This window comes from Nylanderia fulva, unplaced genomic scaffold (genome assembly GCF_048542155.1).
Source record: "Nylanderia fulva isolate GAGA-0341 unplaced genomic scaffold, ASM4854215v1 Scaffold26, whole genome shotgun sequence".
Classification (NCBI taxonomy): domain Eukaryota; kingdom Metazoa; phylum Arthropoda; class Insecta; order Hymenoptera; family Formicidae; genus Nylanderia; species Nylanderia fulva.
This window is the reverse complement of record NW_028190325.1, coordinates 798,139-923,001: the sequence shown is the minus strand read 5'-3', so window position 1 is coordinate 923,001 and position 124,863 is coordinate 798,139. Positions and strand designations below refer to the sequence as shown.

Genomic DNA, 124,863 nt, shown 5'->3' with positions numbered 1-124,863 from the left:
ATTCTTAAATTTCTATTATGCACATAATTTTAATTTGCCGTATTTCTATTATGTAAACAATTGTAATAAAATTTCGGTCAATAATTTTATGTACATAATAGAAATTTAATGAATTAAAATTATAAATATATATAATAAAAATTCAAGAATACAAATTATGTGCATAATAGAAATTTGACACATCAAAATTTAAAACATAATGTAAATTCAAGAAATAAAATTATGTACGTAATGAAAATTCAAGAATAAATTATGTGCATAATAGGAACTCGGCAAATTAAAATAATATTAAGTTTAACCGCAAAATGTAAAACTGTTGAACGACTTGGTTGTGATTCAAGCCGCGAAGCAAACTTTGAAACGACCAACCAGCATTACGTCAAAGAGGATTTTCAATTGTTAGAAATGATTGTTTGAAAAATAAACTTTACTTTTTCCGACAAATATGCGTATAAAAAATATTTGATAAAAATTTGACATAGAAATTTTTATTAGTTTAGCTTATAATTAGCCTGAGAAATTTTATATACAGTATGCATGCAGCGTGTTTCCTTCTTTCTTTTATAGATTTTCTTTTTTCTCGGACGAATTCAAAAGTTCTTATATGATTTAATCGTCGTCATTTCTCGGTTCAACAAACGCGCATATTTATATATATTAGCGTGCATATAAACAAAATAGCCGAGCTCTTTTCTCTTTCTCGTATTTTTCACTTATTGTCAGTGTCGACTATTGCAAAATTAATCAGTTAATCAGTTACAATATAGCTGTACGTAATGTTATGTTTAATCGAAAATTATTCACATGTCACAGTTTGTTTTAATGTGACAGTCATACTTAATTCGCGTAATACACGGAGTGTGTTCCACTTGCTGTTTGCAACATTCGCATCATTTATCTTTCTTTAACTTTTGTTTAGATCAAATGATCCCAGCGAACATCAAGTGGAACATGTCTGAAAGAATCACATTAGAATTGCAACGAAATAAGAAGTAACATTTAATTGTCTTTGTATTCGTCTATAGTGTGTAATTTGTAATTAATTTGTGTAACGTTGGGACAATTTGTAGTTTGCGAATAATCGCGATGAACTATCGGAAGGATAAAAGCATCAAAGGAACTGATTCAGTTAATCATTTTACGATTAATGCGATTGCTATTTCGCTGTGGTCATCATTATATTATGATATAATATTACGACCGTAAAAGAGTCAATGGTCTCGTTACATATCTAAGTTATAATTTTAAATTATATAAACAATAAAATATTGCTTGCAAATAAGTATGTAGAGAGTGTTGAAAAGAATATCAGACAACTGTCGTATTATGCGTAATACAGTACCAATATCGCATCAGGAGTGCAAACATATGATAATTCCGTCCAGTGAAAATAAATCCAAACATTATGTCAAATGTATTAATAAAATTAGCAAGAATTTAAAATACCAGGAATGTCTCCTACAGATAAGCGTGTAATATCCAAAAGAGTGTCGAAAAAAATTATCGGATGACTGTCACACATTATATGTGTAATATATCGTATTGACAGTGTGATTGATGACGGAATACTATATGAAACGGGATATGAGTCGCGACTTATCGCTCGGTTCTTCCGGAAATTCTTAATCCTTTCGTGTATCATTTTCGGCTTCCGCGAACTTACAATTAGTATACATAGATAAAGACAAAAGTACATCCATAAAAGACAGTACATCTATAAAATTTAATTGTTATTACATTTATAATTATAACTATTATTCGGAAAATTAATCTTATCCGAAATAATAATAGAATTTATCACGCGAAAAACTATTCTACAAATCTGATTTTGTTGTTCTTAATTCCAATTTATATAAATTGCAATATTTTTATAGGATAGGTTCCATTTAAATACTTCTCTTTAAATGGTTTTATATTAAGCCAAGCAAGCGACCAAACGCTTGTACTTTAAAGCTCGAGCAACCAAATAGGATGATATTCTGAGCGCGAGAGAGAGCAAATCTCACGTCTGTGTATTATCGTCCTTTTGATGTCCTTCTCAAAGCCGGACCTTGTCCAGCTTACATTCCTCGCTGTTGTAAGCACAGGGAGGTAGAAGCTGTAAATTTCAACCAGGTAGACACACATTGGCAGATTGTTATCATTTTCTAAAGTATACCGTTTTATGTATAGTCTTTACATTTATATTACAAAAATCTCTTATATGTGCATCTAAAAAAAGCATACCAAGATGTTTTCAAAAGAAATAATAGTGCAATCTGCAAAAGATGAATTTTGCTTCGAATAACAATAGAATTTTTACAAAATAATATTAATAAAAAAATACAATTACATTATAAAAAATAAAAATATATTTAAGATTATATATACATGCACTTGTAGATAAAATATCTTATTTACGTTACTTTATTCAAAGATTATGTTTTAAAAAACTCAAAATTAATAATAAAATGTATTAAAGCATTAAATACATTTTACAATGTTTGTAATTCATACATTGGTCTTGGATAAACAATAAGTTATATATTTTGATAATATAACTGCACAAGTTTCTCGAAAATATTCAACACGGTAATTAAAATAAATAAGTGACACGATATAGGTATTTTCAGATGTCGCTTGCCAAATTACGTGAAACTCGAGTGCCATCCCTGTATCGTTGGAATCTGGAGTATACTGGACAATACAGGGAGACAGTCACAGTGAGGCTTTATTAAGCTTATTAACTGAACATACAAGGGTGGTATCTACGTCGGTGGTCGGGGAAAGTATAGCTACCGAAAGAGACGTGAGGATAGAAGACAATGGTGGCTAGGAAGCTGTATTTCAACTCATTTAATCGCGTTGCATCCGAGGGCTCTATTTGTCTGTCCTATCTAATATCATCGCGTATCTCTCTTTCCATTTTACCGTCTTTATCAGTTATTCTACAAACGAGAATTATATGAAAGAAAAGCGTTCCGGGGATAATTTTAATTAGTGTTTCACGTCGAAATCACATTTCTTTATATTATTATTGTAATCTTATAAAAGATATGTGTAACCTTCTTTGATCTTTCTTGACAATTGAAGAATTTATTATTTTCAAAAGCTATATGTGGTACACATGCTATACAACATTGTGTTCTATATAATACGAAAATTATTTTTAAAAATAATATATATTTTTTTCTAACGATAGAAATTGAATATTAATTTCAAATTGTTTTCCAATCTCCTCACAACATCTCTTTGATAAATCTATTACTTTTATCATGCATGTTCACAAAAGAATTATTAATTGCACACTTTATAACTGAATTAACGAAATACAAATTATATCGATGGAAACGAAAATGGTAAAATTATTCTGTACAATCATGAATAAACTACGTTCTTATTTTTTTTTTTTTCGTTTCTAATATATTTATTAAGTCTTTACGAGACTCCGCATATTATTTAGTTATGAAATTATTTTAAAGTAGCTTATAACTGCATTCAAAAACTTTGAAACTTTTGAAATTCTTTCTGTACATATATTTCTTTTCGAATCTTGAAAAATGTTATAATATTTATAATAAAATTGGCTTGTTGCAAATATATACATGCACATAAGAACCGAGGGAGATAAGAGGGCCCTCACGTAAAGGCCGCGGTGGATTTGCTTATAAGCTGACGGAACAGGAGCGATCCTCATCTAATCGCATCCCTAGTCCTGATTTAGGACGGGATTTTAATTACGAAGGGTCAGTAAGTGCGGCTGTCCACTTGGCACAAGTATTCCTCCCTTATTTATAGTTCATTAGCTCGGCTTTCACGTAGAAAGCAAATTAACTTACGTCTAACGATACTCTGCCTTTGTCCAGAGAAAAGGAAAGCTTCTCTTTTATCGTTAAAAATCTTATAGTGAAAAGCATGTTATAAAATATACCCTTCTATAGTGTTATCATTTTTTATTATTAATTCATAATTACCTCTAAAAATATTACACATTAAAAGCATTGTATTATTATATTATATCAAGTTATATTAAACGAATAGTTTTTTTATAAAGTAAAAATCATTATTAAAGAACACATGTATATCATGTAACGGAAAACTTAATTACTGCATATAGCAAAATTATTTGATTTTAATGATTAAATGACTATTAAAGTTGTCGTTCCACAAAAATAAGTTTTTTTTATTTAACAAAAAAAAGATAAAATTTTGTAATTATGTTAAGCGATATATATATATATATATCATATATGAATAATATAATTTATGTAAATCGACACTTTTTTCTTAGAAAGTTAAAGATAGACGATCTTGCGAGCTTTTCCGGTGGCGCTGGAAGTGGCTCAGAGCGATATCGTCGTATTGATAAAAAAAGCGTCAAAAACTCTTTCTATTAGTTTGGTTTCAACCGCTGTTAATTATCTCGTACTGCCTAATGCAACTGTCAGACATAATCTAGGCGCAGTTGATTAATGTAATACTGATATTTTTTCTGGATTGAATCAACCAAACTGATTTTTAATTTACATAAGAATAATTTGCGTAAAGAATATAGCTATAATTATAAAGAACAATGTACAGAAAGAATATTATTCTCGGAAAAAATTGTCAAGGTTGTTCAATGTATTAAATATTACTACGGTATTTTATTTCAAATATTTTCCATAATATATTCTGTCTCTAACAATCAGTTGACAGCGTCAATATATGTGCTTTGCACGTGTGAGCACGATATATGATTAAAATTAAAATCAATGCCTCATCGTTGAATTACGATTGATAAGAAAAAGTCTGAAAGACTTAATGTCTTAATTCCTGGTTTCGTACGTCGGTACTTGTGTAACATACAAATAATGCGGTCATAGCGGTTGCGGTTTCGCGATTGATCGTAGTGCCGATTTTTGCGGCGATTTCGAACGTTTTCGCGATGCGGATAGGCGAACGATCAGTAAATTCACCCCCATACAAGGAGCACTCCCAAGAAGTTAATCACCTATATCTTGCGAACGCGGCAAACCGCATCTACCTTCTCGATTACGCTTCAATAAACCACAGTGCAATAAACAGTAGCATCATGTGACCGCGATTCACAATTTTTGGTAGAGCCTGGAATACGAAACTCCAACCAAAAAGTCATGTAAGAATCTGAAATTACGATTTTCCTAGATTTTTGTGTCCGATAATTAACTAAAGCACACGTGACAGATCAATTTGTTGACAATTTATATAGAGAATTAGAAAAACTTATATGAATCATGTACGATCGTAATATTAAGATCATTCAATTTAGACAACAATCAGGTGATTCATACAAATCGAATCTTGGTAGAAACAAGAGGATTTTTCAAAGGTTTCGTAAGAGGATCCTTCACAAAGATCATTAGTAATATTTAATTTATGTGTGTATAACCATGACCGATTTTTTTTTTGTTAAAGAATACCATTCGATCCAGTGTGTGCTCCGGTAAGAAGCATCGAGCTCCAAGCTTCCATGCACGAGGAAGGAAAAGGGGTCCAGAGAAGGAAGAGACGCGGAAAGCGCGGTGGAGATGCAAAGGAACAAAATTGCACGGGTGGGGCGAGCGATGCATGATGCGGGAGAATGGACCCCTCCATCAGCTTCCCCAACGAGAAGCTCCGCCTCCAGAAAGCCGAGTGACGTCACACGGACACTTGTTACGCCTTGCCGTTGCTTGTGATGGGATGTTGTGCTGCTGAGATTTTGCGGAAACTAAAGGAAACCAGTTGACACATGCCAAGGTATTTGTACGTCGAACAAATTTATCTCCGCCACAAAATCTTCCTTGATTCATTAACCAGTCTTTTTGGTTCACGGAGTCTTTTTGGTTCTTTCCAAGCGCTCTTAGAAAACTTGTCTTTAATTGCAAAAACGAAAAATAGTTATTTTAATAAATCCAAGCATAAAAAAAATAATAAAATACGTATACATATTTTAATATATGTATAAAATACTGATAAAATTTTAAAATGTTTTTCTTTTAATTTTAAAAATGCGTAGATCATAATAAATAAAATATCTGTAAATGCTAGTAAATTACATTATGCATACGTGTAACGGGAGATTTATTATTAGACTATATCGCAATCGCATGACGCGTTTTCTACCCCCACATAGCGCATTTCCACTCTGCAAAGAAAGGAGGGGAAGAATCGTCCGAAGGCTGGACCATCATATCGCGGCTATCGGGAGGCTGGGCCGTTGTGGGAAATCACGCGATAACGTCGAAAATTTCGTCGGTATTTTGTCTCTTATCGTTGCGAGAGGTGGCCTGAACGGCGCCTGATATAGAGTCGCCGTAACAAACTAATATTTTTAATTGACGCATCTTGGACCGGAGCGATATATCGAAATCTATATCTCAATACATCAACGTCGTCAACTATCGAGACAACCTTCAGTATTTCAAAACTAGTTGCTGGAATAAATTAACGCGCCTAGTCATTACATAGGAAAATCTGAACGCGCTTATGACTGACGCATGGGAAGTCCCACGAATTTATTTATCCTATATCGCGATGCATCTCACGTCTCGCGAAGATAGGCGAATTCAACATACATCTCTTCTTTTCCGGCGAAGTAACGGGTCGCCGTTTCGGCGTTGACGGCGGAAGTCCTGGGGAAAGAACGCCGTCGTCGACGAGATGCACACCACCACCTTCGGTGACTCGGAGATCACGAGTTCGTAAAGTAGCCTGACGTGGAACGGGGGGAGAGAGAGAGAGGCGGCGTGCTGTGAGAGGCGCGTGGTGGGAGCGGCGGAGAGCGTAGCCCGTTTCTGCCGTCGAGGGGCGTCAGTTCGGTGGCATAAGCGGAGGCGGGGGTCCAGAATCACGGGGCTTAGGCCGTCCCGGGCCGCTTACGCGCGGAACACGCGGTCCGCGCGGCATTACGTCGCGCACCGCCGACCGCGACTGACGTTTGCGAGAGGCTCGTCGCCGCCACCGATCGTCGAGATCATGACGCAGTCTCCCGACGAAGGAAATGTCAGTGGGTGTTATGTAGGTAAAGTGCGCTGTTTATCCGAGTGTAGTATCGCGTGACGTTATACCGGATTCGTGGAATCGACGTCCGATTGATGATGACAACAACCTGTCGGAATCGCGACAAATCATTCGGACAGTGTCACCGGCGACAGTGGCCCGAGAATAAAAGATAAATAGATCGAGAAAGGGGAAAGATTTGTTGGTGACGATTATTTTAATCGAGTGTCGAAAATTAATAAATATACCGATAGACAGTGGACTAATGTACTTTAAATCGCCGGACTCTCTACGGTCACGCGTCGCGTAAGAAAGTGCAACGGTACATAGCGAGAAAACAGCTGCCGCGTCGGATCATGAAGCAAACCCGGAACCGGTGATTCCCGCTGGTGACTACAATGATCTCGCGATCGATCACGAGAATCATCGGTGCAATCGTCGAAAAAGAGGAACGACTGATCGGTTACGTTCGCCGCGGGATACGCTGGTAGCGAGGCAAGGAGTCGCCAAGTCGCCTTCGTCGGCGAAACCGTAAGTGAAATCACGACGTCCCGGCCGGGGAGTACGTGCTTCGGCGACGTGGGGCGGCTACTGGCCGATGGGATGCATCTACCGGTGGGTTCCGTGGGCTGCGGGGAGAATTACGGCACCGTTGGATCCCACGAAGGCGCCGGCCCGTGCGGTCCCTCCCTGGCGCCGCTGCAAGGTGTAAACAGCAGGTACCACCAGATAGACGACGCCGACGCCGGAGGTGGAGGCGGCGAGATGAGCGAGAGTGCCGCCGTCGGCGAACTATGGTGGACCGAAAGGCTCGTCGGCGAAGCGCAGGCCGAACACCCTGGAGAACTGGTCAGGACAGGTTGGTTGTGTATTTTTTTTTTTTTTTTTTTTTCCATAGTGTTGATTCGATATATAAAAATACCGAGAGAGAGAATATAATGAGCAGAATGTTTATTTATACAAAGATATTCTTATCGATTTATTAATATTAATATTAACCTCACAGTAAAAAAATTTATGTTAAATTTAACACATTTCACAGGTCTCAATTTATCTACTCTAATTTTAATGTCATTTTAACAGAAGACAAATATGTAAATAAATAACACACGTAATATGTGAAAAAATAACACAAAAATATAAAAATAAAAATATAATATAACCAAAATTCGTACATTTTCATTTAATTGTGTTGTTTTAACACTTAAAAATAGTGAATATTAACTCAACAGACAAATGTCAAAATAACATAACGACAATATGTTATATTAACATAAGAGTATGTTAAAAATTTAACACAAAAATTTCTACACAAGATAATTTCAACAGAAATACGAAATGTTTTTTACCGTGCTCGTATTAAAATGAAATCGAGCAGATTGAACGATTGTTTCAAATCTGTACGACTTGTTGTTTCAGGATCGCCGTATTTTTTATGCAGTCAGCTGCCAACGCACTGGCGATCTAATAAAACGCTTCCAGTGGCGTTCAAGGTAGTTGCTCTCGGCGAAGTTGGCGATGGAACCCTGGTGACGGTCCGCGCAGGCAACGACGAGAATTGTTGCGCGGAGCTGCGAAACTCCACCGCGTTGATGAAGAATCAAGTCGCCAAATTCAACGATCTTAGGTTCGTCGGTAGAAGCGGTCGAGGTAAGTTTTGATCATTTTAATTTTTTACTCATCGTTACACTTCTAAACACGCAACATTTTCTGAAGAAAGAAATCATTTAAGCATGCACGTATAAAAAAAAAGAGTTAAAAACCGCATTTGTAAAGAGGAACGTTTATTTATGAAAGAAGCGTAATTAACGTTCCAATTATACTCTCTGGAAACAATTGTATCTTTGATCATATTGAAGTTCATACGAGAAAATCTGTAGCGTTGTGTGCGTATATCAGGACGAGCGAAAGCGCGTGCCGCGATTTCCAGCCCTCTAAAATCACGGTTATTGTAATCATCATCATCGTGCCACCCTCATCCATCCCCGTGCGTCCCCATTCGCGAGTTGGCGCTCTCCTGCCACCACCCCAGAGTCATTACTCGATGTCTGCCACAAGCCCCAACCGAGCATTCGAAACAACTGGCCGTTAATCAGAAATCATCCGACGGATATGGACGGATATGAACGGAGAGGATGACTTGCCGAAATCAACCAACGCTTTCGATCGATGCTCTTGACTTGTTTAATTTTCGACCCTAATTTTCCGTCAACCTCTGCGGCTCTTTCGCGCGCGCATCTATTAAGAAAAATATCTCGCGAAACAACATTGGTAAAAATTACACCGCAATGACGCGCGAATAATGCTAACGCAAAAGTAGATGAGAAATCATTAATGAACGTAATGTAAATTACAGAGACCCACATATTGAGAAAGAGATGAAAAAGAATTTCGCGAAATTCCCGCACTGTTCTTTCTTAAATCTACGAAATCTTGAAATTTGCAATTCCTTCGAGCTGTTTGTGTTCCCGAAATATCGATTTCCCGGCTGATAATAATTATTCACGGATCGGTAGGCGGCTTTGTCAAAGCCTACAAATGCATTTTGCACCCCATGATCCGGAGGGCGCGTTTATGAATTAACGGGCCGGACTGCTCGTATACAGCACGGGATGTTCGTCCCGTAGCGCGTCATCTATGTTTCATTTGATTTCATCATGAAGTGCAGGGTCAGCGATTTTCATTCTCCTGACGCACAGGTGCATCGGTCCCTGAAGTCAATTAGCGAAAGAGACACTTCCCTCGCCCAAAATCCTTCGGTCCCTTTGTCCATTTTTCGGGATCCGCGTTGTTATATATTTTTTCCTTTTTTTTCTTTTGTTTTGTTTTTGTCGTTTCAATCTCTCCCCGATAATCCATAATACTCAATTTCGGCGATTGACCAAACCGCCCTCGGTGTGTTGATGCCGGCCACCACCATCGGGCGAACCGGCCGGCCCTCCTATATCATCGAGGTTTTGTTTCCGCGACTTATTAATTTGATTGAATTGCATCGCATCGGCCGATGCAAAACTGATTCAAGAAATTGCAGCGAGGATTTTAAAACGGGCGAGGCCACGAAAAATGCGGAGGCCGCTAACCTCCTCGATTAAAAAGAGCGATCGTATATATTCGACGCGACGAGAGATTATTATTTTTCGGCGACTTCGCGAATCGCGCGATTTTTCTCGCCGCGCAATTTTCTCCGGCACATATCTGTGTGCATATCTGATTGAAATTGCTTTTACACGTGTCTTCCGTTGTCGCGCGTATAAAGATTACGACTCCGATCACACACCTCGCGGTTTATTACCTCTAATCAGCCGGCTATTAAAGTCAGTTTACGCTAAGAAGGAAATAACCGCAAATCGGTACGGATCATTTTTCTTATTATTAAATCGAACGATTATTTAACCGTTCCTTTCGAGAGTTCCCCTCTTCCGGAGGAATCCTTGACGGCCGGACAATTATCGCCTCTCGTGTATATTTATCGAGCGAATCATTCACACACACACACGTGAATGGAAAAGAAAGAAACGGAATATGGTAGCGCCGAATCAAAGAGGCCCGGAGGTAGCGAAGAGGGGGTAAAACGACGACGACCATTCCATCATCATCGCCGGGGTCGGCCCATGCCTATAATTAGTAATATACCGCAGTCTATATCGACACGACTGAAATTACCACCGATAGTAATTATTTGACAATCGCAGAGACATCCTGTTGGGAGACTCGGGGACCTCCGCTCCGTCCCTACCACCGACGCGCGCGTCCGCTCTCGTCCTCCCTTAGCCTTTCTACCCCGTACGTTCGCTGCTCGCTTAGCCCTACGCGACCTCGTCCCCTCCGCTCGTCGCCACGAGTATTAACGGACGGTTTCGAGTGGTTTCGGGCGGTTGTGTGTGGGCGGTTTGGGCTGGCGCGCTCATCTCATCGTCGTGTGTTGCCAACGCATCGACGATATACACACGCGCACACGAGCATACATACCCGGGGACAGAGAGAGAGAGAGAGAGAGAGAGAGAGAGAGAGAAACACGGGAGAATCGTGAGTAGTCGAGCTGTGATGCTGCACGTTATATAGGTGCCACATACGCGTGGCCCGGTTTTGTCTGTCCGTCCGTCTGTTCGCCCGTCCATCCGTCCGACCGACCGACCGACCGTCCGTTCGTCCGTCGTTCGCGAATGCACAAGCCGGGTCCTGTCTCTGCAGATGACCGTTCCCATCATCGAGTATTAACCGCAGGTCCGGAGAGGGGAGTCGGCTGTGCGGCATTATTAGCCCCAAATGCGATGGACTCTGCGCCGAGAGGGGGTGCGAGGGGGTAAGGGGGATAGGGAAAGGACAGCGCGCGACCCTTCCTCCGATCGCCACCTTCCCCCGACTTGGACGGAGTTTTTCACGGATTTTATTCCTCTCGTCTTAATTTCGGAAACATCGACAAGTATTAACTCTTACCGCGCATCCCAAATATAGTATACGATTTTTGGAAATTTATATTTTCCTATTAAAACTTGAAAAAACTTGAAATTACTTACTGTATATACTCGTCGTTTTTCGACCGCGTCGAAGAATCTTTCGAATGTTTTTCTTGGTAAAAAATGGCGAAATCATGCAACTTTGCGCGTGACAGATGGACGATACGATGATGGCAATGACGGGCGCACCGGGGGTGGTGGGTCTATCACGAGAGAGAGAGAGCCGCGATATAACTGGGATATAACGCCATGTAGCTCTGCAGTCAGTTGCAGCTCCCCAGGGGTGGCGCGGGTCGGCGGTGTTTGATGCCGGTTATCATGTTGACAGACACAGCGAGCGAGGTGGAACTGAGTGCACCAAGGGGAGACAATTACAAATCGTTGACATTTACGCCAACACAAACGATTGCATGTCCGCGGCGCGTTAGGTATCGTCTCTTTTGGGCGTAAACAGCCAGTCTTGGTCGTGTTTCGTTTCGTCATATCGGACAAGTTGACACCGAGTGTTTCGGTGTCCCCGCGAAATATGGATGGCATCCGTACGAATCGTTTCCCAGTCAAGTTGTCGCCTACTACCGCCGTCGGTCCTGCTGCCAGTCCGGTCTCGCTTGAAACGTTAAACCGGACTTCTCTGTTTCCAATCACGAAGAACGTAAATAACGAGAGACTAAGAGTTCGGTGGTAAATTCTTCGCCGTGCGATAGAAACCCTCCGAGAGAGAGAGGGACAATTGGTCGAAAGAGACAACTCTGGGGCCGCTTCTCTCCTACTCTCAAGCGGAAGAGCCGCGAAAGAGCGGCGAATTACCGAATGCATATTAGCGCGCGATGGGCCGTTTAAGAGCGCGTAGTCAATCTCTCCGACGGACGTTTATGGAGAGGGAATTAATATACCGGACCTTCAACTTCCAGACCTTCGCCGATGATATATGTACACGACCGCTCCACCCCCGAGCATCCACTCCTCTTCTATTATCTTTTAACGTGCTTAAGAATACCGAGGCTCCGTTAGGATCTAATAGACACGACCGTAATTGCCAAGTCGCAAATTATAAATCGAACTCCGCTCTCGTCGTACTTAATCAAAGATCTTTATCTTTATTCGAGTACTCTCTCCAATCGTAATTTAATAAACGATTCCTCGTATATCAGAAAATGCAGGTCGTTTCAAACTATTTCATAAGTGTAAAAATGCGTTTCCATTTGTTTTGGTATTTTATTAAACAAAAAAAAAAAAAAAAAAAATTATATAAATTCGCACACCGCATGTGTAACGCATAATATTGTTCTCCGTTGCAGGAAAGAGTTTCAGCATCACCATTACCGTGTCGACAACGCCGCCCCAAGTGGCGACCTACACAAGGGCGATTAAAGTAACCGTCGATGGACCACGGGAGCCGCGATCGAAAACGAGTAAGTGAATCATGCGACACTTTACGCGACGCTTCGAACGCGAGATCTATGTAGCGCGTCGTTCCGGGAATTCCCTCTGAAAATGTACCGATAATTCAACGAAAGTCCCTGTACGCGGTAATGGGGAGTCATTACCGAGCAGATGGTGCGCGATGATGCAGTGGTCAATGTGCGTATCGCGCTCGATAGATGCGTGTTTCGGGTCGAGTTATTCGCGCGCGCGCGCACACACACACACACACACACACACACGCACACACACATACACGTGCGGGGGAGACAATGCTTTTACAAGCGCGCGTTCGTGCGCTAACTCTAACTCACTTACGATAATTCGCCGCGGAAACCCCCGAAAAAATTGCTAAAACATTCTGTTGGCGAACTCATTATCGGTCGGCCAAAATTGATAGGATCACGCAAAACGCAGTAAAAGTCGATCGAACGGTGGCTGTTCCCCCGACTCTCCGATTTTATAACTCGACTCTGCGTGCCCCCTCTCATCCCTTTTCCACCCCCGCGGGGGATCAAAAGGAGATATCGCGGCGCTTGTGCGCGCCCGACGATTCGGTCGACACCTATTTTTGGATGCATCCGCGGCGAGCGAAAAAAAAATGGTCGTTATTTCAATATGAGATTAATAGCCGTTGCGGAGTTAACCGCGAAAACGGCAGTTTTTTGCGGGCGTTTCGCATTTGTTGTATAAAGTATTGATGGGAACAGGGTGCTGTATATATACATACACCCGCTATTTTTTTTTTCGCAATGGCCGAGCGTGATTGATTTTACTGATGTTTTTACTGCTTGACTCGTGGCCCGCGTGTCGGGCGGGACCAGGTGCAAACACGCGTGAATCTCGTCAATTTTCCAGCTGGCATAAAGTGCACTTAACAATGGGGTTAAAAGTTTCAAGTTGCGTTCATCGGTTACTATATCTTTGCGGCTTTCAACGTTTTTTAATGGCTCTCGCTGAAGATGCCTAGTCCGATCAATTTTATTTCGCTATTCTATTCGGTTTCGTATGAAAAATTAATCATTTTATAATTTTCAACAAATAAATACTATTGTAACTCTTCAAATTTTTTCACATTTGTTTTTTAGAGACAAATACACGTATGCATTAGTACACAGAGAGAGAATTTACCTCGACAGTCATGGGATTTCTCCGATTAAATATTTACCATGAAGAAAATATTAATATCTATCACAATAAGATATAAAATTCGTTCGATTAATTTTACTATATTAATATTTTGTATTGTGATAAATATTAATCGGAGAAACTCTTATAAAATTCTTCTAGTACCATTATTGTCCCACGCGATTGCCACGATTTTCAGAATAAAATCTAAGAGAAAATTCTCTCCGTGAATTTAATGACTAATTTGATAAACTCAATTTTTTAATAAATCTGTAAAAAAATATGTCACAAATGAAGCTGTGAAACCGGACAACAGGTGTATTCAGGAAAAAATGATATCGCACGGTTATACGCGCGCTTTCTATGCATCTGTACATTTATTACTCTTTCCCGTATAAGGGAGTACATTTATAATCCGCAATGCATCGATAAGTGGGGTCGTTTAAGTCGTCGGTTGGAGTAAACCGGACGTCGCCGACCTACTGGCTCTTTCCGAATCCGAAAAGAGATATACGAAACACGCGTGTCGCGTGGCACGGATCGCGGAATAGAACACGCATGACGACATATTGCATACACGGGTTTGGCATCCCCGATGGCGTGCCTGATCGGCCGGGCCGGCACGGCATCGGGGAGACAATCTATGCAGCGTATACGAGCCAGCACCGTTCGAGCAAAACAACAACCGGCAGCGCGCTTTCATTGTGCTCCAACAATGCGCGACGCTCAGCGCCCCGCAGACACCTGCCGGCTCTCATTATTGCGTGCATAATCGCGAGCTTTTTGTTATCGGAAATCATCCCTCCTTCTATGTGTGTGTGTGTGTGTATGTCACGGCCGGTAATCGGGCAATTTCCGTAATTCGTCGCTTCGTTATATCGTCGACGCGAAAGGGTTTAGAATGGCCTTTCCGTTTCCTCGAAGGAGAGCGGAAACGAGTCCAGTAGTAAAAAAATGCACGTGAATTTTATAGGGAAAAAAAATAAATAAGAATGTTCTCTCGTTGCGGAGAAGAAGATGAAACGCAAGGTGAGAACTTTGACCTTTTCTCGTTGGACGACATGGATCGGTCACGACAAAGCAGTGCCCTGAGCAATTTGTCGGTTGCCAATAACGGAAATGCCAGCAGAGTCGCGTAACGCAGAAATGAATCGAGCGCGCGCGGTAACTGATATAAACGGAGAAAGAGAGACGCACTCGTGAAACAAAGTGGCTCGCTCGCCCGTCACCGTGGCCCCAAAATCATCGAAATGCAAGCGAGCGAAACGATATCGATGGATGGGTGCTGTCAGTCAAAGGTCGAAATTGAATTTGTTTCGTTTCGTAATTGCTCCGTATTTGGAATGTCATGTATTAGTAGTACGTCATAGATTCGCGAAATGATTTCTCGTTTTAAATATACGGACGAAACGAGGCGCTGTCGTCTGATACGTCGCCAGAGATAGATTTTTTTCCCTTCCCCCTCGTGTTTTTGCTTATACATGATAAACGAATGAGACGCGAATATATATGACGTTGACTCTTGGAGAAACGCGCGAGAGATATTCTCTTCTTCGTGAAATATGGTATATACTATACGCCAACCGATTTTCATTGTTAGCCGACCGATGTGTGACGTTTTTCGATTCTTCATCTCTCTGGAAAATCGCTCATCCGCTCTCAATCGACATTCTCTTAAATGCAGTTTTCGAGAAAACCGATAGCGACGAAAGGAAGCCATACGAAGCAATTTCGACGGTCGGTGGCCGTCAATCAAAATGTTAAAATTGAACCAGGCTACTTCGCGATTGGATTCCCTCGTGGCCGACTCTTGATCCCGATACCGGTCAGAGGAAGGCTCTATCGGCGACCGAAAAGTCCGATTAAAGACCACCTCCTGATAAAGTGACGTCGAGAAGTGGCAGATCTCGCGGTACTTCCGGCTCGAGGATATGCTTCGTGAATGGTATACTCGTTGGAAAAATTACTCGCGGTTATCGTCGCGACGATCTGAAATCGCAAGCGGATGTACGCGGGAGAGGCAGGGAGAAAGAGAGGAGATAGCAGAATGGATACTGCGAAATTACGTTAACATTAAGGAATGAAAGAGAGGAAAAAAGGGGCAGAGAGAATAAAATCTACGTTGCGCTGGCGTCAAGGAGAACGTAAGACGAGCGGAAGGAGGGGCCCCGTTATTAGAGAGGAGGAAAAAGCCGCGCTGTTTCCGTCCTCTCGAGGGCCGCCACATTTTGATTAGATAAGCCCACTACTCGTGCCGCAGAGAGAGATTGGAATTATTGCTCTCTCTCTCTCTCTTACTCTTATCCGAATTCACAGAAGCCAGAGGGGCAATTGATGAAGGTGTTGTATCACTACATCGTAATTAAATGTTTTTCATACATTGATCGCCACGTGTTACATCCTTCCAAATTCTTGAAAAAAAATCCCTTTCACGGAAAAGATTTTGACGAATAAAAAGTCACGCTGACCTTCGAAAAGAACGGACCCATTGCTGCGTAACGCTCCGTACATTTGGGGCATTATCGGCGTCCGGTACGTGAGAAGTCGTGGGATCCCCTTTACACGGGCCCTCTTTGCTTGTAGTACCTCCTGGCGCGGGCCGATCGTGGTAGTCGGTAGCAGGGAATAATCTTGTATCGGTCAGAGCGCTGGAGCTGACCATCTGGGCTCGCCGACAATTTCGTGCAGTTTGCGGTCGAACTTTATTTGTCGTTCGCCCTCGTGGCCGGAGGTGTCTCTCTTTCTTCCTTTATCTCGCTCCGTCTCATCTTCTTTTTCCTCTCTCTCTGTCTCTTTCCTTCTCCTCTTCCGAGGAATAACAATTTGCGCCTAGACTCCCATTCTTTTCGCTTCTCCTCGATGTCAGCATCCGTTGAAAGAGAGAAAGAAGGAGAACAACACGGGAAAAGTGGGGAGGGCAAATGTGCCACTTTTGTTACCTACCGGTAATAATAAGCGGGATCCAGAATTCCTGTCGTCATTCTTTCACCGGAGATGCCAGTATGTAAATATCGAAAGTTATACGGAATATATTGCGAAGATCGACTTGCACCGAGAGACACACATTGAATGAAATGTCCGCGAGAGTTTGAAGTAATTCTCATTTTAAATCTTATATAGACATTATTGCTGTCTTACAAATGTTATTTCGTCTATGCGTCAATCTCCGATGATTATGTAAGCGAGTCCGAGCTCGTGCACATGCCGAATCATATGCATTGTCGCGTAACAATATATCTATATACATATATATACAACATATAGCGTATCGGGATCCGACATAATAGAGAATCGGAGTACCCACGTTGTGTGTACGCCGCGATACTTGGCTCGAGATTCTGTCTATGCACTCCGGCTTCGGATATGCGAGGAATGCTATTGAAGTCTATCAAGGGAAGAGAGGTCGAGTTTCTTCATTATCTCGCTCTATTGGTCTAATGACGTAGACGCGCGCTGGTCAATCTCCCTGATTTAGAGAATCCACGTGTCCCCGTCGTGTCAAAGCTCAAAAGGCACGTAAAAATTCAAAAGACGTTTAAGAAAATCCCCGATATATTTTTTTCCCCCGACAATTTTCTTGACATCTACTTCGCGAAATATCAAAGATTTAGATCACAGAAAAATAAATTAGAATGAATTATAGCGGTCAAGTAAAAATGTTCGTGTTATTCGAGATGAACAAATACATAAGAAATTGAACCGACTCAAAATCACAAACAGGTAATGCAATTTATTTATCGTATCGCGCACATTTTTTCCTTCAGGGCAGCAACATCAGCAATTTCGCGCGCTCGGTCTAGGACAAAGACCTTTCCTCGACGCGCCGACCTCGTTCAGGTCTCACCTGCGAGAACTCGAATCTTTCGGGAGGAATAAGCATCACCATCATCACAGTGGCAGTCACTTACACGACCAGCAGACCGGCAACAATGTCACCGCGAATTCGGTTAGCGGTGCCTGCACCAACCCCAACAACACCGACCCGACCGCATCGCCGGCTTCCAGTACACACCTCGGGGCTACCGGCGGCTCCTCTGCTCATCAGGATTGCTACAAACGCAGTCCTCAACACGGCGGTGAGTTCTGATTTTATGTTATCGCCTATTTTTAGTAAATAAGTCTCTCGGATACACGCCGGGATGACACATCAAGCGATAGACGTATCCCCTTGATATTTAAATGGAATATTTTTTCGGGAGAATCTTGGATGCGCATACTTCTTTTTGATAAAAAAGAAAAAATCGAAATAACGATCCATCGATCGATTGATAAAGGTGTATTTTCATCTGTTTCTCGTGAGTGAAGGTTTCTAAAAAATAATTGATATATATATATATTTTTTTCGTGTTCGTTCGCTTCAATAGCGTGCTCGATTACGAAGTGCCAAGTAGAAACAACATCTACCGATCTATTTGCTTCTTTGGTTCGCGATGAGATATTCGTGATGCGGCTATCATCATCTCATCCTCGTGGAGAACGACTCGGAACTACGCGCTAACCCCACCCAACCCTTCGTCGCGAAAGGGTGAAGAGGGAGAAACCGTGGAGGGGGGAATCCGGAGAGGAAGGGAAAGAGAGGAGAACTCTGCCGTTTCGCGAGGTAATAGTTTCATACCTCGTTCCGGCTCTGCACCCTCTAATTCAACGTAATAACGACATTCAACCTGCCGTTTCCATCTCCTCTCTCGATGCACCGTTGCGTCGCCGTAGCACCGAGAAAAAAGTGTCCTCCTCCTCGTGGAGAAACGTCATCGGTCGCGATCGGTCAGGCTACCGCGTCATAAATTTTCCTCCCGGGAAAACTTTTTTGCTTTACGGAAAATTTCCTCCGCGATAAAAAAGATGAAACAGTCATCGTTTCTCTCTCTTTCGAAATACCGTCGCGCAGCGGCGTTAAATGATTCGCGACTACGCTAAAAATTCATTGAATTGACAAAAACAGGGTTGTTTCCCTCAACAATACGGGCGAGTCTTACGGATGGCTTCGATATTTCGAACTATCGAGATAATTTAGGATGCAAAAAGGCGGGGAAGGTTGAGGCGAGGCACTTTATTTCTGCGCGGCTCGTCTCGCATCAGCGGTCTCGACCTGATCAAAGTTAAGTAGACGCGCCCCCTGACTGGCGAGACCTCTTTGAAGCTACGTTGCGGTTTCTCTTTGCCCTAATCTCCTCCTCCGCAACCCTCTCCCCCTTTGCTTCCTCTCGTCTCTCCTTGCCTATTGTGCGATCGGGTCCTCCGTCACCTTCCGGACCGAGACTTCTCGTCACTCGAGACACCTTCGTGGATCAACGTGCATCGTAATTAACTCGTTTATCCAAGCAAAAGCTCATCAGCAAAGAAAGCAAATCGCCCATGCAGCCTCCTCCTTCTCCCGACTCGTTATAGTTGCCTTTCAAAAAAAAAGTCCGACAAAACGAAGCCCGAATATCAGATGGCCAACGATGGATTTCACTTCCATCACCACCTTTGCATGAATGGATGCAATCTCGACGGATATTCCATTTACCGCTCATTCATTCGACACTTTTTTCGACTCCTTCGCGTCTCTAATGAGCAGTTCCGAGGGGCGTCGGACTTCTCCAACCGTAGTGCAAAATGACCGAGTGCGTTGGTGGATGCAATTTTCTTCCTCCCGGTCGGATTCAAAAGGAGAAGAGAGAGAGAGAGAGAGAGAGAAAGAGTTATCCGTTCTTAGCAGCTTCTCTACCTTCGGGCAACTCTTTTCACCCAATTCAGATCTCTCGGCCGACGATACTCTCGACATGCTCATGCACTCACGTACGACTCACGTGCACGTCTGCGTAATACCAGGGATCGATCGGTTGCTTCTCGATCGATCCGAAGCTGGATCCATGTTGTTTTTGCCCTTCGCTCGACTCGCGCGACTCTTCCTTTTATCTTCTGTTCGCTTCGCTTGCGACGTTACTGAATCGAACCTATCCACCTCCTCTTCATCTTTCTCCTTCTTCTCTTCGCCTTCTTCTCTCCCCGCGACTTTGTATTCCCGTGATTGCTTTCTAAATCTCGCGTACGTGCCAGAAAGTTCTATAAGAAAAAGTGAAATCGTTAAAAATCCTGTTATTTTATAAATATGAGAGTAAAAATATAAAAAAAATGCAAAACGAGTTACAAAGTTGATTGAATTTACGCTTCGGTAGCTTAGTTTACAAAAATAAAATAGAAATATGTCTGTAAAATGCGGGATGAAGAAAGTTTTTGTACAATTTTTCTGGAATACAGGTACCTATTTGAAATGAAATCCATTATGTTTATGCATCGCAATCTCGTACATACCTATACAACAAAATATACTTGGCGTAATATTTTCTCGCATATACATTGTCTTCGCCGAAAGACTAAACGCTACGGCGCGGCGCGACGTGGCGGTCGAGAGGTCCCCGAGTGAAGAAAAAAGGGAAGCGCGAGCATTATTTCTGTCTCCTCCTATAATATAACCGTGTCCGTTTCTCTCGTCTTCCTTGCCCGGCCGAGTCTCATTTCGAGTCGTGATCGGGGTAATGAGGCTCCGCGCGCAGTGGCAGCGGACCGAGAGTAGGTATCCGAAGAGGTGATGCGAAGAGAGGAAAGCGAAACAAGAGAGGCGAGACAAGAGAAGAGATCTCTCGGATGGTATCAACGTGAAAGGAACGAAGAGTTGCCAGCATTGGGAAGAAGAGAGGGTAGGTGCAGGCGGGGGCGAGGTAAAACGAACGGAGAAGCCACGATGCTGCTGGCGTGGTAGGGGTAAGGACGCTGATTATGGGGTGTCAAACAATCATGCTGATTGTATATTCTGCGCTGACTCCTTCTGTCTGCCTTTACGTCTACTCGTATAGGCTGCAACCAAGTGGCGGGCTCTCGTTTCCTCATCTTTGCGTCCTTCTTCTTCGTTCTTCTTGTCGTCGTAGCCCGTCTTCTACTCTTTTCTTGCCGACGATTCCAGGAGAGAGAGAGAGAGAGAAAGAGAGAGAGAGAGAGAGAGAGAAATTATCCAGTGCGCCTTCTAACAGGTTCACCGTCAGAGAAAGAGACGAAAACTGCGTTTCTAAAGGCAACGTCATGGTGGTTTACGAGGAGGAAGTTATTTATCCGGCTAAGATAAACGAACGGTCGAGTTAAAAAAATCCGCCGGATGGGAAGAATGAATTAGAATTTAAATAATTCAGAAATGTATAACGATGAAAGACGAAAATCGGAGAAAAACGCCGACGATTTTCGAGAAGAGACAGTTCGCTATCGCGTGTCAGCCGCGTCTTTTTCGGCCGCGTAAACGTCTAAGGATTTTTACCGCGCGGCCAGTTACCGGGTGGTTAAGGTTAAGAAGCGTGTAATTCGCTTCGTTGCGAGCTTCGTCCACGGAGGTGCGCGCGAAGAATCCAGGAGCAGCTTGTCGCGAGTTAGCAAGAAGGGAATCATCTCTCTCTCTCTCTCGGTCGGCGAGAAAGAGACAAAGAGGCCGCGGCTGAGACCGGCGCATCTCGACTCTTTACCTATTTACCGGGGAGATGTGCTCGTACTTTAGCTATAGAAGGTACACCCAAAAAGACGACGAGTTTCGCGGGAGAGGGTCCGGATCTTGCGATTCCCACGTGCCTCCGCAGCTACCAAGAATGCGGCTACCTTTCTGGCTGCTGCAGACATTTTTTCCCAACCTACTGATTGTCCTACCGTGGATCTCTCTCGGTACTCACCTCCTCCGCGGCCTGCATTTTACCCGTCGGTACTTAGAATGCTGCCGACGCGGCTTAATGGAGCCCTAGTGCGTGCTTGTACGAGATTATTACGCCTCCTTGCCGCTGCAGCTGGCACTCTTACTTAAACGTTATTTCGATGTTCTTGAGAACAGCACAATCTTATCCATGTACGCATTATGTAGCGAGTCTAATTCCAATATATCTCATTTTAACCGACACTCGACTGCCGTAAATTCAGTGGACACAATCGCGAGATTTTTATCTCACCGTCAGAGCTGTCGCAGAAATTCAAAAATGCAGAAAAATATATAACTTTGCTCATTTTTATCATCATTTTATGAAGAAAAAAAATGTATGCGTATATATGTTATTTAGACATTTATTTGTATCTTGCTTAACATGAAAAATCGTATTTTACAAAGATATTGCCTAATCGTGACACGACAGAAGTTTACGTTCAGTTGCGTTGTTCGAAAGTTTCCCCGATCCAAAGTCTAGCAGCCCCGCGAGAAACAGGCGGATAAGGGTTGCTTTTCTTAAACAGGGGAAAGGGTAGGAAGTTGCGAGGCAATTAGGAAAGTGTCACACACACTCCTATCGCGACTCACCCTCGCAACATGGCGACCCCTATCATGCTCTATCACGAGGTTATTAACGTACGCGCTAAATCGTCTATGGGAGATGTGAAAGGATCTATGACACATTAAGATGCAGCGCGCTTAACACACATTTACATTCTTGCTCTCAAGATGTGTTTTCGATACAATTTATGCATTTTGCGTCATATCGAACGTTTGCGTGGAAACGATTCGTGATGAGAAAAAGTGGATCGTCGTGCACAGCTTGAGAAACGGCGACGTAAACTTTTCTTCTTTGCAATTCGTACTTCCCGCAGGAAGGCGAAGTTCGAAGCGTGGCCAACGAGTCTTCGATGCCTGCTAAAATGACAAACGCGACCGCAGAACTTAATTAAACTCGTAAATCCGTCGGCACCATCGTCGACTTCCACGACCGTTGTTGCGTCTCCTAGTACTTATTTACCTCGGAATACACGCTATAAACGGCGTCGCGGCCAATCAGAAACGTCGAATGCATCATGCATACCATGCACGAGGCGCGTCCATGACGGATACCTGCACTTCCACTTTGCATTAAAAAAATTTAATGCTAATAGGGCTGCATAATGATCTGATAATGACATGGTTAAAAGCGAACTGCGCAGTTGTACAGAATGTCCCAAGTTTTTATAGCTTTATATATATATATATATATATATATATATATATATATATATATATATATAAAGGACTCTTGTATGAAATCAAATATTGCAATCGATGTTTCTTCAACCAAATTTTCGACATCGAGCGTTATCGTATGATTTGAAAAAAGAAATTTTATCTTCATACTTTATTAAAGCGAAATTTGATGTGAAATTAAACAAATGGAAAAATCTAATTTGCTTTTTCGAAATATATAAAGAATTTAGAGATATATTTCTCCTCTTCTCCCTCGAATTCTAAGATGTTCGCGCTTATCGTCGAAGATTCCGGACGTTCTCGAATCTACGGAGAAATCCTATCCGAGACGCCTTCCGCAAAGTGGAATTTCAGAAATCCCGCTCCTCCTCACCTCGTGCGGCAGTGACCGATGCGGAACTTTATCGCCTGCCCGGTTTATCGCGTATCCTGGTGGTACAACATCCTTCGTGTCCGTCCAATCAGGCGCACACTTGGCGGACGGCTTAAGGAAACCCGTGGCGACCGCTTAGCCCAGACCGCGATAATAAACAGGGCAGCCGTGCCGTTCCGTTTCCACGTATTCTTCGTGTTACACACGACAGGGAATTAGAGACGCGCGAAAGACTAAGCCGCAGATAAGCGGAAGCAGATGGGGAAGCGATTCCTTTTCTTTAAGTCGCATCGTCGTACGTCCCCGGCGGGAGATAACGCCAACGAGCGTGTCCGACTGGAGGAGCCCCCTAATTAGTCCTACCAGTTTGCTACATTCATTTATTTTTCGTCCGACGGTCGCGCGACGTAACACCGTTTCGCTCACCTGCGGTGAAAGGCCGAACGCTTTTGGTGCGAGGAGGTGTCCTCTCTTCCTCATTAATTCTAAAATATTCATTCTACACATTTTTACGTTTCTATTTCTTTTTGCTCACACTTTGTCACGTAAAGACCTTGTCGAAACTTGCGGTTATGATTTTTCAATCAACGTGCGGATGTAAATTAATACTATTTATTTTTGAAAACTTATTGAATTTACTTATTGAAAGGCACATTTTCGCATATGAATGAAAAAGTATGCCGTCGACGTGCAAAAATTTGCACCAGAGATTTCCATAAAATGTCGAGATCTCGAGATCGAATCGAACCCTTTGCTTCGATGCATTCTGCCTTTTCCCACGCGAAGATCGAATGCGAGTTCCAGACCACTGGAGATGGATTGTTTCTTGTACGCTTCTCTCATCGTCGCCTCTACTGCCAATTTAACTTTTGTTACTTGGATTCAAAAATTCAGCATTAACTAAAGACGAATTTTCTATTTTTTCTACGCCGGCATTTAATTTTTTAGAATTTTTATTTTCTCAAAAATTTTCAAAGTTTCTAGAAAAAAATGGCAATTATATTGCGATTTAATAATTATATGTATATTATCCGAATCATCTCTTAGTGAATAATGTCATTGAAATTACTATAGATAAAATAGAAAAATGCACATCAAATCATCGCAAGTTGTGGATTACGCGAGCGTTTGATGCCGAAAATCGAGACGTCCCTCAATCAAGGATACTGGTTCGAATCGATTTGAACTGATCGAGAAACGATCTCGGGCAAATCGATCCAAGGTTGATTCGCCGACTGAAATCGTAGAAAGAATCATGTTGGACGAGTGAAGCGAGAAAGCGGTTCACGAACTGGAGATAGGGATCGTTTTACCGAAACATTCGCTTACATACGCATAAAAAAATATATGAAAATACTGCGATAAATATTTTACTTTCTTTTATAATAATAAATATTTTGTTGCATGAGTTATTTAAGAAAATGTCATTTTTTCGTTTTCTCCTTATTTATGATAATAAAAGAACTTTCCAACATCATTCGCGATTCACGCCGCGTTTCGTCCCCGCGCCGTTTACGTCTCTAGGTCGTAAATAATCCCGACCTTTGCCGGCAGATTTAAAGTTTCCACCACGTTCCTCGTAATCGCTGCCATTCGCAGAAAATATATCCGCTACGAATTAGCATACTTTTACTCGGACGCCGCTACTAGGAAACTTATCTTTTTAGCAATTCGGTGAGTCTGATTTCAGTGAATCACATTGAAAATGTTAAATCGTACGAATGAATCGTCGACCATTGAGTCATCATCGAATGTGTGTTACCCTCTCCTTTAACTCACACTTTACTTCGTCACGGATACCGCACACGGCGTGTAAATTCGGCGTTCAATCTCGATGATCAGTACGCAGATTCCACGCATGCCAGAACGGTGTCGATCCGTTCTTCCATCATTTCGCGTCGACGCCGGAAATTCCACGAATCCCAATGCCGTCATTCGATCCCATCGATTTACCTCGACCCCGATATGTATACCAATTTCGGTAAAAGATCTTGTAACTTGACAAATAATTGGATGACTTCATTCATTACGAAATTGAAAAAAAATTTCCGAAAAATATGCATCTCTCCGTCGTGTAGCCCCCGAGGTTGTCGTGCATCGTCGGCAAATTTCATGCATCTAGAGACGAGGTATCTACCTATAATTGAAAAAAACGCGCTCTTTTTTATTTTTGCGGGAACAAGGAGCACGCTAAAACGCGAGTGAACGGAAGTACCGAGGTGAGGTAGACGAATTAGGATCGGGAGGAAGCCCATGCTCTCGCTCTTTTTTTTCCCCATACGAAATTCTTGTACTCGTAACATCGCCGGTACACTGACTCGATCGTGTCGACGGAAGAAAGGAGAGGAAAACGAGAGAGAATGAAGAATAGAAAGGATGCGCGACGAAGAAGAAGACGGTATCTCGCGGAGAAGCGAGAGGAGGTAAGGAATGAGAGACAAGACAAGAGAAGGTGGAGGAGGAGGTAGTTACGTGATCCACGCTCGAGAAGGCACGGATGCTTCCTTTCGATCGTTCCATTTTGCCTCACAATGTTGCCGGTCTCACCTGTCGCTGTTTATTTTTTAATATCCGCGAAACATGCCAGTGAAAAATCCTCCGGATATTCGTCGATGCTTCCTGCAGCTTCGATCGTTATTGATATCGTTAAACGACGTAGTAAACTCGAGAGAAAAGGTAGGAGAGGAGATGTGTCATTTTGATCATTTCTTTTGTAAAAGTAGAGAATGTGCATCTAGATTCAGCCTAGCTAGATTCAGAACTGTTTAACAGACTCCAAACCGAGGGCTCTCGCGAATGACTCGAAAACGGATTCGTACGTGCGTGATGGCTCGCGAAAAAAGCGATTACGGGGACATCGGGAAAAAGTAAGCGAGTATTGCTAGCCGATAAACAATAACGGCACCAAGGATCACACAATCGCCAACGGTCTTATTCGAAAGGCCGGCGCACTCGAGTGTTGCAAGAATTGCTCCGGACCTTCTTCCGTCGCGTCGTGGCTTCTTTTCCTGGCTTTCATCCTGGATTAATTGATAGCCAATCAACGGCGCGACTTGAGCGTAGTTAATTGATTAACAAACTGCTATCGCCATTCCGCTGGATATATATTGCAATAATCCGCCGTAAAAACATGGAGTTATCATCAGAAAGCGCGAGCAATATTTTTCAAAAGACTGTGTCAATCCATTTCTATCAATCGCAATAATTCATCGATATAATATTATTTTTTGTTCGAGTACCTATTAAGTTATGTACAGATACACAGAGCGAAGACACTTTCTTCTAGAAATAATTTTGAAAATCATGATACTCGTGAGAAAATATGGGAAAATCTTATAAGAGTTCGATTAATTTTTACTACGTGCATATTAATACTTTTTATTGTGGTAAATATTAATCAGAGAAAATTTTCTCCGTGTATAAAAGTAATGTTAATATTTGAAAATACAATGAATATTAGAAATGTCTGAAAAGAAAATTTGTAATCGGCGTATCTAGAAGGAAGATAGGGCCACCTACGCGAGTTCCGTCGGTTTAGATCTTAATGAAAGGCCTTCCGTGACCCTACCATGCTACAAGGAATTTGAGTATACTGGTTTAAACGAAATCGAGCTCGAGCTGCAAGATTGTAGTCCCCAGCAGCCGAGAGAAACCCTATTCCTGGAAGTAGCAGTGTCATTTAATGAAAGGCTCTCCGATTTATATCCGGTTCTCTTGTTTTCTCCGCATTATTTTCTCGCGCACTTTAGCCGCATTTGACAATCGAGTTATTTATTCTTAAATTCGATTATGTAATCGTTTTAAGTATACTTCTCCTCTCGTGCTTTATTTAGGAAGGCAACATATTGTGGAAAAATAAGAATATGACAAATCGATAGCCGTCGCAATGTCTCAAAGGAACAACGATTTCAAAATTACGTGAAGAAAGGTGCAATGGATGCACATATTGGTGTATATTCGCGAGACATACTGTTACCTCAATTATCCTTTCCGTCGCTTTTCAAAGACACAATAAGTGATACCGTCTTTTCAAAAGTCCAAAAAGACGTAATTGAAAGTCGCTTCCTTTCAGCGCCCACTTTTGAGGCGGTCCTGTGAAAACGTTTAACGTACAAAATTACGAGTAAATAACTCCGGAAACTGGTTCATGAAATCTCACAACGGTGTTTAACAATGGAGCAGCAAATACAAAGGAATCATTAATTTATTACGAATAAGAGAGAATCATTTATTCGTCTAAAAATCTAAATCTAAAAATTACCAAAATTACATTTAGACTAACTTATAATAACAATGATCAATAAATATTAACGATAGAAAATCCGTAAAATGCAAATTTTGCGATGTGTACAAAAATGCGACCTTCCGCGGTCGTAGTTTTTCTTATTGACTAATTTAATGATCCTTTTTATTCATGCATCTTGCGTTAACCGCGATCAGGCCTTTGTATCGTCCTGACGTGAGCAATTATTACGATACTCCGGTCGGAGGTAAGACCTCAGCATTTCCGGGCGCATCATCGGGACTCGCCATTCATGCTTCGTTCTTCATTCACCCTGAAAATTGCGCGCGAACGTGCAAGGAAGAAGACGCACGAGAGAGCGGTAATCCTGGGCGGCCTGAGAGATCATATCGCGAGAAAGCACAAACACCAAAGACTATCGGACGCGCCGAAAGAAGATGGAAGTGAAACGTGGTGCGGAGAGAAAGAAAGGCGAAAAGAGGCAAATTCTCGTCGATCGACTTTTTTTTTTTTTTTTTTTTTTCGGCACCTAAATCCGGGGCTCTATTGTAAATCCCGGTCCGAGGCAAATTACGGCACGATGCGTGCGTGCGAAACAGAGGCTCTGCGGCCGGCGACGTTACGCTAAACAGATTTCCTCCTCTTGCAAATTCGCAAACGTCCGCGGATTGAATGGAGCAGCCGAGATAAAGGAGCAGCGCGGGGAATGAATGGCAACGTGAATGAGAGCGGGTTGTGACGGGCGAAGACGAGAGGCGAGACGGAAAGGAGGGAGAGAAGAGGCGCGAGAATGCAAATCGAGCGAACGAAATTACCGGTGATGGTCATTGAAGTCGAGCAGCGGGCATTGTCGATCTCGGTTTCGCAGATTGAACTCCTCCGAGTTTACTGACTCCCGGCAGGAGGAGAATATCGATGTAAGGGGGAACAACGCGCGTTACCGCGAGATGGGAAAGAATCTCTCTCCAATTCTTCACGCTTCTTTTTTCACACGAACAGTTTGATTTAATTAAGCCATCAAGCGCAACGTAGATACACATTTGCTGCGAGTTATAATTATATTATGTAGTGTGTAATTTTTGATATTTTTTTTTAGAAAAATACGGAAAATAATATCGAACATAAAATAGTTAATTTACACATCGTCACGTTATAAAATATTTGAAAATGTATTTAATAATTTTTTCACACACGCAATATTGAAGCTCCGCTCTTTAGATATTTTCTTTCGAGATGTCGAGAGAATCGAAGCGGCGGCGTACAGACAAGATCTCTGTCGAGAGATTGTCGACGTCCCCGAGAAGAAATACTATCCTCGAGACAGGATACTCGGTATAAGAAGAAATCGTATGGATGGTAAGCGATACGCGCGAGTTTCCTGCGTAAGACTTCTCTCGCGTTCGGTACGTTACGAGGCCGGTTTATGTGTACATTGCTCGATATATCAAGAGATCCCGTATATAGATCGGGGGAGCCTCGCAATATACAATATACAATATATACATATATATATATATATATATATCGAGACGATGCGGCAATATCGACTTACATTACACGACCGAGCGACTATCTATCTCGGTGGGAACCGAAGCCCCACTTCGGAACTTCTTGAGTTCTTCTTCTTAACGGCCGTGATCTCTCGGCTCACTCGGAGTCTAAAATCTCGCGCACGCCACGTCGATCGCTAGCGAAGGACGAGGTCGACGAGGTGGAACCGACGCTCGCTGAGAGCTCGTCGAACTCTCTCACTCTCTTTCTCATCTCGAGTTCTTTGAGGAAAAATCCGCCTGGTTACAAGAAAAAAACATTTATTTATATCTAAAAAATAAGGGAAGAATTAATTATTCCAATTAGCTCGAACCATCCAATTAAAATTCAATAACTCGTCGAACTTTCTCGCTCTCTTTCTCATCTCGAGTTCTTTGAGGAAAAATCCGCCTGGTTACAAGAAAAAAAATATTTATCTATATTTAAAAAATAAGGGAAGAAATAATTATTCCAATTAGCTCGGACCATTCAATTGAAATTCAATAGCTCGAGGATGAGAGAATTTTCATATTGTTTCATGTCACGTTGACGGCAAAATGTGCATCTTGCATGTCACGTAACTCACGAGTATCAGGGTCGACGTCAGTCACGATCACCCGGCTCTCTTCTCGTCGCAGCGAAGAAATCTCTGAACGATTTTAAGCGATTTGGTCGGTAGCGAGAAGATGAGGTCGATCGAATCGCCGTATAGCGGTAGCACTCTTTCGGACAGACTCTTTCGTCTCTTCTCCCCGCAAAAGGGGTGAGAGGGAAGAACGGGGGCGGCGGCTAGATGGGAGGGAAACCGAGAAACGACGAAATGACGGCGGTCGATGGACGGTTCGTTAAGTAGATGGCTGGTCGGAGGACTAAGCACCAAAACCACCTCACTGTGGTTTCACACCCGCGGAGTGTGTGTGCGAGAGAGAGAGAGAGAGAGAGAGAGAAAGAGATGAGGCTGCAGTAAACAGCTCGGAGTTTCTTTGGTCAGGACTCGTGCGTTCTTTCGGCCAGAATCGACGACTATGGATGGAGATTACGGCTCTGCGATCCTTGAAGAGCAAGAAGAAGTCGTCTCCTGAAAATCGGTCAACGGCGACGACGCGAGAGCATTGGCGTGACGATCAGCTGTGCGACTCGGAATGTCAAACCGACGACAACGAAGGCATAATAGAGAAACGTGATATCGATCATCATACATTATTATATAACAATTGAGAGATAATTTTCGGCTTAGTTGTCCGCAATAGAAGACTCTCAAATTCATATTCCTCGAGTTTAAATTCTGCACTCGTTATTTATTATATTGTTGTAACATAAATATGATTAATTCTAGTATTGTATCCGGAATAGTACATGTTAATTATAATGTACAAGTTGAAAATTGTTTCCAAAAAAATCGGAACGTATGGTCACCGTGCTCATAAAGCATCACTAAGCAAAGGAAGGAAAAAAAAGAAAAAGAAGAAGACAGAAAAAGTCATCTTTCGTCTTGAATGGAATCGAACGTCCCTCTCTCTCCTTTTCTCGCTCGTTCACTCCTAGAGCGAGAACCTCGTTCGGGGAGGGAAACGGACTATTATCCAACAGATGGTCTTGTGCCGACACCGATCCGAATAGAGTGGTGTGTTTGTGCCTTTGTTTTGTTACCGTTGTTCCGGTAATTGCGGCAAATACGCTGCCATTTTCGGTAATCAGCCCCTCGAGCACCTCCTGCGCCTTGCCACGGCGGTCCCCTTTGAGAATTCCGAAACGACCTCGACCTTCCGCTTGGTAGGCGTAACGACAGTTTTACCCGTGGACCGATCGGTCCCGACCTCGACCTAGCCTCGTGGTAGATCGGACTCGGCCGATTTGAATGATATCTGAAACTATAATAATACTATAGGCGCGTGTCAATGACTTGCAATTACGATTTTTTTACTTGAAAAGCTTAAATAATGGCTTCAAAAAATATTTGACATGAAAATGTCAATTTACTAATTGACAGTATTATACGAGGACGCAACGCAACAGCTGATATATCCGGATAATTTTATTAAATAGGAGAGATTTATTTGCGATTATAATGAATACGTGAGAGGAAGATATTTTACATATAAATAGTTTTCATATATAATGATAGAGGTATTTCCCCACTGTTTGCACGCAAAAGAGGTAATTCCGATGAGTTTCGTGTTAATTTTCTCCGAAGCTATGTGCGAACGAAATATTTAGCATAACTGCGAGCTATAATTATCATCAAGCACGTGTTGTGTTAACAGAACTTCTATCAACAGTCACGCAGAGCAATTGATTTCGAAACCTTTTTTCTGATACATCTCTGCGAAAAGACAGCTGAAATGAATTGGTAATTTTTCATCGTATAAATCTGAATTCTAAAGTTTTTCTTCTAAGAATTTTTTTTTTCAAAATATCTTCTTTTTTTCTTCTGAAAGCTTAACAATTTTTTGGATTTTATATAAATAAGCTCGGCGCAATTTTAAAACAAGTTTATTAGTGATTCGATGAAAGAATTTCCAAAATAGAACGATGAACGCACCTTCGGGATTCGAGTTTTGTCATTAGTTGATCTCTTCGTTGATGAGATTCATCCATCAATTTCTTTTGCTTGAGAAACGTTTTTGTCGTTTCGAAAATCCCGCTACTTATGATGCAGATTCTAGTAAAATATAGACGCGCAGAATGAAATAATATTATACTAATACTTCCTACAAATAGAGTCGACCGATGCGAGGAATCGTGATCTGAGTTTCTTTCCTAGAAGTGAGGTCTCCTCGAGAAAAGAGAAGGTACGGCGTGAAATTATAATTATAAAATTTGTGATACGGTAAATTAATGTCTGTCGCGACTAAAATACATAGGAATATTGTCACACTTAGCGTATGCAACGAAGAGATCGCTTGTACGAAGAAAACCGCAGGAGAAAGGTACGCAAAATTCACGAGTTGTTCGATCGCGAACGATTGAGATTTTATTTTTATTATCGGAAATCGTCGTTTTATTTGTGTTAACGATCTTAATCTCATCGCGACGCGTGCATCCCACGAGATCACACTCGTATAAAACACATACACACGTTCACCAGCCGAGCGCTATTGACTTCCGTCGCGACTTCTTCGATTCGTGACTCATGTCAATTAATCTACCGGTTGTTACTCACTCGAAACTCTCCGTTACCAACTCATATACGCTTTGCTGTGCATTTTAAAAGGCACGTTTCACGGTATATGTCTCAATAATTTAATCTCTCAGATTAATTTTTAAATATTGAGTTTATTGCAAAATAAAGAAAAATTATATATACATACATATTATATAATATATATTCTTTTTTATATGTATGTGTATACATATGTATATAGTAATATATAATTATATATAATATATAGTAATGCTAATTATATGTATATAATTATACATATATTTATATATTATAATATAGATGCAAAAATATAACTGTTCTTATAGTATTGCACAAATATTCCACGTGTGATGTAAAATTACGATTTGATCGAGTTAAAAGATATTATCTCATAAAATATTCATGTTATGCGTTTTATCTGCGCAATCAATCGAATCGACTAAAGAAGAAATAATTTCTTCTGTTATAGATACAGGTGTAGGTACCACGGAATGGACTTATCCATCCACAACGCCGTCTTATCCGGCACCTCCCGTCAGCAGCAGCGGGTCCTATTCTCCTTTACCAGGCGGTGCATTTTCGTATCCAGGAGAATCATTGTCACATCATCCAACGACGGAGCCGGTACCGCTGCCAACCGGTATGATCAATTAATATACGATATAAAAAGATTGAACTAATTTACACCGCTTATCTGATAATGCGATTCGCCGACGCTGTTAATTAAGACACACTTACGACGATTTAATTACATTCTGACGCACGACTCGTTCAAGGAAAAACTACGATCGTATAACATGCAATCTCCGTTTGTAACGTGCAATCTCAAAGGTGTTTTCCTTTGTATCTATTTTAGAAACTATATTACAGTCAATTGTCCAAATACGGAAAAACTCGTAAAGTCATCTCGCTGTTAATTTACGAAGGTAGAAATCACAATAAAACTCGAGAGTAACAATACATATTTTACGCAGGCGGCGCGAGTTACAGCAACTAAAATCTTAGCAAAGAATTCTCGCGTGAATGCAAAGTTATTAATAGATAACAATCGTTACGTTCGCGCAATTTGTCGTTTCACGGTATAAATTTTCTTTACGGGCAATACATAAATTATCTTCTCGAATGAAGAGGTTGGGAAATCGAAGCGATTTTCGCGTTTCTCGCTTGCAGTGCTCTCCTCGGAGAATCAGCAGGACACCTACACGCCGAACTGCGTGTCCATGTACTCGGGACACGGCACTTCGCCGACCACCTCTTTGCCGCTGGTACCTACCAGACCCAGCGACCCTGACATCTTCGCCAGCGGTGGTACGGGCAATGCGGGTAGTCCGGGTTACCACTACAGTTCTTGGACACCTGGCCCGGCGACCCCGGTCCCGGTGGCCTCCCACAACTACAATCCCAATTATCAAGGTTACTACAACAACCCGAGTCAGAATTACATCACAGGCCCGACACCTATGGTCCTCTATCCTCAGCTCTACAGCACCGTCAATCAGAATCAGATTCATTTGCATCTGCACGGTGATCTGAGCGACGAACAGGTTACCATAGCGGGCGGCAATCTCACCATCAGCAGCATCCGAGAGATCGGTGTGCTTGGAGAAGAGAGTGAACAGAGAAACGACGTATGGAGACCGTACTAAGGGAGGAAGAGGTATTTACCGATATGATTTTATATCAAATCGCGTTCTCTTATCGAACGTGAATTTTAATAGCGCGAGTTTCTGATTGTGGCAATATAATCTCTGATTAGTGCAGTGACGACATATGAATATCGACGAACAAAGATAGCAGAATGTATGTCAAATACTTTTTGGAAAAAAGCGGTGCGTGAGACATTCCGTTATTTGCTGCATGACGCAGCGCTCGAACTCTTTCCAACATTCGCGCAACCATCCGCGTGAATTAACGTAACTGTGAGAACTCAGTTGGAATAAGCGATATCCGGTATTTCGTAATAGTGATCGCGTATGAAAGTGAAAATATTGACTCGTTCACGTTGAACGTGTGAAATAAAGTAGAGAAACTTTGGTTTAAAAAATGCACAACTTATAAAAAATCAACGAGCAGATCGGGGGAGATCTCATTAATCGAAAGACTAATCAGTGACTGAAAGAATCATCGCTTTATTCGCTCGATATAAAATCGAGTGGTTTGATTCTTGAAATTAGTCAAACGCTGTAACGTTGTAAATACACAAATATTTTCAGAAATGAAATAAAGTCTTGCCCGACAGGTTCCTAAATCCTTTCGCTTGACGTTTTATGAAAAAGTTTTCGCTCGTTATCAAAACCAGTCACATATCAAAATAATTCCTTCCACATTTAGAATATACATAAATAAAATTGTTTAAATCTTTTTGCATGAAATAATTTAAAAAAGGTATGAGGAACGGAATAAATATATTCCGATTGTCTTTTCGAGTAGAAAAAGTTTCGCTCGCATCGTATACCGGCGAATGGGAAGGGAGAACAACGTCATCGTCGTCTCTCCCATCGCGGGGGAACGGATAACCCTTTTTACGAGCGCAGCGAGCTCTATTTAATATTTAAAGCACGCTGGAAATGACGAACGGATGGATAGTTGCGGTCTGTCTGGTCGCGACATCGCCGGTTCGCGTCGTTCCTGCGTCCCTTTATTAGCGACTCACCCTGTGCTGCTTCGTGTCAGCAAAATCCTTAAACCTGTTTCGCCTAAATTAACCCACTGCTTTATATTACAATTGATTTATTATTTTACGGAAAAAGTTACGAAAATCAAGTAGCCTATTAATCAAATTCATTTAAATTATAATTCAATTGCCTCTAAAATTATTTACATATTAATTATAGGTGAAAGGATTGAATAATAAGGATTTGCACATAATTTTCTGAATTTTTATTTCTCCATTTTCAATTTATCTTTTAATGAATCAATTTTTTTAAAGTTTATTAAAGTTTGAATACAGGAATTTTAAATTATATAGAAATCTCGAGACATAACACGCCATGAAGACGTACTATCCATCATATTCGACACAGGAAATAATAGAAAATAATAGAAGATTGTCTCTTCTAAGCGTACGTTAAAGTAAAATTACTACGTGGCTAAGAACTTAATAAGCGTCTTCTCAGCGATTTTGCCGTTTGACAATGTGTATACGACGACGAAGTAATCTTCGTAACTGGAATCAAAGGTATAATAAGAAGCTGAACGTCTATTTCTTGGTAAGTAACTCTCTTCTTCTCTCTCTTCCTCTCTTTTTTTCTAGTAGCATTGTTTGTTTCTGTAAATTACTACGAAAAGGTACTCGAAGAAAAAGGAGTACCAGCGACTTAAGACAAGAAGAAATATTTTACCGTATTCTAATTAGAAATAATCATAGTCAGTGACTTATTGCATTTTATATAAACATCCTCTGTTCATTGAAAAATCAAAACACCGTTTGAAGAATGTGCATAAATTAATTATAAATTTTTGGTGCATTTTCTTCTCTTCTTCCGAGAGTAGATTAAACGGGATAGAGCACATGTTGATAATTACGATCAGAATTGCTGTGAAAAAAGCCGGATGAAAAATTTCTCCTACTTGAACGACTTCGCACTTGGAAGAGAGATCTCTTCCAAGTGCTCTACTCCCACTTTTCTCTCTCTCTCCCTCTCTTTGTCTCTCTTTCGCTGTAATGTTTACAGCCCCGACGCGTCCTGCGAATGGGACGCAACGAATAAAACCACGGAATAAGCCGAGGCGGCCGTCGCTCGTAAGCTTCTCTCTTTACGAGGATGACTCGACTCGCAGTCGACCGCAGACGCGAGTGTCTCCCGCCCTTTTCTGCGCCCGTTAAGACGAACTGAAATACGTTTCGTCTCGCAGGAAATGGTCGACATCTTTGGTACCAGCCGAGCATGGTCGATGGAAATAAATCGCACGATACCCGCGACCCAGATTGGAAGAAAAAATCTTTTTAAACATCACGCTAAATTTTAGACAAAATATTACTTTTGTGAGAGAGCAAATCATACATTCAGTCTTAATAACATATTTAACGATAAAGAAAAATTTACGAGATATTATCGATATGAAAAATGAAAGCTAGATCGTATATCTTTACGAACAGATGTCTCAAAGACACAACGATAATTTAAAATAATATATATCTCAGCTATTAGAATTTATTTATTCAACATTCGTACACATTTTCGTCAGATACATTTCATTTGCAAACTGTCATATATATATACCTCGTGGATGTGCTTTAGCTGCATATCCATAACGATTTCTCTCAGTCAGTCATTTCTATACTTTCCATACGTCTAGATGCGTTCTCGGGAAAAAAACAGAGGATACATATAGGCACGTTTTATTATCAATTATTTATCCCTCCATTTTTTTAAACCATCTGATGCTCAACAACATTTACAACGTTTATGGAATATACTGTACATAGAGAAACATCGGGGATAATATTTGATATAATATATATACATCACACAACGTTCAATTATATTATCTCTACGTGTCAATTGCACAAAATGAGAAATATAAATTAAATCAAGAAATAATATCCCAATTTTACGGAACGTAATGTTAAAATTATTATACATCATACTATTATCTTAATTAAATTTATGCCAGCACAATGTGTCTCAATTACGTTGTATACATAAAATATAGTCGCGCTGACACATCTCGCGCGAGAGGAAATCTATAATCCGCTGCTGACGCCTCGTCAAGAGATTTCTTTTATTCTACTCTTTTATATACATATATATAAAAAAAAGAAATGCACGATAAATAATCGCGAGTATCGATACTGACAAGGGAAAGGAGCTGCATAAAAAAAATGATACATTCACTCCTCGCGAGATCGTTTTGGCAAGTGAACAGAGGAGTGTGCGAATATCATTCGCGAGAACGAGTCGCGAGTCGCCCGCGTTCTCAAGCTCTACGTGTTGGAAGCAAAAATCCGGGCGCTACACCCGGCACTACGACCGAACCGCAAACTACAGTTAAGCGCAAAGAGCATAAAATGAGAATCGAGGGATGTGCGTGCGGAATGGATCGTAAATAAAATCCTTGTCTCGACGTGTCGACGCGGGGACATGGGGAAATGGACATCCGCGTACGAAAACGGGAACACGTCGCACACACATTTTTTTTTGTTAACAAATTCAATCAACAGTTTCGCTTCGATCCTATCAGCTTCTCTCAATTTGATCACATCGAAGATACATCATCGACAGCTTCCTTCTTTCTCATCTCTTCCTTGGAGTTTGCAAGCAACAGCTTAATCACAGTAACAAAAAATATGAAAGGAATAAATTATATCGGGCATTATGAAATCGTTCCTTTTTCAACTTTTTGAAGAGTCTTACAACTAAGGCTGCGATTGCGGAGTAAAACACGATCGCTATTATTTATTTGTCAATCCATAAAGCACGGCGATGCGATGAAAGAGAACCGAGAGACGCTGCTTCAGATTTTGATCTACGGCATGCCTGGTCAGTATTCGCACGCCGCCTACGAAAACCGGAAGTAACGGTGCTAATCGTTCGTCCTGCAAAACAAGTATCCAAGACGCATAAAACAACGATAAAATGGAATGTGAAAATAATAATGTAAATGATTTACAGACTTGTACAATTGCTCATAAATTTTCTTATTCAAAGTGATTAAATTATTCATTCGGAGAAGAGTGTTTAGCTACAATTTTGACACTGATATTAGAATCTCTTTTATGATACAAAGTAATAAAATGATATTAATGTATGCAAAGTGAAGAAACTCACCGGCAAAGCTAAGGCCCATTCCAGCGCAGTGCTCAAAGTATCCGCCCATGCTTTCCTGTGGGCTTCGCTGTCTTTATTAACGTTTCTCCTCTGGAATTCCACTTCCTGATTAACGATCGGCTGGCTCTCGGCTGCAGTTGTCTCCTTATCTCCTTCGTCCCGCAAAAAGGGATTCGTCCTGAAGCCACGCTTGCTACGTTCGTAATCGCGCAGCAGTTCGTCTATATTGTCAAGGATCTGCGAGGATTTGCTATTATTTTTGTCCTCCTCTTTGATATCCGTTTTCGGCTCGCAAGACTCGCTGGATGTCGTCCAGGTGGGATGGGTCGTCTCGCGCAATTCCATCACCGATCTCGCCCGGAGATTCGCGGATTTCACAATCATCGACTTGTCCGCGTCCTCGAGATCCGCCGTAGTGATGAATGTTAAGGATTTCCGCCTGGATAACGGACACGCATCTGTGCCGCGTTTTTCCGAATACGATTTCTGATATAAAAAGATTTCGTCGGAGAACGCATTCCGATCGAGCATCTTCACGTTTGCCATGGTTTTCATGGAAGAGGCATCGGTTGACTCTGCTCTCCAGAACGCTTCTAAATCACAGCGGAGATTATCGCTATCGTACATCATATTGGGAGGTGCCGGTGTCACGGCATCGTATTTGGCATCGATATAACCCTCGCTGGAAGTGCCACCAGAGCGATCGAGATAAACGACCTTCTCCGTGACCGAGCCGAGTCTGGACATCGGTCTCGAGTCGTCGGTTTCCGGTTCTGATTGCGGACCGGAATCAGTCGAATATTCCCCGGCCAAGTCCGACAGTCTGAACGGTCTCGGATCATTCTCGCATTCAGCTCCAAGCTCTTCCAAGCCACTTTCGTCATCTAAATTTGGATTATACACGTCGACATCGTCCGGATCGTCCTGATCTTCTTGGTCGTTCGGTTGGACGTCAGGGTCCTCCTCCTCCAACGAGCCGACGGGCGCCGGAGTGCTGGTAGCAAGTCGATCGTTGATAACCTCCTTTCTGGTGATTTCGGGATAATCGTCGGGCTGCGCCACTAGCAAAAATATTTTTCTCTCCGCGAAACTATCGACCTTGGTGTACTTGCCGTCCTCGTCGAGAACCACCTCGACGTAAGTCTCGCAGAGCTCGTCGAAGATCATACGAAGTTGTCGGAGATACTTGGTGAGCTTGCGATGCTTTATATCGTAGACGCACTCTCGATCGTTTAGCCCCGTGCCTAAAATGCTCTTGACCAGTTCCAAGGTCGCGTTTAGCTCCTCTACCTCGCGCGAGCACAGCTCGAAGAGAGTGATGATCTTGATGGTCCACGCAGCGGCCGCCTGACGATATAGATTTGCCGGCTGCTCGAGATTTGCCACCTTCTGCACCAGAAACTTCAGACCGGGCCGACTGTCAAATTTCAGTGCAGCGACGTAAGAGAGATCCAGGATGGAAAGAAAAATTTCCACGTGATACGGATTCAGATGTGACAGGTAACCGCGCTTTACGTTGGGATTAGGCGAGCTGCACGGCGTCGAATGCGGGATCACGTGAGACAAGCTATGGAAATTTATTTTTGCGATTATTACGCAATTATGTGTACATTATATTTTACATATACATATATCTTTACTTGAATTTTAAAATTATTATATAAATTAAAATATCGCGATAACTTTAATGTAAAAATTTTACATGACAAGTATATAATATGTTATATATTGTATAAATGTAATCTAATAATTTTTACTATTAAATATCGAGATGTATGTAAAAAAATAGTGATGTATACGAACCTTGAAATTGAAGTGCCGGCCCCCTGTAAGAGGACACTCGCGATGCAGTGAAGCAGCATCTGATGTACCAAAAGTCCGACCACTAACGCGCGTAATTGAACTCTAATGATGTAGAGATCGGGATTGAGAGTGGTGCCTACGGCAGGGGGATACAAAAGGAACACGTACGATCTTTCGTCAGGCGACCGCGAGGCATCCTCGACGCGTGTCTGTTCCTCCAGAAGGAACACCTGGAGACACAATCGTGAATTATGAAGTTCAAACCTGTTTCAAGCAGCATTTCAAATGTATGATATGATGTAGTTTCTCTCAAAATTCGCGTCAACTTGATAAAAATTTTCTATATTTTGCAGCTATTTTTTTTAGAAGCAATTGTTGAATCTTGATAATATTCTGATTGCAAGTAAGATTATATCTGTCGTTATCAGTTCTTCTAATAATACACTGAAAGCTTGCTAAGCACAAAAATGTCTCGAGTAATTAATTGTAAAAATACATCGTCTTATATGTGACTTAGATTTATATCGTTTGCAACGATTCGTTGTATAACTGATTGTGAAGATAATCTTAATTACAATAGTAATAACAGTATGCACTTAGTCTAACGCGACTCCATAACTTTTTCAAGTCGCGAGATAATGTGTGCACACTACGAAAGCTGCAGCTTCTATAAATACGGTGTCATATATCGTTACGTACACGTTATCGTGACAGTGAATTTCTAGCCATGGACCCAAGCCATGGATTTTAATGGTGATCCGCAAAACCGTGCCAAGTAAAATTTAAATGATATTTTAATCAGCGCGACGAGGTCCTTCTCTATATATGAATTCGACAAAATAAAACGAAATATAAAAGAGATATCAAAATTTATGGCATAAGTTTTTTTTATTTAAACGTTTCAGACTTTTTTCAATTGATTTAAGAGCGGAAATTATTCAACAATCATTCTCAGAGTTAATGAATTTTAAGAAATAAAATATAAAATGAATAAAAAAGTTTCTTAAACAATAGATGATTTATCGGAGAAAAAAGATAATATGACACGACTGTAAAATTATTTTTAATTTTATAAAATTATTATTATCCATGAAATTATTTTTTTTTTAATTGGAGTTCTATGTACAATTTATGTAAAAATTTTTGAAAAGAATCTCGTCAAAGCGTCTTTGCCTAACCCGTGCCTTCTACCAGCGTGTGCAATGTTTAAAAAAAGGAAAAAATACGGTGATACACGAATCGAACGGCGTTTCCTCGTCGACAGGCGTATTCCATTATCACGACCTTATCGTTCAAGGTGGAGGGTGGCAAGTGAACAGTCAATCAGCGGATGATAGAAGCTCTATATTTGTTGAACACAATTATTTGGCGGTACAAAAATACATAAACATTTTGAAAATCTGTCACGTCGCCGATATTAGCCACATTGAACAAGCTTTGGAATACATCGAAAGCAATCGATCGATCATGATGCTTGCGCCGTATGAAGATACGTGCGTTCTGTGTATATATATATATGTATATGTATTTTTTTATGTGTGTGTGTGTGTTTGTGTGTATGTATGTGTGTGTGCAGAGTATCTTGAAACTTCCAGATGTTTTTCTTAATAGTAATAAATTCCTTGACCAATTTGGACTCAATTTTTGCAATTTTGTAAAAATATCGAAGAAAATAACGATTTTTTGCAAATTTTTAATAATTTATATATATTTATTATAATTAAGCTTCAAATTAAAATTTTATAAAAATAAACTCTAGCTAAAATATTAATTGAAGAATATAATTTTTGTTAATCTTTGAACTTTACAAAGCTATTGATACCTCGATATTTTCATTAAGAAAATCGTCTCCAAATTGGCCAGTAAATCTATTATTAAAAGAACATCCGCTAATTTAAAAATATCCTGTATACATACAAGATATATGTATATTGCTCGATATGCAAAAATATTCTTTAGGTTGAGGGCGGCATGAAATCGCAATCATGATGCAAGCATTTTTGAAGCCTAGCCTGTCGACGACGATATGCCTGACGGCACGCCTGCACGATTCTGTAAGTCACTCGACGTGGATACATCGGGGACAGTCTATCCACACACGATATTCGCTTTTCTGCCAGAAAATGGTGAATATCTCACGATGCGTAAAATTCTTTTTTTTTTCTTGTTTGATTGTTCTTAAAATCCATGACGTGAGTTACCGTGGACGGCTAGAGCCATTGGGGGCCTGTGTTCGTCGTAGTGTTAGTGTAATCGAGGGGTGTCGTGTGCTGCCTACAACCGACGGGGTAGGAGGTAGTGTGCTGGTCGATCATTGTCGTCTCAATGGTCATCGTATCCTGGAAAGGCGTCGTCGGCAGTGACGCCGCGCTCTGCCTCTTGATGGCAGTCAATACTTCACGCAGCTGGCTCACCTGAGAGCAAGTCAGGTCAGGAGGGCACCACGTGTGTCCCTGTCTTTCTTTCTTTCTTTCTTTCTTTCTTTCTTTCTTTAACTTTCTCTCTCTCATTCACACACATATACGCACATTTTTTTTTCTCTCTCTCTCTCTCTCAATTATTTCGCACGTACACACATCGGACACTCGAGTACTTGCTATGAACAACGCGCTTAGAAGTCTATCAAATGACAAGGAGATGTCTATGCGAAGAAAAGTCATCTATCGAACGGATATAGCAGTCGTAGTAATAAAATAAAGTTCACATGATGACTGTGAATTTAAAATGAAAGAAAAACATACGAGATATTTTTCGCATCTCACACTTAACGTTAAACGTCCGGCCGTCCGGTTTTGATTATTCCTCTTTTAAATCAAAATGTTATCTCTTGGATTGAAAATTAGATAGACGCATTTTTTTAGCGTTTAGCATGAGATACGCATCAGAAATAATTATCTTGATATTGTGACGTGTGAATGATAGAACGAATGACAAAAAAGAGCTTTCTTTAATCGGAGAGAGGCGCAGAATCTACGCGTTTGAAACGTACCGTCTATCGAGATTTCTCTACGAGGAGCACATCGATAAAGCACATCGAACAACAATTGGGAAAAGAGAATCGTGTCGATTCTTCTCCGAATACGTACATCTCTTGAAACTAAATTACTCGGATTACTTACCTGGGCGGCGAGCCGTCGCAGACGTTCCGTTTCTTCCGGTGTCGCGTCTCGACGCGCCGCGACCTTCACTTGAGCGACGTCCCCGTAAAAGGATTCCGATCTGGGCGAGAAAGCCATGGTCAGCTGGTGCAACTCCTGCAACGAGTTTGAGCAGGCGCGGTAACACGCGACACCGCAAACCTCCCATTGTTCCGAGGTGAGGTGTGGCCCGCTGCTCACTAGGACGTGCCTGTCAAATATCATTCGTGATTTTTAAATCAAATAATGTAAAAGAAAAATAATCATGTATTTAAAATATAGAAAACAATTTTAATATGTATATAAATATGCGGTATATCAGCTGTAAGCAAAGCTGATAGCTCTTTTTGTCACGTCAATCAAGCAAAAATCATCCAATCACGTCGTGGAAATGGGTTGTTTACCTACATACCATACATCGGATGACTCTAGGATTTCAGATCGGAATACCTTTCGGCTCGCGCATTCACGAACCTATTTTTGAAGTATCGACGTACGATGCAACACGTGTACATGTGATACCTATCGCGATCGACACTGATTCGCGGGATCGTGTTACAAGCTCGACTCGATTGGATGTACATTAATACGGAGAAAATACGTCGATGACTCTCCAGATGGATGGATAGAACGAACAAGGGAAAGAGAGCGTGTGCAGTCGTTGGCATGGCACCCTCTCGAGGGTGTCAAGTGTCGGTGGCTACTTTATCCCATCGGACAGCCTGTCAAGCTTCGTTATCATCTTACAAACACTCTCCGTAACAACGATATACCTAACTTAACCGTCCGCCGCGCTATACATTCCATCAAACTTGACTAATTCATCACTGAAATCGGAAATTCGGCGAGATATCAGCGAAGACGATAGAGTTATTCGCGGTATAAAATTATATAAGAAAAATGTTTCCATCTTCTGTCGCTTTATGATCGCAGGTTTCCTAATCGAGTTTTCTAATTACGAAATCATCGGCGACAACGTGTCGTTTCAATCAGCCGTTAAAGTACCACCACGTTTGGTACCCATTATGTCGCATTCCGGTTCTCTCTTTTTTTTTACTGCAATCTTGTTTTGTCATTAATGCCATCGATTTTCCATGCATATATAGAGACGACTATCGCGCGTTAAACCGCGTAAATATTACCGAAGGTCGCGAGAATCGCAATAAAGAGCTAACGAGCGGACAAGCAAATTACTTGGGCTCGGAACAACTTTTATGTCGCGAGCTGGAAATGTCCGTAGCTTTTGACTTACCTGATGCAAGCGCAACCGAGACGAGCTATGCTCTCCGTGGACTGTACCACGCATTCCGCCATTACTAATAAAAGTTGTTTCAACATCAACGTTGTGGCTGGCAGATAGGCATCGTTCCTGGCGACTTCTGGACCTGAAGGATCGATTGCAAAAACGAATATATTAATATCCCGTTAATATCTATCGCATTTTTTTGTTCGTTTATTCTGATACTTACCTTGCAGATGCGTCAAGTAATCAACCACGAGATCGGTCGTGAGACCGCAGCACTGTTTAAAGTTGGGTGCAAAATTATCCCAACCACGGAAGATCTTGGATGTTTTCCTCAGCCAATTTTGCACCATAGGCAGCAGCAGATGATTAACGCAGTAAAGTGCGAACGCTGGTCCAGGTACGTTCAAGATGTCGCGCAAGAGGTGGAACAGAGTCTCCAAAGTATGCGGTTGATAACGTTTCGGACAGATCATGGTCGCGCTCGCTAGACCCTCGATAAGGATGTACCAGACGCGAAGAATACCACTGGGCTTATCCATGTTCTGCAGCGTGGTCGTGGAATGAGCGTTCTTGTCGATCAGCGGGGTCAGCACATCGTACGATCTTTCCGGGATGACCTCTTGCATCGACTCGATGTGCTTGTCAAATCTGGTCAGCTCGAGATTCGGGATAATTGGGTCCACGTATTGCGGCAACGTTGACACTTGGATCCTCTGAGCGGAATGGAAGATCGGACAAGCCGGCATCCGATACATCGACGATAGAATGTCGCTGCAGCTCAACAGATACTTGAGACTCTCCACGCAGAGTCTCATCCTCCTCGATTCTGCAGCGTCGATGTTCTCGCTCTCCTCGGATTGGGTCTCGTTATCGCCGATACCTCGCACGTGTTTCAGCAGGCACAGGATACAGTCCAGCGCGGCGTTAGCGAAGACCAACGTGTTGTCCGTCGAGAGGAAGACTCTGAAGACTTCCAATAAGGGGGCCGACTCGACGGAATCCGAATTACCGACCGACGCCACTCGGAGGGCGCCGAAAAGCGGGCGCCAGCCCGAGCGAATCTCCGTGCGATTCGTTTCGACGAACTCGCAAATGCAGCTAACGATCTGAGGAAAAAAATTGCAGTTTGTAAGCTAAATTGCTTTAAGCGATCATACGCAGCTACGCACTTGATCCTGCACGTCGCTGTCGCAAAGCTCGAGACATAAGAGATTTTCAAAAGGCTTGAAAAGCGCCTCGTTGAAGTGAAAATGCGGAAGTTCTATTTGCTCGTTCAACAGACCCGCCATGGAGTCGTGAATGCATTGAACGGCCTTCTTCGAGATGCCGCGGTCCTCGTGGCAAGCTGCTTCCATGAAGTGTGGCCCTAGAATACTCCATACCTAAAAAATTGAAGAAGTTTTACGTTGTATAAAAATTACATTATTTTTCAACATTATATGAAAGAAAGTAGATTCTTACCCCCATTATATGAATCAAGGGCCTGCCGCTTTTCACACACTTCAGCATAACTTCACCTAGACGAGCCAGGAGCAACACGTTCATCTCGTTCTCCCTCGGTTTATTTCGCCTCCACCAAAATCTCTTATTATCTTTGCATCCGTCGGTAGTCTTGAAGAGTTGCGCCTTGCTAGCTTTACACAGAGCCGTGAGAAACGAACAGAGCGCTCTTAGATTCAGCTTAAGCGCCGCATCTTCGAAGAGTCTGTCGACTTGTTGCGACAGTACGCAGATAATCTTGGCGGCGTAGTCTGCCGGTAAAATGCCGTTGAACTGACTATCGGCGTTCGAATCTTGAATAATTTCCGGGATCGTATCCGAAGTGGGATTTTGCGTATAAGGACTCGAAAGAAAACTATAAACGTCCACACTGCAAGAAAATCATTTTTGAGACATTTAAAAATATAGAATATAAAAATTCTGAAATATAAAATATTTACGCTCCAAATCGCTTTTATTGAAGATAAACTATTTGAAACAATTTTTAGAAAATAAATAACGAACGATTAAATTTGATAAAATAGAGAGATAAATTCGTACCAAGATTCCTCATCATCGATGATATTGAAATTCAGTCGAAGCTTGTCCTGATTATTCTTAGTATCGCCATTCGTAGTATCTTTTTTCTCTTTCTTCTGATGAGCTTTAGGCAGCGATGGGTTTTGATTCCTTCCAAAGAAGTCATGTTCCAGCTTGCTCACGTACAGACAACATCTTTTGAAACATATATGATTTTTTTAAATTAACATGAAAGCGTATTATTAAATCTTCGAGCGTTTCACTTACGTGAAAACGTGCGGCCAACAATCGCTACCGTGGCTGCCAAGTTCAAGACCTCGTCCCAGAAGCACATCCATGCTGAGCGCGTGCGATGTGTGAATATTGGTTGCCCTATTCTGTAATTTAAGTCGGAGAACGTCCTTCTTGCGAGTGATTCTCGAAATCAATTGTTCCGTGCAAGCGGCTTTCGCGAGAAGAGCAAAAATAGAGCCACAACGATTCTGTAAACCTAAAAAAATAAGATAACAATGAATTTATATAACTCTGGTCAAAGATCTTAAAAGAAATGAAAAAAAGTAATATAAGTACCGAGTACATTGCTCAATGTGGCAGCCTTATGAAGACCTTCGAGCGCCAGGACGACAGTGTCTCTGACTCCTCGTCTGCCACCATCTCTGTTCAAAATGCTTTTATTGGTTTCTTCCTTGGGAGGATTCAGTCCCGTCGTAAGAACCATCATCATGCTGCCCCAACAACAAGTCAGCACTCTCCGGGACAGTTTCGCGCCAGCTTCCGCTTCCGGAGTCGGTTCGCTCCGAGAAAGTTGGGCCCGTTCCAGTCTTATGTAATCGGAGAGCAATTGTCCACCTCGATGACTACCAGGTATGCCGTCCACGTCTGTGAATCGTAAAGATAAAATTTCAATTTAATTTAAATTAATAATTTAGATATTATAAAAAAAAAATATTTTTTTTATATATTTATTTTACTAAAATATTTATACATATAATTTAGTATTTAACGTACCCGTAAGAACATTGACTAACGCATTATTTTCTGTAGAATTGCGGTTATAACCACATTTCTCGAGTAAATTGCACGCGAGCACTTGTTGATACAATTCGGAAAGCCATGTGGCTGAGAGATAAACCAGCACACCTGATCCATGCACCTCTTCCACAAATTGTTCCTTAAAAGTAAAATTTGAAAATATAAGATGTATAAATATATAACGCGATAAGAGTTTGATAGAAATTAAATTATTAAATATACCTCGCTGACTGGTACTTGTCGACCTTCCTCGTGATAATAATTTATTCGAATTAATTTCAGATTGAGAAGCAACGCCGCATATGTCGCCAAATAAATTCCATCAGCGTTCATGATTGTGATTAACGCGCATGAATCTGTACTGGTATTATTTTGTTCTTGCAGTTTCTGCTGAACTACAAACACTCCTATTAAAATACGTAAAATATAAAAAACTTAATTTCTCTTTTTATATTCTAAAATATCATATTATTGTCACATTATCAATAATTTTTAAACATTGTTTTTTAATATCTTTATAATAACAATTTACCTTGACAATATTCGGAAGCAAAATTCTGTAACGCCTCATCCACCTCGATGTTACTTCTCAATGTAAGTACCATCGGTATAAGATCTGTTCTGAGTGTTTTTACGAATCGTCTAGCATTGTGCCTTTCAACATCCACGTTGCATTCGTCGGCTACCTGTCGACCCACGTGAAGACATTTGGGTAATTTTTTCAATCTCAACCTCTCGCACTCGTTCTCCGTCGCGCAATCGTTGTCGTCGAGACTATTGTCTTCCTGTACCTCGTCCGACTCGTTTTGCGGACCTTCGGTGTCTGTTGAATCGCCATCCTCCGATGGTCCATGCCCAGACGAATCGGAATCCGAAGCCATACCTTTCTTCATTAATTCCAATTGTTCCCTAAGAAAGGAATTAAGATAAAATCCTATTTCTTACAAAATAATTATTTAAAAGAAGATCAAATTTTCAATATTTTATATTTGCATTAAAATTGAAATCGACTTGTTTCTTTAACTTCTAAAATGACTGCGATATAATTAATTAACATGAATGCTCAAGATATTGCTGACGCTCACCTATAAGTTTTTGGCAACCGTGCCATGCTTTGGTAGGTCAAAGGTCCGCGATAATCGCAGGATTCCAAATCTTCGTACAAACTATTGATCGTGCATGTATAATTGTGATTAATAGCCTTGCCCTCGCAAAGTTCTTGAAGCGCCGACAACATGGCGACAACGCAGGAGACACTCGCATGCAATATAGCCAAACCACCCGTCGTTGATTCCTCGATAGAGTCCATAGCCCTGAAAAATATAATATTAATGTATACAGTATATAAAAAAATCTACAATCTATTTGGCTATTCAAATTAGACGAAATTTTATTTAACGTGAACGCGTTATATGCAACACTTACAGCCTCATCAGTGCCATATCACTTTGTATGTGACTCGATCGGTCTTCCTCCACCAACAATGGTCCAGCGAAATCCACCATGCGACTAGGACTACGCAACAATTCCTTCAACGCTTTCAAAGGTTCTAGACGTTGCTGCGGTGGTGGATATAGCAGCATTCGGTGAAACACCGATTCCAAGACTGGTCGCAGCGGGCCAACGCATCCTACTAATCTTACCAATTCAGTACCGATGCTGAAGAAAAAAAACATTATACAATAAAATTTATAATTCTCTCAAACTCATATTAAAAATTATTTTCAGAGGCTGTTATAATTCTGTTAAGACTTTTACCTATAAACAGTCTTAGCCTGATGGCTGTCGAAGCTCAACGACGTGGCCAAGTATCCGGAACCTCTGCCAATCTCGTTCTCTTTCCCCTCCCGGGAGGTGAATGTCTTATCCACTCGAGGCGTGCCCAGGAAGGCTATCAAGGCGGGACAGAACTTCTGCCACAGGAAGGTCGTGAAATGCGCGTTGGTGTGAATCTTTTGCGGTAACGACGATATGAGCGTGTGCAGACACTCCAGTAGGAAGACCACAGTGTTACCGTTCCTGCCGTTACTAGAACAGGATTTCCTAAATATTACTTGTAATATATTAAGTCACGATTCTTATACGTTACTAGTTTTCCTAAGATACGCGTTCTTACTTCTGAGCCTCATCCAGCTTGCTGCAGATGTACTGCAAAATCGGAAGAGCCTCGTTGAAGCAGGAGACGCCCCGTTCACGGACATTTTTGTTCCGCTTGGCATTTTCGTCCATTTCCTGACACTCTTCATCTATACGAATAAAAAAACAATTTTTATTTTTAGCATAATATATATTGGAATATTACGCTGGCGATGCACATTCGCTAATGCCAACGATATAGCTGAGACGCCTCACCGATGGCATTCTTTGACTCGCATTTTCCACCGACACGCGATCTTGTAATTTATCGACCAAACATCTCTATGAATGCTTTGCGAGCTATCTACTTTCATTCACTGCGCAAAGCGGATATACATCGTCCGCAATATTGTATTTCTTATTTTCTTCTTAGCTTGAATTTTTTTATTATATATTACCTAAAAAAAGACAAAACGATCGCAATGTTTGACTGGTCGCCGCCTGTGCTGCTGTACGTACAGCTTGATTCCCATTTTCAAAAGCTTCGCAGCAAGTAGTCAATATAGCAATAATCAGACGTCCGTTCATGGTCCAATAAGGGGAACAAGCAACTTGCAGTAAAACCTAAAAAAGAAGGCCGTAAGATATTCCGCTCTTGAATGATAATTTTAAAACAGGCATTGTAAAGCGGAAGATATTTTATTTTTTCAAATTTTTATTAATATTTTGATTATATTTGTCATTTGATTTTTTAAAATAGTCGTTCTGAAATATTTTTTTATTACGGAACTCACTTTCAGCATATCTGTTTGCGTGTCATCGGACTGCGAAACGATGGAGCTCATGGCGTGCAACATTTGTGCAGGCAACCACAACGAATCATCTTCTGGTTCGTAGGGCGATTGAAACCTGTCATCCCTCAACATTTTCTACAAATTTTATCAGTTTGATTATTATATTAGTTCAATAAATTATTAACAAAAAAATTATTAATATATAAAGTACAATTATCATCAGATTCAATCGAATATTAATTAATTGTAATAGTTTATCTATCTTGTCCAAAATATTTCATTCTTTGTTACAGTTTATAAAAATTATAAAAATAACTTGTTCGAAAGTTAATTATAATAAAAATCCTGTCGCAGCGACGCGACATTTCGCTTTAAACTGTCGCAGCTGTTCGTCCCTATCTCTCATTTTATCGCATGCAGTTCCGGAACATACGTTTCTCCCCATGCGGTTATACGACCGATGCTGACCACCAACATACGTAGGAAGAAGAATAGTTTAACGATAAGCCTTCAAGCGCGTGATATTTTACATTCGTAGTGTTTTTTTATAATTGAAAAAAATATCTCTTCACACGTAAAAAATTACTATTTACAAGAAAATTATCGCTTACGTGTAATCCCGCAAGACCGAAGGCAATGAACTTGCTCCTGTTGCTCTCCAATGCTAGCTGAAACGTATGTAAGCATTTTGCGCGCAATTCGTGAGGAGGATCTCGTAATAAGCCTTGTTGCTTCTCCAGAAAATCTGCAGAGAAGAAAAATTAATCTTTTATCATAAGTTAAAAAAATATTTAAAAAACATTTATTTTCTCGGTGACTAACATCTGACTAATCTCGTTAACGTATGTCATACAGTCATACTATGATTTTACGTTACCAAAAAAACATGACGTCAACTTAAAAAATAATTTCATACAGCGAAAATTTTTAGATTCAATCAAATTAAATGAAATATATACATTTGTATAATTTATAGCTACGATTAAATTTGTCGCAAAGGGGATGCGACTTGCTTTTGACGTTTTGACGTTTCATCGAAGAAACTTGCAGCAAGATAGCTACGTCCCTCGCGGGAAAAATCTTTGATAAGAAATTGGATAAAAGTGTCACGCAAAAAAAGAAAAGGACTCTTACCGTGCGCTTCCTGCGCCGATTTTCGTAAATTTTGTAGCCTCGCATTGTTCGACTCCCTGACGATCTGCAACAGAAGATCCTCCATGACAGCGGGCTACCACCGCTACCACGAGACTGATCGATAACGGGAGTGCCGATGCATGCTTCGTTATACGTGCGCAATTCCAGGAGCGTAAAACCGTGTCGCCCTTCTTTCGAGAAACTGGAGCTTTTATTTAGATCATCGCATAAACAAGGAATAATAATTGTAATGGAAGATCTAATTAAACATCTCTCCGAGAAGAAAAATATAAAACGTCAATCATATTTCTGGAGATTAGCGTGTTTCACAATAGACTTAATTTGTAAATTGGAGCATTTATACATGGTAATTTTTATGTGTATACTAGACCAATGAAAGCGCGCGCCATTGTCTGATCTTGTTTAGTGATTTTGTTTAATTTTACTTAATTTTATATTGAATAACTGTCAAACTGTTAACCATCGCGATGACAGTCGCTCAAATGCTAAGAATATAACGCGAATATATAAATAATTCAATTTAATATTCCATGTATGTATGTACATAATAGAAATTCGGTAAATTAAAATAATGTACATAATAGAAATTCGATGAATTAAAATTATGTACATAATAGAAATTGAATTCACAAATAGTTAACATTTTTTAGAAAGGGATAAGAATAATATTAATATAAGAGAATTACGTGTGTAATAAAATTTTATGCATCTATGAAAAAGAGTATGTATTCTTGCGGAACATTTGAAATTTCGCGCTTGTCGGAAGTTGTCATGTGGTAACGATCACGTGATCTGTTGTGTTCTACACGTGCTATGTGTTAAAGGTCCTACATCAGCTACACCTTCCATATTTTTCCTCTTTTTCTCTCCAATGGCTTACTTCGCATAGCTATTTCATTTTAAGTGTAGAAAGTGTGACACGATGCAGTTATAAAGAAGAGCTCTAAAGATGGCCACGAAAAATGACAGGAAGCGTAGAACGGCCGAAAAACCGGCATACGAGAGCACCGCTTTTTATCATTGGGCTGTAAATCTTTTGGGTAATAACACTCGCTTTATCGTGCATAAAGAGATCGAGCAGCCGACGTGATCCGTGAGCGGAAGCATCGTTTAATGGTGAAACAACCTTTGCTCCAACAACAGGTCTTGGTTTCGGTTATTTGCATCGGTGGCATGTATCCACGCTCTTTGAAAATGACCGACACTTCTCTCATCTTTCGGAGATCGAGCGAGAAATGTCCTTCAGGACCGAGATGGTATGACAGTAGGTGATATTTTATGCAGTCATAGAAAAATTCAATAAAATTGTGACTGACAATGAGCAGAAATTTTGTATCTATCAAACACTTTTGTCTTTTGTCAAATTTTATGTTAAATTGCCTAAATTGCACGAGAAAATAAATTATTACGCAGGCAATGTCAATAAAAAAGAGCAAAAAAATATGTAGAGTATAAAATACTCCAATTTAATCATGCAAATAAAAACGTGAATTTTTAAAATTATCATGTAGTGAGAGGAAATCTAACAATAAGTTTCATATACATATATTATTTAGAAAAAAATATGTGTACGAGAGAAAGAAATTTTCTCTCAATAAATAGAAAATTATATATTCAGAGCTAAAAACTTATTTTTATACACCATTCAAATAACATGAATAATTGTATTTTTAAAACTTGTGTATTTTTAAACTGCTTTTACATAGTTATACGTTTGTAAAAAGTATCATACTGATGAGTTTAAATATTTTAAATATTTTAAATAATTTGCATTTTTTCAGGGAATGTATTACTCTTATTACAAGACCATCGCCGAGTCGAAAGACTTTTTCGACGGGATGGATAAGCTCAGTCGTGACAATCTATCAGAGTATGGCAATGTTATTGATGCCAGCAGAAAATATAGTCTTTTACCCGAAGTAATTATAAATTTTTTAATTTAAGCCAAAATTTAAATATAAGATAGTTCTCACAACTCTTGTTATTTATTTTATAGATTGTAGCAGGCTTCCTGTATCATATTGCAAAAAGTCTTGGTGTTATATCCCAGGAACAATGTTGGCAGGTAAGACTTTTCAAAATATCTTTACAAAGTGGATCAAATTTATGGAATAATCAAGTCTCAATTATATTTAGATAGAAAGAGGAGATGGGTTGATGCCCGTAACTAGCTGTGAAGGCCTGGGCGTACCTGTGTACTTCTATTTAGAGATAGTTTGGTTTTCCACAATTTTCACGGCAGCAATACTTTTTTACTACGCGACGTATTTAAGCAATTCTATTTACGGTGGATTCGTAACGATTCTATTCTTCTTCGTTAACCATAACGAATGCACCCGCGTTCAATGGACGCCGCCATTGCGAGAAACCTTCGCGTATCCTATGTTACTCTTTCAAATGTACAGTGTTACAATGGCTATCAGAAAATACACAAAACACGACTCGGATAAAGAACCAATCTTACTAAAGAATAGATCTAGACAAGGATTATTCATGGTACGTATAAAAAAATTATTACATAATTTTTTTGCTACAGTCAAATTATTCTATCTTTGCAGGATATATTTGGTTCAACAATTTGCAGCTTATGTACCTGGCAGTTTTCACATTTTGTTTTTACTACGCAAATTATAGCAATTCTTATACTGAAATGGCTGAGGATCGTCCCGTACGATTTTTACAAAAATTTGTGTACGGCTCATGCCTTAGCTATCGCGGCAGCGACTAAAATAACAAATGGCACTCTTATAATTTGTTCGCTCTACACGTGTATCATAATCGGCAGCAACGTGGCCAGTTTTATAATGAAGATATTCCGATTTCAGAATATCAAACGTGAAATTATTCTCGAAATTGCTATAACGATCATTTTTACCAAGTGGATAAAATCTTACATTTTATATTCTCAAGATGACGCTCATGTGTTCAATATATTAAAATCTAAATTAACAAACTTCAGAGACTTTCATACTATGCTCTATACATGCTCGCCAGAATTCGACTTTCTGCAATATAGAACTTACGAAGCAATTATTAGGACTTTATTGCTACCAACAGCAATACTCGTTGGAATGCTCGCACTGTATTACTGGTACAGGAGTTTCAAGACGAACGATTATCCACTTTGCATAGAGGCTGATGTGGCGTATAACGGTCTGCAAATCGGCGCTTTTATCATCATGACTATTTTTATTATGAGACTGAAGTTATTCATGACGCCGCATCTTTGTATAATAGCTGGTGCGGCGTGTAGCAAACGATATCTCGAAAAAGTCGGTTTGAAAGGCGAACTCATGCGACTTGCCATTTTTATTCTTATCTTGGGTGGTATGTCGTATCACGGTGTTGACAGATTTCAAGAGGAACGCGGATTTATAGGTAAATTAAATTATAAATTTATTGATTTTCTGCAAGATATCACAATTGTATTTTTTTTTCATTACGCAGGCGAATACAGCAATATTGAACAAGAAGAGCTATTTGAATGGATAAAGAGTAATACACCAAAGAATGCCGCATTTGCGGGTAAGATGTCATTGATGGCGAATCTAATGCTGTCTACTAAGAGACCGATTGTTAATAATCCTTACTACGAGAGCAAAGAGATGAGGTGAGACCTGAATTAAAAATTAAAATCATCACATGTAATTTTGCGTGAAATTATATTATTTAAAATTATTTATTTATATATACATTATATATGTGGCATGTGTATTTATAGGGATAGAACTATGAAGGTTTACGAGATTTTCAGTCGGAAAGATGCCACTTCTGTATATGCTTCTTTAAGAAACATGAAAGTTAGTTACGTTGTATTAGAGGAACCGCTGTGCCTTGGATTTGCAAACTTGTAAGTATATGAAAGAAATACGTAACTACAATCATAGTTGCACAATGTTGAATCTATTTGTTTCAGACCACGAGGATGTCAAATGATCGATTTATGGGACGTGGCCGATAATGAAACGGCAAAAACCGCGAATAAGCCGCCTTTGTGTCCGCATCTTTTCAAAGGAAACCCATATCCATTCAGGAGAGCATTTGTTAACAGTAACTACGTCGTGCTGCAATTGGATTATTCGTATTACGTGGAATTTAAACCAAAGACTTCCGTACCATTGCATTACCAATTCTAGATTTTCTATTTCTACGTTTCCTAATAAGCAAAGAGCTCTTGATGAATATGGGATGCCTCATGTGACTATAAAAGCCTATTTTTCTTAAAACACAAAAAAATATTATCTATATAAAAAAATATATATATATTTTTAATACGAAGAGATTCGTGCGGGTATATTAAAAATTAAATGTTAATATTTGCAAACTTTTGAAAGCCTATCAAGGCTTACGCGTAAAGAGGTATTGAAATATTTGAAAGGCGTATAATGTGTTCTTAGTCTTGTGGAATAGGAATTTGATTAAAAGCAAAAACAGCTATTGATTTTTTAGCATATGTCTCTAAGACAGCTTGCATACATCGCAGAATATACACATACATAAATGTTCGCAAATGTTATTATTTGCTTAATTTTACAATAATGAAAACGAGATGCAGTTATTAATGAACTATTAACTCAATGCGATGTATGCACTTGTGATAATTTTCTTATACTTAATATTATCGCGCATTTACATCGACACCTGCGCGCGCTATTTTTAATTTCGAATGTACAAGTATTATATTTAATCAAGCATTGTGTTCATTCATCCTGCTATCATAAACACAAGATATATTTGTGCCAACATCAACTACTATATTTATATTCGTATTAACCGCTATATACAAATTCCTTCGTGTAAGTTAAATAAGTTTTTCTATTAATGACTATTTCCATTAACCACGCACATTGGACAATAATTATCCGCTTTCTTCGATGTCGATTATGCTCGTTAAAATCGCACATTATTCAATCATATTACGACCACATATAAATGTTATAATAATTTTAATAAAAAGATTAAAAAATAAATATGCTAAAAAGAAAGATTATACATACAAAATAAAGAGCATGTTTATTTCTATTCGCATAACTCGAAGCTTTCATTGCGCTGAAAAATCTCGACATGGTAATTTGCATTTTTTTAGACTCGCTTCTTTCGCGCGTGAATAATCCGAAGATCTCGAACGAGAGAGATGCTCGGTAGAAAAACCGAACCGCACGAACGGCGAAGATAGCTCCGTTATAATGCACGTACCATAGCACCTTCACTCAGTGTTGTAACAGATAGTATAGTCGAGAAGCAGTCTTTGGTATACTACGTTGTGCTGCTGACCCAAATGGATCCTGGCTGCCAGTCAGTCCCGCTTCGGGCTTCCTCGCGGCAGTATTGGCCGCGTTCTCCGTCACGTTCGGACTCAATTACTCATTGTCGATATACACTGCGACGACCGGAACGCACGAGTGTGTTTAGAAACCTTTTATAAATATTGTGGCACTCTCGTTATTTTTTTTTCCTGTCACTATCGCAATATACTTTGCGATTTTACGGTCATTTCGAAAAGACAGTACGGTGTTTTCAATTATTAATTTAATTCCAGTTCCAAAAATCGATTACTCGAATTTAAAAATCGAATTTTTCCAATTTAAATTGTTTTTTTTTTATTCGCCGATACCAATGCTGCATCTCGGTTACAAGAGGATCCTACTATCGGTCGATCGACGCGTGGACCAAAAATCAACGAAAACAAATTCCTCGTGAAATTGGATGTGCCGTGCGTGCTAAAACGGTGCTTCTGTTCGCCCGTAAAGTGAAGACACTTTAGGTTTATGGCCGCTACAGCTGCCGCTCATCAAAATTGAAGACACGGGTCGAAAATACGTGGTGCGTATGTGGATGAAAACAGGAGGAGAGTTTCGTACATAATGTAAGAGGACCGGATACACCAAAGTGCGAGAACCTCGAAAGGCACCATCGCATCGGCAGGATCAGACACCCGTCCGGAAACATCCGCATCTCACAGGCACATCCTAGCGATGCGACATTCCACGCTGGTCCCGCGTAATCATTGACAATCGGCAGTAAGTAAATAGAAAACAAAACGATAAATAAGCTAGTAGTAGTAATGGAGAACGAACGAATATATTACGTATACGAGATACATTTATTATGCTGCGACCCACAAAATTACCCTTTGAAAATCTGTGCATTCCAGTTATGTAAATGCAAATGATGTAGACTGTTTCCGCTATCTCTCCCACATTCTCCGAATTTTAATATTTTCATAGACAAATCACTGCACTTTGAAGTGTCTGAAAATGATTCGCGCACGTGATTTATATATAATATCTCGCTTCTAATCTCTAATCTTTTCTAATTCCTAACTCGCCGGCTCGGGCACATTAGCGGAACGTCAAGGACGTGTCTTCCTCGCGTCCTTGCGTCGGATTATGAACGGCGCATTAATTCGCTCAATGAGCATAACAATGTAAATGCAGCCCCTCAATCAGATACACACACCGCTCCAAGACCGCTGCTCAAGTACCGCAATTTCACGGTAATATCCGCTCCACCTCCGCGAGGGAATATTATATGTACAATTGTTGCACATACGCGATATACGGATTTTTCGAATATGTATATATATATATATATATATATATATATATATATATATATATAGCGCAAGCGTGTGTATTCGTGTGTATTTTCTACGCGATCGCGATCGCGGCAGACGTGTAATTTTGCGAGCACGTAATCTCCTGTGCATTTGCATCGGAATCCAAGCCGCGTAACGCGACTTGTGTTCTCGTTGCACAACGCGAGATTTCGCATAATCCGTGTCTCGGAGTTTTTAATCGCACGTGTCATTAAAGCGTCAATATAGCGAGCGGAGCGCGTAATTACAATATCTCGTACCACACGCGCGCGAGAGAATATAAGAATAGAATGCAGCTTGGTGCAGTCACGTCATTCCCACTTCTCATATAAATCATAAATCGACGCTACTATATATCGAGCAATTGATGGCGGAATTTCTGCGATCCGCGAGGCAAAACCCGTTCTTCTCTGGCCTCAAAATCGCGTGGAAGACTCGATTCTAGGAATTTGGCACGCGCAGAAGTGTTAGAAACATTTCCTTCATTCCGAGAAAAAGAGAAAAATAGATAAAAATACAAACTTACAAATAGTGTAAAAAAAAAAAAGAAAATCGATTATTGCAGGTTTTTCTAACATTTGCTCTTTGCTCAGTTTGAAATCGATGTTTCTCTAGCAAAGCAATATCAGTATTTTATTTTCCATATGTTATTATCAAACAAATTTTCTTTTTGTCGCAAAATATACCTTGGGTATAGTTATATATTTGTGTATTTAAAAAAACTTTATCATATCTTAGCGAGTGTACGCGCCTAATCGTGGCGAGCGGAACGACAGTTCGATGGTGTCTGTTACTTTCTCAAAGCACGCTCGTATTCGTAACCTACTTGGAACACAGCGATGCAGTAACCGGGTGCAAACGGCAGCAGACCGGTGTCCGTGCCAAGACTCGAATTAGAAAGATCTAATTCGCCTCGGTCATAGAACTTTATGTCTCTCTCTCCCTATCCCACGTAACACGTTTATTTTTCATTTGCATACAACAACAAATATCTTAAAGAGAGATTCTAAGAAATTGAACATTTATTTTGCAAAATTGAATTTTCGATGTACGATACCAAGACTTGATTTAAAAGAGTGAAAAATAAATTTAATATTTCCTGTTAAAATTTCTAAGTTTTTGAAATAGATCTTGAGATAAGTATAAGAAGAATCACCTTGGAAAAAATTCTCGATAAGATCTTCATCTGAAGCTGAACGAGCTCTCATCGTGGAAAAAGGAAAGAAAGCAAATAAAAGAACATTTTTCGTCGACATTTTTCGTCTAGAATCCACAATGTTCGAAGTTAGGATTTTCACAGAAGAGTTTCCGTCGTCAATATCTTACCTGTTCGGAGGGTGGTCCCAGTATACTTTGTTGGACAGTTCAAATGTAATCTCAAGGTGGAGGTCATCAGCATTCTTCGGATTCTTCTCACGAGAGTGGGTATTAAGCGAGAGAAGAGCGAGCCGCGAAAAGGAGGAGGTAGGCGGGAGTTTATCGTAAAAGTTTCACACGACCGAGTTAGAGCCTGGATTTAACCGAGGACAATAGTTGTGACACGTCGGATCATTTTCACGTGGGCGCCGTACACGTCGCTCATCTCGGTACCAGCTCGCGCGTTAATTGAACGAAGGTCATAATCATGATGAACGTAATTCCGTCGTGTTTTCGCGCTGTAAAACACCCGCGCGATCATCATCACCATTTGTGCGCACTCGCGCTGTTGCGCGCATTCAAGTCACAGCGTTTATCCGGCGACATTCGGCCGCACGACTCTTTCACGTCAACGTGCTCAGATCAGTACGGACATTGTTTATGCGAGCTTCGAATATATTCGCTGATGTCTTCGACAGATAGAAAAGTCAACTTTTCGCTCGACAAAAAGTGTCACAATTTGCTCAATTTTTATAGTAATAAATGTAAATTTTATTTCAACTTTGAAACTCGCACTTCCATGCATAATGAAATAATACGCGCGAGCAAAATGATAGCAACATCAATTAAAAATATTAAATGAAAAATATAATATAATATAAATTAATATAAATTAAAAATGGGAATATAAATTAAAAAATCAATAGAAGTAGTTATTCGTACAATAAAGATATGCGGTAATACTTGGAAGATATTTTATACATACATATAATATTATTTATATACACAACGCTTTGATCAAGTTAATCGAGACATTCGCCAATGATATCTATATTAAACGGAAAGTTATCTCTTGTTCGTTTACACACTTTGGCTAACGATTGGTTTCTAAACTTGTCAAACGCTCGTCTATTTCATTCTCTACTTATCGTCATCAACATAACACTCACGGATACAAGTAAATATAAGTAAAAAAGTAGCTAGATGTATTCACGTAACAAGTTGTCCTACATCTACGCAGTATATCTAATTACAAATGCTATTCGAATGTCATATCTTTTCTTTTAGAATATTCTTAGAATTTTCAAATATCTCTTATTGATAATATAGTACGGTATTTATATTAATTAAATAATGCACTCAATATTCCAGTGGCAAAAACTCATATCATAAGTCGTGACAATTTATCTATTTTTAAACGCAATTTCAATGAAGAATTACAAATATATATAAAATTAGTTTTGTATATTACGATTACTATATAAAGTTCCAGCTTGGAAAAGTTTTTTTAGCGAGGTTCGATTATTGAGAACTGATTGTGACATATATCGCGTACGAGATTGAATGCGCGGAGAAAATACAGATCAATAGTTCTGTGTCGTTTTGAATCGCACTTGGAACAGAAACTGGAGAATTCTGGACCGCGTAGGATTCTGCGCGGGAACCATTCTTCTCTGCGGCGATGTTATCGGCGAAACTGGTCTGGTTCCTCCGAAACAAGGTCGGGCACCGGTCTTCGGAACAGCAACATCCCTCTCGACGATTCAGGTTCACCTCCACGAGTTTTTCTGGTCTCGGTCGCCACTAACACCTCTCGACATTCCTGTCTAATCGAAGATACGCCTGCCTTCCGTTGAAAAGTCAGACCTTGTAGATTGCATTGAATGCATTCCGATGGACGCACCTTGATGTATATTCACCTTTAACCTGAAGCGGCGCAAAACATTTTATGTAAAACTATCAAGCTAATTTACTTGCTCGTTTCGCTTAATATTTCCCACGCAGAAAAAAGCATAGAAAACTAGACAAAATTTAAATATTTTATATTAAATTGTCGCAAATGCATTTATGAAAACATATGTAAATTATATGGGAAACCTGGTTCGAAAATTGGAAAGTATAAAATTACACTCGTATGCACAAGAATCTTGAAACTTGACAAGTGTTATTAGCTGAGCTGTAATTTTTATCTTTCCTCTAGATGGTATTTTTTTACCATGGATTCTATATAATTTTGCTTTTGATATAAATAACGCAAATTTACAGGAAATATTCGTTTAAACATCATTCGCGAAATTAAATCGTGTGCTTTTGTTCAAGCTGTGGTACAAAAGATCAGCGCTTTCTACTAATGCACCGGACATGTCTGGCATCGTTCGCAAAAGCATTTTTAGTCCGAGGAGTAACGGTTGCATGATGGGCAAATCGCGTAAACTACGCGTCGACTTGGGTTTCTAATTTTACCGTATGTTTAAAAGAACAAGACTCGATTGGGCCGACTTTTATAGCGACGCCTCGTAAAACATTCGAGATTCACCTCCCGCCGCGTGCGGACTCTTTCCTCTCCTTCTGGGATAACCCACATCCGCCGCGCAAAAGCGCGGAAACGAACCGACGACCGGTCGATTACACGAGTCGCGAATATAATAGCGATGCGGAATCATTGGACTAGTTTCCTAGGGAGACATTGTTATTATTCGCGGGAAAATTAACCCGGTTTCTTTCGCTCGCGCAACCAGTTTAGCATAATCATGATTTCGCCGCGAGATGATGATGATGTTAGCGGCACAAAGTTAAAGAATACACGAGTGTTTGAGAGAATCTTAATGATATATTATTTAATCGAAGAAAGAGAATTATAGTTTTTCATAAATAAAATCTCCAGAAACTCGGATCCTTATTTTTAAATTACAAAGTTGCATTCTTTCTGAATCAAGCGCTCGAGATTAAATTATTATAATTGACTGTTTTTTTCATTTACATTTTTTAGAACTTTAATTCGAAAATCAAAGAAGCTTCTTCAAATATTTTTCAATTGATTTGGAATTACTGTCTTTTAATACTGCCGGGTTTGAAAGCTACTTCTTGCGCATATTTGCCGCAATTGCAGTTCGAATACTGGTATATATTTTTTATTACGTCTGGATTATTTAGCATTATCGTCAATTATTCAATTTGTCAGAGGAAAGTACACGATTATACTTATAAAATTAACAGAAAAATTTATACGCACCGACCGAGAACGGAATGCGTACATTTCGGATGTGAAAGTGCGAGCGCCGCAAGAGAAAGAAAAGAAGGCACGTGATCCGTAGGCATTCGGAAATGTATACTTAGGAAGATGAAGAGATATATATTATATTTAGCATTCCTTTCGAACACATAAAATTCGTTAAGTTTTTCCGATAAAATCATCCGTGTGAAAGTACAATAACTCCAGCCGGATCTTTCTTTTTTCTTTTTATATAGAAAAACTGGCGCTGTTGGTATTTCCCCTATTTTCTTTTATGGCCGTAAGATCGCAGCAGATATTTTTATCTCGATAATCGCGTAATATACGACGAGATCCACGACGAAACCGGCTTTTATCGCGTTATTCTATTAAATAAAACGCGCAATCACTCGTGGCGAAATGTGCGAAAAGAATGTATATACCGTTCGAAAGGCACGGTATATCGTTACGCGATCAAAGATCTTCCGCGTCTTCCTCTTCCTGCGTCCGCATCTGACACGTAACTCCCGTAAGGGTCCGATATGTCGACAAGGGGGACCATTTCTCGCAATTTAGACGGAAGGGAAATTCGCTGCACACGCGGATACGAATTGACTTGAACGATAAATTAGACCGCGACGTCAACAAACTGCGCGGAATAGAAAGTTGCCTCGACGTTGTACAATATGAGAAGCATCGGATAGAGAGAGATGGAGAACGCGCCCAAACCTTATACAAGAATAAAACAGAGAAATTATTTATTTTTTCAATAAAAAAATCGAGCGTGCGGTATATCTGTCGATTCTTTCCTAAGATTAAGGCTTAATTATAACATAAAAATTGGCCATATTTGTAGATAAATAATTGAATTATTAATTAAAAAGACTTAAACTTCCTTAGAAAAAAATATTAAGAAATACATTAAGATTTTTTTTAAATAAAAAAGATGACTTGTTTTCTAGTCAATTCTCTAAATTAGTCATCTTTGTGTAATCTCTTTAAATCTTTTTAAATCTCTGGGTTCGGTAAAGCAATAACGAAAAAGAGAGAGCCACAAAGGAATGAGGATAGGGAAAGGAGATATGTCGTGTGAAAACGTCGCATCCCCTCTTTCGACGCGACATTCGCGTCGGCGTTTCCTTCTTCGCGTTAATAACTTAACTGTATACATAACTGCCACTGTCGTTGATTAACAATAATTCGCTTGCGTCTCTTCACGCGCGAATATAATTCGACACACAGCGCGCTAATTGCCACGACGCGGGCTTTCATCGAGATTAGGATATCGCGCACCACTCTCACTGGGAACTTGTCCTGCCTCATTCCGCGGTAGAGGACGACCGGCGCGGCGAGAAAAATTCCATGCGAATTGTCCTCGTCGTCATTTTCATTGATCGCGCCTACAATACGAGATGCTTATTGTAAAGACGCCGGTACTTACAAGGAGAAGAAAGTCTCAACTCGAATATTAAAAATATTCAAAGACTTTGAATTTACACATCTATAGAGAGCTCTTGAGGAAGGATGATTGCACTCTATTCTTTTCATTTGTGTAAGTCTTGAAAATCAATCAAAGTAAAAACTGACAATGAGCTATTTATCATTTTTATTATTCACAACAAAAGATGTGGGACAATTTTACAAAAAAAAATTGCTTTTAATAATCTCATTTTTTCACCTTTTTAATTTGCGGGTTGGAGAATTTTCTCTTTCCTTGAATATTATGCATTGATACAATACCTAACTCGGAAAGCAATGAGATTTAATGGTGTAATGACGATACTTATGCGGTACCACCTACTTGAAAAATTGTGCAAAACGTAATCACCGCATAATTAATCATTTGAATAACTGTAAACGGCTTTTGTTCTTCTCCCGCAGAGATGCGAAGCGAGGTGGGCGAATGGCTACCCACATGCGTAGGTTCACCGATATGCATTCTGCTCTTGTCATGGTCTCTGTTAATCTACCAAAATCAATCATCATCCGCGAAAAGAAGAATCGACGTGCTGACAGTCGCGATTCTCTCTCAAAGTCTCGCACATCAATTAGGATTGCTGCTATACGCGATTCTCACCTTAATTCGTCCAGCGAATCACTTTGGAGGTAATTATAATTACATTTTGCCTTTTTCTAGTCTCAGTATAATATATAGAAAATAAATCGTACACCATTAAGTACCATAATTTAATTATAATTATATTTTACTTTTTTCTAGCCTCGGTATAATATGGAAAATAAATCGCACATCATTAAGTGCCATAATTTAATTATACCCTGTGCAATTGTAAAACCCTATACCTCTTTAAAATTCATACAAATGCCCGACAAAAAATGATATTATCGAATCGCGAGCATTTAAACAACATCCCTTTTCCTGTTGCTTTACACAGAATTATGCTCGACCTTGGTATGGGTATTGAACTCATCGAGCATCCTCCAGGAGTTGACCCTGACCTCAATCGCCGTGTTCGCGGCGATCAGCAGTCGCGACGACGCTGTCAATCTTACCAAGAATCATCTCAAGTACCATCTCGTCAGTCTAAGCGTCATCAGCGCCTGCATCGGCGTCACCGGCGTGCTCAACTTCGAGCCGGAGATCTGCGTCTTCTTGGCCCAAGAGATCTCCTTTAAATACGGGATCTTCGTGAATTCGCTGAAAAGCCTGCTGGCCCTCACGTCCTTCCTCGCCGTGGTGGTCGCGCTCTTCAGGAACGTCTGCCGATCGCCGACCTCCGAACTGCTCAAGTCGGTCTCGGACCTGTCGGAGGCGAGCTCCAAGAACTCTTCGGGCGCGTTTGAGTGCCATCCGCAGCATTGGGACCCCTCGAGCGGATCGTGCACCAGCGGCTCGACCAACAGCAGGGCATGCTTGAGAAAGAAGAGGGTGCAGGTGGACGAGGCGAGCGGCAGATCCACCGTCTACAGCATACTCTTTGTCTGCTACATCTTCGAGCACTTACCCATTCTGGTAATTATCGCAATTGTTTCTGAGATATTTATCATTAGTATTTCTTTTTCTCTTCATTTTCTCGCTGAATTCTTTCAATGGATTCGATAGCGCAATCATGACGTGACATCAGTAGCGCGTAAAATCAGTTTCCGCACTACTGAATCGACGATGAATTAAACGCGATTAAAATGATTGCGCGCTATTAACATAACGCTTATACTTGTACACGTTATTAATCGAGTACTTTCCAAGAAAAGCGAAAGAATTAATTATTATATAAAGTGCTCCAATTTTTTTTCGCATTCTCCTCGCCTTTCTTTCTAACAAATTCTTTAATAATTTATAATCATATTTATAACTTATAATTTAAAGATTATATTATGTACTAGTGCCTACTATCGCGTGAAAGAAAAGTTTTTATATCGAGGATTAAATGGAGAATCTAAAATACCTTATATGTAAACGACAAAATAGCTGCTTGTTTTTCATGCGGGTCGAGTGTTAATGCGATAAAACAAGAAACACGTTTGCGGAAAATCGTTTTGATCATTAGCATAATCTCATTACGATCCAAATCGAAGGTCTGAGCTGTGAAATCGCGATTTCTTGTTTACATGAAAAGTTGTAAAAGTCCAATGCTGTATCGAAACCGATTGGCTTAATTATTATTATTACTTTCAAATCGCGGGGCCTCATTAAACCGACGAAGGTAATTGTTGGCTCGCGATTGAGACTCGTCGAAAGAGGGGGTTTAGAAAAAGTGCGAGATTTATTAAACGTTCCGCAATAATTGCTAGATTAAATTCTTTTTTATTCTGAGACCTGAAATTTTTTTTGCACCAGCGTTTCGGTCTAAAGGTGATATTTCGCAATATCTTCGAAATTATGCGCGTCAAACCAGCCGTAACAATGTTACACAGTTAAAAATGACCGAGATACCCAATTTATTGTACCGTCCTCAATTATGCTCATCAGTGTGGCAAAAAATAAGAGTTTTTTTTAAATAGATTCAGTTATTAATTTTTTTTTAAGATTGAATATTTTACATTAATCATCCCTAGGTATCATACCATCGTCCGAAGCATAATTTCGAGAGATATAATTTTTTTATAATCATATATATTTATATGTCAGACAATACATAAACATATGACATATCTTATATTTTGAAAAAGTGTCTCTCTACAAGCTTCACAATGATATCTTCTTTTTATTCTCTGAGAGACAAATCGTCCCTGAAAATGTCATCGTATCTCTCCGACGCGGTGCTCGAGCGAATTGTCCGGTCACCTCGTCGCAGCAATTACATTTATACAATTACATCATAGCCGAGAGGATTCTCGCGCTCGAGCGAGCGCAAACCGGATGCGAGGTCACTGGCAGCATTCGCGTTATCCGGAAGCGAGAAAGAGGCTTTGTTACCATAAATTCCGTCGAGAAAGTAAGGTCCTCGCTTTCGAAAATCATAAGGGAACTGAATCGATAAAGGGTAATCGATTCGACGATAAAATAAAATTCGAAAGCGTCGTTTTATTCCTCGGACGATGACCTTAATCGCCGAATTAAGGATTTCATTCCACAAAAAGTCGTCCCACACACGGAGAGAAACTTCCACGATCTTCGTCATTAATATTAACGATCGCGTCTATATTATACGCATGACGCATATACTATTTTACTATGCGTGCAGAAACGATCAATTAGATTAGACCGAGTGGGCGTACGCGATTTCGCGCAAAGAAAAATCGCGACACTGAAGCGTAAAGATCAAAATACATTATTCGTTATCCCATCATCAATAAATATCTCACATTAACGACTCTATGAATCATCGCACGTTTCAGCTGATTGACCAGGACTATCTCGTATATGGATACGGTTATGCAATCGAACCGATTCGCCGCACAAATTCGCGCAAGGTTTGTGTTGCTCACTTGAGAAATAATTATCGGAGAACACCGTTCGTTGAAATAAACACCGTTCTCTTTGCGTGCAAGCAGCGTGACGGCCGTTACACTCGTTTGTGCTTTCGTCTAACGATTAAACTAAATATCGCCGATATAGGTAGATTTTAATTACAAAATCGCGTAAAAAAGAAAAAAAATATTTTGACAAGCGCGAGATTAAGATCGGCGAGATTGATAGTTCTTTGGTACCCTTTTTTTTACAAACCGTCTCTTTTAAAAGATTAAGTGCAGATCTCATCTGATCACCAGTTCAATCTGAGAATTCGCAATTTGTTGAGAAATCTTTGAGCCCCGATGGTTTCTCGGGCATATTAGGCAATTATATTATCGAGACTCCAAATCGATCCAAATCGACGTCGATCGCACTTTTAAACAGACGCGAAAACCGTGTCCGGCTCGCGTTTTCTAGCGGCAATTAAAGTAAAATGCTTGTTCGGAATTCAGCGCGAGTTAGCATGACTAGAATCAGCGATGGAGAAACTCATGGATCGGTAAAACGGGGAACAAATTGCAAAAATAGAGTGAAAGAACGTACGCGAAATGGAGAGGGAAGGAGAGAAAAATACAACTTTTATCGCGGAGCAATCAATGCCATATATTCGAGATAAATATAAATTAACTTGCAGAATACGAGATAAAAGTACAACAAATAGAAGAAATTAAGAAAATTGAAATACATAAATGACCGCTTTAATGAGAAAGAAAACAAATAATAAAGTATTATTGCATTAATTCTACCACGAAATTATATAAAATATAAAATAAATTATTTTTTATTTTTTTAATTACTTCCTGAGAGATAGAGATCTTTGGAGGATCTGACAAAGTGTTCGCATTGAATAATTTAATTATATAAAATAGAAGTAAAAAGGAACACGCATTTATTATTGATAGGAATCAGGAGAATTGAATTAAAAGAAGTGAAATATAACAGAAAAATTTATGATTGTGGCAACCAAACGCGCCAATCGAAGCAAAATATGTTCGGGAAAGAAAGAAAGAGACGGGGGTCGAGAATTGCGCGTACACCTTACACACGTATACGATACGCGTGCACGGGCCGTACATTATAGAGAGTGCCGCTCTATTCTCTAATTAAGGTATATACAACTAGTTTCGATTTCATATCGTGGATCAGACCGGCCGTTACTCACGTAACCGAGTATCTATCGCACGTTGTACCGTTTCGCGCGAACGAGAGAAAAATATACGGCGCTAGGCAACAGCACCGAAAGAGCTAGAGGCCTTGCTATTCGATGATTAACGATCATTTTATTATCTTGAGAATTTTTGAAGAATTTGCCAAAAATTGCGTAAACCTTGTAAATACGTGCAATTATTTATACGCGAATGGATTACCTTGAAAGCGAAACGCGTTCCAATTTTATAGATAATTATATTCCAATCTCTTCTAAAGACACTCATTTATATATGTTCCAAAAATTCACAAGTATAATTTATATGTAAAATTTGTTTTATAATATTGTGTTACGTTATATATAATTTTAAATTTTTACGAGTGATATAATAGACTTTTTTTTCTACATAGTTTTATGATAATATAAACTTAACATTTCGCTCATTTACTGAAATAATGATATAATTAAAAAATTGTAATTTTTCAGAAAACATGATTTAATAATAGTACCTACATGTAGCAACTTTTCTCTCCTATGCTAATGATTCAAACATTTTTTTATTTTTAAGTTGTGTTATTGTCGCACCAAATGATCAATTTATACAACAAATAAAACGTTAAATGATACACGGAGAGAATTTTCTCTTAGAATTCACTTTGAAAATCATCGTAATTGTGGGACCATATTTAAAAAATGTTGTAAGGTTTTCTCTGATTAATATTTACCATAATAAAAAATATTAATGTGTACATAGTAAAATTAATCCAACATATTTTATATCTTATTGTGATAAATATTAACATTTTTCATTGTATATAGTAAATATTAATCTGAGAAAGTCTTACAAAATATATTCTTCCAATACTGTATTGTCCCATGATTATCATGTGATTTTCAGAGTAAATTCTAAGAGAGAAAACTCTCTCTATGTACATTGAATAGAATATTTTCTTTTAATGTTGAATAACTGAATGAATCCATAGTTGATTCACTTGCTCGTAAATCATTTAAAAATAAAATGTCAATCCACTCGAGTGAAAAAATTTCCACAATTATTAAGTGTAAAAAAAATGCGTGAAATTTTCTAAAAGCGTTGCAACGAAGTAATCTGGCGCGTACTTTTCTAAGAGAATGCAGCCGACTTTGATTGATGAATGTATCACCAATCGTTCGCGCACTTTTGAACGACATTATAATAACTGATGACGAGAGAGAGAGAGAGAGAAAGAGAGATTGGCGTACAGTTACGCGCGTGCAAACTCATGTAAAATTGCGTATCGCGCGCGTACTTTTGAAAGCGCGACGGCGGGATTTTCACCGCGGGGCTCTTGCGCGAATTCATGATTAAAATCGAAAGTTTTTTTTTCATTTTTATTGTCAACGTCTTTACAACAAAGAATTTCTTCTATCGGGCGTTGTTCGTCAGGCATGATTTCCTTTTCTTTCTACGCGCACGCCGAACAATTAGCCGCGTGTGTAATTGACCCAATTCGAACATTCGACGTATACTAGGATTCTTCCGCGGCGAAAGCTGGACCCGATTTCAGAACGCACCGTCTTCTCTTGACACGATTTCTGGTGAAATTTATTAGCGCGAGGAAAAGCCCGTTTGCCGCAGCGCGACGATCTAAAATACCTAACTCAGGCGTTGCATTACCTTGCATTAAACCGTGCTGTGCTCGCAACAGATTGCTTCGGGATACCGTTTTGCTAGATATATTCAACCGTATAATGGCAACATTTGATTAATGATTATCGCTCTCTCGATGAGCGTTATTAAACGTTTCAGCGTAATCGATGATCAAGATATTATACGCTCTATAATGTCTATATATAATAATACACGTTATTATACTTATATTATACCACGATATTGCGCTGCGTTACATATTATAAAATTGATGAGTGTATTTAAATTTGATTAAATTATCCCCGGGATATGGAAATTAATTGGAAACACGACTTCCTAGATTATCTCCATCAGACCGAGCCTCCTGAGGAATTTTTGCACGCCCCAGAATCTGGCGACGTGGCTGCCGCTGATGAAGGACACCTTGCTTCCGGTTTTCCTGGCTCTCTTCGACAAGATGTTCTGCCGATACGTGGCCAAGGTCTACACAAAGCAGGATCAGAGAAGGCTGTCGCATGGTGCGTGTCATTTTCTTTTTTTTTTTCCTTTCTTCCCATCGCGGAAGCAGAGACTTCGCGCGCAAACTCTATAGCATTTTATTTCGTAACATGCACACGGGGACGCGATTTCCATTCTTCTTCGTTTAAGCAAAACACACTGACCCGTGCGCCGTGCGTGGGAAAGTAAGACGCCCATTGTACAATAATAATCCTGGTTTTCCTTCTGTCCGGCGACAACCAGCAATTTTTCTCGTTAACGACGCGCGTTCGAGCGATTCGTTCGGTCGTGTTTTCGTTTTGCAACGCGTATACGCAAGTTGTCTATACGCGATTTCACGTGCAATTCTCCCGCGAAATCCCCACAATCGTCAGTGAATTTTCTTTATGGGATCAAACGTGACTTTGCGTGTTTCTCGCAACACTTTCTGATTTTCCGGTCTAAATTAATGCGATAATGAAAAGTAAAATCTGTCGAAATTTAGCGAATTTAGAAATCTATTGAAACAACTTCAATAGATATTTTACAATTGATTTTCCTTTAGAAAAATAAATTTGTTCACATTTTCATTTATTAAACCGCGTTTATTTGTCGCGATCGAAGAATTTTTTATAACGAAATTTCCTTTCAGGCGGTATAGACGGTAAATTCCGACACTTCGAGCAGGACACCGAGTACAAGCTGCAATTGAACCTGAATCACGGGCTGAAGTTCCCCCTAACCAACGGAAGCCTCTACGGAAGGTTGCACAGCCACCAGAACAGAGGTGAGCGATCGAGCGGATGTCAGCGTGATTTAACAACGCTTCAAATGTTCCGATCGACCGATAATTTTCCACTCCCGGCTTATATTGTTAATTGCAAATGTTTTGCGCGGCTTCGCTAATGCGCTCGCCTCGCGAGAGCCTTGGCATGTTAGAAAGTCCGAGGCGAAAACCATCTCTTGCGCTCGTAACGGCGTCTCTAATCCACTACCACCGCGTCGGGTATATCGAATGTTACAGGTCACCTTATAACATGAAAATACGTTTCGATATTCCCGAAAGCGGCGCTTTCACGAATCGTGACAGTTTCCCTTGTCGAGTAAATCTGACGAAAAGATTACGATCGTTCAATCACGAGTATCTGCTGAAATTACAATAATCATAACTGGTTTTCGTAATGCGATTATTTCTATTTATTCGAATTGCATTTGGGTTCGCAGGGAAAACCGGCACGATCAACATGGGAATTCAGCAGCACTATCCCAGGACGCAACCCGTGAACGAGGACGGCAACTACACGTCTCTGCCAGCGGAATTGTCGTCCTTCACGAGTTCGACCTTCGAGCCGCGTCAGGATAAAATGCCTGAGTCGTCATCTAAAAGAACCCCGACGGACTCGCAGCAGCACAGCAGACGACCTAGACCGAACGAGAGTCTGCACGAGCTCGTCGGGAATCGTCGGAAGATTGGCAGCACCGACATTTTCGGACAGAACATGGAGAATCTGGTGCAGCTGGAAGACCCCGCGAGCAACTGGAAGCACCAGATCACCAAAGAGGAGATTCGCGAGGAATCGTTCAGACGACACGCGAAAAGCGTCCTGGGTCTGGAGAGTCTGATCGTCGGGCTGGAGAACGACCTGCAGGAGCAGCATTATCCTAGAAACGTTCTGCGCAGGAATCAGAGCTTCGACCACGTCAGGTATCGCTCTCGACCGATCGACCATCGGCCGACTTTGCACTTCTCTTTTGGCGTGTATATATACCTTCACTTTTACCAGGTGCCATTAAGCCGTCGTCACGATGTACGGCAAGAGCGTAGAGTGGAAAGTGAGACGCTAAGTTTCTTATAAATTATTCAAAATGCGGGTTTCGATGTGCATCATACACACGGCATGACCTACATTCGTCTCGAGCGGCCTTTCTTTCATCAATTCTCAAACTTATCAGATGAACATCTTCGTTGACATATTGTTCAATCGATATTATTTCCACGCCGTTATTTTATAGCTCTTATATAATTCCTAATATTTTATAGATATAAGCAATTAATTGTTATAGATATAAGCAATTAATTATAAAATCTTGTGCCTTTTTAGATGTCACCGACCTATGCTCGACACGAGGACTTACAATTTGAAGAAAGACGACAGAGAGAATCTTCAACAGACTCTTCATCAGAATCTTCTTCAAAGACGAGATAGTCGGGACAGGATGGGACATTGCGACGGATACGACAGCTCCGATGATGAAAGTTGCGACCTGGAGAACGGCGACTTTGACACCATGAGCTCCTGCAGGAGCAGAAGCAGAAGCTGTTGCTCGGTTACCACAGTCGCTAATGACGATTTCGAATATTTCCAGCGTAAAGGAACCAAGGTAATTTCTGCGAATTTTTACAGACTTTTCAACCCTTTAAGATTCTCTCGTTAAATCCTAAAATAGTGAAATTAATCAAGTGCATTATTTTTTTATTCGGCGCGACTCTGGTCTATTTTTTATCTTAATTTTGCTGAGAAAAATAGTTGGTTCTGATGTTAAATGCGAGAGGTAAAGCGAACCGGAGGCACTTTCACGATACGAGAAAATTGCATCGGGATAGAGAAAAATGCTCATCGCTGACGTAGCGTTTCGTCGGCCTTTTCGCGCGACGATAAAGGCGCGTTACTTACGTAATCCCGCAATCGTGAGAACGTTTTGCTTTGCAGGTGGAGCTACTGCCCTCGAAGCGCGCCTGCGGGGAGGTAAAGGTCAACATGCGATCTTTCACGCCGCGTATCATAGAGAACGGCGCGGAGGATCGAGAGGAGATGAAGAAACGCGCCGTGAAACCGGGAGACACGAAACCCAGCATCCAGTCCTACCATCTGAAGACTAAAAGGATCGGACCTGGTTACTCGATGAACGACCTGGACAAACTGACCGCCCTGAAGAAGCTGCCGAACCTGTCGATGGAGAGCCTGAAGAGCATCCTGAAGAACTCCAACGTGAGCTATCTCGACAATGGTGACATATGCAAGCACGACATCGGCGGTTCGGCGCCCGACTTCAAGAAGATCTTCGTCACGGAATTCATATGAGACCTATAGTAGCTCGATAGAAAGACTGTATTATTTGTATCCTTGTGATATAGCAACGGCGTGTTAGTAAATAATTATCGAAATTTCCTTCACCGCGACCAGTAAACGTTGTTATTCTTATTCCAGAGGAGAAAATAGAGTACTCTCGTGCGTGCATGTGCGATTAAAGAAAAAGTGTCATAATATAATCAAACATTCTGAAGAATTAAATTAAAACAACATTTAGAGTCATATGACAATTTCGATTCTCATTAACATATTAACGTATTTAATATTAATAATATTAATAGAGAAAATGATCGATATGAATATTCATACAGCCGGCACGTGTTTTCAAGGAACTGGCCTCTCTCGTTCAATATGAAATCTAAATTTTCTACGTAAACATGTATGTTTTTTTTAAACAAGTCGCATTTCCAGACTCGCGACTTATTCATTCCAGCTGTCATCGATGATTTATGAATGAATGTAAATGTAATTACCGTAGACGCTCGCTCGCGCACACAGCGTCACGTGCTTATTTTTGTATAAAGGCTCCTGTAAAATACTTTACAATACGTAGCGGATTTGTTTCTCGGAGTCGACAAGGAGTCGATTATTATGAACGTTACTTGTATATATTTTGTATATTTGTATCGTAATATTTAATATTAACGATTATGTGTATACAATTATATGCATCGCGTTGCTCCGCGATGCATCTGATGAGTGTTGCGGAAAAATGACGAACGGATTGTATAAATTAATTGCAAATATATTTTATTTCTGGGTTTATACAAAAGAGTTTCAGCAGTCGCCTCTTCATCTCATTTGGCACGGCAAGGCTAAAAAATTGTGTCAAAGTATAAAAAAAACTTAATATCTTTGCTTGAAGATGTGTAAAAAAAAAAACTAATTATAACTTGGTAATAGGACACGACGCTGAAAGAGATAAACATGTATATAATTTACTTTATTAAATTTATTCAAATCGTTTCTCATTTGCAATATTTAAGAGACCACTGCTTACGCATATCTACATATCGTTGAATTACATCTTAATCTCTCGAGAATGTAATCATTTTATGTTTACATAATTAATTAACTTTGGTCTTCCTCGCGTATTGTTTTTTTTTCTTTTTTTTCTATCACACTTAATAAATGTTACTGGCAAGATTCGAGCATAGCAATGTCACATGAGCTCATGTGATAGATTACAGACACGCCCTCCATCATCTGTCGCATGATAGAGACGCCGTAATCGTCGCCGCGTTGCCATAATTGCCTAATTAAACGATCTATCCTACTCTATCTGCGATTTATTATGCTGACTAGTAATACACGGTTTGGCATTGTTGATCGTATCTCTATCTACGATTGCGTTAGCCAGTGGCGTAGAAACACGGTGTGTTCGCTCGCGTTAATTTACATTCACGAATCGCATAAATCGCCGGAAATGTTTTACTTTTTAAGTGGACTATTACGAAGATTTCTATATTAAACACCTGGTGTATCTCTTCGTCGAAGGTAATAATTTCATATTTTCGAAAGATTTCACATCTCGAGGCGACTTACGCTGTCTTTACTTTCGTCTTTCTCGCTGTACCTATATATATATATATATATATATATATATATTTTTGCTCCCATTACATAGCTATTTAGTTTCTTTTCTACTTGAAAATATGTAGATAATAATAACGTGTTAATGCAATTTAGATTTGAATGTTAATGACAACGCGTATGTGTCCCACAAAAAGACTTGGCTTCGTTTCTTCTCCTCCAAGGACATCCGTATATATGTAATAATATCCATTTTACATGTATAGACCTACGAAAGCATTCGCCTCCCGGAACCAGTAAATTCTCCTCACTAAATAAAGTCTAAAAATAAATGCACCTGCGACGTCGAACTATAATACACAGCCACATGCCCGCGTTAAACTGCTCTTACACCCTACTTTTTTAACGTCATTACATAATAAAAATTTTCATAACATCGAAGAATAATAAGAATGTGAATGGCGTTACATATTGTATATCTACTTACAGAATAAAATTTCAATTAATGAATTTTTAATCTTTGTGAGCGATAAATGATTGCGTGAATAATTGCTATCTTCTAATGAGCAACTATTAACCTTTTATAGAGATCTTTTACAAAGTAAAATAATTGCTCGTAATTTTTTATCATTTCGATATATGAAGGATTCATGTAAATATCATTTTCTTATACACTCGCAAAAGTATACAGATACTCGGACACTCGGAGAAGATTCAAAGAAGCGCTACGATTTTTTCTCGATTTTTGCGACACGCAAATTCTACGCCACTGCTCGTTCGCGACTCGATACTGGCACTTTGGTGTCGATCGACATGAGATTGCACGAGAGAATTCCCGTTCCGATTGATCCCGCCGATCAATGACTGGCATAGACGAGATCGCTGCCGCGGAAGATCGCCTCGATCAGGGACTTCCGGTTGAACTCGCCGCCCCGAGACTCTATCGCGGCCACCAGCCGCTGATATCGCTTCCAGGCGGTGACCGATGCCACTTCCTTTTCCGGCCGGTCCTTGATCTTCTCGTACATATCGTCGCCGCTATCAACCGCAGCCTCGGAAGTCTGACACACCGCCTCTGTATCCGGTATCATCTGTAAAGTCGCGATCGAGTGATTCGTCATTGCCTCCTTGGGACTCTCCCAAGAGTCTGGGAAGAGATCTCGGGATCGATGATAGTGCGAGAATTTTTTAAAATTAAACAACACGTGAGAATAAAATATACTTTTAAGTATTACACAGTACTATTACACAGTAAAATGCAAATGATCTCAAATATTAAAACACACTGTATACACATATCGATAATTTATAATTGAAAATGGTGAATTTGTTGAATATAAAAACAGTAAATAATATTGCAATTATTTTACAAAAAAGGAAAACAATGTGAGACTTTTATAATTATGAAGAATTATTTGACTTTGCATCCTTCAATGTGGCATATGTTTTAATTATAGTCAGATTGGCTTGCAATCGTGCGGAAGGAAATCCCAGAGGGGGTTTATACACGAGTATATGACCGATGTTTGCAGGACGTGTTGTAGACACATGTAACGCTACCCTAAACCTTGTGTCTGAAATCAATACTCGAACGGCATTACACTGTTACTAAGGATGCCCATCCCCATCGTCAGATTTTGCGTCACCCCTGCGTCACTTTAATCAGCGCGAAGTTCAATGATCTAATATGACCTATGATCGCGACATCGCAATTGTCATTCTTCATTTTTTATTATTCTTTAATTACTCACTGACTAACAACGGTTAATTACAATCAATTACAATAGCTAATTACATTGCATAATTGAGATAGATGGATAATATGACATATTCATATATATATGAGTAATTATAATTGTAACAAAAAAGTCAACAAATACGATTAACTAACATTAAGTAGCTAAAATTGCTAACTTTATTTATTATTGAAAAAAAATTCAATAAAATTGCTTGTACGTCCGCAATAATTTCGCGCGAACAAGATCGCATTTCACGAGAGTAAACCGCGAACCTAATTTAACATTTCAACGATTATTGACACAGGGAGGGAAAAATCTATTATCCATTATCCCAAACCCCCGTTATCTAATTATCGTCCCGTTAGTTAATTAACCGAAATCATTCGCTTCGCGGGTAATTCATCATGTAATGATTTCTCATACCTTCGCTTCACCTCCTTCTCGGTTTCCGCAGATTTCTCGCGATCCAAGGAGTCGAGGTCGCCGCCTGGACCACTTCCGCAAAATTTCCAAATTGCCTGGCCGGATTTGCCCAGACGAGACGTTCGCGCAATCCGAGCCAGCGCGTGGTCCAACAATAACTGAGGAAGCCCGACCAACGCGTCGACCATCAGCTGGATCCCCGCGATGACTTTTCCCCCCTCTGGTCGTGTCCGGAACCTACATGTGGCCAAGTTCCATATGGGAGGGGGACAGGGGGACGCAAGGGGACAACCAAGGGGTATCCACCTCTTTCATTCTCTCTCGCCCTCTTCTTGTCGAACGATCGAGCGATTCGCGGGGGTCCGTTTTGCGACTTCCGGTTTTTCCGTCAAGACGAATTTTATTCGAGGTACACTCGCGTGTCTCTCTACCAGGATTCCGACATTGAGCGAGACGTTGCGGACTGCTTTCGATCGATGCTTGCAGAGTTTACGAGCCGTTTTATGCGCATTTACAGTATTATTATAGCCGTGTCGTTCCTCGTCGTCTACAATCATGTTTCAGTGAAGAGATATATAATCAAGCTCAATTGTGTAACCGTTTATTTCAACATAACGTCACGAACGGTCTCTCTGAATTGCAAATGCGTCGCAGAGAAATTAATTCTTATTTCTTTATTGCTACTATTATTAGTTTTGACTCTGCATTCGTAAAACATAGAGTTGCAGCAGCCGATCTCAATATATATAGGGATAAAAAAATTAAAATTTTTATATTTTATTTCCTCGACTTTAAATTATATATTCCAGATTGTATATGATTCACAATCAACATAAAGAATTTTTCTATTTTATTTTTTTTATTTTTTTTACAAAAGACTGCATATAATAAGAGGAAAAAATAGAGGATGAAATAATCAACATAACACGTTGCAGAGAATTGTGCATAACATTAAGTGAATAAATAAACATTAATAAGTCAGATGAGAATATTTTCATTCTATCGAGCAGAATTAATTTCTCTTCATTGTTCGTTAGGATACGGGCGGTTTCAAAAAAACGATAGGGCATTCAGTATCTCGATATTCCTTATGTATGCGGGGATGCATTTTTTGGTGAATGAGTTATGACAATAAAACACGCGGGCAGAGTTGGCCTTAAGTGACGCGTATTTAATCCGAGACATCTGTGTATTCCTTATGCCGAAGACGAAAAACGCCAGGCCGCACCGTGGCGGTCCATTGTAGCCAGAGCCGAGGGAATCGAGTAAATTGGCTGAATTGGCCCGTCCGTGAACCGACCAACAGACATCCGCAGATGCAGATGCGCGATATAGAGATCCCGCGTTGCGTAACCCGCAGGGGCGAAAACTCTTTCGTCCGAGAGCTGGTATTTTTCGAACGGCGATCTCGCAAGATGAGAAATTCATCTTTTGCAAACAGGTATCTTCAAGTCGCATTTTCTTCAATTTTTTCTCGGAATACAGTACCCTCCATCAGTTTGGAAACACATTTTACAGTTAATCAATCGTATAGCAGCGATCTGTCTAGATTTTTTGTAGCAATAAATCGTAAAATATTTAAATGACATTTTTATTTATGACAGATCGCTGCCATGTAATTGTTAAGAATATTTCAAATAATATACTGATAAAAAACATCCCATTAAGTTTATATTCTACCATGTTACGAATATCTAATTAAAGAATATTTCTTTAAAGAATTTTTCTTTTAAATTAAGAGGATCCTTTTGACAGATCTGTGCAGATTTTTTGTATAAATGTAAAGTGTTTCCAAACTTGTAAAGGGTACTGCATGCAAATGTCTATTTATAAGACTGTTTTTTGTTATCACGATTAAGAATATTTCAAATAATATACTGATAAAAAACATCCCATTAAATTTATATTCTACCATGTTACAAATATTTAATTAAAGAATATTTCTTTAGAGAGATCTTTTGACAGATCTGTGCGGATTTTTTGTATAAATAAATTATAAAAGTAAAATATTTCAATAACATTTTTATTAATAACAAATCGCTGCCATGCAATTCTTTAATTGCAAAATGTAAGGTGTTTCCAAACTTATAAAGGGTACTGTAAACTTAAAAATTTCCTAATATAAAAACTACTCCGAAATACACATCTATTTATGAAAATCGTAATTAATTTTGCTGCACATTTGTTTCTATTTGTACCGCACCTTAATAATCCAAGGATCTTTAATGAAGGAGAACGAAATTAATTGTACGTCGCGCATAAATTCAGCCAACGTCGCGATTTAATGGGATGCATGCGGTAAAATTTATTAATAGCGACTCGAAGAGTTCGGTGGGGCCAATGTGCAAAAAATTGTCTCGGTAGCCCAAGTAACGGAAAAAGGTTTGTGCGCCACCGCACAGCTGGTTGCAGCATGCCGTGTGGATCAAGAAGATGTAAGATATTAAAAAAAGTTCCGTCTCTCCTTGCGTATAATAAACGATCGTTATGTTTGCGCGTCCATCTGTTAACGGAAGAGAGAGAGAGAGAGAGAGAGAGAGAGAGAGAGAGAGAGAGAGAGAGAGAGAGAGATACCGAGTGCTGTTGCAATTCGTGAGAAAATATTGCATCTTTTTTTAATAAACGACTCAAACGACGTCTTGTGACTATCCGATAAAATTGTGCAATAAATGATGTAACAATAAAAAGCTTACGATCGGTGAAAAGTCAATCGACTCGAAGAAGCATCTTCTTTTCGCAGCCAAGAGATGTCATTAAAAAATAAAGAATGATATAAAAAAGCCAATTCTCCTTTGTTTGATTAAATCGAACGTCGAATTGATTCCTCGGCGTAGAAAATTGATCCTTCGAAATCCCGCCAGATGCGGGGACTTAATGGCCAATCGGCACGCATTGTCTCGCCGAGGGCGCGTGCACCCGTAAACGACATCGGTTTTACTACAGCTGCCGGAAGTATACATCTGCTAACGCGGAATTTACTAACCGTGCGGAGGAGATTGGTCACATCGAACGTCTCTCCGTAATTTTATACAGTCGCGGAGCGGAGGATGGGGAATATTGTGCTAATTAGCCGCGCGCGTTTCTCTCGTCGAGACGAATAATCGAGACGGTTGATTAAAAAATTGGAGGAAAAAAAAGTCGACGAAACGAAATAGAGACCCTTTCTTGCACGTGGCGGGAGTCCGCGCGCACGAACGAGGCCCACCTCTTTATTTTCGAAAAGTAGCGGCAGCTGTCCGGAAGAAATGATCGGCGAAGCTCGTGTTGAACACCTTTCGTCTCGAAATCCACGAGTGCTCGTGGATCTCGAAACCATTTCGAGAAAAATTCATCGCCGAATGTCACAATTTGTCAAAATATTAATTACACCCTAAATTATACACGCATCTCGAGGAAAATCACTGCTTTCGTCGCGCATCAATTAAAAATTTTAGACAAATAAAGTGTCTAACATATACTGATTAATTTCAAGAAAATTAATGTAAAAAAGCTAACTTGTCAAAAATATTGTTTTCCTTTTGCACAAACAAATGATAGTTTATTATTGCAATATTTATAGATTTCAATTGGATTTTCCATTTTCCTTGTATGCGATTCCATATAGATGAACAAGGTAACATTCCACTGACAATTGATTAATATTCCATTTAGATGCGATTATCAGCTCAAGGTGTAGAAATTATCGCGTTCCGTGTTTAAATTTACTTTTCAGATTTATGTATCTTAGACGCGCACACATTTAGAATAATGCCGAAGAGGGGAAGAACGACAACATCTGTCCCTCTTGGAATTATCCCCGCCGTTTACAGCTGTAATATACAATCTTGTCCTGATCGTTATTAAAACGGCAATCAAGTTTCACGGACGGAAAAATCGCAATAATGCATGCGTGCGTGTGGCACGTGTGTGGGTGGCATTTTGTTAAAAATTATCCTTCGTTATCTATCGCATTTTCATACATAATTCATCTCTTGATCTGTCGCTATGAACGAAACTCGCAGATGCGTGTTTTTGATAAAGAAGACATCGGTTGATAATAAATAATTCTTCTGTTTGCGCTTCCACGCGAATTATCCTCGCTTTATCATCAAAATCGCATAGCCTTTAACACCAGAAGAACAAGAAGAGGAAGGGAAAGTTATTATTATTATTATTATTCTGAAAAAGGATAATGTTATCTTTATCTCGGGATACATGTAGTATATATAGACAAGTGCGATGCAAACGAGCTTAAATAATAAAAACATAAAATTAATTAACAATTTTAACAATTTTATCTATTCTGGACGAAAAGAATTTTCTCTTAAAATTTACCCAGAATTTTACAAGAGTTTCTCTTCTCTACTAAGAATATCTACTATAATAAGTAATTTAATATCTACTATATCTACTATAATAATATTAACTATAATATTATCTACTATAATAATATCTACTATAATAAGATGTAAAATATGTTCGATTAATTTTACTATGTACATATTAATATTTTTTATTGTGGCGGAAATATTAGTCAGAGAAATTCTTATAAAATTCTTCCAATACCATCGTATTGTTCGACGATGACTATGATTTTCAGGGTAAATTCTAAGAGAAAATTCTCTCTGCGCGAAAAAACAGAATACTTGACTCTCGAACTTTGATACATCGTTCTCTTACATCCTCGTAAAGATGAATTAATTTCTAAAACGTTTACATCGTCCCGGCATCTATATCGCATCCCGACACGTCCCTCAATTTTCTTACGATCAATATAATCCGCGGAATGCAACGTGTGTGTCGACGGTCGACGGTCGCCGTCCGGGCGCAACGTCCTCTCTCAACCCTTTTTTCGTATTCTCACCCCCGCAGCTGACGAGCTGACGGGATACCACCTGACGGTTACCACCCGGGACAGCTGTTCTCTCCCCTTCGCGTTGCACCACCTCCCTCCTTCATCGTCCCGCGCGCTAGCCGTCCAAAAAACCGAGACGATTTCATATGGTGAAAAAAAAGTGAAAAAACCGCAGGCTTCGTCCTGCCGAACGGCAGGATGTTGCTCCGCGGTGAAGACGAAAGGGGAGTCGCAATCATCGACAATGTACGATGAGATTGCATTGTCGACAGTGTATATATAATTTTGCCATCGCTATTTTCCGCAACCTCATATCTAATATTATTCATTACAACTGTAGTAGAAACAATTGGAGTAAAAAATACTGAATTAACAGCTAAATGTTACTACGTTATCTATCACGTCTGGGACCAACCCTCTTCCCGTACAGCACAACAAGATTGCAGCAGCATTGTGGCAACATTTCATTGCAATATTACAACATTGTGCAATGTTGCAGCAATCTTGCTGCAAGGTTGCAGCAATGGTAAAATGTGCCAAATACATGATCGGACTGAATGGTCTGTACCTAATTTTATTTTCATAATATTTCTGAAATGTTGCTGCAACGTTGTTTGAACTATATTGCAAATTCATGCCTACATAATATTTCTGCAATATTGCTATGCAATGTTGTTGCAATATTGCTGCAAACTTGTGTGCTGTATAGGTTCAAGTCTCAGTCTTCCTTTCTCGAACCTGGCGATGATCGCGGGCGGCCAGGAGGTCGGGTGAGGATCGCGTTTCGAGGATCGCGAGAAGAGATGGTAAGAAAGCAAGCACCTAGATTCTCTTGGTAACAGCAGTCGCGGCGGGCTGCTCGCCCCGGCTTATTTTTCGCTGGACGCGAACGTCGAAGACAACAAAAGTACCTCGACGGAGCAGATGCATGGCATGTGCTACGAACCGACACCAGATGCCCCATTGGCGTAGAGAGATCCCTCCGACGACGACCCCGATAAAGGTGTACGGCGCGCGATTCCTTTCAAGTTAGTCGCGTGCCATATCCACGCGGGCCGTTCGTTCGCGGTCCCTTCTTTCTTAGGGCTCCGACGCATATCGCGGACCGTTGCGTTGCTACGGCGGAGAGAGGGAAGGTCCTATTTTTTTACACCTTACCGCATAATCGTCTTTGTTGTTACACATAGCACCGATTATATAACGTGTATGTCATATATAATATCGTTCGCGATATGGAAAATAGAAATTGGCAGCTTTTTCTTTCCCCTAACACTGAATCAACAACGAAAAGAAAAAAAAGATATATATATATATATATATATATATATATATATATATAGATTTATCAAGCTCGTTACATTATTCAAATTTTTCCATTTTATTATAAAAGTGTTACATTTTTATTTCATCGCCTGTGAACGTGAAATATGTACGCATGTATAAATCCGGGATGATAACGCATTTTCAAATATTTCAGAGAAAAGCTTTTAGATTTGTGTCTTCAATTATAATTAAAATGCGATGAAAATATTAATTAAATATAAATTCATTATACATGCTTAAAAATACAGCGGCGCATTAAAAACGAGTTTGGATTAAACATGCTTCGGACATGTTTAAGGACTGGGAAAACGAGACGACGGACTTAATTAACTTAGCGGTCGTTTATTTACTGGTCAGTGTTATCTACAGTGATTTATTGTAAAAGTAACAATAGTCGTGTATAAGTTAAAACGATATCATACATATTTACAGATTACTGCTCGATACAATCAATCGCGTGAGAAGAACATCGACTAAGTATATATTTCACGTAAAAAATGCGACAAGAAAAAGAACACTTAAAAAATTCTCCGCGATTCGCTTCATGGTCATATCTCGAGTTTTTCTGTGCGATCCATTATTATGATATAAAGTTTATACAAGTGACACACGATCGAGGTCGATCATCGATCTTGAATCACTTGCAAGGATCAGTTTTGCTTATCTTGTTTCATTTATATCCTTCCTTTTGCTTTTTTTTTAATTTTTAATATCAAATCGATCCAACATTAACGCTACGATTGATGCGTCATTCCGATCAATTCCTTGTGTATGAAAAACGATGATCATCCGATCTAAGTAATGATCCAAATATGGAAATTTATGCAATTTCACAATGAACCTTTACGCTCAGCGTTTAATTCCAATAGAAATTTCCTTTTATTTTACTTCTATTTAAGACTCACGTTAAGGAGAAGGATTGTCAAGGATCAGCATGAAATTTCGCAAATCTCCACTTCCTAGTTATGATTCGCTGATCTACGACCGAATAAGGACCTATCTAATCTCTGAGCTCTCGTCGTCTCTCGCCTAATTCGAATTATGTACAATATTTTTTTTCGGGACTAAAATGTTTCTCTCTTTCCTATTGTCGATATTGTAACCAATAATATTTTCGTATACGATCCGATTAAAAATTATTTTGCGCATAATCACTGACAAAATGCAGTAATTTACAAAAAAATATTTTGTATCCTTGAATCATAAAAAAAATATAATTTATAAAGTTGTAGTAAGTTTCTATTATTTTTACAAATGTTTTTTTATAAATATTGATTTCTGATAATTGCGCATATTTTACAATATTCGGAAATCATTGACGCTTATCTCATATCTTTCTCATATCGAATTTAAATATTTTCTATTATCCTGCTCATCGTATTTCAACTCTTTCGATCGTCTTTTTACTTACAATAGTCTAATCTAGGAATTTGTTCTAAGGATAGTCCTGGTCCTGATTCACCGGACGTTTTTCTACAGTTCACAATGATCCTAATTCCTAGAAATATTTTTTTTAATGGCGCCCGAAGCCTTCTCCTGATATTCCAGGAGAATATTACGAGCAATTAACTGCTTGTTTAAAAAAAGGAGAGATATCTTAATTCTTGATTAAGATATTCATTGATAATTTTCGAACTTTGTTATTGACGAAACACGAACGCTCATATCGATCCAGCGCATGAACGTTGACTCAAAATTAAAATCATTAACATTAAATTGAAAATTTTATTTAAAATGTATGTTTAATAATAAATGCAAAATATCTCGACAAAAATAATAAATATATATCGTGCGATATCCAATCGATTGTATCTCAGCAGTATAAGAAAATAGCAAAACCGAGAGAAAAATAAAGAGAGAGAAAGAGAGAGAGAGAGAGAGAAATAATAATAACGTCGAAGTATTTCACTATAATATTAAATAAAAATCGTGACTCGAAAAGAAATGACAATCCTCCTTCTTCTTCTTCTTCGAAGAAAGTAAGAAAGCCGAAGAGCCTTGCGCAAACGATGTCACAACACACCATGTGATTGTGCTCGCTCTTTATTTAAATAACAAGATTAATTTCTCCAAGATTTCTCACTCGCGAAAGTTTCTCCAAACGCTTTGCGTTGCAAGAGAAATAACTTTAATTGCTCACCGCCTTAATCCTGAAGCCCCCATCAATCCAGAACCAGATTCATGTCTTGCGACTTGGCCTCCGTATATCCGGAGTAATGAGCGAACGCCCTCTCCCTCTGCAGATCCAGATGATTTTTCATGGCGAGAACCGTGGGATGATGCGGCGGCAGTCCCTCGTCCTCGACGAGATATCGAAGGGTCTCGCTGGCGCAAGCCTCCCATCCAGCGGCCCAGGAGCCAGGATCCTGCTCCTGCTGGGCAGCTCCTGGATCCTCCGTCCACCGGCGACGATCCAGGCTTATAGAATCGAAGGCTCGACTGTGCGACTCCGGACGGTCCTGCCGGAAGTTTCCAAAGTTCCTGAACTTGGGGAAGCTCGCGTGCTGCTCGCCGAAAAAATGGTTACGAGGGAAATCGTCGTTCTGGTGAACGGACGTTTTCGGGTGGTCCGCTTGATCCTGAAGGCAACCGTGGCCGAGATAACTCGCGTTCTGCAGCATCATTTCCACGCTGGGACTCGAGTCCGGATGAGTCGCGGCTCTGTTGCTGGAGGCTGAGGACTGTTTCTGAGAGTATTTGAGTTCCTGAGCCAACGAAGCGACGAGCTGATGAAGTAACTTGGTGTTCTCCGTCTGCTCGTCGTCGTCCTCGAGCTCCGAGATATCTACCTCGACGCCTTCGTCTTCCGACGACGATAGGAGATCCTCGTCATCGTCTTCGTCCATGCCTAGCAACGTCAGTAATCGCTCGGCGGCATCTATGCAAATTGCAATAAACGATCCTGTTATCTATTATTAATACGAGGAAATTGTGATTGGAAGATTGAAACAAAGATGATTTTTTCTAAATATCTATCAACATAAATTCCAAGACACAATTTTGCAGATCTTTTAAAGTTACGCAAAATATTATAATTAATATTAATATATTAAAATAAATATAACTATTATTAATAAAATAATATAAATAGAAAAAATATAAATATTATATATATATATATAAATATTAATAGAGTGTCGAGAAACAAAGACATTTAAAAACAAGAGAATTAATTAAGAGCGAATATCTTTTGGGAGAGAAAAAGAGAGGCGAAAAGTCGCGGTTCTAATAACGATCTTTTAAAGTTACGCAAAATATTATAATTAATATTAATATATTAAAATAAATATAACTATTATTAATAAAATAACATAAATATAAAAAATATAAAAATATAAAAAAATATAAATATTATATATAAATATAAATATTAATAGAGTGTCGAGAAACACAAAGACATTTAAAAACAAGAGAATTAATTAAGAGCGAATATCTTTTGGGAGAGATAAAAAGAGGCAAAAAGTCGCGGTTCTAATAAGGATTCTCTCGAAGGAGATGCACCCAGATGCATCCCGGCGTTGTTGAATCAACGACAATGACTGGAAGAAGCGCGTTATTGTAACAACCGGACCGCGATTCGATGAGTGAGTCCGCGACGCCAGGTCGGCGGCCCGGTTTTGCGGTCCTGTGGGAATCCTGGCCCATAAACGTCCCACGGGAACTACCTGTCGTTCGAGGCCCACACCCCGCGTAATATCCGCCGCCCTGCGAATCGTCCGAATTTCGCACGAGTCTCTCTCCTCTTTCTCATCTCCCTCGTGTTGCGGCGCGGTGCGTTATAATGCGATGCGGCACATCGACATATATATACGTGTATACGTGTAAGCGATGCGCCGTTCACACACCATCACGAGAACGGAAAGGTCGTCTGACGAGGGTAACTCGGAGATACCTGTTCCTGGGAACGGGAGCGATTTCGATCGGAAGGTGGCGATCGATTAAATTGTACGTTCCGGGCGAATGAGAACAAAATTCATAATATATTAAGCAATTCAGTTTTATAATTGCAAAGATTATTTCATTAAAAATAAGGAGAGAGAACAATGCATATTCTCGGAATTAGTGTTAACTGTTAACCGAGCCTTAAAATACGATTGATTTAATAGATAGATAGATAGATAAACAACTTTATTGTCCCCTTTAGGGATTGAATTAAATCAATCTCTGTAGATTAAGATTGATTAAATACAATAAATATCGAATTAAAATTTGAAACAAGGGATATGTATTTGAAATTGGCGATGCGTACGAAAATTTTATTCTAAAAATAATAATCTTCAACTGTTTAATGCTCAACAAACTTGACGTAAAAAATCGATTATTTTATTTAAAGTTCTGATTAATAATTTCGATTAAAATTGAAAGAACACACGTGTATTTATACATGCATGTCTGACAGTGTGTCCAGATTATTCCCATATTTTTGTTCTCCTCATTGCGCGCAAGTGTGTTCTCTATCAACGTTTTTCAAACAGTCAAGCGTATGTCGCGTCGTACTCGTTCTTTTTTCTTGATGATAATAGAAAAGTCTGGACCAGTCGCGAGAGCAAGTTCGTTGATTCTTCTTTTTTTCAGTCATCTTTCTTTTTCTCATCTCTTACTCTCTCTCTCCCTCTTCAAAAGACGCCAATGCGACTCTCTTTACCGGACGTTCCCACAGGGATACCCGCATTTAAATGTCCTGTTCCTATAGTCTACGCGACATGTAGCGAGATTGGATTGGGTTGGGTTAGGTTAAGCAACGATTTAAAGGGACTGAAAGGCGCCTAACGAACGAACCATTTGTTTCTGGCCAAAAAAATCTACGTGGTCCATAGGGAATAGTCAATTGCTATGATATTATGCTGACGGATATGCACCAATTATTCTAGCAACATATCGAATATGTATTATATACATGTATGTATATAAAAAGAAAACTTTGTATATATTCTATTCAATAATTTACACATAAATATACACAGAGAGAATTTTCTCTTAGATTTTATTCTGAAAATCATAGTAATCGTGGGACAATAAAAATATTAATATCTATCACAATAAGATATATAAAATATGTTCGATTAATTTCGCTATGTACATATTAATATTTTTTATTGTGGTAAATTAATTAGATAAACTCTTATAAAATTCTTCCAATACCATATATTATCCCACGATTACAATGATTTTCAGGGTGAATTTGAAGAGAAAATTCTCTTCGTGTATAAAATAATACAATTATTTTGATAACATATATTATGAAATACTAGATTTATGGGCAGATCGTGACTCACAGCTATAAAAAAATTATTATTCTCGATCGTCAATAATATGATGTAATATATCATCGTTTAAACTATATATGAATCGACTCTTATCGCGGCCGATCAATTGATGTCTCATCGTAATGATCGTAAATTTATTTACGTGAATGGCATTACGATTTATATTGTTCAACGATATCGCCAGAAATTACTCCGTCGAGAGAGGGCCATAATTCTTGTCGGTGAATAGAAATTTCTGTAGCTGCACGTATACAGAAAGCCGACATTAGCATAGAGAATTCATATATTTCAGGAGAAGATCGGCGAAGTTATTTCACCGAGCAGCAACCGACTTATATATATATATATATATATATATACCGTGATTAATGACATCGACCTAATAAATTTTAATGGCTCACTCGTTTCGCGAATAAATACGGGTACAAAGTTGCGCGGTTGTTCGCTATCGCTGAGCGATATCTACGTCATTTGCGCCTTATTAAAAGTTTTAATCGAGGCGACTCAAAGATTGCATTTCCGTCGCGCTTTCTGACGAATCATTTTATCGCTATGAAAATCTCCAAACTCACGCGGCGAGTTAATTGGACGACTCTCGTACAAATAGAAGCAAGTTTCTCTACATAAAAAAAGTAAAAAGTAAAATTTCAAGGCTCTCTCTCTAAAAAAAAAAATGCTTATGTGTAAAATTTATATTCTGTTTTCTATAACAATTATTATACATATATTAAAATATGTATGTTATATTTTTAATGCGTCAAGATTTTATATAAAAATTAATTTAATTGATATATTTACGTTATTATACAACTAATTTCACAGTTTTTTTTCACAAAATGACGACAATTTCCTAACATTTCATTACAAAGGAAAAATTAGTGCTCTGCTATTCTCACGCTCGAAAAGACCGCTAAAGGAAAACGTTTTTTATAAGAAAGACCGGTGACATTTTTTTGTACATAACGGAGAGCGAAGATTTTCTGGGGCAACAAAAATCTCACTAGGGCAGGTATATGCTCTCCCTTACGACGTCGTAAAATATTTCCAGTTCGTGTTTGAGGCTAAAGAAAAGAAACAAAATTTCTCGTATTCATGGGTGAATTCAATTCGTTCCATATTACGGTGAAAAATATGATGGAATTTCGCAAAGAGGACAGTGACAAATAGCAGAGAGATAGCAGAGATATGCATGCACTTTATTACGTAACTAAACAACAATGTAATTAGGAATAACAGGGGAAGAGAGCTGACGCAATGCGTAAACGTAATTATCTTGTTCGGAATTCGCATTTTATGCATGCTTCGCCTATTATATGTTACTTTCATTCCGACACAAATCACACAATCGAAAAATGAGAAAAGAACGCAAATACACATGTTTCTAAAAAAATTATAAATTCTTTACAAATAATTTTAGACTTTAATAGATTATTTATAATCGTATGCAATTTTTTGTTATTAAAAATATTTAATGTCAAATTCTGAGAAAACACGAATATACGCATTTGAATGATTTTGTGTGATTCGTGTTTAAATAAAAATATTATAAAAATATGAATTTTTACCTCGTATTGTTGGCGAATTATCCGTAATGTCAGTAGCTAAATCAACGAAATCCTCCAATCCTCCGCCATCTCCTCCGCAATCCATCATCGTGTCCTGCGCAAAAGAATATAGACAAAAAGGAGAAATCTATTCTATATAAAGCGTGTTATATAAGTCAAGTTGAAAAATCGATCAAATAAATAGATAAAGTCTATACATTTGTCATCACTTTGATTTGATCGCAACTGAAGCGAAACTGCTGATGGAAATACAAATTATATGCAAATTGTCACTAGAGTTACACTGATCTGTCTCTATTCATAGTTTAAGCGCTTCTTGTATGGCACAATTAAATTACGAGCGCGCGTGAAATTTGATTAAAATTAGCGCGAGTTGCGTTCAAATGACATTATCGCGGCAAAATATTATATTAATTGTATTATAAATAAGTAAACAGATAATTACGAGTAAAAAAATACAATGCGATAATAACATTTAATCGTAACAAGCAGTCAGAATTTTGTTTGAAAAAAATACTAATCAAATTTGTCAATTTCGAGACTTACGACGCGCTGTTAAACATCGTAAATTGCTGCAAACCAGTAACTACGGCATTATTAATGCCGTCATTTATATAACTTTCGTGTAATGTTGCACGCATTAACGATATTCGAAGTTGCCTCCAAACCGTCAATTTGCCGCGAAACTTAATAATTTGCAAGGAAGCGCTATTAGTCCGTTCGATCGAGAATGGCTTTCCCCAAAATAATTATTGTTCGCGGTCACATGTAAGGATTGCGACGATTTCTCTCATCACACTGATGATCGAACTCTTTAACTTCAAAGTTATCAACTGCGCGTTACAGATGAATCAGAAGAAACAAGTTTTCTTTATTTTTTATTTTATTCCAAAATATTATTTGTTATATATCCAATTGTTTTATTATTCAGTCTATAAAACATATATTATTACTGTTTTATTATTCAGTCTATAAAACATTTTATCTATCATAGATGTACATGTATCTTCTTATGAATATTTTAAGTTGCAGTTATATAACACGCGTACAATCTTTGTTACATCAAGCTTTCAACTATTAAGAAGAATTCTTTAACTCGATACCAAGCCGTTCGTATAATACATGATATATTCCCAGCAATAACCATAAACGGATTAACAATAAAAAGAATCGCCAACACTTTCACGCAGCATGTAAACAGAAATTCTCTTATATATAGCGACAATATATTTAACTTTTTTTCACGATTCTACAAACCACCCTAGAGAGAGGGTTTACGACACCCTTTATATAAATTATCTAAAATTTATTGTCTTCTTCGAAGTCAACAAAATATACAAACAGCTAAATTGTAGTTGACTATCCAGTGACCCAGTGGCCGAGGCAATAAACGAGAAAGAGCTGAAACCACCAAACAAGGACAAGGCGAGTAATTGTATTGTATATGATTGAAACGCGTGGAAGGAGCGTGACCATTTGATTTGGATGGTTAGAAAACACGAGAATCGATTTTTGCACAAAGGTTAAGGACACCAAGGTTGTTTTTTTTTTTTTTTTTTGAAGAAAGGGAAGAAAATTGAAAAGGGTTTTCCTGCGGAGGAAATAAAACTCTTTGCCACGTGAACGCAGCCATCAGGCTGACGAATTTTCTCGGGTGAAAGCGAGAACGTGAAAGTTTGCGGAATGGATTAAAATGATCGCGCGCCACCGATCATGAAACGGAAACTTAAAAACGGGAAATTGCTAACCGGAAATAATGAAAAAAAGAGGAGAGAGAGAAAAAATGATGTCAATAACGATATCAGAGTCCAACTTCTGCCGACACGTAACGACGTCGCTCGCGATTCTAAACCGAGTTGGTGTCGATGAAGTGTAAAGTATGGTAAATAAGTACGATATATATGCACAATTGTACGATAAATATTCATAATATTCAATTAATATTCTCGACCTATATACGTAACACACAGAGGACGATCGCGATGTTGCACATTTCCGGGATAATAGCTGAAATTATAGCTCAGCTACAATATATTTAATGCACACCGGTTTCGTATAAATTAATATGCATTATACAAAATTCCACGCCCAAGTCATTCTAACGTCGATTATGATCGAAAAATAGTACATTAAAAATCCGAGAAAGGAGCGAGGAGATCTCTTCGACCGATTTCGTTTCGCGCTATAATTATCGCCATTAACGGAAAATAGCTTTAACGATGGAAATTATGGCCGTAGCTCGATACGTTCGAATCGATACATTCGCGGCTTCTCGTCACTAATTGCATCAAATATGGAAATGCATCGCGAGGAAACAAGCTCGGATATTGCGTTGGAACGTGCGGTTGATTTCGGTCTTTCACCGAATCAAGGGAGAGTCCGATCGCGATATAATCGATATATGCAAACGAGAGAAGCAAAGACGAGATTCTGCATTGTATATAAATTTTCGTCGCGTTAAAGCTTTCTTCGGATCGTCGAGAAGATAATCGAACGAGAAGGTAAAATTTATATAGCGAACGCGAAAGACCCCCGATAACGTCTTTGTCATTCAATATACTTTCTTAAGTCTCTTCGATTAAATCGACACGCGCGATAAAGGCATGCAAATCCATGTGCATCGCGCATTCGTATTATTATTCCGCATAATTCCGAGGCGGCCGAAATGCCAAAGTACACTTTAATCGATACGCGAAATCGCGCGAGGAGCTAAAATAGATCTTCGAGCCCGTCTCTTCTCTCTTTCTTTCTCTCTCTCTTTGCAGTTCCAAATCTCCGTCTCGGAGAGGTGAATGGACCAATCCGAACTGCAAGGTGCAGTTGGGATGCATTTATTGCCGCAGTTATTGATATCGAATCGCGTTTGTATGCACACGGCGTATGCAAATCGTGGACGGTTGAAGACAAAATTTATACTTGCGGTTGGACCGAACATCGTCATTGTGATAACAAACACGAACGCGCTTTAATGAGCTTGCGCAATTGATACACGGAACCGAAAACGCACAACAAACTAACGGACGTCGCCCCTTCGTGACGGACGATATTCGGGCCATCGATCGCGAGTAAAACGCGAGTGTGTTTAGTTAACGGGTCGCAGACACGCCCGGTTATCTCCGCCCGACTATAGAGAATAATTGACTACAGTGATTTGCTGCCATTATATCATGGCAAAAAATTATTCAGATGTTTAATTGAAAAGTTCGAGAAATAGACATTTTTTTTAAATTTATGGCAACGCGTCAGAATTAAAATTGTATATTATACACAAATTAATTATATATACACATAGAATTTTCTCCTAGTATTTATCCTGAAAATTAACGTAATCGTAGGACAATTACTGGAAGAATTTTGTAAGAGTTTCTCTGATTAATACTTATACCACTATAAAAAAATTAATATCTATCACAATAAGATATAAAATTTACTATATACATATTATTTTTTATTGTAGTAAATATTAATCAGAGAAATGCTTATAAAATTCTTCCAATATCACATTTTCCACGATTACCACGAATGATTTTCACGATAAATTCTAAAAGAAAAATTATCTCCATGTAATTTTCTATTTTACGCGTTTTATATCCCCTTTTCCATTAAAATATTTTGTAATATTTTTACAATATTTAGTTCTTGATTAATAAAAATATTCATCATGTACATGATAAAAATGATTCAATATTGCATTTAAAAATATTGAAAATAAATCCGTCTATTTTGAACCAATGCACGAATGCGATTCGAATGATCGATTTGTGCCGCGCCAGATGTCAATGTTCGAGCGAAATAATAAACGCGGACGTGCTTCAATTAGGCAAATTGATAGATGCAGATTTGCCAATTTCATCTTTCAACGTCGCTCTTTCATGAAGCGCTGTTTGTCTTGTCCCTCGAAAATGGCATGCAAATCAAAGCAAAACAACAAAATAATTTTATGTTTCTTTTGCAAAAGTTTACTGAACTTTGTCTCGCGCAGATTACTAATTCGCCTAATTAATTCAATCAACACAAATCACAGATAAGGCGAGCAATTAGAAATTTTGTCGCACAAAAATTCATAATAAGTCGCAACTTATCGAATTATTCAATTCTGTATTTTTAACTAATTTATTAAATTCATTTAACTTGTCTTTTCTTTCAAATATTATTTTAATAATTGTGTAAATAATCAATTTAATATTAAAATCAAAAATTTAATATTTTTATTACACACACACACACACACACATATATATATATATATATATATATATATATATATATATGTTCATATTTATTACAAAACTTTTCAACGTAAATGAAAATTAATTATCGATATTAAAAAAAGAGGAGAAACTCTTGTAAAGTCAGTTCCAGTCGCAAGAATGAAAGGTGATTAATAAATAATGGAAGAATCTTGGAGAACCGAGGCACTTTTCGACAAGAGTGACAAATCGTCCTGGAGACGATACATCTATTCGATTTCGTTCGATGCGAAGCCACATCCTTGCGACGAGTATTTCTCTCTTCGGCCTCTCTCGTCTTTATCGAGTCACATGGATATAAATAGAACGAGAAAGATGGAGATGCAGAGCGTACAAAGGTGCGTAACTATACTCGCACGTACGCTAGTAAAGGGACACGTTTGACCACTTCGGTGCAGTCATCTCCACATTGGTTGCCAGGCGAACGGATGTAAGGTGCCGAGGAGACGATTCCGAATTCAAAGAGCGCCGCGCGACTTCAAATGGGTGGTCCTAAAAGAGTATAGGTACATGGAATTTCGAGGAAAACTCGACGGAGTCGTATATACATACATGTATATGTATCTCGAGATTTAAACGAAGACATGAATGAATGAGTCGCTTATTTTGTAAACCACACACGAGAGTCACGAGTTGAGTTTGATACCCTCGAGTATATCTTGGTAATGAATCATGTTTAACTATATAAATAGTTAAACATGAGACTATAAATCGGTGCATTTGTTGCAGGAATCATATTATAAGAAGCAACCAATTGCGTGTTTTTGTTTGTGTATCAAGACTATAAGAGAAGTTTTTTTATCAAATAATTATTGCCTCGATGCAATCTTTTTTTTATTTTAATTTTCAATGTTTTTCGATACAATTATAGGAAAAAATTCTATAGAAATGTATAATATATATAAGCAAAATATTGTAATATAAACTTTAAATTTTTTGTAAAATCAATATATGATTTACCTTGCCATTCTTATTTTCAAGACAACTAAAGGAACGCTAAATTAAATCCGAACGAGAAATTCAACGAGAGTAATAGCACAAAAAGAAGGAAGAAAAATCGTAAAGCAAAGAAGTTGGAAGAGAGATGATCAAAGTTTTTTTCAAAGAAGAATTATTGAAGGGAAAACTCACAAGACTTATTCCGCTTGTTGCAATAAATACAAATATCGAAATTGCAAAAAAAGGAAAGAAAGCAGACCAAGAAGCAGACCGAGAAAGAAATAGCAACCCTCTATACTATTTTATGCAAGATTGCATTTCTCGAAAGATATTTCTTCCCCTCGAAGTTCCGGCGAGAAGCGCATGGACATCGGGAATGCAGTTAACTGCAGAAAAGGGCGCATCCCTCTCTCGCGCAATGGGATTCAATTTGAAATTCTAATTCGGCCCCCAGCCGACGTTCCGATAGAATTTTAAACGAGAAAACTTCGCGGCGAGATGACTCGCAGCGCGCGAAGATCGAAGTCGAGAGATAAATAACTAAGTAGACGTCGAGCAAACGAGAAAGGAGAGCTTAGAATGCTCAAAAAGCAAATCTAAGATTCGTATAAGCAGGAAATTACAGTTATCGCGATTCAAAATGCATGCGATAAAAGAGTGCAAAGACCGAAAGAGAGAAAGAGAGGAGGAAAATATCGAGCACAAAAGACAGCGATTTTCTCAGGCAGTGATCGATGTAATTCCATAATGTCGGGTGAAAAGAGGGTAATAACGGGATGCTTAAATCAATATATACGCGCCCCTTTTTATACCGTTAATAACACTCGACTGGGACCGGATGAGAGGAAAAGGGTTGTTTCTATATAATCCACCCCCGCGTCGCATAAATCGCGGATAGAATCGGAATTATTATCGTAGAGCCTCTTCGGCTCTATAATGGAGATTTAAATCACCGAATCCGCGAGGAGAGAGAGAGAAAGGATTTACATGTTTCTGTTGTCTCCGTACAAACACGATATCATATCTCTTCTCTCTCTCTAATAGACGGATCGGAAAAGCGATCGAGAAAAACGATGGATCCGAAAAAAAATTTAAAAAAACAACAGGAATTTGTTTCGCGCAATCGCACCGAAAACGAACAAGTGCGCGGTAGAGAACGAATAAATAAAAAAAAAAGAAAAAGCCGATTCGTGCAATCGATTTCGGAGCAGGTGCAAAGAGGATTTTGGCAGCGATACATTCCGCGATACGATCGTAAATACAGGTGATTATCGTTTGTACGGCGATCGGAATTTTTCCGAGAATGCATCCGGCGGAGAGAATAGAAAAGATATTACGTGAATTTTCTTTTTTTTTCTCTCTCTCTCTCTCTCGACGCGCGAAACGTCAAATTGACGATTAAAATGTCAGCAAATGACACACGAGTGCTTATCGTGTCGGTTAATCAGTGAAAAGAATATCTGTATCAACATCATAATTCAGCGCGATCAAATTAGTACGGAGTAAAAATACTCCGAGATTTTTCTATTTGCTCATCAGATCCCTCATTATCATCCTTATCATTTGTTTCATACCATCATTATTGTAAATTTGATTATTTTTATTATTAATGATAGTGATTATAGAAGATGTCCGCTCAACTGGAAATTAAATAACGAATACGCTCGGAAATTTTAATAAATTTAAGCTAATTATATATTCTGCATAATCATCTGAAAAACACAGGACATTCCTTAGCCTTCTTTTCTTTGAAAAGATCTTTAGCTTAGTGAAAAAATATGTCGAGAAGAATTTTATTAATATTTAATGACATTTCTCTCTTCAATATTTACCATCGTACATCAAGTCACCTATATAATCAAGTCTTAATTGAAAATTCCATTACAGTTTATTTAAAATTAATTTCCAATCATTATTTATCCGAGAGCTACAATTATCCCGACGTGTATATTTATCGAGAAGAAGACGATTCTTTCGTCGAATTTGAGCGTGGAATTCGTATAATAAAAGGGACATCCGCTACTTGATGACATCGCAAACATCACTTTCTCGGAGCGGATTGAAAAAAGGTAACACCTCGTTATCCGGATAGTTGAAAGCGACACGTCGTTCTCTTCTCGACGATGCGGAAGCACATTAACCCAGAAGATCCGTAAAGACCTGAGGACCGATTGATATCGGCGATTACGTACCTCCGACAGGGCGTCCTCCATCATATCGCTGGTGTCCCTCATGACTCCCGATGGAAACTAGCACCGACAACAATCACTCAACGCCTACGTCCTCTCTCTGTCCCTCTCTCTCTCCTTTTTTTTAATCTTCCTCCTCTCTTCTCGCTTCCTTCACTCACTTCGTTATCTCTCTTCTCGTTAATCGAGAGAAAGAGAGAAAGAGAGCCCGCGACGACGAGAAGGCACGACGATGACGAGTGCTCGCTCTAGCATCAGCAACAGCACCGAAGAGGAATTCCGTGACGTCACGAGCGATACATCTCTGCCATCGCCGGCGGCCGAGCTCGACGATCTCCTCGCGTTGCTGCACACTTCGCTTTTGACGGATCGATCGTATCGCGAAGTGCCTCCTTCTCTCGGTCGTCTTCGTCGCGAATTCTCCGCGAAGTATGGCTGGCCGCGAAAGAATGTTTTCCGTATTTTCTATTTACTGCTCCGAGTTTTCCCTGGAGGGCGATTTAACGCAACTCGACGCGACTGCCTTCCTCGAGAGGTGTTCGCCGAGCGTTCACCACGCGCTCCTCGCTCCTCGATCCATCGTAGTGCGCGACTTCGGAGACACTAAAGTACGCGCGCGCTGTCAGGTAACGCCGAGTGCCGTGGCAGGTCGAGACCCTCCTGCCAGAAGGCAGATCTGCCACCATGACAGCAGTCGGCGCACGCTCGCTCGCTCGTTCCCTCTCTCTATCTGTCTCTTGGTTCTTCTCTCTCTCTCTGTTTTTCTTTTCCCTCTCCTTCTGGCATGTTATTAAGGTATACGTCGACTCGCCCGATTCCGTCCGAGTGCGCAGGGTCGGGAATGTCGATGGGTTTCCTCGTCCTGTGCAAGAAATGTCCAAATTTTACTCTGTATATTAAATCATTCATTTATCTTGTCGATCTATATAGATATCAATTATATGCATTCTTCAATGCAAGGAGTGAAGTCGAAAGACCTGTCAAAATCGATTTCGTCTAGAGATCGGTCCACGTGTGCGCCTCCTGTCATCGTGACGGCACTGCGAGGTCTCTTCGTTCAACCTCCATTCACGCGCTCCGTTCATCTCCGTTCCATCTCTCTCTCTCTTCGCGGATGATGCAGGATGCAGGCGATGCAGCTGCCTCCGCGTGGAGACTTGCTCGCCAGACGTCGAAGCTTCTTTATTGTCGTCGCGACGCTCCGCGATATCATCAGGGTTGTGCTTAGATGGTTTTAAAATTAGCTGGATACAGATGAGATGAAAATATATGTATAAAAATTCATCTTATGTACATTGGATAAAGATGATTTTGTTTTAAATATATTTAGGTCAAATTATATGGCGATATTCATCTAGATGACTTCCGGATAATTATTTTTAAGACTGTTTATTTAAACACAGTTATAAATAAAATTATAAAAGGGATATAAAAATATATTCATACTTTTGTTTATAAAGTTTTATCTCTAGGACTCTAAATCTAATTATTCTAGACAATTTCGTGAAGATAATACTTTTTTCATCAAATTGTAAGATGTAGAATATAGATAATACATATTTTTTTATTTCTATATAAAGATAAGATGACGCCAACATTTTATCTAGATGATCATTTATATAATTTTATTTAGATAATAATAAACACTGGATATCGCGGAAATATCCGGTAAGACGTCAAACATCATCCGGTCATTATATGTCAAAAAAGCATTTTTGCAATTGCATTTCCTAAGATTTATTACGTTCTTTTAAACGAGATGAGAAGAAATAGATCTATGCATTTGTTTCACAATCAGTTGCATTTGCTGTTCTATGCAGTCCCTTTGCTTGTTTTCTCCGCATTTTTCTCCAAAGCGCAAGTATATATATATATATATATATATATATATATATATATATTTCGTAAATAAGCGTAAAAGGATATAAAGCTGCAACGGACAAACATAATATTCCGGTTGATTGAAAGCACCTTTTTTGTTCTATCCGATAATCTTCTTCAATTGCCGGATAAATGTAATTAAAGAGAAAGACGGTTCCTTGCTTTTGCAATTATACGTTAACGTACCCGCGCACTGGTTATATTCCGAATTTTATAAATAATTTTTTTAATATTAATATTTATAATAATATTAATACAATAATATCAATAAATAATAATGTAATATAATCATATTTATATTCAAATTTTATATTAATGCATTATTTTATACTCGTAATTATATCAATATAAATTATTTTAATATTACAAACAATAACACAGTATTGATTTTTTCTTGGATAATAAATTACATTATCATTGTTCCATGGTAACATCGAAAGTCCTCGTGTCCCTTTATTCTCGACGACACCAACATAAGATCCAATTGCGCGTATTTACGCGCGCACGTCGCGTTCCGTGTTATGTAAATCGCCAGATATGCAGATCGACGCGAGCATTATCATTCGTATACGTTAATTACGCCAGAAAGTGTTACACTTGATCCGCGTCGCTTATAACAATATCGCATTTACAATCAACGCGATCAGTGCGACTTTGGCATCGAACTGGAACTCCGGAGTTACGTCTTCTCGCCCGATAAATATTCCAATGTTTTTTCAATCATTTTTTAATGAATTGACAAGTATTAAAATTATGATATCTACAACACTTATAAATTGTGTGTAATTTATAACACGGTAATTATATGCTATACGCATATGCGTACACGAAGGTTGATTGTAAAAAATAAAACATCTATTAGAAAAATATATGTACAGATAGATGTACAGAATAATTAAATGTCTAATGGGAAACACATGCATGTGTTCAAGTTTACTTTAATCGGTGTGTTGCAGAGTGCCTCTCCTTTTTTTCTTTCTTTCGCCGCTAAAAACCAGCGTTCCTCGTCGGAGCTACAAAGCGGTTCGCGCGTTCTGGTCGAGGGCAGGAACACGAACGAACAGCTGCTATTTCACCTGTTCGATACATTATTTAAATGCTTCATCTGCCCCGATCTCCTGAGATACCGCAAGATAAGCGACCGGCGTTTCCTGCTTTCTTACAGCTATCACGCGAGTTGCGCCGATCTTTTTCATCTGTGTGTATATATGGACTTTATTTTTATTAAATGTTCTTAAAAATTGTTCGAAAGAATATTAAGAAATTTTCTGCATGTCCGAAAAAAACATGTATAATAATGCACGTGCAAAATTATTATATTTTACTTAAAAGCATATATATAAAAATAATTATTTTTTAATTTTGTTGCAAGTATTACAACTTGTTGATTTATTATTAATATAAAATATTTATTTTATACTCTATACTCACATAATAATACTTTCTCTTCCTTAACTTCGGAAAATTTTATTTTTGTAATTAACTATCAAAAATAAATATCTCTTCTAAATGGAATATTGTTCATAAATGTAATCTCTCTAAATGCAATTTTAATACCTAATTTTATCGCAAAATGTAATCTGAGGGAAAAAGAGAGAAGACGAGTTTTAAGACTTTACAAAAGTTATTCGCCTCTCGATACCTGTCAATATAGGACTCATTTTTTCCACGTAATTTATAAAATGATCTATATCGCGTTCTCCTATTTTGTGATTACGACTATTATTCTTGAAAATGTGATGGCCGTCTCCGCCAGAGATCAAGAAACTTAGCACAACCAGTCTGTACCATTGATCGTGCACCAAATCCTTGTATATCGGATATTCGCAATCCTGGCATCTGTCAGTACGTTAAGCGAAATTAAAATTGCTATTAATTTTCAATACAATCGATGTAACATAAAATGAGAATATTAAATTCAATTTATACTCCAATCTTGTTGTAAAACAAATTAATATTCTGTCAATAAAAGATTTTTACCTGATTTTAACATCGACCACAGTCCGGTTTTTATTGATATTTTTGTACGTAACTTTTAACCCGGACCAGACTAAAATTTCTTCAGTTTCCAGAAGCTACAAGAAAAAGAATTAATTAAATTATTGGTCGTTATTTAATCTTCATATCCCCGAACATAGGCCACCATTAATGCACGTTTACATTCATACGTTGATCTATACGGCGCTATTTCATGTGCGATGCAGAGTTTTTTTAATATAATTTATCTTATTGTTAAATTAGATTATATAATTAAATCTATCAATTTTTCGTGTTTTATAAAACACGAAAAATTGTATTCTAATAAAAAATGTAACTCACTTTCTTAATGGATTCTCCAGTCAGTTCGAGAGTGTCCCAAGTGTTTTCAAAAGGCTGGACCATCATCAGATCACCATAGGTGATCTCGGACTCCTCGATAGAAGTGCGAATTCCTCCTGAATTCAAGCAGGCTACCGCTGCATATGTCCAATGAGTTTTATTTTCGGCTTTATCGACAAACTGAAAATATGCAATTTATAATTTAATTAATTTGATAATTTTGCTTTTAAAAATATGCATAAAAATAAATTTTATACCCACCGCGTTTACCATGGCGTCTGCTATAAAATTTCCCATGTTGCATTCCTGGGAATAACAGTTGTGATTGAGGAAGACTTTCGTACTGCCAATTTTCCTCGATGCTTTCGCGTCCACTTCCTTTTTCCAGGGCTTTAGAGCTTCCAGGATTTCCGGATCTAAAAAAAGGTACATTAATTATTTTAGATTTTTATAGTATATCAAATTTGTGAAAAAATTTACCTTCTTCGATGGACTGATCCAAAAGAAGTGGGTTTCCATCCCAGTCGACGACCTCACCTTGGTCATCAAACCATACCGTCAAATTACCCAAGTATCTTATCAAAAAATAAATAGATGAAATAAGAATAAAAATAGGTACGTGAAATTATCACACGTGTCTTTGCGAGATTAAATTTTACATGCATTTCTCTCTTTTTCGACAAATTTAAAATAAGTCTATTCATTAAATGATAAAATAAAATTAATCGGAGTCAACCTCGTGACATCAGATAGGAATTGACCTTCTTTAACGGTACTCTTGACATATTCTCATGAATGAATGGCGTACTTTGTATAAGCAGCTGCTTGGACGATGAGAACCGTTCTGCCTGTCTCATTTTGCGTCACGACTACAGGATATTCGTCCATTGGAGCATCAACGGAAGGCGGAGGTCCTATGATAAATAATCATTATTGCTGTGCGTTTAAAAATATTATATCGATAAGAAAATTACTCTTATTTTTTTTCTTTTATTAATGATATTAATAAGAATATAAGAACATATAATATTAATAAGAATATATTAGTCTCCCATTCTTATATTGCAAGTAAGAAAATAGAAAAACAAAAATTAAAAATTATAATACGCAAGATAACTTTTTGTTTTCAATAATAAATATCGTTTTAACGAGTATTCACATTTTTAATCAAAAGTCTATATGAATTCAGTTTATATTTGATCGACCTGTATAAAGGAACGTATGCGAATGACCACCAACAATCACGTCGATCAAGGGACATTTCGCAGCCATGATTCTGTCTACATCTAATCCGCAGTGGCTTAATACTATAATAATGTCCACTCCCTTTTTTTTCAATCGCTGAGCTTCATCATTGACCGTCTCCACCTCGTCTAAGAATTTTAGTTTCTCCGTATTCGCGAGCAGCTGGAAGAATCGAATACTATAAAAAATCGATGTCCTGTATTTTAAAATAATATACGAAAAATATCTCTATTAAATTAAATACAATGTGTACTTATATGATCGCTTTTACAGAGAAAAATATTTATATCGATTACTCACATTAGTAGTCGATAAGATAACGCCGATGACCCCAATCTTGGTACCATTTCTCTCAATGATTGTACTGTTTTTGTATAAATTCTAAAAAAAATAATAAGTATATTAATCAATGCCTCTGCGAAGGAATAAATCGAGATTACAAACCTGGATAGTTGGCTCTTCGCTATCATCGATATTTGTTACCACAACCGGCGCTTTAACATTTTCAAGGAAGGGAACAAGGCCTTCAATTTTATTGTCGAATTCATGATTGCCGATCGTCTATAAAATGTTAAAAAACATTTTTAAAACTAATTGTCCGATTTAATTATAATTAAAAATATATTTTTCTCCTTCTTTTAATAGCAATCAACTGTAGAGTTGACTTTAAATGGCTGATTTTTCTTATATTTTATTTTAAATGAATTTGAATTCTAAACAAATGTATAAGGAAAAATATATAATGAAATATTAGTTAGAGTAATTAAATGCAGGCGGATGTAATTATGTACCATGACGTCGTGCGGCAACATGTTCATGAACAAAGCTGTGACGTTCCAACGATGAATGTTGTACCACAGTGTCCCCTGAAAATGATCACCGGCATTCAGAAAAATCGCATTCGGCCGTTCTTTAACGAGTTGATCGACTGCTGTGTAAACTCTAGCAATACCTCCCACGCAGTCCTGTTCGTGACCCTCGCGGCAAGTCCCAGAAGTCGGGCCCGTTTGTTCGAATCTACTTCGACATAATTTCAATGTTCTCTCAACGAGTCACGCTTTGACGCCCCGACAAATAGCAAAACGATCAAAAGGAAGGAGACCGAGGCCAACGGCAAGATTATTATAATTGCCTTATCCTTGACAAAAATATGTTTCGCTTCTAAAGTTATAATAGATTTTTTACATCATAACGTTCAAATTTCACAACAAACGAAATAATCGTTTCTCAACTTACACTTCATAAAATTAGCAAACACTCGATTGTAAATTTTATATAAAAGAATTGTTGTTGGATTGTGAATTACGAGATTTATGCGTTTAATATTAGCAAATCGACTATTAGATAAAAAAATTAAATAGGGAACCCTGGTTCTCACCTGGCGTGAAAATCATTCAAATGAATTATTGACAGCTCGAAGAGGTCTGTTCTACCGGGATAAAAAAGTCCACGCCCGGTGAATCCGTAAGAGACTTGAAACAACGAGAGCAACAGCAACGCGTACATGCTGCACCTGTTGGAGAAGATATCATTAAGTCGGTATATTTGCAAGTAATTACGGGTTTACCGCGAATATATGATCGGACAGAGATGAGATTGAAACGAGGCATCGAACTGTACCATAATCGTTCATACCTTCTTTTATTTAAATTTGATAGCTCGAGAAGAGACCATGTTGTATCTTTTCAAAATGCATCTTAAAAGTACGTACATGCAATCTGCATTTATTGAAGCTTCCTGCGAGCTGTGACATTTCACGAATACTCATTTAATTTTTTATGTCTCGACACGAAGGTAATAATTACACTTTTTTAAATACACGCATTTTTTTGTACATTTGCAATTATTGAGAAAATAAATAATATGAGAATTATGCGTAACACGCAAGAATCAAAAGACGATGATAATCATGCATCATAAACGAGATAATGCTACAGTGATATATTAGATTTTTAAATAACAAATAATAATAAATAAAAAATTAATTACTACAAAACTTCGCTCGTATATTGTATATACAATTAGTGATAAATAAAAAGGCCAAATATTATTTATCTTCTCAATAATTGCAACTTAGTTGGCCTTTTTATTTATCACTATTAATAATAAATAAATTACATGTGTCAGAAATAAAGTGGCAAACTAAATCTTTGAAGAAATTGACTTATAATGTATTATTTATGTGTAAGTAATTACCAAATAAAAACCAAAGTTAGTTAAGTCTCTTATTTTGTACAGAGTTATAAAATTTTATTACTATGCGCCTATATATAACTAATAACTTGTACAAATAAATTTATTTTTGAATTGCAATAAATATTTTTATGTATATAATCTGTACTTAACTCTTTTATTATATCGATATTTCGCTATATATTTTTTTAGATTAGAGATCGTTAGATATTTAATAATATATCTACTGCACAGTTTTCGCAAGCCTCTTCCTTATATCTAATCATGAATCAACTGAGAAGCTCACTCATTTGTACACTCGCTTGATAATTACTGCGACATAAAAAATACGCTTAAATCCGACTACGCATGCACAATCAGCTATTCCACTCCTACTAATTATAAAGCAAATAAATAAGTGAACCAAGTTTTATGAGTTCTCTAGCAAAAAACTAAAAACGATAAAATAATCACGCTGCGCGGAAATCGCGGCCAAGTATACAAAAAATAAGAACAAAATTAATGGAACGTATAAACATCATAACATGACGTGATAAATAGTTGTTCATATAATTGCAACGTTATTTAATACAAACTAAATTATTATATCTTTAAAAAAGCGAAAATAACGCGCCTTCACAAATAAGTAAAAATACAATGCAGTTCTGGAAGTTACAAAGTGACAGATAACAGAATAAATTACAATACACTTCGTTTGACGAACGTGCTTCTTTCGAATGTCATTAAGTTATATAACGTGTTTACATTGAATGTCGTTAAGAATGGTTACTGCGGCTCTTACCTTTTTATTCTCTTAGTAAGCTGGTAACTCACGTGTCAAATATTCGTGGACAACTGTGTTTCTTCGACAACCGCGTGTGTTTTTGTTCTTCCGTGAAGGAACGTCGATTATCAGATCCCCTACTCACGAATGATTACAAAGTATTTGGTAAACTACATTAATTTATCGACAAAGTATTTTAGTCCGAATCTCGAAAATTTTGAAATAAAATATTATTTGCGTTAAAATATATATTATTACATTAAAATATACAGGGTGTCCGGTAACTAACGGACCAACGATTACAAATGGATTCTTTGGTCAATTTGGGAACGATTTTTCCTCAGAGAAAATGTCGAAAAAGATCATCATTTTTTACAACTTTCCAATATTTGTCATTATGTATCTTTATAACTAAGCCTCAAATTAAAATTTCATTATAGTAAACTCTACCTGAAATTAACTGAAGAATGTAATTATGTTAGACTTTTAACTCCAAAACGTTTAATTTTCAAAAAACCCATTTTTTTCAATCGCTTATAACTCGAAAATTATTTACTTCTCAACATTTTTGCTAAGGAAAAATCGTCTCCAAATTGGCCAGAGAATCCGCCCTTAATCATTGGTCCGTTAGTTACCGGACACCCTGTATATTCAATTAGCTAATATCGCACATAAATATTTGATAAAAGTAAATGATGTATTTACAATATATAGATTTATGCTGTTTACGTTTCAATTGAAAAATGCTTATCGCTTATTGTCAGATCTATTCAAGTATGCGATATTAATTTTTAGATGTGTGTTACTCTTTGATACGTGCATTTATCACAACATGTGCTCACAATTGTAAGCTGGTAGGATAGAAACTCTCTTCTTCTTTTTTTTTAAGAAATAACAAATAAAGTTTATTATAAATTGAACGTATAAAAAAAAGTTAGAAACAATTAGTAAAGAAAAATCACAAAAATAGTAATCGGAATTTCTCGTATCCCGTGCCCAGACAGCACCAAGCCCAAAATTGGCGCATAAAATATCATTAAGAAATCTTTAAGACAGCTTTAAGAAATCTTATGATATGATATCCGAAAGACATCTTAAACATATTTTAAAGATATCTTATGCGTCGATTTTGGATTTGGTGCTGTCTGGGGTGCTTATTCACTCTCTTTTGCTTCTTCCACTTCTCTCTACAAGACTCCGTAACTCTCTGCCTCGCAGTCTCATTTTCCTACTCTCAAATTTTTGATAAGTCACGGTTTATTACCTGTCGCTTTCTTATTGGCGCTTCGCAATCCCTACCTTTCATTGAAAATTCGGGTTATTTTTCGCTGGATTGAATTTTTATCTACTGTAACGGTAAATACAAATTTATTTTCGGTACCTCGCTCTCTCAGATTCTTACACAATTATCATGACATGTAATACTGAAATAACATACATCTCTTCATATGTAGAACATGTCATTTTATTTGATACATATGTATGCATTTATCATAGCATTTTTTCACAACTGTCATAACAGATATGACATAAATAGTCTTAAAAATTATACTGCAGCTGCCAATTTTTTTAAATACTTACATATTGTTCTTAAACAATAATAATATAATTTTATTTTGTTATAAAAATCAAAATCTAAATTAAAATAAAAATAAAAAATTCTGATATGTAAAATTAGCATGATAGATGTTCCAAGAACATCTATCATGCTAATTTTAAATAAAATGCATTAATTAAATTTTCTTTAATGTCGATAAATAATAAATTTTCTCCAAAAAATATAATAATATTAATAATAATTAATAATAATATTAATAATAATAATAATAGATTAATAATAATATTAATCGCGCGTAATTTGTAACGAATAAATAGAAATTAAAAGATGTAAAAAATTTAAAGCTAGAGAATTATTTCTTTATGAGACAGATTTTATCCTCACTGCTTTGCATAAAAACGCATATAGTTTAAAAAAATACAAAAATTATTTCGCTCAACTAACCGGTCTGAACGCATTGCCACTATAGTTTATCTAATTATCTAAACAAATTTATGGGTGACCGGAAAACTCGTATATTGCTGATAACGGGACGACAGTTCTCGCAATAGTTGCGTTTCAGGAAAAAAAAATTCACACGAACAACATTCTTACGTCAAATTAATTAGTACACGCCATTGAGTTATTTCCAGATGTCGATGATAAAATATCACAGATACTTACTACTTGTAAAGATATCGCGTCTGTATTTGCGTTTGAACAATACGTTCGGAATTATACAGAATTAGAATCGTTCTCTGTATTACACAAATGCGATCGTAAACAGCGTAAGGTCTCTGCCAGTAAATAAATTGCTTTGTGTCACGTCAATTTATGATGCGCGGCCATTTATTTCTTACGAACAGAACACGTAACATTGGACGGAAAGGAAAGACGAATAACTGGTAGAAGGATAGAATGCCAAGGAAATTGCCAAACAACTTGCCTGGCATTCTGGCTCTCTGACAGAAAAATAAAGAGTTCTTTATTTGTCTTTTATATCATATTTTCACCGTGACGAGATGCGTTTTGGTATTATTAACGCGCTCTCAAGAAGCGATTATATCTCGATTACACAACCAAGATATTGTGAAAGATATTAAAATCTCATTCGGCCGCAATGAATGGATCGTTAGGTTCATAAATAATTATTTTTGTTAACAAAGTGACGATTTAAATCCAAAAACAAGTATTAAGTCTAAATAGAATAATGATGTCTCATGGAATATTTATAATCTTTTTTTATAAAATTAGATTATTATTTACATGAGTAAAGTGAATATTAGAACAGCAGATTTGATGATTGTTGACCTGTATTATATAAATTGTCTGAATAAAAGTTAAAATAGTATAGTATTAATATTAGAAAAAAATAGTAGTTAGTGAAAAATATTAGTTAAAGCAATATTTGAGAAATAAAAATATAAATATAACTATCTTTATATGTCATATATAAAACATATAAATGTAGATAAGAATAAAAATCTCTTTCTTCCTGTTTGACAGATTAGTATCTCAATAAAAAGCATTATTTACGTAAGCTTTATTGTTATTCAAAAAATAAAAATTACTTTATTTTTCGAAATTAATAATTAAACTGATAATTCACTGGACAATTAAACAAAACTGATAAAATAAAGATGATAACAGTTAATTTTTAAAACGTCAAAGATATGTATTTTGCACAAAATGTGTATATTTAAGTTATTTCTTCTCTCATATCTGTAATATTTAATTGAAAATATTTTCCTTAGATTTAATTAAAATTACAAATAAATGTAGTCATCTTTATTAAATCACTCTTGCTCAAATTAGTATTATTTATGTGAGTAGAGTGAATATTAGAACAGCAGATTTGATGATTGTTGATCTGTATTATATAAATTATCTGAATAAAAGTTAAAATAGTATAGTATTAATATTAGAAAAAGTAGTAGTTGGTGAAAAATATTAGTTAAAGCAATATTTGAAAAATAAAAATATAATTATAACTATCTTTATATGTCATATATAAAACATATAAATGTAGATAAGAATAAAAATCTCTTTCTTCCTGTTTGACAGATTAGTATCTCAATAAAAAGCATTATTTACGTAAGCTTTGTTATTCAAAAAATAAAAATTACTTCATTTTTCGAAATTAATAATTAAACTGATAATTCACTGGACAATTAAACAAAACTGATAAAATAAAGATGATAACAGTTAATTTTTAAAACGTCAAAGATATGTATTTTGCACAAAATATGTATATTTAAGTTAATTCTTCTCTGATATCTGCAATATTTAATTGAAAATATTTTCCTTACATTTAATTAAAATTACAAATAAATGTAGTCATCTTTATTAAATCACTCTTGCTCAAATGGCGCAATTATAAATAAATGTTTAATGTTTAAGAAACGAGAATTGTCGATTAAGTACACTTATAATCATGTTATCTTCCTTATGTTATCTTCCTTATGCTTGACTTGTGACTTTTCGGCGTAAGATACATATTAAAACGATATATTACCTTCCAAGTTAAAGCGTAACAAAAATACTTATGTCGTAAAGATACGCGCGATAAAAGACCGATGAAGACCTTTTGTGCATTTTTTAAAATAAAACCATTACATTAAAATAAGAAATAAGTTTTTTCTTCAAAAAACGAATTTTGCGACCCATTATCTTCTCTGAAAGAGCTGCACATTCTCGACGAAGAATGGATGCTGCGAAACTCAGGCAAGAACTCCAGCAGAGATCACTGAAAAAGGTCCGGTGGGGTCCGCACGCAACGACGTCGGTCATAGTCAGTAGTTGGTGCCGGTCGTTCATCAAAATCGTTTCGCCTCTCTCGGAGCTCCCTCAAAGTCACCGTCGCGGCCTCGATAACGCGGAAGAGTGAGCCAGTATCTCGCATACTCTTGCACGTGATTATACCTTCGTAATTCAAGTGACAGTTGACAGCGTTCTGATTTTTTAAGTGCCTCTTTTTACTTTTTTTTGAACGAAATAAAACAAAAATTAGCATCGTCTAGAAAAATTAATGAAGACGCGACGATCCAGCTCTCGGAGTTCGGCTTGGAAAACGCGATTTTACTTTCGCTCTCGCGAAAGTCTCCTTGCATCGTACGTGGTTTGCATATAAATGCGGAATGTTGCTTGGCGTGTAGTAATTTGTGTGGTCACTTGTTATTGTTCATTTTCTGATACGAGGTGTTACTCAATCTGTCATCAATCGCCGTCGATCGTTACAAATTAAAGGTATTGTGTAATAATATATTTTATGAAAGTATTGTACACATATATTGTATATTATTATATATAAAATATATTAAATATCTCGTTAATATATGGGTGTTTCAAATAAAAACAGACCATATTTTTCTTTTTAAAAAAAGAGAAAAAATTTTAAAAACTTTTACATTGCTAGAATACTTAAGATAAAAAATTTCTTTTTTTCTCATAAAGAAAACTATTTTGTAATGTTAAATGACAAAGACAAAAATTATTATTGTCATTATCTCTCTCCATAAATTAGACAGCTATGCAGCATTAATTTTCAAATTAAATTCATATTTGTTCGAAAAATACGATGACGCGTCTTTGGAACGCCGATTTTATGAGCCATTAAAATTCTTGGCAAGTTGAAAGTTTTAAAATAAATTGTAATAACCAGATGGATGTAAATCCTTATATTCAGTAATACGAAAAATGCAAATAAAAATACATATATTTCGCTTAAATATTGCATATTTTTTCATTCTATGTTTTCACAATTATCAGATATTTTAAAAAATTAAATAAAAAATTTTTATTAGAAAATACCTAAATTTTTATTACGAAATAAAAAACTTTATTACAAAATTTCATTATAAAATAAAATAAAAAATTTTCATTATCGTAAAATAAAACAAATATATTCTTTCAGAAAAGCGTTTTATAAATCGAAAAATGCAGTACAATAATTTTACTAATATGAGAAAAGCCAAAATGACAGAATAAGTGCACATGTATCAAGAACGTGTCTTATCAGTATTATAAATACAGAGATAAGCGAGACACAAGACAAAGAAAAGATCATAAAGAAGCGCAATCAAAGTAAGACACGAAATTAGTGATAATCAAAGATGTCGATTGCTTTGCACATAAATTGTTGCGTTATTGCGCTGTTGATATTCGCAAGCGAAACTTTTGCAAATCCCACTTCACGAAAGGATGAAGAATTCACCATCAGAATTGTTCACACGAATGATATGCATGCGAGGTAACTCTTGTTTTTAGAAAAATTTTTGAAATATTCTAGTTAGCACAAAATTGAAACATGTTTGAAATAGAGACATAAAACATCTTTAAGACGCCTTTAACATGTTTTTCAGATATCATAAGATTATTAAAGATTCTTCAAGATCTCTTTTTTTTCAATTTTAAAACATGGTGCCTGTCTGAAATTTCTCTTCTTATTAAAAAACGATAATACAAACCTGATTATGTTACAAAAACATTTTAATCCTATAATAATATTATTTAAACAAATATTATAAGATATTTAAATAAATATCATAAATATTATAAGTATACGTGTGAGTCTTTGAGAAATCAAACTGATCGATTTTATGTTATAAATTTTTTAATTTTAATATTAGAGCATGTGATATTGGAGCGGAGTTAATTAGTTTGACTTTTAAGAAACTCATATAATATTTACTCTTTCATATCTCACACATGCATACATTACAATTTTGTGTAATTTTACGTCACGCTATACCGCCAACAATTACCGCCACTACGCTAATTACAAATGTTAAAGCAGTTAATTACATCCCGCTCCTAGACTCTAATTAAATATCGCGCGTGTTTTTTCACGCGAATTCGTTATTTGACAAGAAAATTTCTTCGTTCTTTCGAAAATGATAAAAATATATATTAAATCGTACACACTTCAAATGAAGACTTTGCTGAAACATTCTTAGATTCGAGGAGACGTCGCAATTATCGACGGCGTGTACACCGCAGGACTCCGATGCCGGGAAATGTTACGGAGGTTTTGCCAGGATCGCGACCCTGGTTCGCCAAGCGAAGTCGGAATCGCCGTCGACGATCTTCCTGAATGCCGGCGACACTTATCAAGGAACCGCCTGGTACAACGTGTACAAGTGGAAGGCGGTGTCTTGGTTCATGAATCTCTTACAGCCGGATGCTATAGTGAGTAGCTTTTACTCGGTTCGAACCCAGACAACACTATGTCTAAAATTGGCGTATAAGACATCTTTAAGTAGTCTTTAAGACATCTTCAAGAAATCTTGATATGATATCCAAAAGACGTCTTAAAGACATCTCAAAGATGTCTTATGCGCTAATTTTAGACATGGTGTTGTCTGGGAAGATACACGATATCTGAAAGCAAAAAAAAATATTTGTTAATTTATTTATCAATCAGCAAAATCTGCACCATTCATTCTTTGTATCCAGCTACTGGAAAAAAAATCTTGTTGCATTAACAAAACTTCTGTTCGCAAATGGACGAAACAGAATTACAGGTTGAATCTACCAGAATTCCTTTTAATGCGACACATCTTGTTTGCGCAAACAACTGATTTGTTGTGCAAATAAGATGCTGGAAAAGTGAGGAAATATCAATAAAATTCGGGTTTTATCGTAAATATGAATTGTTTGTGACAGTCCTTGGGCAACCATGAATTCGACGACGGCGTGAAAGGTCTGATACCCTTCATACAAAACGCTTCGTATCCCATTCTGACAGCAAATCTGGATCTCAGCAAGCAACCGGATTTGGCAGCTACCAATCTGAAAAACAGCACGATCCTTGAAGTAAACGGTCACAAAATCGGAGTGATTGGCTACTTGACGCCGGAGACGACGGTTCTGTCGAGTACAGAGAATGTGGAGTTCAAGGATGAGGTGGAGTCCATTCGACGCGAAGCTAAGATGTTAAAAGAGCAGGGTGTCGACATTCTCATCGCTCTGGGCCATTCGGGCTACGAGACCGACAAAAGGATCGCGCGGGAGGTCGAGGATATCGATCTGGTGATCGGCGGTCACACCAATACCTTTTTGTATCGCGGCAAACCTCCGGACTCCGAGGTGCCGGAGGGTTTCTATCCTACAGAGATCATTCAGAAGAGCGGTAGAAAGACCTATGTTGTTCAGGCATACGCATACACCAAATACTTGGGTAATTTTTCCGTGAGTTTTGACGCCAGAGGAGAAGTAACGCACATCGAGGGAAACCCGATTCTTGTGGACGCCAAGGTGGAGCAGGTAAACATTTGAGAAAAATATAAGAAAAATCGCAAAAATTGTAAGAGAAAAATAATTGATGTTACAAAAATTATTACGTCTTTATAATAGTGTATATAAATAATTTAATTACTACACAGAGAGAATTTTCCTTTAGAAAGTTTATCCTGAAAATTATGATAATCCATAGGACAATAGGATATTGGACAAATTTTATAAAAATTTTTCTGATTAAATATTTACCACAATAAAAAATATTAATATCTACAATAATAAAGAACATACAAAATATGTTCGATTAATTTTACTATGTACATTTACTATGTACATTAATATTATATATAAAATACATATACTACACAATAAAAACACCTGTAAATTACATGTACATGCAAAAAATATGAAAAATTACATTAATATAAATTATAATAATTAATATCATTATATATGGTATACTTTAAAATATATATGATATTTGATTATTCTCGCAGGCGAAGGATATTCTAAAATTGATAAGTGATAAGAGAAAACCCATTGACGAAATGGAACACAAAATAATTGGAAAAACGCGAGTGCTCCTCGACGGGGACTTCCAGAGCTGCAGACGACAAGAATGCAACATGGGCAACTTAATCTGCGACGCTATGCTTGATTACGTAAGATTTGTTTATTAGTTTAATCGACGCAACGCTTGTCGCTGATATTGTGAGACTATTCTTAGAGAGAGGAGAATAATATGGATCTGTGTTTTCTTTGCTCGCAGTATGCCGGGGAATACTTGAATAAGGACGGATGGACGGATGCCGCCATCGCGATCCACAACGGCGGCAGCATCAGAGCATCCATCACCAGAGCAAGAAACGATGATGTATTATAATTATGCATTCTTAATTAATTTTAATTTTTGCAAATGTATCTAGCGTCATCGCGACATTTACAGATCACCCGGAAAGACATTATAAGTGTCTTACCCTTCGGGAATATCATCGTGAAGCTTTCTGTGACCGGAGAGCTGATCCTTTCGATGTTGGAATGGAGCGTCCATAATTTAGATAACTTAACTTCTACCGGCAACCTAAACGGCGCGTTTCTACAATATTCGGGATTGCAGGTAATTTATTTCTAAAATAAATCCTATATATCTAAAAAAATTGTGTTAAATTTGATTAATATTATTGGTTTTATAACTTTCGCTTCACAATTATTTAAATGTCGAAACCCTAACTCGTGTTCAAACTTGTCAAAGATTAACATGCATTGTTTACAGGTAGCTTATGACATAAATCGACCACCGAACTCGAGGGTAGTTTCCGTTCAAGTGCAATGTGCTACTTGTCGAGTACCGACGTACAGCAAACTCCAACCAAATCTTACCTACAATATCCTCATAAATGATTTCATTGCAAAGGGTGGAGATGGTTTTCATATGTTGGAGAGTATTGAAAGAACTCCGCTAAGTATGTTTATAATATGTATATTGCATAACATTCGTTGCATAGTATTTTGTAATTTAATCATCTTACATATCTTTGCCATCTTATCTTTATCGAACATTTATCACAATTGAATTTTATTTGAACAGGTATCACTCTAGCGGATGTATTGGAGCGATATATCGAAAAACACAGTCCGATATATCCGGGCGTAGAGTGGAGAATTTCGTACGTAAATAGCAATTCTTTTTGCGATGATATGAACAAAGGTGATAATAATCTCGGGACGACGTATCGACCGATTGGGATGGCAATTCTTTTACCAATAATTACTTTGTTATTGATAGTATAAGGAAAATGCTATCAACAGAGTTGGGCAGATATATATCTTAAAGTATCTGAGATATATATTTAAATATAGTATTTAAATACCGAATAATCAAGTATTTCGAATTTTGTAATTAATTGTTTAATTTAAATGCATCTTGTATTTAAATATATTTATGTAATTACATCATATATATATATATATATATGTTTTATACAAATATAATATAATACATGCTATTATATGTTTATTTTAATTATTATTGTTTGATAAAGTTTAAAGTTCAAATAAATAAACTTATCTTTCAAAGTGTTAAAATTAACTTACTTTTGATATTATTTTCATATATAATTCTACCATCAGACTATATTATACTTAATATTAAAGTATAATTACAATAAAATCATCTACTATTACTATTTCATTTTTTAAATAATAGTAGATAATCTTTTTGTAATTACTTTAATATTAACTATATAATCAGAAATAAAATTATATTTAAAAGTATTTATAAATTTATTTATTTTTATTTAAATATATTTCAAAACCAAAGTATTTCAATAATATTAAAATATATGTCAAACAGTATCTTGTATTTTGTATTTAAATATTTTGTTTCGAAGTATCTGCCCAATTCTGGCTATCAGTTTAATATATCAAAAATATCAATTTATAATTAAACCGATCATATCTTTAATTTTTAATAAGCTATATTATCTTTCACAATCTTTCCACTTTTCTCTCCTTACTTCGATATTATTTGCGATTTATTTATTAACAAAATAAAAGCATAATTTTCTTATTTCTTAGATAAGAATTATATATTAAACAGCGAAAAAAAAATGAAAAGTACAAACTTAATACAGTGTCACTCATAATTTTTAAAAATATACATTTGTTAAAATCTTATTTCTTAGATAAGAATTATATATTAAACAGCGAAAAAAAAAAAGTACAAACTTAATACAGTGTCACTCATAATTTTTAAAAATATGCATTTGTTAAAATCTTAGATTTGATAAATATAACATAGTGTATGTATAATAGTATATAAATATACTTATATTTAATATTGTTATATATATCTCTCTATAAATGTTAATAATAAATCTCTTTAAAACAATTTTTCATTAAAGAAACTGTCATTTCAAAAAATAAAAAAAAAAGTATTAATCTCTTTTTCTTAAAATCTACCTATCATACATTTTAAAAAATGTTAATCTCTCTCTTTCTCTTTAGAGGAAGTCTTTGTAAAGTGTGCTTTTTACGCATTAATCGTATCAAATAGTAACAATAACATTATTTTATCAGTCATAAAATATAAATCTCTTTAAAACACTTTTCCATTAAAGAAACTGTCATTTATAAAATAAAAAAAGTATTAATTTCTTCCTCTTAAAATCTATCAGCATTTTAAAAAAAATATTAATCTCTCTTTCTCTTTAGAGGAAGTCTGTAAACTGTGCATTTTACGCATTAATCATATATTAAACAGTAACAATAACATTATTTTATCAATCAAAAATATAAATAAAATCTACTTTTGATTCGTCCATATTTGTGGTATTATAAATCTATTCCCATTCAAATCGTATACTCGTTTTAACGTCTCGACGACATTACTCATTTCGTGGCAAGGCATCGGCACGTAATCATATAATATTTGTAGCATTTTCAACAAGTCTTCGATAATGTAAGGTTTATCTTGCACGTTGCCTTCTGTCGCTATATCAACATATGTATTAAATTTACGCAACGCTTTTTTTATCTTAACCTTGTCCTCTGCTTTCTTCACTAAAGTCTATAGAAGACCAACAAGAAATATCATATTATTATAGTTCAGTTTGATTTATTAATCAAATTCGTTATTATTTACCTTAAATGACTTTAATTCGTGATATAAAGGCCAATTCTCCTGGCAAGGAATACAATTACAAGTGAAATAATACTGTTTCAGTAGCTTCTGTTGTCTTATTGCTCTCGGCATGATAGCATAATGTTGGCCATAATTATCAAAGAGCTATAATGACACAAATATCAACATATATTGTAAACAATATTTTCAACAAGCCAATTTAATACCTGCTCGCCCTTTCGAATGGGATACATGGCGTATACCAACATGTGCTTAGATCTTGAGTGCCTTATAATATTTGGATTACAACTGTGATTAATTAAGCTACCAAATGGCATTGCGGCTATACCACGTTCTACACATTCTAAGCCTTGCTCTTCGCTGAACTGCAAACATCACATTTAATTGACAAATTGACAAAGAAAAAAATAAAGAAAATTGAAACAAACAAGCAAATGATAAAAGACCGTAAAGACACACCTGTGAAAGACATGAAAGTAGATAAATAGTAGAAAGTAGATAAATAGTAGATAAAAGCACACACAGAATCGATGTATATTATTAAAATACTTAGTAAATACATACACTGTGAACATTGCTGGGAATTATCTGTTGATGTCTTAAAATGAGACTTCCGAAAAACGTAACGTCATCGTTTTTCGACAAAACGCTTAAATCTTCGGGTAATTTAGCACCAAACATCACAGTACGTGTCGCTAAGAAGTACAAAATAAAGCAAGTATCCAAAGATCTCCTGAATAGATCAAGACCAGGTCGTTTTTCGCTATTCGTCACAAGACTGTATATACTAATGTATTTATCACTATGTAATTTTCCGTCTTGAGAAAACCCCTTTGTCCGTGGATCTAAAACAATAATAGTATTATATATAAAGAACTAAGAAGTCACCAGTCGATAATTAAAAATGGTAATAATAGTATTGTAAACATTGTTTTACGTATCAATTGTTTTACATATTACAAAAATTTTGTGCATACCATCACATTCTTCCAGCTTTTTCAGCATGGTTCTTAATTCTTTCATACTGCCAGCTTCTCTTACAGCAAGCACAGCCAGCCTTATGCTAAGCAAATCAAGATTGTAACAGTCATGTTCGATCAAAGCAGGGAAAACAGCACACTCCACATCGTGACATTTTTTCCATTCAGCATATCTGCATTCCTCTGAACAATACATAGCATAAGTGCAATAGTTGCAAGGTATATTCGCCCAGCACACTTTCAAACAATTTGAACAGTGTGTATGCACGTTCTGTTTTATTAATAACAATGTATAAGGTTTCTCCACAGCAATTACTTCACCAGGCCGAATATTACGAGTAGCGATAACATGTCTGCCATAGCATGCATTGTATTTTATAGCTACTGCATCGGATGCACATGGAACTTCATTATTATAGGATGCAATAGTAGGGAGAGGAGGTTCATTTCCTGATTTCCTCACTTCTGCACGTATTAAATTATCTTTAACAGGTTGTTCTGTTTGTGCAACCTTACAATGTAAAGTATCAAGCTTTGATCGTAATTTTTTTTTATTTGTATCATTCAAAGACATTTTATCCAACCAATGCTGCGCTTCCTTCAAAATGTCTTCCACAGAACAACTTCCCAAAATCATTAAACATTCTGTTTTACGTACATAAAGCTTAGCTCTTAGATTGTCGGGATAATTTAGGACCAGTGCTCTGTCAATATCTTGAATACATTCTGAATGTAAACCTAATTGAAATAATACTGCTGACCTGTTAGCATAGGCAAGAGCAAGTTGCTCAGAAGGATAAGGAGCAAACGCTACACTCATTGTATATAATTTCAGGGCCTCAATGCATGTCATATTATTGAGAGCCCCCTTGATAAAAACTTTATTGCCTTGCTCCCGCAATTTCTCAGATTCTTTGGCATTTTTTGGCATACCAGTTGTACCAGGAACTAAATCATATTCCAACATAACATTGAAAGTAAATATTACACGTTCCTGATCAGTCTAAAGTTTCTTATATCTATCTGTGAGTTCACAATGCTTGTTTGCTAAAACCACTTTGGCATTTAATAAATTCATTATTGCATCCATTTTGTCAAAAATATATCGCTCTAATACTTGTGTGGTAAAAAATCTATAAAAAGAAAACACGAATAATTTCAATAAAATATAAATAAAATCGTAAAGTATATATTTGTAACATTATTACCGTTTAAAATATTGGTTGATTAAAATATTAATTTAAGGATGGTATTAGCGAACTCGTTCTCTCTCCAAAGCTCTTCCTTTGTTAAAAGTTGAGTGTATACAGAGAGAAGGATGAGAGTGGTCATCCCCTCGATTTAGCTGCAACCGGAATTCAAAGCGCCTCTATGTGCACAAAACGTGCACATTGAACTACGTAGCCATGTGCACGATGCTCCCGAGTGGTAACAGGCTATGTGCACGGTACGTGGTTCGATTCCGTGCTATGTGCACAGACACAGATTAATAGACAGATCGCCAAAGGCCTGCCTAAAGAAGAGACCGCCATCTTCGTGCGATAGACTTTGCCCCTTACCGACACACTTTGCCCCTGGTTCGAGTCCGTGCTAAATTCGTAGACTTGAACCAAAAGACTTTGCCCCTGGTTCGAGTCCGTGCTAAATTTCGTAGACTCGACCAAAAGACTTTGCCCCTGGTGCAAGTCCAGGCTAAATTCGTTTGACATTACCAACAGACTTTGCCCCTGGTGCGAATCCAGGCTAATTGATCATGAGACCAATTTGAGAGATTTGGCCCCCGTTGTGTGTGTGTGTGTGTGTGAGAGAGAGAGAGAGAGAGAGAGAGTGAGAGAGAATATTTTACATATATGCATATATATATATAAAATTTATTAAATATAAAAAATATATTTTTTACACATAAAATGTTTTTTTATTGAAATAATCACGATTTTAAATGTGATATAACACAGTGTTCAAAAATTTTTTAATTAAATTTTTTAATTAAATTTTATTAAAGAAAATTACTTGAAATTTTTTACATTAAGAATTTAAAGGCTCCTTATTCTCTTGTAGAAATTTATCACTACGCCAATTAATCACTTATTTCGAGTATTTAAAATACTATAATATACAGTAATTTAAGTATTCGAAATAAAAGTGATTAATTACTCGAAATAAGTGATAAATTGGCGTTACTAGTAATAAATTTCTATAAGGGTTGAAATAAAGTATAAGAGATAAATAGGCTATATGTGAGCTGTATGCGAAATGTGAGATGTAAGACGCATATTGAAATTTAATTTTTCGATATAACTTTCAAAAATGTACACGAGGTACAAAAAATTAGCTTGGACATTTGTAAGACTTAAAATTGGGATTAATTCTCAATTCTATTAATTAAATTTCGATATAACACACCTTACATCCGCGCACGGCTCACATATATATAGCCCATTTATTAGTGCAATTTTTAAGTTCCTTATTTTTCAAAGTTCACCTTTTTACGTTATCAAATATTTTTACGTTTTCAAGAATTTTATATTTTTACTTACCGCAGTTTCTTATCCAAATGTAAAATCTTTTATCGCAGTCTATAAAAAATTGAAACAATTTACAATTTTATGATATAATATTATTATTATTACAATTTCTATATATATGCACATCTGTCAAATATCGTGATTTATTTCACATTATTATTATCTATTTTAATAAAAAAAAAAACAAAAACACTTGCAACAATCAAAAATAAACCGCCTGCCGCGAACGGAAAATGCCAAGAAAGCACGCAATTTCCGCGAATCTCGTAATTTTTTTGAAAAATCAACAATTTCAACGAAATTGTAAATTCTTCAAATCACTGCACAAGTATAATTCACAATAATAATTTTCAGTAACTACGATAAAAAATCGTATACTGAAAACCGCAAACGAAAGTGCAATGGGAGTAAGAGTAAAGTCTGTGATAAAATTAATTGGCAATAGAAAATTAATAATTTTCAAATAGAAAAATTTTGAAATTACCGAGGATTTACAAATAATAAAGTAAAAATATTAAATAATTTATGTTTTCGAATTTTGCTCGCGGAGAGGATCTTTAAAACAAGATTTTTAGAAGAGAGGACCTTTAAAATATAAACAGGCAAAAACGTTGGAAAAATTAAAGCGCGCGTTTAAACAGATAAACGCAATGAAATAAATACGCAATTGTTTTTACTTATCGCTGTAAGCTCACAAGCTTCTGACGTGCTATACACTTTTATATAATATATACAAGGTGTCCGGTAACTAACGGACCAATGATTAAGGGCGGATTCTCTGGCCAATTTGGAGACGATTTTTCCTTAGCAAAAATGTTGAGAAGTCAATAATTTTCGAGTTATAAGCGATTGAAAAAAATAGGTTTTTTGAAAACTAAACGTTTTGGAGTTAAAAGTCTAACATAATTACATTCTTCAGTTAATTTCAGGTAGAGTTTACTATAATAAAATTTTAATTTAAGGCTTAGTTATAAAGATACATAATGACAAAGATTGGAAAGTTGTAAAAAATGATGACCTTTTTCGACATTTTCGCTGAGGAAAAATCGTTCCCAAATTGACCAAAGAATCCATTTGTAATCATTGGTCTGTTAGTTACCGGACACCCTGTATATTGGACACGAGTTTCGTTTGTTTCAGATTCTCGAGAGTTGAAGTAGGAACATACGAGTATCATATATCGTTTGTGACTTGCCGAATGAAAGCAAGACAGAGAGCGAACGAGATGATGAGCTTAATAGCTCATAATGTTATAAATAAATAAATAAAAAATTATAACCTGACCTACTAGTTATTGAATCTTTTTTTAATAAAATGTTTCATTATTATTATCATCTAAGTCTAAGTCGTTTAATTACTTTTTAGTTTTTTAATAATTAATTTAATTTATTCTAGTCATTTTTATATGAGAAAAATAATATCACGTATACGTTTTATAATGAATTAATATATTTCGGGAACCGAATTATATATTCTTAATAATATAAAAGTGTTCAAAAATTATATTTGACTTTTAATTTTAATTATTTTATAGCAAAGAGTTCCGAAATCTCTTACACACATAATGGGGATTTTTTTCATCCATATAATTCGCAATTAAGTATATATGTTAATTATTAATTTTAATAAAATAAAAATTAAAATTAAAGGTCAAATATAATTTTTAAACACAAATATATTAAATTAATTATAAAACGTATACCCATAATAGTATTTTTCTCGTACAAAAATAATTAGAGTAAATTAAATTAATCATAAAAGATTAAAAATTAATTAAAGAATTTAAACTTATATTTTATATAATAATAATAAAACATTTTATTACGTCAAACCGTCGTGAAATAATTAAATAAAATTTGCTAGTTACGTCAAAGTCAAGTTTTCTAAGCTTATACAACATTTTATTAAAAAACAGATTCAATAAATATAAGTACATGTTATATATATACTTATATTTAAATGATAATCCTTAAGAGTCGCCAGTAATAAATAATGAAAATCTCTCCTCCAATTTTAAAGTCGACTAGACTGGCAATAATTTATTTAAAAAATTAGTTAAATTACAACGTTTCGGCTGTCATTGCAGCCCTTTTCAAGTAATCAGATTAAAACAATAAATCAAATTTACAGCAAACCCCCGACAAAATTAACCATTGTTTTGATGAACAATGTATAACTGACAGAAGTGAGCACAAAAAAAAAAATAGATGTTGACTGTTAGCAGGAAACTTAGTCACTGTGACTAAGTTTCCTGCTAACAGTCGACATCTATTTTTTTTTTTCGTGCTCACTTCTGTCAGTTATACATTGTTCATCAAAACAATGGTTAATTTTGTCGGGGGTTTGCTGTAAATTTGATTTATTGTATTAATCTGATTACTTGAAAAGGGCTGCAATGACAGCCGAAACGTTGTAATTTAACTAATTTTTTAAATAAATTATTGCCAGTCTGGTCGACTTTAAAATTGGAGGAGAGATTTTCAATACTTATATTTATTGAATCTGTTTTTTTTATAAAATGTTTTATTATTATCATATATAATATAAATTATTTAATTATTTTTTAATTTTTTTATGAGTAATTTAATTTGTTCTAGTTATTTTTGTACGAGAAAAATACTATCACGGGTATACGTTTTATAACGAATTAAATATATTTATGTTCAAAAATTATATTTGACCTTTAATTTTAATTTTGTATTTTATTAAAATTAATAATTAACATATATACTTAATTGCGAATTATATGGATGAACAAAATCCCTATTATGTGTGTAAGAGATTTCGGAACTCTTTGCTAAAATAATTAAAATTAAAAGTCAAATATAATTTTTGAACACTTTTATATTATTAAAAATATATAATTCGACTCTCGAAATATATTAATTCATTATAAAACGTATACGTATTAGTATTTTTCACATATTAAAATAATTAGAATAAATTAAATTAATTATTAAAAAACTAAAAATTAATTAAACGACTTAGACTTAGATGATAATAATAATGAAACATTTATTAAAAAATAATTATAATAGGTCAGGTTAATATTTTATTTATTTATTTATTTATAACATCATAAAATTCTGTCCTTTCCGAAATACGCGAACGCTACGAAAAGATAAATCTCGTACATGCCGCCGGACGAGTTCATGAGCATGAGACGCTCTTATCTTGGGAACGTATTAATAGTTACTGCATTGACCACTACTACGATATGGCGCTGAAATCAGTGAGAAATGCTGGTCTCTCCTTCATCCAGACCTTTGGCGATCTGTCTATTAATCTGTGGCACAGATGAGCGCCAGTAACACGTAGCTGTTAAAGGAGATGAGTTCGAGACCTCGCAGGGCCAATTTTTTTTTTTTTTTTTTTTTAGTACGACTATATTTGTCAATTTAATGAAATCCTTTTAATTATTGTGGAATAAAGAGATAAAATGCATTTCTCAAGCGTACGCGAGAAAATCGAAATCAAAAATAATGAGTGCCGTATAAATACATATGGAATAGAGCGTTATATCGAAGAGCGTGTGGCGTAGCGTTAAGGGGCTAGACACGTACCGTCGAGGTTAGAGGTTCGATTCTCAAGGAGTGACTCTTTTTTTTAATATTTTTTTATTTTAAATAAAATTTTTTTTTACCATAAAATGTAATTTTTACACAAAATAAATGTAAATAACACGATTTATTTACTTATAACACGTATATTACAAAAATGCATTTTTCTTTGCCTCAAAAAGCCGTGAAAAGCCGTCTGTAGAATAGCTGTATGCGATAGGAACTTGTATGATTATCTGTTTAATTAAAAATTATCCGATTTATGTCGTGTTTGGTGTCGTTGAAATCGCAAAAATCTCAATAATCCATTAATATTATTTTCGAATAGATAAAATGCAAAATAAAGGTTTTAGTTTTTCACTTATAAGATGTTTATATTTGTGAATTGCCATGGATGGGGAAGCCTATTGTTCGAGAGTTCGGAACGTTCTTTGATCTCGATACTC

At 37.6% G+C, this 124,863-nt stretch overlaps 9 protein-coding genes across 19 annotated transcripts; 4 read left to right on the top strand and 5 right to left on the bottom strand.

Moving 5' to 3' along the window:
* Positions 1-6,796: 6,796 nt before the first annotated feature.
* LOC114939014 (uncharacterized) lies at positions 6,797-34,510 on the top strand. Of its 3 annotated transcripts, none has more exons than XM_029313234.2 (6): positions 6,797-7,840; positions 8,401-8,631; positions 12,737-12,850; positions 17,753-18,064; positions 32,711-32,875; positions 33,406-34,510. In XM_029313234.2, the coding sequence occupies exons 1-6, from the start codon at positions 7,585-7,587 to the stop codon at positions 33,879-33,881; spliced, it is 1,554 nt and encodes a 517-aa protein (XP_029169067.1). In that variant the 5' UTR covers positions 6,797-7,584; the 3' UTR covers positions 33,882-34,510. The 3 variants fall into 3 exon arrangements, with proteins under 3 accessions (XP_029169067.1, XP_029169066.1, XP_029169068.1); XM_029313233.2 differs by having other exon boundaries at positions 32,705-32,875; XM_029313235.2 differs by having other exon boundaries at positions 7,719-7,830; positions 32,705-32,875.
* Positions 34,511-36,357: 1,847 nt separating this feature from the next.
* LOC114938903 (brefeldin A-inhibited guanine nucleotide-exchange protein 3) lies at positions 36,358-51,371 on the bottom strand. Of its 4 annotated transcripts, none has more exons than XM_029313035.2 (22): positions 51,248-51,371; positions 50,725-50,858; positions 50,114-50,248; positions 49,778-49,943; positions 49,360-49,489; positions 49,002-49,286; positions 48,669-48,902; positions 48,329-48,556; positions 47,776-48,152; positions 47,466-47,650; positions 47,220-47,382; positions 46,782-47,090; positions 46,479-46,701; positions 46,233-46,406; positions 45,654-46,062; positions 45,362-45,574; positions 44,416-45,298; positions 44,199-44,331; positions 42,929-43,157; positions 39,810-40,039; positions 38,007-39,573; positions 36,358-37,774 (listed from the first exon to the last, which is right to left on the bottom strand). In XM_029313035.2, the coding sequence occupies exons 1-22, from the start codon at positions 51,330-51,332 to the stop codon at positions 37,631-37,633; spliced, it is 6,636 nt and encodes a 2,211-aa protein (XP_029168868.1). In that variant the 5' UTR covers positions 51,333-51,371; the 3' UTR covers positions 36,358-37,630. The 4 variants fall into 4 exon arrangements, with proteins under 4 accessions (XP_029168868.1, XP_029168869.1, XP_029168870.1 ...); XM_029313036.2 differs by having other exon boundaries at positions 47,466-47,638; XM_029313037.2 differs by having other exon boundaries at positions 49,002-49,271.
* A 755-nt stretch (positions 51,372-52,126) lies between these two features.
* LOC114939087 (C-mannosyltransferase dpy-19) lies at positions 52,127-56,273 on the top strand. Of its 3 annotated transcripts, XM_029313322.2 has the most exons (9): positions 52,127-52,308; positions 52,412-52,524; positions 53,050-53,187; positions 53,265-53,333; positions 53,405-53,764; positions 53,827-54,646; positions 54,716-54,878; positions 54,990-55,118; positions 55,185-56,273. In XM_029313322.2, the coding sequence occupies exons 1-9, from the start codon at positions 52,218-52,220 to the stop codon at positions 55,402-55,404; spliced, it is 2,103 nt and encodes a 700-aa protein (XP_029169155.1). In that variant the 5' UTR covers positions 52,127-52,217; the 3' UTR covers positions 55,405-56,273. The 3 variants fall into 3 exon arrangements, with proteins under 3 accessions (XP_029169155.1, XP_029169156.1, XP_029169157.1); XM_029313323.2 differs by lacking the exon at positions 52,127-52,308 and having other exon boundaries at positions 52,474-52,532; XM_029313324.2 differs by lacking the exons at positions 52,127-52,308; positions 52,412-52,524; positions 53,050-53,187 and having other exon boundaries at positions 53,271-53,333; positions 53,409-53,764.
* Positions 56,274-56,569: 296 nt separating this feature from the next.
* LOC114939086 (uncharacterized) lies at positions 56,570-75,187 on the top strand. Its single transcript, XM_029313321.2, has 8 exons — positions 56,570-57,288; positions 64,096-64,320; positions 64,608-65,185; positions 70,244-70,421; positions 71,033-71,167; positions 71,605-72,085; positions 72,483-72,762; positions 73,092-75,187. Exons 2-8 carry the CDS (start codon positions 64,098-64,100, stop codon positions 73,461-73,463), a joined length of 2,247 nt encoding a protein of 748 aa, XP_029169154.1. The 5' UTR covers positions 56,570-57,288; positions 64,096-64,097; the 3' UTR covers positions 73,464-75,187.
* LOC114939089 (uncharacterized) lies at positions 74,206-77,628 on the bottom strand. Its single transcript, XM_029313325.2, has 2 exons — positions 77,168-77,628; positions 74,206-76,096 (listed from the first exon to the last, which is right to left on the bottom strand). The coding sequence occupies exon 2, from the start codon at positions 76,094-76,096 to the stop codon at positions 75,863-75,865; it is 234 nt and encodes a 77-aa protein (XP_029169158.1). The 5' UTR covers positions 77,168-77,628; the 3' UTR covers positions 74,206-75,862.
* Positions 77,629-83,646: 6,018 nt separating this feature from the next.
* LOC114938935 (uncharacterized) lies at positions 83,647-98,215 on the bottom strand. Its single transcript, XM_029313101.2, has 3 exons — positions 97,538-98,215; positions 90,157-90,250; positions 83,647-86,202 (listed from the first exon to the last, which is right to left on the bottom strand). The coding sequence occupies exons 1-3, from the start codon at positions 97,577-97,579 to the stop codon at positions 85,487-85,489; spliced, it is 852 nt and encodes a 283-aa protein (XP_029168934.1). The 5' UTR covers positions 97,580-98,215; the 3' UTR covers positions 83,647-85,486.
* A 1,475-nt stretch (positions 98,216-99,690) lies between these two features.
* Positions 99,691-107,140, bottom strand: LOC114938934 (apyrase). Of its 4 annotated transcripts, XM_085483696.1 has the most exons (14): positions 107,098-107,114; positions 106,756-106,811; positions 105,986-106,072; positions 104,358-104,492; positions 103,771-103,996; positions 103,424-103,540; positions 103,280-103,360; positions 102,940-103,141; positions 102,543-102,648; positions 102,215-102,309; positions 101,996-102,150; positions 101,735-101,914; positions 101,396-101,490; positions 99,691-101,254 (listed from the first exon to the last, which is right to left on the bottom strand). In XM_085483696.1, coding segments are annotated over exons 2-14 (1,713 nt in total). In that variant the 5' UTR covers positions 106,758-106,811; positions 107,098-107,114; the 3' UTR covers positions 99,691-101,022. The 4 variants fall into 4 exon arrangements, with proteins under 4 accessions (XP_085339822.1, XP_029168932.2, XP_085339824.1 ...); XM_029313099.2 differs by lacking the exon at positions 106,756-106,811 and having other exon boundaries at positions 107,098-107,140; XM_085483698.1 differs by lacking the exon at positions 107,098-107,114 and having other exon boundaries at positions 106,778-106,858.
* A 3,044-nt stretch (positions 107,141-110,184) lies between these two features.
* Positions 110,185-115,715, top strand: LOC114938933 (protein 5NUC). The gene is made up of 9 exons (XM_029313098.2): positions 110,185-110,718; positions 111,386-111,721; positions 112,428-112,659; positions 113,137-113,736; positions 114,207-114,371; positions 114,479-114,583; positions 114,656-114,826; positions 114,983-115,172; positions 115,298-115,715. Exons 2-9 carry the CDS (start codon positions 111,585-111,587, stop codon positions 115,498-115,500), a joined length of 1,803 nt encoding a protein of 600 aa, XP_029168931.1. The 5' UTR covers positions 110,185-110,718; positions 111,386-111,584; the 3' UTR covers positions 115,501-115,715.
* On the bottom strand, positions 115,174-119,689 carry LOC114938936 (protein-lysine N-methyltransferase SMYD4). The gene is made up of 6 exons (XM_029313102.2): positions 119,541-119,689; positions 118,330-119,465; positions 117,917-118,197; positions 117,559-117,717; positions 117,353-117,496; positions 115,174-117,277 (listed from the first exon to the last, which is right to left on the bottom strand). The coding sequence occupies exons 2-6, from the start codon at positions 119,297-119,299 to the stop codon at positions 117,014-117,016; spliced, it is 1,818 nt and encodes a 605-aa protein (XP_029168935.2). The 5' UTR covers positions 119,300-119,465; positions 119,541-119,689; the 3' UTR covers positions 115,174-117,013.
* Positions 119,690-124,863: the final 5,174 nt, after the last annotated feature.

Excerpts from the sequence above, each read along its gene's own strand:
- LOC114938933 (XM_029313098.2), top strand. The coding sequence starts at position 111,585 with ATGTCGATTGCTTTGCACATAAATTGTTGCGTTATTGCGCTGTTGATA. Across the intron at positions 111,722-112,427 it reads ACGAATGATATGCATGCGAG|ATTCGAGGAGACGTCGCAAT; the intron begins GTAACTCTTGTT and ends AAACATTCTTAG. Across the intron at positions 113,737-114,206 it reads TGGACGCCAAGGTGGAGCAG|GCGAAGGATATTCTAAAATT; the intron begins GTAAACATTTGA and ends TTATTCTCGCAG.
- LOC114938936 (XM_029313102.2), bottom strand. The coding sequence starts at position 119,299 with ATGTTGGAATATGATTTAGTTCCTGGTACAACTGGTATGCCAAAAAAT. Across the intron at positions 117,718-117,916 it reads TTCCCAGCAATGTTCACAGT|TTCAGCGAAGAGCAAGGCTT; the intron begins GTATGTATTTAC and ends TGATGTTTGCAG. Across the intron at positions 117,278-117,352 it reads ACGAATTAAAGTCATTTAAG|ACTTTAGTGAAGAAAGCAGA; the intron begins GTAAATAATAAC and ends GGTCTTCTATAG.
- LOC114938935 (XM_029313101.2), bottom strand. The coding sequence starts at position 97,579 with ATGAGGGACACCAGCGATATGATGGAGGACGCCCTGTCGGAG. Across the intron at positions 90,251-97,537 it reads TGGAGGACGCCCTGTCGGAG|GACACGATGATGGATTGCGG; the intron begins GTACGTAATCGC and ends TCTTTTGCGCAG. Across the intron at positions 86,203-90,156 it reads TAATTCGCCAACAATACGAG|ATGCCGCCGAGCGATTACTG; the intron begins GTAAAAATTCAT and ends CAATTTGCATAG.
- LOC114939014 (XM_029313233.2), top strand. The coding sequence starts at position 7,585 with ATGCATCTACCGGTGGGTTCCGTGGGCTGCGGGGAGAATTACGGCACC. Across the intron at positions 7,841-8,400 it reads TGGAGAACTGGTCAGGACAG|GATCGCCGTATTTTTTATGC; the intron begins GTTGGTTGTGTA and ends TTGTTGTTTCAG. Across the intron at positions 32,876-33,405 it reads GCCGGTACCGCTGCCAACCG|TGCTCTCCTCGGAGAATCAG; the intron begins GTATGATCAATT and ends TCTCGCTTGCAG.
- LOC114939086 (XM_029313321.2), top strand. The coding sequence starts at position 64,098 with ATGCGAAGCGAGGTGGGCGAATGGCTACCCACATGCGTAGGTTCACCG. Across the intron at positions 72,086-72,482 it reads CAGAGCTTCGACCACGTCAG|ATGTCACCGACCTATGCTCG; the intron begins GTATCGCTCTCG and ends GTGCCTTTTTAG. Across the intron at positions 72,763-73,091 it reads TCCAGCGTAAAGGAACCAAG|GTGGAGCTACTGCCCTCGAA; the intron begins GTAATTTCTGCG and ends TTTGCTTTGCAG.
- LOC114938903 (XM_029313035.2), bottom strand. The coding sequence starts at position 51,332 with ATGGAGGATCTTCTGTTGCAGATCGTCAGGGAGTCGAACAATGCGAGG. Across the intron at positions 47,091-47,219 it reads GTTAGTCAATGTTCTTACGG|ACGTGGACGGCATACCTGGT; the intron begins GTACGTTAAATA and ends TACGATTCACAG. Across the intron at positions 45,299-45,361 it reads ACAGCGACGTGCAGGATCAA|ATCGTTAGCTGCATTTGCGA; the intron begins GTGCGTAGCTGC and ends TTTTTTCCTCAG.
- LOC114939089 (XM_029313325.2), bottom strand. The coding sequence starts at position 76,096 with ATGATACCGGATACAGAGGCGGTGTGTCAGACTTCCGAGGCTGCGGTT.
- LOC114939087 (XM_029313322.2), top strand. The coding sequence starts at position 52,218 with ATGGCCACGAAAAATGACAGGAAGCGTAGAACGGCCGAAAAACCGGCA. Across the intron at positions 54,879-54,989 it reads TACGAGAGCAAAGAGATGAG|GGATAGAACTATGAAGGTTT; the intron begins GTGAGACCTGAA and ends GTGTATTTATAG. Across the intron at positions 55,119-55,184 it reads TGCCTTGGATTTGCAAACTT|ACCACGAGGATGTCAAATGA; the intron begins GTAAGTATATGA and ends TATTTGTTTCAG.
- LOC114938934 (XM_085483696.1), bottom strand. Across the intron at positions 103,361-103,423 it reads GCGAAGAGCCAACTATCCAG|AATTTATACAAAAACAGTAC; the intron begins GTTTGTAATCTC and ends TATTTTTTTTAG. Across the intron at positions 102,310-102,542 it reads CAAGCAGCTGCTTATACAAA|ATACTTGGGTAATTTGACGG; the intron begins GTACGCCATTCA and ends TTTTTTGATAAG.